Source organism: Falco peregrinus, chromosome 2 (assembly GCF_023634155.1).
Source record: "Falco peregrinus isolate bFalPer1 chromosome 2, bFalPer1.pri, whole genome shotgun sequence".
In the NCBI taxonomy this organism is placed as follows: domain Eukaryota; kingdom Metazoa; phylum Chordata; class Aves; order Falconiformes; family Falconidae; genus Falco; species Falco peregrinus.
The window spans coordinates 125,347,384-125,490,731 of NC_073722.1; the positions used below are offsets into that span (position 1 = coordinate 125,347,384).

The 143,348-nt window shown below is 49.0% G+C and overlaps 1 protein-coding gene and 2 long non-coding RNA genes across 8 annotated transcripts; 1 reads left to right on the forward strand and 2 right to left on the reverse strand.

Moving 5' to 3' along the window:
- Window positions 1–19,798: 19,798 nt before the first annotated feature.
- LOC114012206 (uncharacterized) lies at window positions 19,799–43,520 on the reverse strand. 5 transcript variants are annotated; one of them, XR_008746142.1, is made up of 5 exons: window positions 40,073–43,520; window positions 28,894–30,442; window positions 24,951–28,177; window positions 23,370–23,641; window positions 19,799–23,253 (listed from the first exon to the last, which is right to left on the reverse strand). It is a non-coding gene; the product is annotated as an uncharacterized LOC114012206 (long non-coding RNA). The 5 variants fall into 5 exon arrangements; XR_008746143.1 differs by having other exon boundaries at window positions 24,951–26,392; window positions 27,984–30,442; XR_008746141.1 differs by having other exon boundaries at window positions 24,951–25,134; window positions 26,179–30,442.
- Window positions 43,521–48,368: 4,848 nt separating this feature from the next.
- LOC114012200 (uncharacterized) lies at window positions 48,369–80,049 on the reverse strand. Of its 2 annotated transcripts, none has more exons than XR_003554506.2 (7): window positions 79,857–80,049; window positions 58,461–59,581; window positions 56,496–56,749; window positions 55,193–55,239; window positions 50,251–50,377; window positions 49,972–50,092; window positions 48,369–49,386 (listed from the first exon to the last, which is right to left on the reverse strand). It is a non-coding gene; the product is annotated as an uncharacterized LOC114012200 (long non-coding RNA). The 2 variants fall into 2 exon arrangements; XR_008746040.1 differs by lacking the exon at window positions 79,857–80,049 and adding an exon at window positions 63,758–64,253.
- Window positions 80,050–85,581: 5,532 nt separating this feature from the next.
- On the forward strand, window positions 85,582–89,036 carry SOX9 (SRY-box transcription factor 9). Its single transcript, XM_005237510.3, has 3 exons — window positions 85,582–86,291; window positions 87,384–87,637; window positions 88,242–89,036. Exons 1-3 carry the CDS (start codon window positions 85,861–85,863, stop codon window positions 89,027–89,029), a joined length of 1,473 nt encoding a protein of 490 aa, XP_005237567.2. The 5' UTR covers window positions 85,582–85,860; the 3' UTR covers window positions 89,030–89,036.
- Window positions 89,037–143,348: the final 54,312 nt, after the last annotated feature.

A 143,348-nucleotide genomic window follows, 5' to 3' on the forward strand; every position in this document is an offset into this window, starting at 1 on the left:
AGGGGAACCGGCTGTGTGAATTGAGGCACTAATTAAGAATTAAATGGTGTTTAGCTGCACCTGAAGAGCATCCCCCAGCCCAGGCAGTGCAAGCACCCGTGGGGAGGGGTGAGCCGCGGTCTCAAGCAGGGGGGCTCTGTGCAAGGTGGGAGGCAAAGGGCAGCACGAATCCCCTCCTCTGACAGCCCTGATCGAAACCACATTGCTGCTGCCTTCGGCCCCTGTGGCCAGGGAGGCTGTAAATGCTGGTTGCTGATAATTGTTGTAATTAGTGCGCAATGTGCTGCTGCTAAAGGGGTGCTGCCAGTTGCTTTAGCAGATGTTGGGGTGCAATTTGGCTCCTGGCACCCTGAGGAGGATGAGGTGTAGCACCAAGCCTCTGAGCTACTCCTAAAGATGCTGCCCCTGCTCCTTTAAGTAGTAGCCAGAAGCTTTCTAAATATTATCATCTTACCAAAAGAGGGGGGGGGGGGGGAAAGGCGGGGGGAGAAAGTGTTTTGGCATGAGAACAATTTCTCCATTACCTCAATTAGTTCAAATGATCTGGAAAGGTTCTCTCTGGAGAAATCAAGCTAAATCTCAGCCAGCAAAGGGGCTGGTGGCTGGTTGGTTGCTGTAGGTGTTGATATGAGCATTAGTCAGCAATGTAGATTGCAGTGAAGTCAGTCAATATTGCTGTCGCTGCTGTCTGGCTACAGTCATAAATTAATTAATTATATCACTGCAGTAATTGAAGGCCTTATTCTCTCTAGGATTCTGACTCTGGCACCTCCCTGCCTGTTTCTGAGGCTGTCCATCAATTCAGTGAGGTCTGGGTTTTACTGAGATCATTATTTCCTGAAATACTGTAAAGTCTCTCCATAAAAAGGAAACTTTTTTTTTTTTACCCATCTCCATCCTTTTCCCTATTGCCCGCAGAGGAGGGACAGCAGCAAGTTCAGGAAAGATGCAGAAGAACAAGGCAGGGATTTCTAGTTCTAGCAGTTTGGGGTTGTCCCTTTGCAAGTAGGAATCAAAAATATCCTCAGAGTCCCTGAAATGGCAATAGCATCCTATGGAAAGGCAGATTAATTGCTGTCAATGATCCAAAGCAGCTCTTTTCCTCCTATGGTGGGTTTGAAACCCAAACACTATGATGGAGTAAGATTGAGATAATGAAATAGGCTGAGAAACTCGGTGGGCTGGCTCCTGTGCTGGTGTAAATCAGTGTTCCTGCACTGGCTTTGCTGGAGCAATGCCAAATTCTTCCAGCTGAGGGTCTGGATTGCATATTCTACCTATAAAAATGGTGTTTAGGATATCTTGGCAAAAGTAGGTATTTTTGCAACCCACTTCTAACTGGGCAGTGCTGTGTGGAGATGAAATCCAGTTACTCTGGTGAGGAAAAAAAAAACCCCAAAAACACAACACTAATCGGGCTAAAAAACTTACGCTGTGAGCCTGTGGAACAGAGTTTTTTTTGTAAGACTACAAGTTGTTAGACACACAAGGATTCACATTGAACCCCAGTGGAGAAGAGGGAGGAGCACCCTTATTTCCAGCACTTGTTATTGATTGTGAGCTTCCCAGCATGCAGTGTTATGGTTGGAACTCCCTGCTTTGAAGGTAAGCAAGCGTGGAAAGATTTTTTGGCTTTCCCCATAAAAATAAAACTTATTTCTGCTCTTCATGATTGTTCATAATGGTCCCAAAATCTGAATTTCAGGTCCAAGGCTCACGAAGGTGAGGAATACTAAAGAGCATCAGGTGTGCAAGCTCAGGGTTCATTGCTCCGTTGTGAAAAATATCGCTGATACTGTGTATGTTTTCTCATAAAAATTTTCACCTTGCCTCTAAATATGTAACATTGCTCAAGGCTGACATTACAAATGAATACAGCTGGTCATTTTTTATTTTAAAAGTAAAAAAAAAAAAGCCACTATTTGAAATCAGTAGTTGTGGGTGTAGAGGGAATGGCACATGCACAGAGATGTTCAAGGGAGCCTCACTTGGGGGACACTTGGGACTGACTCAAGCATATTTGGGGCTGGAAGTGAAGATTTTTATCATGTCTGGTAGGCAAGTACAAAGAAAATGTGCTGGATCCTTCTGAGGCAAAACCCCACTTGGTCATGGGTGAGCTCATCTGGAAGAAACGACCTGTTCCCTGCCCTTGCTTCTGCACCCCGATCCCCCTTTTGTGAGTCACAGCATGGTTCAGTGTCTTCAGAAAATAGACCTTTGAGGTGTGCAACACTATAGGAAGCCCTAGGAGCTATGGAATATGTTTTTGTACACATATAAACCTCTTGATTAGTGCTGTAAAGGAGGAAAATGGTCTTATTCTGGACATGGCACTTCTGCCACGGAAGCAAGAAACACTTTTGGCTGACTTAGAAATCAAAGGAAAGGAAGGTACGGAGCTTTGTACCTGACCTCCTGTCAGTTGTACCCAGCTATTTCCATAGATTTCCTGCAGAGAGGAAGATATGTGTTTGGGTTTTTTAATAAGATTCAGCAAAACCTCACAAAATGCTTCAAGATAGTAACTGTATATTATTGACCCCCAGACAAAGGGGGGAGGAAGGACTGGCACAAGCTTTCACATGGTGATTTGGAAGCTGCTTCTAGGGTCTGTGTGAATGTGGGAGTTGGTCCCACTGGAACGCAAATGGGGACAGCGGGAATGCCACCCTGCCTGCTCCTTCCATGCAGCATCGCTGTGACCACGGGGCTTTGCAAAGCCCTGCACCCTGGCAGGCATCAGCTGCAGCAGGGATGGACCTGGGGGTGCTGGGGGCCTCGCTTAGTGCTGTGGTTACCCTTGGGGTAACTGGGTAGGGCTTCCTGGCTGTGCCCAGCTGCATGGTTTCAGGCACAGTGAGCAGAAGGAAAGGGAGCATCCCACTGACACCAGCCTTTTGAAGTTCCTCTTCATCCCCTGGGATCCCTGTTCCTCTGCCTGGCTGTGGCCTCTGGCCATTCTCCCAGCTGTTTTTCAGCTCATTTTAACTGCTGGGTGAAGCAGGAGGGAGGCAGAGCTGGTGGGGATGGCTTCAGGACATAAGGCACATTCCTTTAGGTCAGCTGGCGTTTCCAGGCCTTTCAGTGAAAAGCCCCAATTAACCGATAATCAGCCGAGCATGGCAAACCCAGGAGCAATGAGTGCTTCTTCTGACTCTAGGGCCAAAGGCTAAAATCTACTCACGGAGCTAAATTAGCTATCTAATTGGGATTTCTGTCCATCCTTATCATCCTCTGAGTCCCCACAAGAATGAGATCAGTGACAAACCTCCAGTTTGTCCCCCCACCATTGCCTTTCCTTAACAACCCTGTCTAATTAGTGCTGTAATGCAGAAGACTGCCCAAAGCCTGATGCTGGGTACAGGAGGGGAATCTATGCTTGAAGTGTCTTTTTTTCATTTTGTTCATACAAACTGCCCCAGTCCCAGAATTTGACCAAATTGCACTGATTTACACCAAGAAAAGGTTGATTTCTTCCCATCCTACTCCAGGTGGGACATACTAAGGGCAGCCCACCACATAATCCCCCTGCATTTCCCAGCTTTCAGCATATGGAAGAGGAGGGTGGCATGGAGAGGCTGTGGAAGCTTGCTATGGATGATGTCTCATGGCAGAGCGTGTGGGACAAAGCGAATGTGGAGAGCAAGTAATGTCATGGGAGGAAACCCTTAGTGCAGAGCAGACATCTGCTCAACACGTGTGGAAAGGTTTTGGTAACCTCTACAGTCTTGGTTGTCCTCAGCCTACCTTTCACTGCTCAGCAGTGCTCAACAGAAAAAGAGAAACTGCTTTCCTTGGGTTTGTTTTGCTTTGAAGGCAAAAATGGAAGTGAAGAGTGCCAGCACCTAACCCCCTCGGGGTGGAGCGGGGGGAAGATAATTCTGCAAAGGTTGGAAAGCGGATACCTTCATGTTGGAGGGGATGTCTCATTCCAGACTTGATGTGACTGTGTTTCTGAGGGATATCACAAGCCAAATATCACAATCTATTTCCATGCCCTGCGCAGCAGGTAGCCAGGATGAGAGGATGCAGGGAGGGGTTGCAGGAGCCAGAGCTAAAACCCTCAACCCCCTTGGGGGCATGAAAAATCCTGACTATAGGATGGGGAGTGACCCTCAGAGGTCAGCCAGCCCATTTCCCTTGCCCCAAGGTAAAATCGGTGATAACTAAACCACTCCTGATTAATTCTTGTCCAAAATGTCATCAATGTTGCTTGTGGGGTTGACCCAAACTGGCAGCACATCAGCTGCATGGAGGATGGGGCATCCTCCTGCTGCCTGGGACAGTCAGAGCATCCCTTACTTTTTTTAATGATAGAAACTGCATCAAAAGGAGCTGAGTTCAGGCAGAGCTTTTAAAATAGCCTTTGGCATCTTTAGGTTTTAGGAAGAGGGACTGCTGTATCTGTGAGAGCTGATCAGATAGAATGTTGTCATTCTTGCTGACTGTTTTTACTTTAAAAAAGTTTTAACATTTCTTTTGGATTTTCAGCAATCAAAATATGTTGTCCCAAAGCTGAGGGGATTGAAGAATTTTGGAGGAAAATAAAGCCAGTATCTTTCCTAGGATAGGAAAGATGTAATAAAAAAATCTAATGTGATCAAACCCCTAACTTTCTATTTAAAGATTAGATTAATGGGTCAGATTGGAAATAGCAATTTCCTACTTGCTCTGCAGAAATACATAATCCACACTTTTACTCTAAAAGCATTTAAAATTCTAGAGTATGAGTGAATACAAACCAGTGAAAAGCAGAGTTGCAGGGAGCAGTGGAAGTGCGATGCCTTCTCTTTCAGAGACTATAGTAATTCTGGGAATAAAATAACAGCCAGACCCTGGAGATGGGGGAGTTGTTCACGCTTTGTGCTCTGTCCGCTTGAAAAGTGTTACAATTCCCCTGCCACACAGGTCTGTGTGAGCTGGCAAAGGGAAGAGGCAGGATCAGAGCGGAGAGGGCACTGCGCCCTGCCAGGATGGGGCTCTCGGCACTGATTCTGCCCTGGAGCACAGGGACAAATTCCTCCCTGCTGGTATTTGTTCGTTTGATTATGAGAATTGTTCCCAGTACCAGGCACTGGGTTTGGGGATCTGTCCCCACCTCTGACACTGTGAGTGTGTGCAAAAGCCATCTGTCTATAAGCTTTGGAACTGCAGATACTGGGTTTTACCGTGCCTTGGGTGATGGATTCTAAATGTTCCTGTCAGGCTGATAGCAATAACAGCGAGAGTATTTGACTGAAGGGTAAAGGAGATGAACTAGATCTAAGATGCTTCTTGGAGAGATAAATTGCATACGCTGTTATGCTTTGAAAATCTGGAAGTTGTCCCCGATGTCGGCAGCCTTGGTCCCTCCAGCTGAGCCAGACGTGGCCGTTCCCTGCATCTCGCCAATCTCGGCAGCGAGTGCTTTCCTCCTCCCTGAGACCGGCTGCTCTGCACTCAGGTCCATCTCAAGGTGGGGTCTGTTCCCCCTGCCCCAGCTCGCTCCCCCCAGGTCCCCTCTCCCCACCAAGGACCGATGAGCCTGGGCACTGCGGCTGCCACCGTGAGCTACCAGCCTCCCCAGGGCAGCTCTGCGGCAGCCCCGCGAGCGCAGCTTCTGAAGGGGGCTTTCTTAGTATTATTATTTTGTGGTCAAAAGGTTGCATACACTATTTTTTTCTGATGCAGAGGCTTAGAAAGAGTGGAAAGCAAAATATTTTGATAATTATTCAGGCCAGCGGGTTACATAAAAGGTTCCATAGCCCTCTGCATCAAACCTTAACAGTTCAAACCACAAATTCTGTTTTTGCAGCCGTAAAACATTCAGGGGGGGGAAAAAAAAGATATTAAAAAAAAAAATCCATTTTCCATTTGCTTGAAACTTATAAAATTTTATGTGGTGAAAAATGACAGTTTACTCCCAGAAGGAAACTGCCCAGAGAGGCTTGTTTCATAGGCACAGTGGGATCAAGAAATAGGCATGGACTTGTGTCCTTAGTCACATAAAATAAATGTTGAAAGATGTGACTGAGCAGCAGGGCAAAGCTGCAGCAGCGTGGGTTACCCCCGCCTTGCTGGAGGGGCTCTTGCTGGTGGGGAGATGGAGGGGAGGGCAGGTGGGGGTGCTGCGTGTCCCAGGGCTTGCGTGGTGCTCTCAGCTTTGAGAAGCTGATCCAGCACTCGGAGAACAAGGGCTGTGATTCCATGGGGTGTTCAGGCCCCTTTGATCTCACAGGCTGTGATACAGCATTTACCAGGCTAAAGATGCATGTGTGAGATGCCCAGTGAAACACACAAATGGGAACAAGGGCGTTGCCGTAAGCATCCCAGTCTGTGTGCTGGTCCAGGCAAGGGCTAGTATCAGTGCTTACAAGAGCATCTCTGCCTCACAGGGTTGCCTAGCTCACATCGTTGCCACAGTTTTATTCTTTGATTCTCACAGTACTGCCTGAAGCAGAAACCTCCGTGGAGTTATTGAGGTTTTCCTGGGCTTTGCTGAGTTAAGAGTAAGCAGAATCAGACCCAGACGCCAAAGCTCAGGCTGCGATGCTGCAGTGTGGATGGAAGCACTAGCAAAAGAGCTCAGAATTCTGAATTCCTGGTTGCACAAAGTCAAGCCCATGGTGTCTGGGAGTCAGGTTCTGAGAGCACAGAGAAGACCTCTCTCTCCCCCCTCAGCTAGCTCCACAGCTCAGAGCAGTGCCTGGGGTGGGTCTGATGAGCTTTTGCCCCTCTGTCACAGCTACAGCTGGCACCGCTGCCCTGGGCAGAGCAGCCGCGTCAGCCCTAGGGCACTCGCCCGGTGCTCCTCAGCCGGGTCTTTTGGATGCCTGCTCCCTGCCATAGTTGAAATATATCTTGCACGCTACCTTTACCAAAACCAAGCCGCCTTGAGGCGATGCCCTGAAATATTCCTTAGTTCACTGGTTATTTTCCAGCTCTATGAAGGCACAGGGGCTGATGCATTCTGAGAGCCCTTTGCTGGGAAAGTCCAGCTGTGCTGAAACTCCCCAACCTCCAGCAAGGCCAATGCTCTTCCTAAATGACCCGATACTGCAAGTGCTTTGAAAATCACTGAAAATAGCAGGTGCAGTACATGGGACAGGCTGCCACAGGGCTGCTGCATCCCCTCGCACATCTTTAAGTCCCAGGCATTGACAACACACCACTGAAATCCTGAGCAAAGTGTGCAAGTCGTTGAATTCCATACAAACACATGTGTTGTCAGGTTTCTGGTTGATAAATGAACATAAAGACATGTATACAAAAAGTTGCAATTATGTAATTAATTTTGCTTTCTGGGTAAGATATCCTCAAAGTTATCAAGAATAAGATGCACTTCTTAAATGGGATTTCTACCCTGAAACATTCAAAAGTCATCTCATCTCCTGAAAATACAGGATGAAGAAATATGTTAAAAATTTCCCAATAGTCAGCCACAAAAACACAGACTATTACCAGCTAAAAAACAACATTATTCCCCCTGTGTGTTAGAATTTGACACTTCTAGGTATTGGCAACATTTTTCAAAAGAAAATTAAAAAATAGCTGCGTATAAATGAAAAAGGTCTCTTTATTTTCCTTTTCCATTTGCAAAGGGAAAACAAAACCAAAAAACTTCATGTTCTTTTTTACATGGGAAACATTAAAAAGCCATCTAATCTCCTGAAACTAGCACTAATTAATGAGCAAACATGAGATCTGGGAGAAAAAACTGTAACCTGGACTTTCTTTAGCGCAATTCAAAGTCGTGACACGTTTAAAGCCATAAATTCATTTTGCTTGAATCTGTAGGATTTGTAATTAGCAACTTGAGAGGAAATCTATGGAGCAGTGAAACACAGGCTGCTTTTTTTTTTTTTTTTTTTTTAAATACTTCAGCATTAGTGGTTTTCTTGGTGATGAGGATGCGTTAAACTGCATCTGGAACCTCAAGCCCACCGTGTAGAGCCATACCACAATCTGCCTCTGTGGTCATTTCTGAAATACCCAGTTGCTCCTGTACCAAAGCTTCTTGAGATTTTGCAACCAAATGAGCCTCCAGCATTTTTGAATACCAACTTTGTACCTGGGAGATTAACTCTTGGCTTGACAGCATACCTCTGAGACAAGTGGGCTTTAGTAAAGCCCCATCCAGCAGATAAGCAGTCAGCAAGCCAGGTTTGTTCTATTCTTATTGCCACGCAGGAGAACCCATCCAAAACATCCCTGCCCAGAGCTACATCCTTCTTTATATTTAGTTGCCTACGCAGCCTGGACCTCTCCCAGGAGTGTGCTGAGCTTTGCATCAAATACCTGTCTTGTTGCTGGCTCTCATGTCCTTGCCCAGGGGACACGTGTGCTGCAGTGGAGGTTCCAGCATTGAGCTCTGCGAGGTGGCTCCAGCTTGTGGGCGTTTCAGACACCCTGTTACTGTGAAATGCTTTGCAGATGGGGACCAATGTCCTCAAAGAGGCTTTGCAGCTCATGGGGAAGTCACAGAAGTGATGTGCTACCTCCTAACACCTGATCTGCTGAAAAAATGTGTGTTCGGCACCAACTGGAGCTCTGATGCCAACAGCATCATCTCTGGGCACATTTATTGCTGTAGTCCCACAGAACAGGCCTATAATGTGAGAAATTGCATCCAGGTTGTCGCCTGCCAGGATGGGATGGATTTTCTTCGCTGAGCAAAGACAGGAAAAGTTGTTCTCAGAAACTGTCCAGTGAAAGTCTGAAGTCAGAAGGGAATCCAGGAGAAGGTCTAAGCTGTGGACTGAATTGACCGATTGTGGTTGTGTAGCCTCAGCTGAAGGCGTTATTATTTTTATGTCTGGTCATAAATAGAATAATGGACAAAAAACCTAACTCCCTGCATGAAGTCTGAGTAAACGTGCTTGGTGCAGTGGTTCACTGCAGGATTTGTGGTTTGGGACCTTCTTCAAAGCTGTGAATCAACACGCAAAGCAGCTCCAGGGCCACTCATGTGGCTGCGAGGACGCACAGGTACCCTTGGGTTCTTTATTCTGCCTCCTTCACGCTCTCTCAGATGGCCATAAGGGTGGTCATCGCCCAAGCACCTCCTCCTCCGTGTCCTCCATAGGTGAGAACGTGCACAATGCGCGAGAGCTGGACCCCACCACCAGCTGGATTTTATTGTCATCTGATAAAGCCTCTCCTCTGTTCTCTGTTTTAAACCCTTGTTGGAAAAACCTTTTCAATAGTAATTCAGGCTCTGACAATAAGCACTTAGAAGAGCTGTCCTCCCAGTTTAGAGCTGTCAGCCCTAAGTCAGTGGCGGTACCATTAACATAATCCAGGTGTCTTCACTCTCATTTCCAGACGCTACCCGCCGGGCAGCGGTCCTCCCTGCAGACAAGCTGCAAGACAAAGTAACTGCTTAAAGCAGCGTGATAGTGCTTGACCAAAAAAATACATATTCATTTGCAACACAGCGAAAGAAAAAGCAGTCTGGTTGCTGGTATTCCCGATCAATTCCTTCTTTGGTCTTGGGACCACTATATTGGCACTCTCCTATATAGGATAGGATAATAGAATAGAATATAATGTAATGTATCATATAATAATATAATATAAATGCTACTGATGCCCTGGGATATTACTGTTATGCTGAGGGATGTTAACGTAGAATGTGAACACTTTCCCTACATCACAACTTCTCTGAAAATATCGCGCTCTCTTTGTTGTTTTTTAATTCCCTCTGCCTTCCACATGTCCCTCAGGAAACCCAGGGCTTCTGCTGAGCCAGCCAGCACCCAGATGTCGCCCCTCCAGCACCGCTGCAGTACTGGGCAGCCTGGTCACGCTCAGCTCAGGGCGAGACGTTCAGAGGCACCAGCTGAATTCGGGTGGGTCGAGCCCACACCACGCTGGTGGGCTCGGGCTCTCAGGGCTTCACACACACACAGGCTCAAGGTCAGCGGGTATTTTCTAGAGTCCAAGAGAGCAAAGCCAGGGGCAGCTGGGGAAGCCACAGCTGCATCAGGGGTACATGGCTGAGCACCGCTCACGGGTGCTTCTTTACTGAATTATTTCTAGGAGTGATGTCCGTGTGTTCTGCATGTAATTCAGATAGATGCCCACTGACCTGTTTTCAGCATCTTTCCCTTTTTATTCCCCCTTTTACTTTAATGCTAAGAGTACTTAGAGCCCTTGTTTATTTCAGGTTGCTTTTATATTTATTTTTATTATTATTATTATTATTAGGTGCTTGTTTATTTTGACATTTTTTTCCCCCTTGGGAAAACCCGTGGTGTCTCCTCAGCAGAGATGTGAGCTGAGCCCTGCCTTCCCCAGCTACTCCCATTCCTCCAGTCCCAGCTCTGGCTGCTTTCGGTTGCCACAAGGCAGGGAGGAGTTCAAGGTTTGATGAGTAACTTTCAGTGGAAAACTTTGATTTGTTTCGTTTGTTTGTTTAATCATTCCCTTTCATACCTGGTTGGGGTTTTTTTTGTTGGGTTTGGTTTTTTTATTTGGAAGGGGAGAAAGCTACTTGCTGTGGGTGATCAGCTCTATTGTATTTAGTTATTACATTTATCTCTAAATTCCCAATATGTGCATACTAAATGACATTTCCAGCCTAAATGATCTTCTGAAATTTTATTGAATGCTATAGATATTGCTAAATCTCTCTGCAGAAATCAGACAAACTAACATTGAGACAGATACCATGAGATCATTCAGAAAATCTGTCCCTTCTCATTACCTGCTGTATGGTGGTTTGTTTTTTTTTTTTTTTTCATTAGAGGTTACATGGGCTTTAAAATAATCTGCTTTATTATTGATGAGAAAATTGGATTCTTTTAATCTGTGTATTATTTTGAGGCTTTGACAGCAGTCAAGCCACCATGCTAATCCCTAATCCCTGGGCAATCATCACCCAGCAATTTTGAAGTGTGGCCTCAGTGAATTACAGGAGGAGCCAGGAATAAAGCAATCAGAGTCTGCACATCAGAGGACTTTCACTGTTATTAGCATTATTATTATTATTATTATTTAAAGTACACCTCTGGCATGTCTCACAAAAATCTCTTCCCCATCTGCTCTGCGTAGAATGTTTCAGGAAAGAGGCGAAGTCAATCACCCAAAGCAGAACAATGTTGAGGGTGAGTTTAATAAAATAAAAATAATTTTTCCTTTAAAAAAATCACATCGTTTGCCACACATTTTACAGCACAGAAAGTATTGCATAACTCCTAACCGCCGAGCGAGCTAGGAATACTGTATCCCTTTATTCTCTGAGTTTAATAGTTATAATTAGAACCTTTCCTATACGATTTCTATACCTACGTGTAATTCTAAAAAAATCCCTCTTGTCTTTCCCAATAAACTGAAGCATTGTTACACAGACTGAAATCAAACAATTAAAAGTGAGAAATGGAGACATTGTTTTTTGAAGAGGGTGGAGGGTTTTTTTCCTTTTTTTTTTCTCTTTTTTTCATTTGAGGCAGAAAAATTCTCCAACTTGAGATGTTCTCACAGCATCATCTTTTTCTTTGCAACATTCCTGTCCACACTTGGGTAGCCTCTGGAGACAGAGGGTGACTACCAAGAAAGTGAGATGGAGCTAGTTATGGGGAGCAGCAAACACACAGAGAACACAGAGATGGCAAGCCTTGGTAAATTGTCATGTGCAATTAAAAAAAACCAAAAAAACCCCTCAGATAAATGGCCCTCATCATGGCAAAATAAGACCTGGGGGAGGGAAGGGGAATATGGCCAGCAGCCCAGGGAGAAATTTGGTCTCATGAGAGCCAGGCTATTGGAAAGGAGTAGGAGAAAGAGAGACCCATGGCCTCTCATGGCCATGACACCGCAGCAGCAGGCATGGGCAGTGCAGCCTGATTTTACATCTCCCAAAGGAGGAGTTACACTGATGAGAGATGTCTGTTTAGCTCTGCTCAAAATAGCTTTAGTAGTATCAAGTCTGTCTGGGATGACACATCTCACCTTTCTCTCCTTCAAAAGGAAACCTCTCTCCTTGCTTAAAATCAGAGGATGGTAAAGAAAAAAATTATTTCTTGGACATCTTCCTAAGCCAGAGAAGCTCTTGTTATTAATGCCAATGTACGGGAGTGCGCTCTTGTCGTAACTGCAGTGTAGCCACACGATTCTACACACTCCTGTACACATCAGTGTTTCAGAATTCTTTCTGTAGATTTTTTTTTTATTATTGCAGCTTATTTTTCTTCCCTCCTGCTCTGCATGTCATAAGATGATTGATATGTGTAGAAGTGGGCCTTACAAGCACAAGTCATTGCCTGGGGTTCTTCCTATAATCAAAGCACATGCCCACCCATAGCTAATTAGACATTAGCCTAATGTCAACTGATTGATTTAGAGCAGCCCTACCACCCACCCAAACAAGAGCACGGAGCCTTTGACAGTGGGAACGGAGGGAAAGTGGCACCTGGAGGAGGGGATGTTTTGCCTTTGGAAGTTCATGATGTAAAACCTTTTTGTGTATATTTATGTAAAAGAGATGCAAAGTAGTTTTTCCTCTTTAGTGTTTGTGTTAAGCAAAGGGAACTTGTCCGCAGGAAAAAAAAGATTTAAGGTCCATTCCAGTCCGATTTAGGATTAAGCTGCTGAAAAAGTTAAGTGTCGTGGAATATGTCACCATGACAAAAGCAAAGGTCTTGCCTCAGCCCCAAGCACTGAGGTGAGACCTGGCTGTCTTGCTGGGTCCAGTCTTGCACTTTGCAGTAAGCTAGGAAAATATATTTGGCTATGATTTACATACAGTTTTTCAAAATCCTTTGCATTTTTTTCTTTTTCTTTATTTTCCCACCCCCCCCACCCCCCTTCTTTTGCCTCCCACCCAAAGCCCACCACCCTCCCCCCTTTGGATTTATGGGTTAGGAACCCTCAAACTTGTCCTGATGGATTAAGCAGAGACAAGTTGTATCAAGTAAATTAAAAATGAAATAGTTACAGCTGTTGGAATAGTCTCAGGGCCAGAGGAGGTAAAAGACTTTCTAGTCTCAAGGGGCCTGGAAGTAATCTGTGAAACACCAACTGCTTAAATAAAGACAGCTTGAGTGAGGGCTGGTGTCCTGAAGAGTGGGGAGAGCATCCAGCACCATTGGGCCTGAGCGTGCTTTAGGGGAAAACAAGGGAGCAGCTACCCTCCGAGTGCAGCTGGCCCACGTAGCCCCAGACTCGTGTCCCAGGGACAGCAGGGTGGGCAGTGAAGAGGGCATTTTGGGACCAGCAGCTGCAAGGATTTAGTTTCTCTTATTGTGAATCTCTGCTCTGCCATGTGGCATCAAACCATGGGGGTTGAAGGTGCTCATGAGTGGTGATGCTGAGGCTGACTCAGGTGGAGATACCCGCATTCTCCATCACGCTCAGCCACATCTTCCTCTCTTTTGGCAAACTGTTTTGCTCTTCAGACACCTTTTCCCTCCCCAGCTCTCTGCTTTTTATATTCCGTTTATATAATGCCTATGCTACCATCTTGCTCTGGGGCTTGTGTTTTTTGGTTTGTTTATTTTATTTTATTGTATTTTTAGAGTAGCATTGAGCTGTAACAGGGCAATTCAATGAACCAGGAGCTATAGCATTGCAGTAATACCACGCACAGAGAAGGCAGTGTCTCATCCGAGGGCTTGGTCCTGTTTGATCCAGCTACCCAGAAAAGCGCAGTCTCTCCCTATTGATAATAAATCAAAACCACAGACAAACCCGTTCATAATTCACCTTTTGTGAATTTAAAGTTGTACAGAATGACCCTTTTTAGTCAAATAAAAGCACTCCAGAGTTCTTCACTGCAGCAGGCGCTGGTGAGCCCCCCTCCCCAGCCACACGCATTCACAGCGAAGATGTTTGGGCCAGTCCCAGAGTTAATGGAGCAGAAACGACAGGGATGGCTGGGAATAACACAGGGAGGAATTTTTTCATCCCAACTCATCTTCAGTGCCCATGAGCTCTCTGCTGTGCACACAGCGATGAACCGCTCTCTTCTCCCAGCACCAGCAACGAGTTCTGCCTCTGAATTACTGCCTTTAGACACGTTTAAGGTGGGATTTGTCACTGCAGATGAGAGGAGAAGCTGAACGTGGTCCGTGATGCAATATTCCCCTTAACCCAGCAGCATCTGGGGGAGGAAGAGGAGGACAATGCATTGCCAGCAGCAGAATCTGTGCAATTTCACATTCCCAGCTATAAACTTTTCAATAACTGGAAGTAAATCCTTCAGCTTTTGACTAGAGCTCAGCCTTTGCAGCTGCAAATTTATTCAGCAGGCAGAGAATCGGGCCAAAAGAAGTAAATATGAGTGATGTGACTGATAGTACTAGAACATTACCCAAGCTCCCACACGCCTGCAGTGGAGGGCAATTCCTTGGCTGCTAATTCCCTGATGGAGATCTCCTACCAGAAGCTGGAGCCATCCTTCCCAGGATGCTGGGAAGGGAGGAGGATGCAACTGCAGGAGGGAGAAGGTGTTTCTGGAGGGGAGCTTGCAGAGCTCAGCGCTGGACCGGCAGTTTTGGGATAGGAGGCTGTTCGTATGTGCTGGAGAGCTGCAACCAGGGATGATGCCCTTTTCTGTTTTGTTTATCACCCCACACACACCCTTGTCTCACGTACATAAGAACTATAAATCTATTTGTGGCTACTGGGGTTGGGCTGGAGGTTCAGCTTTTAGTGGTGGTTAAAGACCGGCCAGCGCACGGCACTGGCAATACCTCAGATGTCCAATTAATTGTGATAGTGTCAGAGCAAAGAGCAAAGGCTTAAAAGCATAAAGACCTCACTGCATAGCAAATGAGCATTTTGCCGCATGCATTACCCCACAACTGTCCCTAATTAACACATGGTGCATTAAACAGCCTCTCTGGGACGCACCTCGTGGTTTCGCCATGCTCAGGCAGCTCCGCCGCAGCACCCGGAGGCACGGAGGCAGCGGGGACGCGGGTTTGCCCGCAGGGGCTTGGCAGCAGCCGCAGGTGCAAAGGGTGGGGAGCAATCCCAGGTCACACATGCCAGCACGGAAAATCACAGGGGTTGCCTGGGTTAGGAGGCAGAGCAAGTGAGAGCGCTCTTCATCTGTCGTCTCCGCACTCTCCGTTGCTTCCCAACACACTGAGTAACATCTTGGGCTGTACATTAAGGGGCTATACATTAGGAGGAGAACACCCCTGTGAACCCATCTCGAAGGCTGGGTGGGAGCATGTGTTTGTCTTTCCATGCAAAAGCCAGCGAGCTGTTCTCTGCCCTCCGGGACACGTGCCGTGGGAGGGAAGGTCCTTGAGCAGCATCAGGGGCTGCTCTCCAGCTCTGCTCACAGGCATCTCTGCCCAGAAACCAAGCGAGCCACAACAAGGCTGTTTTTAGGAGCTGTCAGAAGTTGCTGCCACTTTTAGTACTCAACACCTCGGAGAGCAAATTCCCCCTCCCGGCCTCCTGGTTCACCTCGCCGCTCCACCCCGCGTTGGAGACTGGCTTCTATTAACACTGTAAAGCTAATAAGTCCCCTGAAATCGGAGTGACCTGGATCATGCTGAGTGTGTGTGTGCGTGTGTGTTGTCTGCTGGTGAGGAAAAAAGGCTAAGCTGGGCTCTTGTGCATGCACACATATACACACACTTAGAAGGGGAGACTATTTCTTCCTTTAACCCTTAGGATGCCCTGCTCTCAAACTTTACCAAGCTGCAGCTGATGTCAGAAGGGGCTCTTTCTCTTTAGTATTCCATATTTTATTTTTCATTCCATATAATATTAAATTGTTGGGGTATCCTTTTATCACAGCCTTCATCTCAAGGAGAAAAGGACAGACATCTATCCTATAGAGCAGTACAGGAGAGAAGGGACTGGCTGACCAGTTACAGCATTTCATGAAAGCAATATTATATTTCCATATTTCAAACTATCATGGTGTGAGCCGGGGTGGAGGGATGGTCCTTTTCTTGTTTTGTAAAACTCCAGCTTCTGGAGTCATGTGAATCTCAAATTTCACTTAAGCAGCTTCTAATGCTCTTGTTACAGAGATACTAAAAACTATGATCTGAAATACCCTCTGAAATTTTAAAAACTAAATATGAAACATGAATGATCCTCATTATCAAATGAACCTTTATTAGTTTCATTCATGTAGCCAGTGTCTGTCTTCTGGAAAAACAAATTCTTGAAAGATGGTGCGGGTAATATTGAAGGTGCTGGACCCAAAGAAATACAAAGAGACAATTTCATAGGGACTGGCTGTTCCATCCCTGAGCTGCAGCCCCTCGGGCTCAGGAAGGTGAAATACAGCTGTGCTGTGCTGTGGGTGCCTTCCTGCTGTACCATATCCATCCGTGCATTCCCACATTGTAGCTGCCCAGGTAAAAATCAATATAGTCTGTTTGTGTGCTGTTGTGTGCCATATCTAGTACCAATGACGTGTGCACTGAGCTGGGTGAGGTGGATGCCAATATTTCTACTGGCGTTTGTGTTGTTGCTATTATTGCAGTTCCTATTGCATTAACACCTAGGTCCCCTGTCATAGAGTAAGAGCCCTCTGTGCTAACACTTACAGATGTGAAATAAAATTGTGAGGACTGGCCCAAAGCATCTACAATCTGACTAATACTTTTCCTCCCCCTCACAAATTGATGTTGCTTAATACTTCTGGAATCTCACAGCATTTCAGCCATCTGAGATTTTTATTATCCTTTTTTGTACACAGGGACCTTGTGGGCTTGGGGCAGCAGGGGTGTCGTTTCTGTTTTGACTTTGCTTTGATTTTGTAATTTTAAGTAATTTCTTGCCACTGTATTGTAAAGGGGTTCCATCAACTTGCAAGCATATTGACAACAGACAGAGTCTGGCTTTCTGATTTGAAAAGGACACTTCATTTGTCTGGGGTCTTTTCTGCCAATTTTCAATGCAGCAAAGCTAGTTTTGGATCCAGGAATAGCTCCAACATGCGGTCACTTTTTTCAGAAAAAGAATGGGGGAGTAGAATCTATTCTGAATGCTGGGACACCGAGATAATGCTGGGCTTCAAAACAAGCTTGCTCGGGTCTGCCTTTTTCGGGAATAACAGTGTGGAGCACCTAGGTCTGGACTTGAGTTACCTACCAGAGTCTGAGCCATCGTCACCAGCCCAGGAGGCAATGCCCCTGCAAGAAGACGGTGCCTGTAACTGATGGAGTGGGGGAGTCCCTTGGCAAAGCACAGACTGTCCCTCTCACAGCAAACCCCCAGGTTACAGCTGCAGCACAATAACCTGATTTTTGCCATGGGACACCCGCCGATGCCACAGACGTTATGGCTGCATCCTGGAGCCCAGACGAGAACATTCATTTCACACCGCAAACTTACTTTTTTCCTCCTCCGACGCTTTCTTTTATCGAGTTTCAATATAATAAACAAAGGGGACGATATTATTTCACTGGCAAAGACTCCAACTAATGCACAAACAGTTTTCAATACTGGCACACGGAGGGACTTTTTCACTGTATACTGGCCAGTCAGACCCATATCAGTCCTAATGGCACAGGGAAATGGAAATTCAGATCTTTCACCTCGAAGAATAGCCACAATTCATACACTGCTCATGCTCCCCCCTCCCCCCCTTTTTTTTTTCCCCCATTGCTAGCACAGCAAAATGAATCATCATAGTGGTATCAAAGGAAACTTTTCCAACTGTTGATGTACAGCAAAGGGACAGTTTCATATAATTCAGCATTTCATTGTCCCAGACCATGGCAATGCACTTTGTTGCACTCTTGTTCTCATCATGGCTTTGAGCAAGTTGCCTCACTCCTCCGGGTTCTGCTGCCCTTTGAGATGGTCCATTTGGATACCAATTCTTCCACCCAAAAGTCATGAATTTAAGCCTTATCCTTTGGCTTATGCCAAAGCTATTCCCAATAGACCACATCTAAATTGGTACCTAATTAATTAGGACAAAGGGTCAGAGGCAACCGAGTCCAGCTCTATCACTCTTTCTGTCCTACTGGCTTTTGCTACAGGTGCCCTTAATGGTGCTGGCCCCTGGACCCCAACAGAACTTTGACTAGTTACAAATAGAAGCCACAGTTCATACACTTGATAAAATTATTCTGTAACCCTAACTAGTGTTGGTCTAATGATAGAGCATCAGCAGTGGTTAAAGCATTATTTTTAAATTTTAAAAATTATTTTTATTTTTTTTTGGCGTTAGCTTTTGACCATTCCTTTCTGGAGCTGAAAAGATACTGAGGTCGTTAAAGAGAGCTTCTGTATGAGCATTTTATGAAGGTGGAGATTTTTGCAGGCAACCCCCCAGTATGAGATCCAGAAGTACCTGCCAGCTTTCATGGCAATGACAAAGTGGAGTCCCCATCCCACCAGAACACCCACAGGGATTCACTGGGAGACCACACTCATAGAGGGAAGTGCATGAAGTGCTGCCACTAATAACCAAGCAAACCCCAGGAAAAAAGCAGGCCCAGCGCGATGCATCTGGGTAACTCCGCCAGGCAAATCTCTCCACCAAGAACAAGCCAAGATTCATTTCTGGCCAAAATTCCTGCACTAACTGCCGCTTAAGTGATTTTCCCTGAGATCGTGATGCAAGTCATTGTCAGAGAAAGGGCTTATGCAAGGCTACAGCAGTCCCTGCTGAACACTTGAGCTGTTCGATGATCCAACCCACCGCACAACCCGTCAACCCTGTTACCTGCAGGCAGCTCCCCCATTGGAAAAACATGCAATTTTCCAAAGGTAAGGGAGTCTTGGGTTACTAGGAACACAAATCATTATGAGTAAAACTGCATTCCCAATTTATTGTATTTGTTTTATTTATAATTTTATTACTTATTCCACATTTTCCATATTTTCCATGTGTTTCACGTCATTGTTATACGTTCAGGCCTTTACGTGGAAACTTGGGCTCTTCTCCACTGCCTAACGTGCTGAAGTCTTTACAGACAGCCTTCTGTCATTGTTTGCTCTGCATGGTTCCATCCCAAGAGCACGCAGCTAACGTTGTGCCTGGTGCAAGCCTGAGCAGTCTCCTCCTGGGGAACAGGACAGGGCGAGAAGTGGAGATGAGCAACTACTGATATGATAAGCTGGTGAAAATAAAGACCTTCAAATTATTCAGCTGGCGTCCTAACAACGAACAGTTTGAGATTCCTCTGATTTGGGCTGTGGTTTTTTTCATGGTACGGTTTGAAGTTGTCAAAGACAGAGACTTTTCTGTGCACTGCCGTTAAGGCTGGACTGGACAACGAGCTGCACACGCAGATTTCCCACCAAACCCAAAACCACAGTTCACTGAATGACAAGGAATGTCATTCCCAGTGCTGCTAGGTTCCTTCCCTGCCGTACGCTTCTGGAAGGTAATATCATGCACCTGCATGCCCAGTTAATTCCTATTTTCTGCTCTCCTGGATGCATAGGCAAGTGTTTCCTTTCATGCTCCCATCTGACCACAGCCTGTAAGCAGATCAGGAGTGTTCAGCGGGGCTGCTTTTAGCTGCACTTGCAAGGGTTTGTGTCAACAGGAACGTGGTCAATTTGCAAACAGCCTCGGAAAATCTGGTGCAGCATCTCTAATGCTATCGATAAGACCTGCTTCAGTGCAACCCTGCCGGACTAACAGTTGTCATTCAGCTCTTGAGCACACTTACACCATCATCTCATCTATTTTTCATCAGTCTTGCACCCTTCATGACCCCCTTATCAATCCACGAGCGTGTTCATTCTGGTTCAGTGCAATTCCACAAGTACCGAGTCACACATGAACCTGTGCTCTCGCAGGTAGCAAAAGAATGCTCAGGTCCTGAAAAAAAACCAAAAAACAAAACAAACAAACAAACAAAAAAAAACCACAAAAAAAAACCCCAAGTTTTTCCTATATTCCCTAGTTAAGGTGACATTTTCACATCAGGAACTCAAAAAACAATGTATTATTTGATGGCAGAGGAGAGGCGAGGAGATTGGATTAAAACATCTGGCGAGGTAATTAGATTCACTAAAAAGTTTACACTCCAAACTGCCCCCACATAATTGATGGGACCATCGTGATGTGTCACTTCCACTTACTGGTGCTGAGCAGCCGCTCTCACCTTGCTGCGCCCGGCGCTAACCTCCGTGGCTGACCTGCTGCAGTCCCCCTATTAAAGCTGCAATTATGGGGTGACTCCTAATAGCAAGGTCTTGCTTCAGCGTGGGGAAAAACGTTTCTGTAGCTCGCATGCAACAATTAAAGATAATTTAAAATGTAAGTAATTGCACTGGGTTTCTGGAAACTACTGTAGAGGTCTTGTCCCAGGCATCTGACAGGCATGGTGGTGTATTTTGACAAGTTTTGCGCAGATTTCCATTAAATACCAACTAGCAGCTCTATTTTCTTTGGAGTCATTGGTCAGGAAATGGGGATTGTGAAAGGTCAGGCTTGGAAGTTTTGGGAGGGGATGGAGGTGTTATTCATGTTCTGATCCATGGGGATCCAGTTCCAATGTAAATCCTTCAGTTGCTTGATGCTTGCTTTCTGGTTAGCCTTTGAGCAGGAGTAAGGTGAGGACTGATCCACAGAGAAGAGCTCCTGTTGAGTTGCTTTCACTCCTGCAGAGATTCCCAGCAAGGTGGGACCCACAAAATGTTCATCTGCTTTCTGAAAACCTATAGAAACGGGTTGAGTCTGGGTTGAGAGACCTGGCAAACACCGAAATATTTATGGGATCTCCATCCCACCACAAGCATCGCACTAAACCTCTTTGTCTGCAAAGCTAGATTTGAAACTGCAACTACTCCGAGGCTTCTGCAAGGTCAGCAAAGTGTGAACATGATGCAGAACGTACCCAGATACTTTCAGAGGTTCAGCAGTCCCTGAAAGAGTTTTGTGTCATGAAAACAGACTGTGAGATGAGTTTGGATTCTGCCACATGGTCCTAGTGATAATAAGCCATCTGCGCTCATCGTGCTGCACATGACCTTTCCTCTCTCAATTTGGTCTCCATCACTTTCCTTCAGTCCTCTCTGATTTGACCTACTTTTGAGTAACCCAACAAATGCCAGCAGTGCACATAGCAGAGTTACATACGCACTTGGTTACCAATGTGCTAACAAAGAGTGAGTCCATCAGCAGAGTGAAAATAAGAACATGAAAATAGCACAATCCATAAAATGGAAAAGGATCCATCAGGACTGTAATCACCTTCTGCCACGTTTGACTGATTTAGGCTCCGCTCTTATTGAGTGGGACTTTTGCTTCTAAATCGTTTGCGGTAGGGTTTTAAAAGATGTTTGGTGTCACAAGATGCATTTGAAAATTGAACTTTTATTTCCTTTTCCATAGCTGGATTTCTAAACCATGTTCAAAAGCTAGACATTATACCTCTCTGTTAGAAATGTATTCAGTTTGTGCCACTGCATAATAAAATTAACTATGTTTATAAGCAGTTGCAGGATCAGGATGCCTGAAAGCCTTATCCTTTGTATAACTTTATATAGGACAAAATACATAGAGGAAATAAAAGCTAGGACAGACTTGCCCTCATTATTGCTTTCAAGTGGCTGTCTTTCTGCCTGTAATATTTCAGATGCATTGGTAACACCATGGCAGCTCACCACAAAGAAAACATTGTGGGACTTCATAAAAAACAGAAAATGAAATTAAATATTAAAAGAAAAAAAGAAATTAAACATGTCTCTGAGGCAAAAGCAGTGAAACGCAAACTTAAACTGCACAACCACAAAAAAAATTGCATCAAACTTTAAAATTATTTTTCTTCCTTTCTGAAACGCAATGATCCCAAATAAGAATATGCCTGAGCCCCCGGTCTTTATATTTATTCCAGTGTGGTGATTTTAATGAGGGACTCAAAGAGAAATTACCCTTGAAATGTAAAGACAGCTGCACTTCTTTTTTTATCATGACTCAAGTATCAGTTACGCGATGGCCGGATCCTTATGGATGCACCAGAATGACAGGAACAGCTTTTGGGGTTGGTTTTTGTAAGCCAGAATTGCTTCCTTTTCTTTTCTTTTTTTTTTTTTTTTTTTTAATTAAAAATCATCCCTGTGCTCAGACACAACATGACACATGTTATGGTGACCCAGACAGAGGGAAAAGGCTCCGCACCCTCCCGAGAGCCGTGGCTGAGTGCGCCTGACAAATGCCACCGCGTGGCACCGAGCAGAGACAGGCGCTGCAAAAAGCATTCCTGGGCGATTGCCTGGTGCCTCTCCAAGCTGACAGAGGAGGTTTATATTAACATCACATGGCTGTCTTCAGCTGCATTTGTTAGCACAGCCCATTTGGAGGTCTTGCCATGTTGGGCTGCATGAGGAACAGGAAAGGGGGGGGAGGGAAGCAAAAAATAAAAAAAAGCAAGCAAAATAGATCTAGATTTTTAGCACCGGCATCTTCATCAGTAATGCTATCAAACCCAGGCTCCTCCACCCTTGCCCATGCAAAACCTTTGTAAAACACTTGGAGGGCAGCATTTTAAAGTTTTCAAACACATAACATATAGGAAAATAACACACTATAGAAACTTGGCAATAAGTTTGTCTCAAGTAGCCAACTTAGGCATGGAAAAAAAAATTAGACAATAAAAGGTCATTTCTAGCCAAGTTTTAAGTATACAATACATACCTTTTTTTTCCCCCCTACTCTTTGCCTTAGTTATTGGCCAGCTTGGCTAGGAGCTTATGGAAAACACTGAAGTGGAATTATTATAATTGGGGTTTTTTTCTCTTGTTTGACCAAGCAAAAGTTCTTATAAGCAATAATTTAATTATGGCAAAAGAGTTACACAGACACAGTTTTTATCATCATCAAAAATTAGCATCATCAAAAAAGCCTCTCTTTACTACACCATACTTTAAACTAAGGCTAGTTCATGAGCGCCAGTGATCTAATACTACTGCTATTTATGATTTTTTAAATTATTTATTATAAAGTACGCCATAAAGTGGAAAATTACCGGTGCCGATCGCATTTCCAAGCAGGCTCATTTAGAAGCGAGTGCCGTAAGTCAATTAGGATAATAAACCTGCTGGAATGAGGAGGGGGACTTATTGGAATGAACTTTTTCATCCTGCTTCTGGCGTGCTGTCATGTGGGGATCAAGCAGGAGACGTTTAACAAGTGGCTTCTGAAGGCACCTTCCTGCTGGCTGTTTGGGTGGCAGCTCTCCTCCGGGATGCCTTCATCTGTTGCAACATGTTCCCGCAGCCTCCTTCCTTGCCCCCAGGTATTCCAGGTGGATGGTTGATTAAGAGCAAGCTCCTTGCTGACGTAGGTTGCGTATTTAACATCCTGCTCTGTTCCATACCTACATGCACCTTGGGTTTTATTTTATTTTTTTGGAAGGGCAGTTAAAAAAAAATAAATAAATTAAAAGGAAATACGGGATTTTTCCCCCTCCCTCTGAGAGCTTAACTGGAGGGATCCTCCTCACCTTTTAAGGATGTGGTCTTTTAGTCTGGAGGATCAGAGATCTTCTGAGATGTTTGCCCTAGAAACACGGGTAATTCCAGCATGCATCAGCACAGACCAGGCATCTGTGTGGCCTGGACCAAACACTTCAGAAAAAGCTGCATGAACAGCCTCTGTGGGCTGAAATATCCTGATGATGCAGGGATATTTTCATACAAGGACACTGACTCTGGATGTAAGATCGAGAACACAACTTCAAAACTGACAGAAGATCAGTTTTGAGAAGCCAACATCCTACATGAGAGAGAAAAGGAGGCAGGCATGGCAATAAGAGGGAGAAAAAAACCAGATGCAAAGATGAAAAGCAAAAAGAACCAGGGACCACAAGCCTGAGATCAACAGAAAGTTTATAAGCTGCAGGTTTGGTCTGTGTTTCAATAAGAACAACAGTTTCCTTTCTGCCACTTGTCAATTAAAGAAGGCAATTCCTTTTCAAATCTTACATTTTCTCATATTCTCTTGGAAACGTCCTTCCGAGTTGGATCACTTTTGGGTTTTTTTTTTTAATAAATGAAGGGTTTTCCAAGTGCATTTACCTCTGCAATTTTTTTGTCTTTTCACAAAATAAGAATCTGAAGTTAAAAAAGAAATAATCCATTTCTATTTATGCTACTGGAAAATGGGAGGAAGCTGCAGCAATGGAAAAAGCAAAATATCTTCAGTTTGGAAAGACTGATTTTTTAAAATAGAAAATTTTCATGGCCAAACTAATTGTGCAAAGAAAAGGGTATTTTCCTGCTAGTAATATTTTATAGCAGAGCGCTACAAGTCACCTCCAAGCCCATGTTGGTTGCAACATGTAAGCAGTGAGCAAATGGGAACGGGTGGTGAGCAGAGAGCATCGCCCAGCTGGCTGTCGTGACTGTTATGCACAAACCCAGCGGCAGGCATCTCCACATCTCAGGCCCATGAATTTGGCAGCAGGTGATGCGCCGCCGCGATGGAACAGCCAGCCCTCTGGGCAGGCTTCATTGCAAGCTGTTTACTTGTGCTGCTGAGGGGTTTGCAGCCCAACAAGCCTTGTCAAGCTCAACATGTGTAAGGCGGGTGTGGTGATCTCTAATTATACCCCTTGGGAAGGACTTACATGACCTAACATATCTAGCACATAAGAAGTCCATTCCACACCGTTTAGATGGCATTTGTTAGCTGGCACGACTGGTTCTACTCTGCAGAAGCAGGGAGTTGGATGGAAAGCAAACACGGTGAGTAACACCAGAGTCACATTGGATGGGGCGTGTAATAACTTGATTTGTGACATATGCAGCGGAGAGGCTGGCTGATGCGACCCGCTGTCACCAGGAATTGTCTCTGCTGATGTACTGCTGATGCTTCATGTTCGGAAGTTCATTCTCATAGGTGAGACTATCACCTGTAGTGGTTCAAGAGCACTGGATGGACCTGGTTGAAGCGAGCCAGTGGGACGGGGTTACACGGCTCCTTGCTGCTTGCCCTGTCCCTGTCTCATCAGGCTGCACATGTTTTGGCAAGAAGACTCTCCTGCATTTGTGCAGTGTCTCTCTTGCACCTTTCTGCAGCTCACCTGTTAGTCATGTTCCAGCAGAGATTCTGAGAACTTCAACCACCCAACAGACGCATGGTGCATCGCTGTCCTTCTCTCATTGCTGGGGAATCTGCCCAGTGCTATTGTAGAAAACTGGGGATGGGACAGGGCAGCCTGCCACCCTCTCCTCAAGTGACAAGACTGTGTGACCCTGAACTGGTGCCTGCAGAAGTGCCATAAAATGAAATAAAATAAATAAATAAATAAATAAATCCATGCAGAAATGAAGAGGAATATGCCTTTTTCTTGCAAAATCCAGAACTCATCCTGCTATATCACCATTTCTGTTCTCGATCTCTGCTATCTCCTTGTCTCTTTTCCTTAGCCTAGTCCAGCCACCATGCACTCATTCTTTGGGCTGATGAGACACAAAATCCCACCCAAGTGTGAGACCCTCTGAGCATCACCAGGACATCCTGCTAGCCAAAGAATCTGGAGACTTCTAGCTTTTATGAGTCATTGTCATCATCTCAAGCAACATTAGAAGGAAATTGCTGTAGGGCACTGTCATTACAGTTTGAAAATATTTCTTGACAGTGCAATGACTGTGCCATTTTTATGAACCTGAGGCTGAGCGAGCTTTGTGAGATCACCAGCTTTAGCACATACAAGTTCACCAGCTGAGCAGAAAAATGAAGGTTTCAGCATCACTAAGAACTGGCAGGTTTTTTAAAGTTACTGCACATCTTTGTGCACAGTCTTTGCCAGTGACAAATGCAAAATGACAGACCTAGCACAGCTGAGAACAAAATATAATTAAAACTTTACATACCAATGTAATTACAAAGAGGTAGGTGATTAAATACCATTACTGATCTGGACCTAAACCTGTTAGCAGGAGGCAACAGATTGCAAATAGATACACACACTTTTGCCAACGACTTACACAATATTAGACTCCTATAGCTACCAAAAACCTGCATGTTTCCAGGTCTGGCTGGTGCTCACGTGGCCTGATGGCATCACCAGGAGGGTGCTCATTTATTCCAGACAGTGAAAGTAGCATCGACTGGAATTTTCCCATGCAGGAACGAGACTGACTCATGCTTCATCCAAAAAGACATCTTCCACACATGTCATTGCAAGACATGTCACCAGATTTAGTACGTACAAATGAACATGCAAGCAGACTTCATAACTTTTACTACAAAATAAGGTGCGCATTGGCAAGGATGCTAATCACAGGACTGTTTTCTCCCAGCTTTACCTCCTTGACAGCTGACAAGATGCTAAGTCTCCACCTTCATCCCAGAGATGAGCTTGGATTTGGTGTGAGGCAAGCAAGATAAAGTGGGAAGTCCCCTTTTCCTTCTCCTCGATGAATCCCACCACTAGTAATTTATAGCTGGCACCTTTCATGTCAAAAATAGATGTCAACATGACCTTCTGCAATAGCTTTTTGCCCTGGACACTGAAGTCGCCTGGAATACATGAAAATGGAAAGTCTGTGATGCTGGGTGGTCAGCACCAGGTCAGCTTTGTGCAGGGGTAACTATTTGTAAGTATTTGATGAGCCCAGCCTCCAGCATCCCAGTCATTAGGCAGGTGGTCCATGGAGAGCCTAAAGTCTGGATGGAGGAAAGAGGCAAAGGAATAAACAGACAGATAGGTGTCATTATTGTAACGAAAATTAGCTCTCCTGTCCTCTTCCAGTTGGAGACTGTCTTGTTCTGGTGAAAGGTGGGGATGGTGACCTTTTCAGAATCAAGCTATCAACCCCATAGAGGAGCCAGGACACTTAAAAAGCTGCAAGAACATCCCCGTGTGGAAGGTGTCCTGCTGGAGAGAGGTCCTCAGTGCAGGCAGAGATGAGCGAACAGCACCGGGCTCCCCTCCGAGGGCGTTTCCCAATCCTTGCCTTGCAGGCACCCCACCGCTCCAGGCGGTTGACTCACCGTGACAGCTCAGGATGCGTAACCTCATCACCCTCTAGGCAGAAAGCTGTTCCTGTCTCCCAGACAAACACAGAAGCTTTGGGGAGGCAGAATGAAAAATTGCTGTGTGGCCACAAGGAGGTGATTGTCAGCTCTCTCTTACCATCTGATGGGGCTTAAACCCAGTTTTGTCCAAAATCTATGGGCATTTGCCATAGCGGTGCTCTAACCACAGGGTAACACGCTCAGAAAGGCTGGCTGAGATCCTAGTGTAGCTGAAAGCAACTTGAGACCCAGCCAGCCCAAGCGAAGTGTTTTGTTGTTGTTTTTTAAAAATGATATTCATTAGGACCAGGAATCGGGCAAAGTTCCCCTCTTTTCATCAGACCAAAGTGCTCTTCTGCAATTGCTAATATTAAAAGAAGGAGACGGGAGGGGGGAAAGAAACCTCAGAAAATAAAACTTATTTGGCACTGCTGATTAAAACCAGTTTGTGTTTCATTGTGAAAGGCTGTGTTTGCTCAAGGTTTATTCAGTTCTGGTCTCTTCCATCCACATAAGGTTTGTTTTAATGACCGTGGAGTTATATGAATCTTTTTTTTTTTTTTTTCCTGAAGGTTTCATAATAACAATGCCTGTTTTTTTCATATAGCACTTTACAGCCACGCGTCTGGAAATGCATTGCAAATGGGCAATTAGCGTCAGCCCTATTTTGAGGATGGAGAAACTCAAGCAGAGTCTAAGCAAGACAATTCCTAAATAGCAATGCCAAAACCAGGCGTTTAGCTTGATCTTGAAAAAAATTGGAGCTAGAGCCTGAAACAACTCTCAAAAACAATTCAGCAAGCATTTAATTCAGCAAAAGGGGAACGACTGACATCAGGAGTGACCATTGATTGCTGGGCAAGCCTGGCTCATGGTGCAGTCAGGCAGGAGTCACCAGTCACCTGCCCTCATGAAAAAGGCAACCACTGGACCAGAAGGTATAGATAGGATTATTGCTTGCAAAGTCCTTAAGGGATGCACTCTCCTGCCACCAACCCTGGGATGCTGGCTCCAGCTTCAGCACCCGTCACCTTGTAGGAGTGTGGTAGACCAGGACAGATGGAAGAGGGGACAGGAGCAAGGATGGACTTACCAGCACGGGTGCTTTAACCTCAAGGAGAGCAGGAGGAAGAGGGCTGTTTCAGTAGTGATAGACTTCAACGAGGCCACTTACATTCCAAATCCAGCAGTGGGGGAGCCCGCTCCAATGATGGTCACAAGTTCAGTAGCTCCTCCTTTTTGACAAGATCTTGTTTCTTTTCTCCCTCTGTGTTTTAATGGGAAAATCTGGAAAGGTTAAAGGTCAGAGTAGAAAACCAGTGAGAGAATATTATTTGAGGCAAATCTCTAACCCTTTACTTGGGCTATGTGGGAGGCAAGTGAAAATATTATATGCAAGGGAATATTAAATTATTAATATTATGTCTAGGTTGAGTTTAATCAGATTTCAGAGACGTATAATACCCACTTGCTGCCTCCTCAGATATGGATGTGGGGGGGCATGCATTTAATAAGCAAACTCGCACAAGGAGGACCACAGCCTGCAGGGAAACAGGTCCTGGGGCAGGAGACGCTACCTTGCACCACAGGTCTGAATGCAGCTCACCAGAGAAGAGCAGCAGTTGGACAACAGCTCCCTGCACGGTGAGCTGAACAAGCACATGCAGTCCCACCAGTGGGACGGAGCTAAGCCAGGCTGCTCTCCCACCCTCCTGTGTGGATGGCGCCACTGCCAGCTTGTCTTCCCTTCTTTTCTCCTCCAGGAGGAAAGGATACTCGGGAGACCTGCTACTAAATCTGGGTACCAGCAGAGATGCTGACACCAAACCTCCCCCCTTCCCTGATGCACTTGGCTGCATGGGCTTCTGCAAACAAGAGGCTGTGGTTGTGCCCAGCCACAGCTGCAGATTTGCTGCCAGAAATATTGTGGAAATACATTCAGCCCTCATCAGAGCTGCTGGATGAAACTCCACAGCCTCTGCAAAAGCTCAGAAAAGCCTTACCCCGGGTGCTGCGCAGGCTCCTGATCTCTCTGTTGGGTCCAGCCCACGCCAGGCTGCAGCATCTTTGGACACCTGGCCCTGGACCGGTGCTCCCAAGCCACTGCTCATGGACAGGCCACCCGAGAGGAGCATCCACAAGCCACAGAGCAGTAATTAAGGTGGAGCCGGGCACGTGGGCTGGGTAATAGCAGACAGCCAGGAGGAGCCGCCGGCAGGTAGGGGACGTGGGAGCGGGGCGAGATTAGAGCCAGCCAGAGACCCACCGTCATATTTCACTTTTCTGCTGATCCCCAGAAACCTGCCCATAGATCATCCTGCAGGAGCAACACGTGGATCTAATTCTCTAATGCCAGGCCTCACTGCGCTGTTATCCACATAAATTCTGAAGCCCTGACACCAGCCCTTTCATCATTTAACTGGAGTTTGTAGGGAAGAGGGAGAGGAGGGAGCGTAGGCTTGGAGGGAGAGATGGGTCTCAGCAGCAGGCACGGCTCCTCTTTCCTCGTGGCCTTTATCCTCCTTAATAATCCTCTCTCTATTTCATATATCAGCTGATAACATGTGGGTCCTATTTCCCCCTGCCCTCCCCACATCTGAACTAGATGGCAGATAAAGCCGTCCTGCAATCTGAGGCATGTTTGCAACTGCTCTTGATTAAAAAAAGAAAAAAAACTCTCGGTGTAATGAATGGAAGGCTCGGAAGGGCTCCCCGTGCCATTGCAAATGCCCTGGGTGATGCCAGTTTCAGGCTTTGTGGTGTGCGTCCTTGGAGCTGATCCTCTCCTGCCTTTGAGGTGACGGGTCAGTTTCTCACCTGGGGTCCACTGGCACAGGGAAATCCCCCCTTTTTATTATTCTCCCAGCTTACTTTGTCTACCTAAACAAATAATAAATATAGTAAATAATTTTAGTGGCATTAGGAACAAATCCATGCATTTTCAAGTAGGAGGTTTTGAGAGAGGGAGGGTGTTTCATCCCAAATATTTTTCTGTGTGAAAAATCAGGAGTGTGTTTTGTTTGAAGGAATAGAAACTAAAACCAGAAAATCCACAATTTTAAAATCAGAAGGGAGGGATTAATGAAGCAAAAATGTTCCCACTTTCCTTTTTAGGGTGGGAATTAAGAGAAGTTATTTGGGGCATGAGGTTGAGATGCAGCAGAAAGAAAAATTGCCTGATCAAGTGAAGCAACAGAGAAAGTATCAACCAGACTGGGGACATTTTCACCATTAAACACTTCTGCCTGATATTTGCAATATGAAAATATTAAAAGTGTGAAATGGACCCTTAAATGATTTCTATTTCTTCAGGATTTCCATCCTACCTGTTATCAGTGTTCCTGCCCGGGTGCATCGTCCTCCGAGTTCACAACAAAGGAAAGTGTTGAAATCACATAATCTGGAATCAGTTGGAAATGTGAGGATGGGGGCAAAAGCAAGAGACCAAGAAAACTCACATCTCCTGAGACCTGGACAAACACTTCACCACCGAGATCTTCCAGCACTTCTAAGTGGCTCTTGGTTACTGTGAGTCCTTGAAGCTTCTCCTTCCTGAAATAACAGAGAAAGACAATTAATTCAGTGCAGAACTCAGTTTCATCCTGAAATCACCTCCCAGCACCATCAATAGCATTTTGCTTCCCGCATTGATTTATCTACCAATTCATTTGAGCAGATGCTGGTCTACATTTCCAGCCTTTCTCTTGCATTGCCACCCATCAGCTGTAAATCTGGTCCTCCATGGGTTTCCTGTGGTTCAGGCTGCTTTGCCACCCTCCCAGCTGTGGGCTCTGTTGAGGGGGAGGGTGCTGCCACCCAGCCCCTTGCCAGGGCTCTGGGGCTCATCCCTGCCCCTTGGGTAGGTGACTACGCTCCGCCTGGGTGAGCAGCCCTTGCTAAACCCTGTGGATTGGAATGATCCTGCACCAGGCTGGGAAATCTCAGTTAATTCAATTAGAGAGTGGGTGCTGCTCTTTGAAGCTGCCACAGGCCAGAGCGTTGAGAGGTGAGGAGCGAAGAAAAATTCACAAGATACATACAAAAGAAAAAAAGATACTGCAAGAGAAAGAGATGATGAATGGCAAGAAGGGAGTTAATGAGAGCCAGAAACTCAAGTTGGAGAAATGTTGATTTTATTTAGCATTAATTGCAGGAAAGGGCCTATAAAGTGCGGTAAAAAATTATTAAGTACCACTATGCAATGCCAGCTTTGTGCCAGCCATCCCTACGAAACAGGTGTATTATTCCTAGTTCCCTAGGTATAAATAAATAATTGCTTTTCCACATCTTTTTTATGATGGCATTTCATTATTTTTTACTGCCATATTGTTATGGCTCCAATTCCTCCAGAACAGATTTGGAGATTGACCGGCGAGGGAACGCGTGTGCATGTGCGCATATGGATGCTTACATGGGCTGGCACGTGTGAGCTGGATAAGCATGAGGTGTCTCAGGTCGCAGCATCCCAGGGGAGCATGCAAAGCCTGGTCCCCCTGCCCAGAGGTCAAAACAAAGTCCCATCAGCGGGCTGAGCTCTGGCAACGATGTCCGGATGAATATAGAAAGGAAAATTATAGCCACAATTACAAGGCAACGTGCATCACATCAGGGAACCACTCGGCAAAGGGAACAGCTGTAACAAACAGACCATCCAAGTTACCTTTCCTGAGAGGGGAGTTGCTCTGGGACAGGATGTTTTGGAGGCTATCACCCTGGTTCAAACACCAGTATCATGTCAGCCCATTTATCTTGATGTCAGGGACACAGAGCTGGGGTTTCCCCGAGATAGCCCATCCATCTATGACTCCCATTTGCATGTACTGAGATTAGTAAAGGAAAATAAAACCTATGTTGCACTCCACTTTTAGTTTTCTGCTCACGATCTGCCCATGTGCTTTTCCCCCCAGCATTGTTACATGCAGGCTCCGATATTCTCCGAGTTAAGCACAACGAGGGCAGATCACATTTTTCCTAAGCAATGTTTATATCAGCATTTTTGGGCTTATTTTATCAAGTCTCTCACTTCTCAGAAGGATACTCAGCAGGGAGATAAGCACTGGAAACGTTTTCCTAGCAATGTCTCTTGCTTCAGATGAGGCCACCAAAGACGTTCAGGGAAGCAATGATTCCCTGGTAATGCCTCAGTCCAAGCCCTGACCTGGAACCGTGGGCTCTGCAAATACGCATAAATCTTCAGCTCACATCCAAATCACTGCAAGGTTCAGTGAAAATAGCAAAACTGCCAGTGAATCTAACCTAAGCTTTAATCCAGCTCCGGCATGATTTATGACCTCAGGTGGAAACCATGAAACGTGATGGCTCCAGCCCCGAGCTGGAGGATGGTCGGCGACCCCAGCCCGGAGGTGGCTGGGTTCAGCGCTGGAGAACTGGGACAGCCAGAAGCACAGGTGAAATCAAACAGCACAAATGCCCCAACAAAGTCTTCAAACCCTGTTCATCATGTGTCAAGTAAACGTAGCTGACACACAAATCAAACCAGTGTCCTGCTCAAGTCAGAGACAGGAAATTAAACAAATCAAAGGATAATAAAGGCAAGCAAGCAATAAAGTTGCCTTTTTTTTTTTCTGATTGAAAAGTAGCAATTCACCAGCTTCACCATTTGTGAAGCTTCCCTAAATGCAGAATTCTGCAATAGTGCTGCGGTAATTCAGGACATTTATAATGCCTTTTTGATATTTATTCCCCTACCAAAATATTACCATAGACAGTAGGAGACAATTACTTTTTCCTACCTAAATAAAAGAGGAAAAAGAGAGAGGGCTTGAGTCTCAGTGACCCAGTTTTATAGGGACGAATGGGTGTCACACCAGTGGGGAAAGATGCTCCAGTTGTTCTCTGCCGGCAAAGTTCCCCCCAGCCAGAAGCAGGAACGATTATCTCTGCCGAGCATTAACGAGGCCATTTCCTCTCCCTTCTCTGACCCTCGTTATCTTTTTACACGTTAGCTTGGAAAAACTAACCACGATAACAATTAGTATCAGATCCCAGGTAACATGACCAAGAAGACTTTTGACCAGTCTAGGTATCTAGGTATCACTAGCAACCTCCAAATAATCATTCTCAGTCAGCCCTTGAATTTTGAAGCTCTTTAATAGTTTAGCTGAGAAATTAGTGGGTGGGGAGTGGAAGGATGGGCGAGGGGGGGCGGAATTTCTGCAGCATTAGCATCTTGAAAGGCAGCCACCAAGAGCTGCTCGGCTCTGAGCCTGCAGTTTACAGCTCACATTGACACGGGCTCACGCAGTAACATCTGCATCCCACCCCAGTACCAAGTCCATCTTTTTTCCAATACTCGGCATCCCCCCCTCCATGTGCATGTAAATCTCCAAAGGGAAACACTGCATCATGGGTTTTGACCAAAAAGGTAATCCCGGGCAGTACGTTATAGCAACACCTGCAGTGTGCTGTGGCTTTTCCAGCCCAGACTACCGTTATTGTGGCACCGGGCTCCCACCGCCCCCCAGGACCCGCAGACAGCCATGAGCTAATAAACCACAACGCAGACAGTTTACGACACCCCGCAGGCTTTTGGGTCAGGAGGCAACAAGAAATGGGTCACTCAGCCGGTGACTTCGTGGGACTGGGGAAGGTGATGCTGTGCGTGCAACAGCCAGGTGCAGTGCCCAGGCCAGGCGCAGCGTGGCAGGGGCTGGTGGAAAGGGCATGTGCCATGGCAAGACAGAGATGCCAAGAGCAATCAGGGTGCCAGGGAATGGAACAAACTGAATTTCTGCTTCCTGGTTCAACAGCACCCAGAATCACAAAGCCACTCACCTTGATGCTTCCAAGTGTTTTGATTATAATTTTCTCCTGTTTCTTTATGCTGAGTGTGGGCAACCACTGTCATGACCGCAAAGCTGAAAAACCAAGTCCTTGCAGCTTTTCCCGGTTCTCCCCCATCTCTTCTGGGCGCTGTGCAAAAGAAGCTGGAGTTGAATGGCCCTTTGACTGTGAAAGTGGAGTTTCCCTGTTTCTGGGAGCATTACCAATGCACCCCTCTGCATGCTGCAGCCCCCAGTGCACTTACCAAGCCCTTAATACTCATGGCATGGCCACTCCTGCCTTCAGAGGGTTTAGACTGGCTGGAGACATCTCTGACACTGAATGGGTTTAATTCACCATAGAAGTAAGAAATTAATCACTTTACCTTTACACAACATCAACTTCTTCAAGCAGACAAAACCTAAGGCAGTTCCCTGATTATTCACAGCTAATTCTCATCACTGAGTTAGCAAGTGTGACATGGACACAGATGTCACAAAAAAGCCACCTGGCCCCAGCTCGCTCTGTTAAAGCCTAACACCTCTGTCCTAGGCTGATCAAGCTTTTTGTTGAGGCAGACATTGGCAAAAACATAATCCAGAGAGCTCTTTCGCTCCCTCTCAGTGCAAAACTGGAGATTCCCAGCTCTTCTCATAGGAAAAAGTAAGCTTGCACTGAAAGGGTTGCTGCAGGACCTACCTTGTAAATGAAATGTGATTAATAACAACGGTTTTGCCTTTTTTTTTTTTTTTTTTTTATTATTTCAAGTGAAAGAAAGAGTGTGACAAGGAACCAGGAGTCTGTCTGCCATGGAATAATCCTGCAGTACTTGGGGCTGTGGTTTATTTTACTAGTGGTGACTAGTTCAAGCCACATTTAGTCAATAAATATGAGATATGAGGTCACTCCGCCATTTAGCTGTTACCCTGTCTACATATTTCACAGCTGGGTAGTAACCTTTTAACTAGCGTCTACCTCGGTGGGGAGTCTCCATAAAAAAAGAGCCAGGATCCATTGGTCGTGGTGGGGGATCAAGGCATAGGAGCACCACGGAGATTCCTGGGCAGGCTGAGTGGGAGAAAGGGAAGGCTCAGGGATTTGCTTTTCATTTTCTTTCCCTGCTTTCCAGTGACATAGCACCCAGCCGAGGTGCAGCAGCCTCCAAGCTGGCCCTGCATCTCTGCACAGATAACAGGTGATGAAGCAGCACATCCCACAGGCTGAGTTTCACAGCGAGTTTCCCCATCTTTCATAGAGAAATTGGCCAAGAGACAGTTTCCCTCCAGTTACCAGCTTTACAGAACACACCTGTCTCGAACATTTCCAAGGGGTTAGTTTCTCCTTTTATCCATGTCTTATAGTCTTTAACAGAAATTTAACTTTTTTAGAAGGTTAATTCTCCTTTTTCCAAGTCTGTAGCTTCTTCTTGCTGCCTTTGCTTTGGGATGAGGAGGACACTTCCCTGTTTTCTGAGCTGGTAACTCAGGGCTAAGTCTGGTTCATATGGAGCATCCCTGAGTCCAACAATAAACCTACATGCCAGGCCATGTTGCACTGAGAGCAAGCATTCTGCGATTGTCTCAAGTGTAACCGGGAACAGAAGGTGCATACCCAGCCCTGCCCCTGCCCTGGCTCGAAATCTTCAAGGTTTCAAAGTCAGTGGATCTTAAAGATGTTGTTCCTGTAGTTCTACCTTGTGCCCATCCTGCTCCATCACTGGCGTGGTCCTGCCGAGGGCTCAGCCCCAGAGACGGTGGCAGCAATCCACAAGAAAGCGGTGAGCGTGAGAAGGGACCCGAGCCAAGTCACCTGGCCTGGCGCCAGCGAGGTGTTTAAGTGTCTCCCAGAAATGAGTGGATGCAGCGAGAAGCGGGCAGGGAAGAGAAAGCAAACCCGCGAGCGAGAGAGGCCACGCTAGGGACCCAGCTGCGGACCACACCGTGCAGCTGTATTGCTTTACACCAGCTCTGCCCATCGTGCTGGCATACGCATGCTGGAGACAAACGGAGACCGAGGACCTCAGCTGGCCTCATCCTTCCCTGCAAACTGCTGTACCTGCAGCGCAGCCACCAACAGCAGAACCAGAGAAGGGAGGGAGATGTGCCCACCCTGTGGAGCAAGGTGCTAGAAAAGTCCCTTCCAAGCATTGCACACAGTCTCCAAGAGGAGAGCCAGGAAAGCAGCAGCTCGGCACTGCTGGCAGGGCTGCGGGGATGGCTGGGGTGAGCGCGCAGCTCCTGCCCTCCAGCACGCTGGGAATCCCATCCTGGCTCTCCCTCCCCAACGTCACGGCCGGGGCTCGGCACCAGCAGACACAGCTCCGGCGCCGGAGACGAGGCCGGCTCCTCCCAGCTCAGCTGGAGCCTCCGAAATCAGAACCTTTCTGTCAGCTGCCTTTTATAGGGCTATAAAACCACGGGTTCATGTAAGAGTCTGTCAGACGTTGGCTGGCATCAGCCTCTGCCACCTTCACCACCACCTCCCTGACTCCCGCACACGCGTGGTCCCTGCTCCCTCCATCCCCAGAACCCATACCTGCGGACCAGTACCCTTCAGGTGAACAACTGGACGCGCAAAGATGGACTTGCAGCAATGCCAGCTCAGATGGACATGCCCAAGCAGAACAGGGTACGAGCAAGGCAATGAAATGCCCCTTATTTGGAGCCTCCCCATTCTAATGATGCTCAGTGGCATAAAGAACACCTGCACCATCGGCACGGGGCTGCAGCTGGACACCCACCCACCAACCCCTCCCCGGCACACACTGCCGCAGCCCTCCGGACCCTCACGGCAGGTTGGAACCAATCAGTGGTGCCACACGCTATTATCAGTCACCACTAATAACGTGTACACTTGTAATGCTGGGCCCAGCGACAAGAATAACATGAAATAACACTGCACCCACCCACTGAGAACACCAAGTGTGTCACACTCCTCTGTGTCATGTGTTTAAAAATATCTCTACTGACGGCCTCTTTTTTATTCCCCACCCCCCCGCCCCCTTTTTATTTTTATATTTATTTATATTTTTTGAATGCCTGACTTGGCCAGGTGGAAAAAGTTTGCATCAGAGCTGAAGCAGAGGATGGTGACGGGTGTCTGCTTGTTTTACATTAAATGGGAGGAAAAGGAAGAAAAAAAAAATAAAAAGTTTGCAATTACATGTTCTTTGCAGAGAGGTGTGGCCATTGGCACGGAGAGAGGTTTCAACCTAAACCGCATAGACAGATGCTCAGGGAGGTGGCTTTCGTGGCCAGTGGAAATACACAAACAGGGGCAGCCTGCAGCTGAGATTTTATGGGAGCGAAGGGATTAGAAGCTAATTGAAAGGCTGGGGAAGAATTTGGTCCTCGTGAGGGCTTCCGCTTTGTGTTAGTTGCTTTGCCCAAAGCTGCAAGAAGGAGTTGGCAGCCCCGGGTGACAGCGCTTGGGTCCCTGTCCAGATCTGTGGGCACTCGCTCCGGCTCAGGATCCCATCGCTGTGGAGCTGGCAGCTGTGGCCACACCGAGCAGCAGGTCCCTATCAGAGGGTAACATTGCATGAGCCTCAACTAGCCAAAACCAGCAGTGCACTGAGGTCCGCATCCTGCATAAACACTTTTCCTACCCTTTCACTAGCTGCTAGTATTTTTTTTTCCCCCCAGAAAATAAGTGTTGTGGTTATATTTAACTCATCAATACGCATAGTTAGCTTTCAATCTAAAGCCTCCACAAATGGAGGCATCTGGGAGCAAGGTATATTTGGAGAACAGCCAAAAGCAAACAAGTCAAATAATGGGTCAAATCACAGGCATAAGGGGAATTTTGCCAGCTGAGAATCAGGGCTTTAAGGCAAGGCTGGAGGAATCAGCAGGCTGGGAAACAACTAAAGTGCAGAAAAGAGAAAAAAACCCAAATTTTGGTAAAATAAAGGCTGAATCTCTCTGTGTTACCCTTGTCTGGCCTGCCAGCCTTGCTAAAATGACTTTAAACTAAGCACAATTGCCCTTTTAACAGAGAATCGTCATGCTGAAGACAGGATGAGCCAGAGCAGCACAAGCGGTGCAGGCGTGTCCCACTGCATGAGGCTTCATTTCTTTTCCCTTGAAATTCCTCGTGCCCCTTTGGGGCAAATTGTTCCTTTCTAAACCAGCATAGAGTGGCTTGTGTTTCTAGATGATGCATTTAATTGGCTTTTACAAACCTTCCCAGAATTAGTGACCCATTTTTTCTGTCTTTTCCTTTTGCACAGGTTTTTGGATTCCCCAAAATTTTGGACTTTCCCCCTTCCCAACCTCCACTCGTCCACATTTGGGCTTCAACCCATCACATTATCATTCCTGCAGACATTGATCTCCCAGGTACAAGAACATCCTTTCTACCACTGATGCTGTTGATGCCCATCACAAGAAAACATACTTGAAATTAATGGCTGAAACAGTCCCATCTGAAATTATTACATTATGCTATGTTGGGTTTTTAGGTTTGTTTGGGCTTTTTTTATTCAGACAAAAGCACAGCCACGCAACAACCGTCTAAAAGTACTTCAGTGGTGCTGGAGTGTGCAAGTCGCTACAGAGGACGTGCCAAGCCGTGGGAGGTGTGACATGGCCATAGCTGCATTCCCTGGGGAAACCTGCTGGCAGAAGGTTCATCCCTGAGCCCTCGGCGCTGCGGCCGGAGCCCGGCTCCACCAGAACCCTTCCCTGCACAGGGGCACGACTCCATCCTGCCCAATGAGGCATGAAAGCATCGAGAGCCCGACAGTGCTGTTTCTGTCATCTCTTCAGCCTAATGTAATCCTGCAGGAAAATGGGGTTTGAGCTATTTTTGATTCTTTTTTCCAGGATGGCAAAAGGATAAAAAAAATGCAATGGGAGGCCCAGAGCTCAAAATCTCTCCCCCTAATTTTTTTCCCCCCTTCTTTCTTTCTTCTACAATACCAGGCTGAGACACCAAATCAAATTGCTGTCCTAATGCACAGCTGCTGCAGGGTAAGAAAAAAACAATTGAGTGATGCCTACAATTGCCATGTTGTGGCTTTCGGGAGGCTCAGCTGCCGAGCTAATTTGGTGCAGCTTCCTGTTTTTCTGTAGCAGACAGAAGGAGAGAAGGAGGGAAGGGAGATGCAGCTGATCTGAGCAGCTCGAGCTTTGCAGCTCTTGTGCTTCTGGGCTGAAAAGCTCCGCGCAGCACACTCAGAGCCCCAGCTCCCACCCATGGTTAATAGCAAGCCCCAAGCAGCTCATCTACTGCGAGGCAACAGTTACCCAAGCTACCAGCTGGCTTTTGCAACTGGAAGCCTAGGGATGGGGTTTGATTGCTCCTCTGGGCAGCAGTCTGGTTTTGCAGCTGACTGGCCAGCTCGGGGCTTGCACAACCCCCTTCCAGCTCCGAATGGTCATTGCGAACATCCCTCAGGCTCAGAAACCACTGGGCGCACGGTGCTTAAGCCTGATACACGAGCATTAACTTCTAATGTTGAAAAAAACTTCTAAACATATCTGAACTCCTCAAAGTCTCTGCAAAACATACACCAAACCAAGAGTGTATGTCTGTAAACAGGTGGGTACACACTGCATATATACACATACGCTACATATATATATACTCCTACTAAAAATACATAACACCTATGTTGAATGCATTGTAAGGATAGCAATTTCCAGGGCACTACTATATTTTAAGGAGCCGACTAATTGACAGCAACACTGTGCTGAACCACAAAGCCATGTCCAGCTCCTCGGACAGGCATTACAGACTCATCCCACAGTCAGGGAGAGCCATTCTGCAGCTGGCATTAAGAGGAGCTGCTCATAACTGCCCCCAAGACCTCTGAATCAAAGAAATGCCACTTATAAACAAGCTTCTTTCGGGGAACTTGCCTAAAGGGGCCTCGCTGAAATATCTGCCCCACCTCCCTTCACCCAGAGCATCTGTGCAAATAAATACGAGCCACTTCAAGCAGCAGCCGTCCCTTCCACATGGGGCACGGGCTCATGCCTAATCAGTAACAGCAAGAAGGCTGTGCATGCCACAGCCCCTTGTTTGAACATCTGCTGGCCCTAATAGGAACGGCAAAGTACAGCACATGCCGACTCCTGACATGGATGGCGATGGATGGATCTGAAAAATGCATTTCATCATCTGTACCAGGGAAGGATTTCACTGTGGCCAGTTGGTCCCATCACTAGCACAACACCCACAATCTCAGATTATGTGACACTGCAGCCAGGGACTTCAAAAAGGAAAGGATTATTGTCTAATTGGATTTCTGGTCTCAATTAGGGCAGAAGGGAAACCAAATGCAAAGCTGACATGGAAAGCTTCAAACATCTGTAACAACAAGTAGCTAATTTACAATGTACCCACCTAGGACCGTGCAAGCAGAATTCAAACCTTCCTCTCGAGGTGACTCACCTGCTCCTTCATGAGCCCACGGATACCTCAGATCAGCAAGGACCCAGTATAACCAAGTGTCGCCTCCTTTCCCTGCAGCATCACGGGGACGGCACCCAGAGGACCGGGTTCAGCAGGTGATCACTGACTCCTTCCTCCTTCCAGACACAGGCTCAGCTGGGGGAGACAAGCAGGATTGAAGGGGGCAGCACCCCTGCAGCTCGTTTGAGAAACTCCAGGAAACTCAAATCGGTTTCACCTTGAAATCAAACAGAGATTAGGGCCTAACAAGCAGCTAAAGCAAAGTAATGGCCTAGGCCACATGTTGCAGATCAGATGCCATGTGAGGCTAATTATTGCAGCCCAAAGGTTAGAATGGCTGCTCAAGCATTTCCACATGGGCTTTGAGAGCCAGCCCTGGAAGCATCAAAAAATGAATGAGTCAGTACCGAGGTACCAACAGCTGATGGCCAGTGCTTCTGCTGTGCTGCAAGGAGAGGTGAAGCCCAGGCAGGGGGGAGCCTGAGGCACCCCTGTGACCGATGTGGCTACTGGTGTGGCTGTGTCATCCTGTGCTTCCCAGCACTGTCCATCAAAGGACCCCAGAGACCTCCAGGTGAAAGCCAGGCATATCCTTCTCTTTCATATTGCTAAGGCAAAGCAGCGCTGGCAGCAGCCCCAGCTGCTGCATGCACAGGGCACATGCACCCATCCCTCCTCCCTCCACTCCTAGAGCAGGAGACGGGAGGATATGAGACTGGGACATGTACCAGATCACCCAGTTTACTGACACTGGGTTCTGCCAACTAAAACACTGGTGATGGCATCACCATTTTTTGCACGAGACAGCATCTGTTGAGAGGCAAAGGGCTTCCTTACAGCTGCTAAAATCCAAAGGCAACATACAGCTTTCAAAACCAGTACTCCTGGGAAACAAACCCTGGGAAGAGCCACGCTTCACGCTCCAACTCTCCCTCTGCTGGCTGCTGGCCCGTGGCCGCTGCACACCCCTTGCTCCCAGGACCCCCGACAGCAGAGCGGGGAGCAGAGCCGCTTTCCCGTGTGGCTGCCAGCCCATGCGAGCCCGAGGAGGGGTCAGCTCCATGGTCCTGCTCTGACCCTTCAGGCTGGGCTCTTCAAATGCAAAAGCATCCTCTGCATCCCCACAGCAACGTCCAGCAGCTCTCCCCTCCTTGCTCTCTGAAGGGCATCGTGCCTGAAGGCAGGGGATGAACCCGCTTGTCCTTCCCACAGGAGGAGGCTCCAGGAGGCTGGTGCTCACTCTGCCACCAGTGCCTTTCCCACTGCCAGAGCAGGAGGTTTGCACAGCATTAACATTTTCCTTCAGAGTTCCAGATTACATTGTTTAACTATACCTTGCCAGCTGATATACTTGCCATATAAAATTTGAGTTTGCATACATTTGCATGGCACGTTTACATACACATAAGGGCTAAATTCTGCTTTGTGAACACACTATAGTTGCAGTAACCCCAGTGGCTTCACATAATCCCATTCCTACCTGGCATCGCAAGACTAAGAGCTGTGCTCCCAGGGAGGGAGTAGAAATTACATTAACGTTTGGGGTGACAGACTCCTCCATCACACTGCATACTGTGCTGATGCAATGGAAAAATGCACGATGCATCTTTTTTTAGCCCCCCAAAAAGGCCTGTTTCTCAGGGAGCCATTCACCAGCATCCCCGGAGCCACCCGGCAGCAGGGCTCTGGCCAAGGGGCAGCGAGCACACCGGGGCTGTGGCCGGGGCGCACGGGCTCTGTGCCGCCGCAGCGGGAGGGAGCCCGGCCGTGGCACACCACGCAACCGCGTCTTATTTATGACACAGGTTCTAATGATCGGCTGCAGCCACGGAGGAACTCCCAGCAATTTCCACCCTCAGCAGACACCAGTTTTCAGCACTGGCTATTTTTGCTGCCCACAAGTATTTTCATTCAGCTGGTTCAAAATCCGGGCTGTAAATGTAGCAGGCTGGATGCTGAGTGGGTGCGAGCAGCTCTTGCTCCATCTAAATCCAAGGGAGATACTGCCATTCTCACCCACACAGCATGAGATTATTGCTTGGCCCCTTTTCAGAGGGGTTTCCAAGCAGGTTTTTCCTTTCTGCTGAGCGATCTGGAATTTTACTTTCCTCTGCTGTGTGTTCTCCTCAGCGGTAGACGCAGGGACTGAGGGTTCAGCACAACATCTTTAACGCCAGTGCTCAAGAAGGGCTGGAAGCAAGCCTCGGTTTTTGGAGTGCATCAACACTAGGATTGGGAAATGAACCCCAGCGGTCACCAGCACTCTCTCCTATATTGAGGGAAAAAAATCAAATGAAATCTCACGAAGATGGCACAAATAGCAAACAGAGTGGAAAGAACAAATGCTTGGGAGAAAAAAATAGGACAAACCACAAAAGCTGCAAGCAAAGTGGTTACAGAAAATGGATGCAGTTTAAGTGTGTGATTCAGGGAGTCTTGTCTGAGTGTCAGAGGTTCAGTACTATTGCCTCCAATTTAAATCATTTTTAAAAGAAGTGCAAAAGAAAGGTGATGAAAGGGCCCTAACGTTGTTCCCTGGTCGGAAAAACACAGCCCACTTGTGCACTGTGGTAAAGTTTTGCATTTTGGCTAGACATCGCGTGCAGGGCTGTGCTGGAGCCTTTGCTTATTTTTAAAACTTGAAGTCACCAGTGATCCATGGAGGCAGAAAATGCTTTTGCCTTTGAGGAAGATGCTGTAGGAGCAGCATCTTCCAAAAGAAGGGAGCACAGCCACTCCTGGGGGTCCGAGGGGGCCACAGCATGCATGGGTGCCTCCCACTCCAACAGTGCATGGGTGAGGATCAGACCTTGGACTGACACCTCTTCCTGGTCACTGGCTAAGGCCTGCCATAGATTGTAAGACGGTTTGGGTTAGAACATCGAAGAATATCTAGTCCAACCCACCTTCGGCAAAGCCATCTTCCACCGGGCCAGGTTGCCCCCAGCCCCGTCCAACCTGGCCTGGGACACTTCCAGGGATGGGGCACCCACAGCTGCTCTGGGCAGCCTGTGCCAGCGCCTCGCCACCATCCTCACAAAACAGTTCTTCCTTCTATCCCATCTAAATCAAATCATAACCCCGCTCCTCCCCCCAGTCCCACTTTGGAGAGGTGTTCGAGGGCAGCAGAACTGCTCGCGAGTGGATAGTGGTGGGCAGAGCTGCAGCCCAGCCGCAGGGACCGCTGCAGGGACCAGAGCGCCCGCACGCTGCCACGGGGATGTACGGCCGCGTGCCATGGCTCTCACAGCACCCTGAGTCTGGTTAAAACCATTCAGTGGCAAAGCTGCCCCTATCCCTGGGCTTGCGGCATCGGGCGACCCTGATCCTCCCTCACCCCCAGAGGCACCGGCAGCAGGTTTTGACATTCCCACCCTGGCTCCTGGCCTCGACCGGGATTCCTGGTAGGGAAGGCCGAACCCTGCCTGTTTTCCAAGATAAATACGCTGGGCTTTAGGCAGTTTACTCTATGGAGGCCCTTTGCTGTGGCCTGTCTGCTCTGACCAGATGCTGGAAGTGCCGTGGCACCGTGTGCCACCACCCTGCGAGTGAGCAGCGTGCCAGCCTTGGAAGCGTGGTGCTCCCCGGGCTGCGGGTCCTGCCGGCACCCCCCCTCCCGTGGGGAGGCAATGGACAGGCAGCCCGCGGCAGGGTCTGGCCCCGGTGGTGCAATCACCAGGGCAAAGCCGGGGTTCACCTCACAGGACCCGAGGTCCCGCATCCAGCCCCTGCAGCCCTCAGTGGAGCCCATCCTGACAACACAGCCCACAGGGATGCAGAACCCCATCGCCCTCCAAAGGGGATGGAAAGCCGGGCACAGGCAGCCACAGCCTTCACCAGAGGGCTGGAAATAGCCGCTTCACCAATGGAAAGTGCTTTGCACTCACGGTTTTTTTTTGAAAAAAGGGGGTGGTGGGTGGTGAGAGGTGACAAATATACTTTTTTTCTGCATTATTCACACACCTCGACATTTCACACACAAAGCTAGGCTCAATAAACTCACCTGAGCTTAGATCATTCCTGTCCCTGCATTGAATCTTAGATTTCAAGCTCAGCATGAGCTATTATTATTATTATCCATCTCCTTCATAACCCAGGCCAGACACTTTCACTCCTGTATCAAAACAATAACTTTTAGTTAAGCCTGCCAAAAAAATTCTACGTGGATGTTCTCTCTATATTTTAAAGGAGAAGAGAAATGCACAATAAACACTCTTTCATTACAGCAGCCTTCAGGATTTGGGGTGTCCCTGTGTGTGTATAGGCTTGGACTGAAAGATAAGTTTAACAATCGTGTGATTTCTTCTTCTTTTTTTTTTTTTTTAAACTCTCCTCCTGCTTATGCAGTGAGTTACTAATATCCTGATTGGAACCAGATTTGCATGAATTAGAAGTCGAAATTGGAGCAGCAACTGCTGTGCAGAGGATGTAAAGGGAATAAAATGAATGGGGTATTAACCTTCAACCACTGAATATTAATCAGTGTTTCACAAAAAAGAAAATACAGAGGCTGCCACACTAAATATTTTTAGCATTTATTGACGGGCTTGATTTCCTCTCTCTTTTAGACCTTTTGCTTCCAATCATGGACCATAAAAAATCACACAGAAGATGGGGACGACTAGAGAGGGGGAGGGGGTGAAGAAAAAAATAATCATCCATTTTCTTAAATGCTGGATGATATTTGTGAGTTATGCAACACAGAAACCCATCTAACAAACAGAGTACCTTATCCCACAACTGATCGGTTCAAAAGCTCATTTCTCCAAGTCCCAAACCAAACAGAAATCTACCCTGAAGTACAGCGAAGCCTTCGGAAATGAATGCACGATAAAGAAATAAACTTCTTAAAATCTAAACTTCCTGTGTGCTGAAAGGTAGAATGCAGCTGAAAATCAGCCTAATAAAAGAATCAGCTGGTTAAATGAAGACCTTTTTTCTTCCTTTTTTTTAATTTTCTTTTTTTTGCCCAGTGTGCTCCAGTGCAGTTCATAAAATAGCTCAGTGGAAAAGAAAATATGAAAGCCTACCGATATGCCCCTTGAAATGGTGACATCCCCATCGCGCTGGAAACGCTTTGGCCTGAGAGCAATAGCCAGAGCACGGTGGGGTGCCACATCCCCTGCATCCCTGGGGGACTCAGCTCTTCAACCGTCCATGGGATAAGGGCTACATTAGGATTTTTACTGGCGTTAGCAGTAATGGCCATGGTTCTCCTTGGGTTGTTACAGGGTGCTGGGGTGGGTTGGGCTGTGGGGAGCCTGGGCAGGAGGGTGCCATGAGTGGTTGGAGGGGGCTGCCGGGACTGATGCTGGAAGCATCGATCCCGAGGTCCTTGGGAGGTTGGGGTTCATCAGGCGGAAAGTACGGTCCCTCTTGCAAAACCATATCACATTATATTGACCAAACCACATCATCGTAGAGTTTTCTCACAAACAATGTCTAAAATAACAAAAAAACCCACACAAGTGGAAATTTACAGAGCTTCTTCTTTTGCCGTTTCTCCTCTTCAGAATTTGGCACGGGAGGATTCTAAAGCCAGATGTCCCTTGAAATCTCTTTTCAGCAGAGACAATTCACTCCCTCGCAAACACTGCTGCCCTTCTCCTCAACGCACCTTCGCAAAACAGAATTCATTTGTTTTCATTAACTTCTTATCAAGTTACCTGGATTTGTTTCAATACTCAGAATGTATTAGAGAGAGGGAGAGAGAGAGAGAAAACAGTGGTAGGTTTTCAGGAAATAGCAAGTTCTTTTTCACTGAGATAGAAATCGTTTGGCAAGCCACAGTGAAATACTTCTAGGTTCCAGAAGAAAGCAAGGGGGGGGAAAGCAAGCAAGGAAAGGGAAGATGCTAATGAACTGCAGAGGAGAGAAAAAATAAAGTTTAAAAGAAAAAGAAAACAAAAGAAAAAAATTAAACTCAATGGTGGTCATACAGCCACATTGAGCTGATCCGCAGAGGGAAACTGCAGCGTGTCTCTAAGTCACTAGGTAAGCTCCCTACACTCTTTTCTCAGGGAATGGTTAAGGATAGGTGGCGTTAAAGTCCCAGAAATAACTGGTATTTAGACCCTTTTTGCCAAAAACACCCTAGGCACCAGGTCAGCAAAAATTTTAGGGGCATGCTTCCCTTCTGCCTCAGTAAGACAAGAGCCCAGCAGGTATGTGTGTCAGTGTAAATAGCAATAAACATGCGTAACTAGCACACACTGAAGTGCTCTCTTTTTAAATGGCAACAACTCCGTTGAATCTGTGCTAGCCTCCTGCATTTGGTGCTCTAAAATCTCATAGCACACCAAAACCCACCGTGTTTGCTTTAATTCCCACCCTTCTGCAGCTAAGTGTTAGACCAACACAATGAAGCATTGGGTCCGACCTAGGCAGGAATCAGCTGCTACCAGACCCACAGGGCAGCTGGAATAGGGTAAATCCCAAAGTTTTTTTCCCCAGGAGAGGGCTGGGACAGCCCAGCACCTCCTCAGCCACCTCCCAGCACTCCCAGGAAAGCGCTAAGGAGCAATCTTCCACTTGCACGCTTTGGCTGATGTGTATTTTCCAGCTCTAAGCTGAGTTATTCCATATTCTCAGCCCCTTGGTGCTCAGTCGGCTTCTTTCCTGGGGAGGAAAGGGGGATTTTTTTCTTTTTTCTTTTTTCTTTTTCCTTTCTTTGCATTTTCTTGGAAACAAGGCTGCATTCTAATTAGTTTGCATTTATAGGCTGCATAATGGAAATGGGATCCGTCCTCTAACCTTTATCATCTGTTTCTTATCTTCAGAGCTGCGCAGTCCCCTTAACTCTTTGTGCACAGGGAGACATTTAAAAGCCCTTCTGCTGTGAGGAGAGCCGCAGTGAAATGGGAAGGAGGAAGAAGCAGCATCCCCAATCCATGTGTGTATCATGGAGGGAACACGGACATGGCTCTCTCCTCCCACCATCCCCAGGAGATGTACAGGAAGATGCTGGCTGCTGTGTCCACATGGGCTGCAGAGCTGTACCGCCAAAGGTACACAGCACCTCGCACTTATCCTCTCTCAGCATCAATCCATACCAACCGTACAGGCAGCAGCAGAACAGTGCGATGTGCTCAGGGGCCAGAGGGATGTTTCTGGATGGTGGAGGAGAGAACGCAAGGCAGCTGTTGACACCATCTATCAGACACGCTTTGAATTAAACTCTGTTCTGCCCAGACCTTTGCACCAGAGGCTACAGCAGTGCAAGGAGCAGCACGCAAACGAGCATGAAAATGCAGCAGGAGGGAGGCTGCAGAGGCCAGCAGTAGCACTCCCAGAACAGTTTGGCAAGTGATGAGCATTTCTGCAGAGCTAAAAGTTTAATCACTTGTTTAGATCTTAAATAAGCCATATGCCAGAAAAAAACATCCTTCTGCAGCAAGTGTCTTTGGTTAGACGTTTGTATATATAGCCCCTTTGAGCCGCACGTTAATTGTAGGTTGCTATAAAAAAGTTTTTTCCCCTTGCACATTTTAAATCTGTCAGTTTTGATTTCCATCATATGCTACTAATGCAAAACGTCCTGGGGACTCTCGGCGTGGAGCAGGGCTCATCCCAAGCTGTTCCTCCTGTGCTGGGAGGGGAGGAACCTCCTTTGAAGTCCTCCCTGTGATTCATGTCCGAGTCCTTCCTGTCCCCTCCCCAGGAGAGGTTTCCCCGGGCTGACCTGACCTCCTCCCCTCTCCGCCTCCATGGCAGAGGCAGGGAAGACCAAGCGACCTTCCCAAATCCCAGGTCAAGGAGGAAAGCCTTCCTGCCCTGCTGAGCCTTCAGCAGCTGGGAGACCCAACCCTTCCAGTTTTACACCAGAACTGGACTGGATTTAAACATAAGGGAAGACAACCTGCTTCAGCCTTACAAATACTTCGGGGGGTTTTTCATCTGAGAGGGATCCATTAGGATCTTTTTCAGCACTAAGTTCAGGGAGTTTCATTGGTGATTACGGTGGTGAGACAAACAAAAGCCTTATTTGTTGGCATCACTGAATCACCATGCTGCATCTTGCTTTGATAATACAAGACTGCCAGCTGGGGTTTTTTTATTATTTTTTACTGTTTCTCTTTTTGTTGTTTTTTTTTTTTTTTTTAAATAGTCTGTATTGCTTTTTAACCTGTGCACGTGGTTCAGCCTTTTACAAAAACAAAACAAAAAAAATCCCTAGGTGTGAGAAGATTAAAGATTTCAAGATCTGGACATTTTCAAATCAGAAACACATGTTTAAAATAAATCGGGCTGGCGGACAGCCACCACTTTCAAAAGCCAAAGAGCTGCTGCATTAAAAGGATCCCCCGAAAGCCTAAAGAGAACAAGAGCATCAGCGGTTCCTTCCACCTCCCTGTCAGGGACAGGGCCAGGACAACTCCACAGGGTTTTATCATTCATCTCCACAGCCTGTGCCTGTCTCCTACCCACATAAATGTCACAACCATTTTTCAACCAGCCCCAGTGATAGCTATGTGCACACACTGGCCATCCACATCCCTGAAACTTCAGCATCCTCAGTCTCCTCTGAGAAGACCTCAAAGCCCAGCCACCTTCCTGCATGGCCCAAATCAGCTCCCACCAAGATCTCCAGGGGAAATTGCAACAGCAAAAGCTACAAAAGCCCATCAGAATTCATCAGGGAAAGAAGAGACCTGCTCTGCAAAGGACAAGGGAATGGCCAGAGCCTCTGCTCCTGCCAACAAAGAACATGTACCTGAAGGGACACCAGGAAGAAGCAGCAGCCCAAGCTGAAGAACAGCATTGCTGGATCCAACTCTCCTGGCTCAGCCAGGGAGCTGCAAATAGTCAGGAGGAGATGGCTACAAGCTGCCTCTTCTACCTCTTCCCAGGTGTTTTCTGCCTCCTATATCCAAGGTGTGCATCAAGCTCTGTCCCCCAGCCAAGACCCAAACCATAAAAAATGTGTATGCTAACCAAACAAGATCTCAAGTCCAGTCCTTGATTTAGGTCAAATAGGCATCATCTCACCAGCAGCAACTGCTGTACAGCACCGGGGAGCCTGAGCTGTCTTGAATTTTGCTAGCATGAGTGCTGAGCAGAACCCAGCACAACTGAAATACCTCCCAAGAGGGTCCGTCACAGCTGGGATGGAGCTGCAGACCGCAAGAGCCATGAAAATAACCAGGTTTCTTCCTACATTTCCAACCAACAGGAGAACATCCCAGAAAGAGTACCAGGCACTTCGTTCGCCACTCCTCAATTTTCTCATTCCTGGTATTTTCCTAGTTACCAGCAGGAGAACCATCTAGAGCTGGACTCTGGTTTTTGGGGGCCTAATTGGTGAGGAGAAAAAAAGAATTAACATAATTACCTTGCCGTGATGTTCAGAACCTGCTTTACATGGAATAGTATTCTTAGTCCTACAGTTGTTTATAGGGTCTTTAACTCTTCCCTTTTTATAGGGGGGGGTCTGAAATCTATTTTATTAGGGGAAAAAGATTTGAGTGTATTAGGCAAAGTGCCAGTAGCCATGGTAACCTCGGATTTTTCCATCTTCATTACAAGTTCAAGTAAAACCTTCATATAAAGTCTAAATGAAAGGGTACATTATAAGTCCATTTTGAAATGTTTGCCTGGAAGTAAAACTTTGGACTGCATCCTTTTTTCTCCGCTGAACATTCTGGTTCTATGCGGAACACATTTTTCAAGTCAGATTTTTGTTTTCTTTCAAATTTTATTCCGTTTGCTCATACAGGGTGGGTCGTCTAGTGGTTAGAGCAAGGCATCAAGGCAACTGGTTTCCAGTCTCAGTCTGTTCCTGATCGGTCAGGGAGTGTTCCCAATTTTATCCAGGTGACTTGGGCAAATCCTGTCAGCTTTAAAAATCTTCCCCTTTTTTTTTTTTTTTCCTTCCTTACCAGCATAACAATGATGATAGTTACTGTCCTGAGGCTGCACCAGGATTCACTCATTAGCATTGACAAAGAGGTCGCTCCCCAGAAGCCTGGCTCATCTCTTTCACTGCATTTTCTCCTGGGTCTGGAAGGCAGACGGAAAGGTTTAGAAGAGGTAGCGGTTATAGGATGGCATTTATTGTCTGTTTTCTTTTCAAAGAACTTGATTAGGAAGTAGGAAATTAGACTTCCTGGTGTAGATACTGACCCAATGTTGTTGCAGGAGATACTCAACATACTTACACAACCCTTTGGTGCCACTTGAGCGGATTGATTCTTGCGCTGTGTTGTCTTAAAGCGCTCTGGTTTCATCCAGTCTTGGGAGGAGGCAAATTCTGCAGCTGCCTTTCATTTCTGGGCACCATCTCACCTATGGCCAGAAAGCCCCAATCATTGCAAGGACTTCCTTCTCAAACAGTCCCCTCCAGTGCATATTGCTGAGCAGCTTCTCTAAGGCTAAACCAGAAGGAGAAATCTCCTCTTCAGCCTCTGTCCAGTCCATGCAAGGCAGACCACCCCAGGGACTCCGCGGAACACCTAGTACTTTGGTTTTCCCTGGCAAACATCTTGAGACCTTGTCCATGGGCTGGTCTCAAGGCTGCAGAAACATATGGGCTGATGCACTGCAGGGAAGGAGAATTCTTAGAAAAGCTCTGTACTAATCCCCTCGTATTTCAGCCCATAGATGGGTATTGAGAACTCAGCCCCTGTGCTGTGGCTGCAGCACATTTTGTCTGTGCATGGGCTGAGGGTGACTCAAACTGGCATTTCAGTGCTTCATCCCAGCTCCAGGCTAGCTGCAAACCTAGCTGCAAATGTTGTGGGCACAACTCCCACCCACTCACGCTAAAACCATCACTTACCTTCTCAAATGGGGTTTTATCAGAGCAGCCCCCTGGTCCGTGCATTACATGAGCATCTACTCATGCTGGGGCAGCTTTTACCCTAAAGGACCACCACGTGTGGCTCGGAGGGGCTGGAGCACACTGGCATAGGTGCCAGTGGGCAAGGCAAGGCGAGCAGGAGGCATGCTGTGCTACGTGCCAAGAGCTGCAGGCAGCAGCCAGGGCAGCCGGTGCAGCCGTCCCCCCTGCGCTCTTCACCAGGCAGGGACAGGGCACCAGCCAGCCTTTAGGGCTTTTCATCCTTTCTAATGATGCTGGAAAACATTTTCCACATCTGCCATTAGACTGAAAGGAGACCCTGCTCCTGTTGAATCTGATTTCCCTTCTTCTTTGTTACAGTCAAAACTACAACCTGCTGCCTCCTGGCTGGGCACGTTTCGGGAAGGGGGGAGGGGGTCACAAACAGCGCAGGGGCTTTTGCTTTTTTCGATACATCCTTCCTTCCGCTCTTCGCAATCAATTAGTGGGCAAAGACTTCCGAAAAGCTCTTTCCTCCCTAACCTTTCGCAGCCTGTTGCGATAATGACTCTGGAGAGCTCGACCTGGGCCTTTGCGTGGGGTTCGTTACCTTCCCGGGGCAGCGGAAGGTGACCTTCATCACTCCCTCCTCTTCCTTTCCTACCCCTGCAGCTCGGATGGTCTCAGGGAGGAGGAGGAGGGGTTGAAGCTGCCTCCCTCCCAGCAGATACAGTTTCTCTCCAGTGTCCTCTGACTTTTTTTTGCAATAAAAAGTCAGAGGGTGGTTCTAGAGATAACATAGACCCTGGGAGGTGGAGGGGGGCTGCCCTTAAAAATAATGATTATGATTATGCATACCTTGAATCAAGGCATCAGGAGATGGAGGGAAAAGGGCTTTCTGGTTTTAATTTGTAATTTCTTTCTCTCTCTCATGAGGCATGCTGCTTTCCAAGCACCAAGCTGCTCCAGCCTCCCCCGAAAACACAGCTTACAACTGAAGGAACTTATTTTACCAGCAGTAGTGGGTTTTTTTTTGGTCCCTCCATGATGCAGACACACAGGTAGGATGTACTACCAGAAGTTTTCCCTGGCACCTGCAGCTGCTTTCACAGCCTGCCTGCCTGGGGACAGCGTATCATGGGCTTTTCAAGCAACACCTTGTAGAAAAGCATCCCTGCTCCACAGGGCAGCTTTGTGCTGGCTCCCATGCCGGGGGAGTGGGGGGAAGGACTGTGAATATGTCCTCAGACAAGCACATCCCACACAGCATTTACACAAGGTCTTCCCCAAGACCTAACAATACTCCCTAAATCTGGCAAGTGACTCTCCCGTTGCACCAGCATCACAACAAACCTCACCCTCCACTGCTCACCATACCCCACCCCCTGGAGCCACCATCCTTGCTGTGCCACAGGCGACAATGCAGTGGTTTACTGACTCACATCACCGTCCCCAAAGAAGCAGCTTTCCAAGTAATTCTTCCTCCTTGAATAAACGAGGGAGCCAGCTCCACCGCAGCACTGCTGCCCACAGAGCAGCTGCATGTGGGGAGATACAGCAAAGGCAGATAAATAGCTGCTAAAACCCATGATTAAGACCATGCAACCCACCAAATGCAACACTTTAAACACACCATCCTGATACAGTCACAGCTGCAGTGATGCAGGTCCTTCTTCAAATGCAAAGTGACCCCCTCAGCCAAACAAGGGGGCTTTTTTTAAAGTTACTGCCAAACTCGGATAATGCAGGAGATGCTTTTCTCCCCAAGCACCACCTGTACCAGGAGGGTGCGAGCAGCCACCTGTGCTTCAGCTCCTCCATGGCTCAGCATCACCCCATTTGCACCCGCAGCACCCCACACCCGTTTGCTGCCCACTGCAAAGGTGCTGCCCACAATCACAATGGGCTCTCGCACGCTGATGGCAGGTAATCAAAACCATCCCATTCAAACCCAGCTGAGAGCGACTGGAACCACTTTGAGGCGAGAAGCCCATTACTGAGTTATAAACCTCTCCCATCCTCCACGGCAGCCTTTCATAAGGCCAGCTAGAAAAATAATAACTCAAACCCATGTGGTAAGAGGGAGAGAATACGGTGTCTCCAGGTCTTCTTTCGCTATTGTTCCAGCCATAAAATGGATTTATTAAAAAATCCAGAATTTTATTTCATTTGAATTAAATGTGAATGTGACACCCCTTGCTCCCCGCTGAGCATCGCTTAATATTTTTTAACCTACAAAGTCACAGCTGAGTGCATATGATACGGAAGGCTAGGCTCTCGGTGGCTAAAATAGCCCAGCCTCACTGGTATCAATGGATTAGCGTTGATTTACATTAAGTAAAGGCTGGGCATATATGGTGTGTATGTGCAGGCAGTCAGCACGAACAGGTCTTGGCGCAGGCATATTTCTTCCTCCACCATCCACCTCAACACAGAGGTCCCAGTGCCCCTCAGCACACCCCTGCTGCCGTCCCACATCGCCTCTGCCTAGCAAGGATGACAGGAAGAATCAACCCCCTGAGCCACTACCATGGAATGAAGCCTTTTTTTTCCTCACCACCTCTAGTTTCAAAAAAATCCCCCCATTTTTGTTCTTAAAACTTTTCCCTGCCTTGGCCCAAGGGGGCTGGGGGAAGCTCTCACCTGCTATCTGGAAGAGAGAGCTGCACAGAGCTGTGCCCGTGGCACAATGGCGATACCACGTTCCCGGCAGAGGTAGGCTCCCCCCGGGAACACGCTGCCTGCCTACCTCGGATTCCCAGAAGACACCTGAAATTCACAAAATTCCACATTTTGCTTCCCCATTTACTCTGCTTGAACCCGTTCCACCAGCCTCTCACCCCACTCCAGCAACACCCTTTGGAGGGACAGAATTCCCTTTCACGTAACCAAGAGGATTAAAAATCAAAGTTTTAATCACAGCTTGCCATTAATAACCCCATGGTAGACCCATGCAGGGTCATGGATCTGCCTGAGACTGAGATAACAGCTACAGCTCAGGAAAACCTCGTAACCTCAGGACAAAAAGTCCATCACTACATGGTCTTTTAGGATCACTGATTTTCTGCTGCTTCTCCCCTGAAATCTCATCTCTGGCCACTAGAAGCAGAAGAGAAAGTCAAGAGACAAGCAGAGGACACGGTTCCTACTGCTTTGCCCCCTCCTTCGCCCAAAATCTAATAAAGACGATTAAATTACATGTCTTTTCCTCCCATTGAAATCACCGCACACTGCTCGAATATTAGAGCTCAGGAAATCAGGCACGACAACTTCCCTCGTGAAACTTAAGAAGGCAGAGCAGGGGTCTGGAGCGACAGGCCTGCAAGACTGGGCTGCTCTAATTAAGAAATCACCCTGCTGAGCAGAACCTAATCTAAATAAAATAGAAAAAGGAACTTAGTTCAAAATGCTGCCTCGCGCTCGCCCCCCTCCCCGCCAGCCCACCTCCCCCCATAAGGAACCCATCCAAGTCACAGGGAGTTTTTCTCCTCTGCTCTCTCGGAGGGTGAGGGAGGCTCACACAGAGCCCTGTGTGTGCTTGGGGTGGCCAACTTCCAAAGGAAAAATACACCAGCCATGGATGGCAAAAGGCTGCTATGTTTTTTTATTGGTGATTTTTTTTTTTAAATGATACTTGGCTTGCTGTTTGCTAAGGAAGGGGGGGTAAAAAAACTCTCTGATGATTACATTGTTGGTATGGCTGGTCAAAACTGGTTTGGGACAGAAAATTGGAGGTTGGATTACTTCTCCCCCTCCCCTGAAAGAGTTCCTGCCTTTTATGGAAAAATGTTGAAAAAATGAATACTAAACAAAAAAAAACAAACCAACTTTTTAAAAAAATTATAGAATTTTAGAACAAAACAGTTCAGCCAAAAATCTCAGCTGATTTGGTCATTCGCCATCTTTTCCCAGAGAAGTTCCTTACGTTCGCATTCACCCCAACAGCTCAGATTCCCCAGATGAAATAAATCTCCCGTGAACCAATATCCCCACCTCCCATGCATCAGCACCGGGGATCAGCCCCCCAGCCTGGACCAGAGATTCAACCATCATCTACTGCTTGTCCAGGTCTCCTCCAGCCCCATTCTCCTCTTCTCCCCATCACCCGCTTCCCCACGTGGTTTCTCTCCCCCTCTCCCATTTGGAGTAGGTGTCCCACCATGTACGGCAGCCGCTCGGTCCATCAGCTCCTCACATTCATGAATTTCAGGAGCATGAAGTTACTGTGCAAATGGTTATTTAAAAGCTCAGGCACAGAAAGATTTATAGTGATAAACAGAGAAGCACAGACATTCCCGTGTATGTTTTAAAAAAGCACTTACCTGCTTAAAAGGGAAAGTGCTGCTACTTGAAGGTTTCCTGGCCAGACCTGAAAAGTAAATCAAACAAACACTATTTGCATTTATTCATAATTCCCAGCAGACTGTTGTTCTAGGAGCTTTTGACTTGAGTGGAGTTAACCTGACTCGTGCCAGCAGAGGACCACGCTGGCTGAAGATGTTCTCCTAAAGGCATCAGGAACTAGACCAGAACACCAAAACCAAACACTCCAAGTCCATGTGGTGCAGGTAGGCACCAGCTGAAGGATCATGTGGATTGAGAAACCTAAACTAGAGGACATCTCCTTTCCTCCTCCATGTGACATGATGCAACAATGTCAAGCATCATAGATTCAAGTACACACAAGGGCTGCCATTGCCAGCATGTCATTTAGTGTCTGGAAGAACTGGAGCTGTGAAACAGAGAGGAGGACAGAGCCCCGTGCAGCCCACCCAAGCCAGTTCACTGTCTGCAACACCTGCAGTACCTTGCCCAGTCTTGGGCGACACCTGTACTAGGCAGGCATGGACACACTGGCTTGAGTCCAGTAGAAGACATCAAGAGAGGAGGGGACAAGCTGAGAGAACTGGGTTTGATTGGCCTTAGAAAGAGGGTGAGTTATTGCTGTCTTCAACTGTCTGATTCGAGGGTACAGAGAAGATAGAGCCAGGCTGCTCTTGGACAGGACAGGAGACAGTGGTCACAAGCATTAGGACAAATTGTTTTCACCATCAGGGTGGTCAGATACCGTCCTGATGACCACAGAGGTGGTGGGATCTCCATCCTCATAGATACTCAGACCTCAACTGCACATGTCCTAAGCAGCCCAACATGGGTGGCCCCGCTCTGAGTGGGGTTGGACTGGAGACCTGCAGAGGTCCTTTCCAGCTGAAATTATCTGCAGTTCTGCATCTCTCTGCACACACACCCCCAGTGCTCCCAAGCATCCTTCCAGCCTCCACTTGCTCCCAAGCTTCTGAAGGGACGCAGCATGCTCCCAGATGTATTACTCTCGCAATTTCTTCTCAAACAGTAAACCCATTTCTCCATAACTCAACTAAAGCGTTAACACTCCTGTTTCAGTTTCTTTTATGACAGCCTCGGGCTTCTGCCAGTCGGGCTCCCCTTGTCACCCAACCCACTCTGCAGCAAGTCCCTCAACTCTCTCACAGTGCTGCCTGTTCTCCAATGGGGCAGGGGTGGGGGGAAGTAAATAAATACGCTACAGAAGAATAATATTGGAGTTATTGGCCAACAGAAAATGGCAACGAGCCAGCATCAGCCTCAGGTCCACATTGCACCCACCCCACGTGCCAGACGTGGGTCCAACCTGCTTCGGCCAGAGGAGCTGCCAGGGGTGCAGCAAGGCTGAACAGGGCAGCAGGGCTCTCGGCCGCTTATCTGTGCTGTTCGTGCCTGTTCTTCATCCCTCCAGCTATAAAGGGAAAAACTAGGGGCTGGAGTGGAACCCGGTGGCTTTTCTCCTTTCCGTGGTCTCTCCCATTTTTCACAGGGGGCTGCACAAGTCCCACAGCTGCTCCTCTGATTTGGTTTCTTCCCTGTAAAACAGAAAAAGGTTGTTTTAACTTTATCGGCCGTTGTGAGAACGAAACCCACTCGCCAGGTATCAGGTAAGGGATGTCCACTGTTGTATAGAGGGAAAAATAAACTCCTGCCAACATCTGGTTCCCAGTGGGGAGGCGTTATCCCCCACCCCTGCAACGCTCCCCCTGGGCGCAAGCGGCAGCTGCCTTACGCAGCGATGCTGCGCTGAGATGGCATTGCTGCTTCTCGAGGTGTGACCAGCTACACAGTTGTGGTGCACTGCACCCAGCACGTAGCACCAAAGGGGTAAGGTGCTCCTGCCCTGAAGAGCTTATGGCCTGCGTAGATTTTAGGTATGGGAGTGTGATGACAGATGATTTCTCAGCTTAGCGCTGCATGCGGTATTTTAGCAGATCCGGTGTGAGAAGCATCCTTTACATCTGCTTCTTTCTCTTTTTTTAACAAAACCAACGGGAGACTTTCCCCCCAACACCTACGAATGACAAACTCAAAGGAAATTGTTTTTTCCCTCCACCTCTGATTCATTCACTACCAGTTTCTGTTCATTGTGGTGCTCAGAACAGATCCTTTGGATTCAGCACAGCGCAGATCCAGTGCGATCCCCTGAGGCACTTCAGTAACTGCAGCTCCATCGCTACCGCCCAAGTGAACACGTCAACGCTTACCGCACAGACTCTGCCCACCGCCCCTATCTCACCACTGCTGGGAGTGTCCATAATTACCGTAATTCTTCTTGAATAGATAGGAAACTGAGGCAGAGAGACATGTGACGTATTCTGCCGTGAGCACAAGACATAAGCAGAAATGGAAAATATTTTTTTTGAACCTGAGCCTGTGTTTAACCCCCAGGCCAGGCTTTCCTAGGTGCCCAGGGTCATCCCTCCATTCTGCTAATGAGGACATACATTTCTAACAACTTTAACCTCACTATTTTGTAGAAATAGGTAACACAAAGTGCAGCACTGAGAGGCACCATCACTGAGTAAACACCAAGTAACAGATATCAGAAGAAAAGAAAAAATATTCAAAATCTACACGGAGATATTTAAAAAATCTTGAAGTTCTAAATGTTCATTGCAACTTAAATTCTTCTTAGCCAAAAACATATGCAAGGCCCCAAACTACAATCACCATAAATTTTGTGCTTTATATTACATAAAAGCTTTGCACTTGCACAGTCTATAGTACACTCTGCTGCTTACCTGCACACCGACGACACCAATCTGTATTTTATGTCATTAATAAAGCTTTTATTTTACTTGTATCTTTTCTGAATACCTGCTGAACTTCAGGAAATGAGTCAAACCCTTTAACAAAACAGAGCACACCGGAGAGGAAAGCTCAGTAAGGATGGGAAGGCACCAGGTGACACTCTGCCACCACCATTCCTCCCCCTGGACCCCTGCAGCTCCATTCCTCAGTCCTGCTCCAGAAGACACGCTTAGAGAGAGGATCCAACAGCAATGCTGCTGAAACCCTATGCAGCTATATGGTCTCCTGACAAACTATGCTCTCCTATAGTTCATCCTTTGAACAAGCTAAACTCTCAGCAGGAAAAACTTGATTTACTTCCCATTCCAGGTTGGAGAAAGGTATTAAGAGTCTTTGCATGGGCTGAACATAATACAGCCAGGCCAGGAACAACGGGAAGGCACACGTGCTGTACTTACACACATACACACACACACAGAGGCATACACATACCTACACACCCGAGGGTTTATGCGAAGCCATTCCAAAGTCATGCTTTTCCTTTTTATCCTTTTCATCTGTGGTGGGGATCCCAGGGCTCCTCTGCAGACCATGGACATCCAGCCTCCCCGGAGCAACACGGGGCTGTCACAGGGACCATGTCCCTGCAGTGCTTACAGAAACCCTCCTGTTCACCGGTGAGTTTGCAGCTCAGAGCACGCTGCAGCAAGCCATGCAAGCACGCCAGGCGGAGGCATGGCCGATATTTGCTCCTTAGCAAGAAAGCACCTGTGCTGCTCACGTGGACTGCCTGGCCCACCTCAAAGGACAAGTTGCCCCAAAGACCCCGTTCAGGACCAGCTTCCCCGCCCCCCCTCCCCCCGCCTCTGTCTTCAACTTTGCTTTCTGCAACGCCAGAGCTCCCCAGAGAGCAGGGACCACCGAGCCGCAGCCCTGGCACCCCACCACAGTGCAGCAGGGACGAGCAGCTAACTGGCGGCTGCCGGCAAGGAAATGAGGCTGAGCACACTCCCATCTCATCTTTTATACTGCTTTGTTTATAAGTTGTTGGCCTGTTTCAGGAGGCAGCGGCAGCGAGCGGGCACACGCAGGGAATGGAGAAGATGATGGGTTTTAGCAAGAGTCCAAGGACACCTTTTCTTAAGCTTCATTCATAGAGGCAGGCGCGGTACAACAGCCCAGCAATTGTTCTCTCGAACATCACTTTCCCATGGAGGCCACTGACAAAAACCTCCCCTCACGGGTATGTGTGGAAGGCAGGACGTTTTATTATTTTTCTAAGGATTTTTTTTTTTTTTTTAACCACACTGCCCTGCAAATATCTCCAGAGAAATTCCACCACGCACAGACAAGGATTATTTCCACTCCCCTCCTCCCAGCTCTTCCTTCTCTCCTTTGCTTTTCCTTTCTCTCCTTCTTCCTCTCTCTTCCCTTCTTCTCGCGGCTGGAACAATTTGGCTCTGTTCACCTGCATTCCTGCGGGCCCGCTCCTTGGGCTGCCCACGCCAGGCTCGCTCTGTGCACAGGGGACGCACAAGCTCTGCATTCAGGCAGGGGTGGGCAGGAAAGCGAATCTAATGTACTTGGGGATTGTTGTGCCATCAACTTAATACCTGCGCAGGGAAAACAAAGGCGCTTTAGAGAAGTTACTTCGATGCTGTGACCCTTCCCCCAGCCCTGAGGAACCCAAGAGATAACAAGAGCTGAAAGAAAAGGCACAAACATAATTAAAACTACCCAAGCGATTTCTGCAGGTATTATAGATGATGATAGCCCAGAGGATAACAGTATTCCTGGTATTATTAACATCCATTGGCACGAAGGGACAAGCAGTTTGCTTGCTTTTTTTAAGCTCTTCAATTATTTTGGAGGGGGAATAAAACATTCCTTTTTGGAAGGGAAACCAGGGTGCAGTTGGAGCCAGGAGCGGTGCTGAGCCCAGGCTCTGCCGTGCTTTCTGTGTGCAGAGCTGCGGCGATGGGACAGGCATCCCCGGGGGCACGGCCACCCCATCCCCCCGCCCCCCCCCTCCAGACCACTCCAACCCACGGGCTGGATGTGCCCAGGAGGTGCCAAGGTTCTCCTCTGCCAGCTCAGGAGTTCAAACCCATCTGGCATGGCTCGGCTCTCCATCCCATGAGTGTGTTGAGTGAAAAGCATGGTTAATTCTTCTGCTGCGGCTGGTTTCTTCTTGCCTGCAGTGTCGTGTCTGCTGATGCAACCCTGGCTGAGGCAGAGCGAGGTTGAGCAAAGCTAGACAGGTGCAAGGGATTAACGTCCTGGGCAATCCTTTTGTTCACATGAAACAATTTCAGGCTCTTGGCTAATGAAGTCCAGAATCGGGCTATTCATCTCTCTGCCCATAGCAACGCTATCAGGCTAACTGATTCCCAAACCTGGGCTTGCAGCACAAGTGAGCATCCCCTCCTTCCCTACCAGCACATGCCATCAGTTGGGATGTCCCTGAGCACCATGCCACGGCAGCCAGCCAAACACTAGCCCTCTCCTTCCCTTGGCTTCAGCCACTTTGCCAGCCCTGCTCCCACTGCTATCACAGACATGCTCCATGGAGTTTAACTATTGACCTAAAGACAATTCAGTTCAAAAAGTTCAGTTCCTTGGGGAAAGTGCTTGTCCAGCATTCCTGGCCCATCGTACATGCTCAAGCAAGCCAGGTCCATGTGCTGTGACCAAGCAGACCGCAGCTATCACAGGCTGGATTCAATGATCCTCATGGGTCCTTTCCAGTTTGAGAGACCCTATGACCCCAATTTGCGATTTTTGCCATCAGCACTGCTGATACACCACATCGCTTTGATACAGATGGGAAAGGCAGCAGCAAGACCCAGTGGAGAAGGCTCCCCAGGCTGGCCCAGATGGGTTGTTTTGGCAGGATGGCTCCAAGCCAAACAACCATGACCAGTGAAGGTGAGAAAATGGTGTCAGGAGCATCACAGAAATGTTTGCAAAGAGTTTTTGACCCCAGTCTATTACTAGATAGAGCCAAATTCCATCCTATTCCCATTGCATAATATAATTAATAGTAATACAAGCTCTGCCGTTGTGCAAGAAAACTGGGGGCACTTTCTGTTCCAGTTTCATCTTGCCTTAATCACTGCTTTCTTGCATCGGAGTTAACAGTGTCTCCTCGCTCTGCACTCAGTGTAACCTCATTAAGCAAAAGCATAAAGTCTATGTTATTTATTTATTCCACATGATAAAACCAGGATATTACTCACTGTGATAACACGGGTTAATTTTCACTGAAGCCTCTCTTGGCAAACTTTTAATACAATGAATAACACCCCTATCAGATCTGAGATAAAAGGCTGTCATATTGTAACCTCATTTCAGCCTTTGTCCCAGTAAAGCTACACTTCAAGGTGCTGTAATTACGTTCCACTGATTTTTTTCTTAATTGTTACTCATAAAAAACAAAGCATAAAATTAAATTAGTTCAATGTTACTTAGCACGAGCTTTGTCCAAAGCCAGAGCCCACGTCAGACTGAGAATGGCTGTGTTAAACTCTGCTGCCAATGCACCTCTCTGCTGGCCCTTGAGTTTGAAATTAGGTGGACAGCAGCTGGGGTAAGTGGGATAAATATAGTCACCCATCCCCTTTTGCCGGCGCAGGAGGGTGCAAGCAGAGCTAGGGGCAGCCCTTGGCCATCTGAGCCCCCAAAGCTGCACCCAGAGCAGGTACCCAGAGCATCCTGCTACTAATGGGAGAAACAAGGGAGAGAGAAAAAAAACCTGACAGCTGTTAATCTGAGCAATTCCCATCAAAAGCAAAAGAGGATAAAACCTTTACAGTCTGGGGGGGAAAATATGCAATGGTCACAGATTAGAGTTACCATTTTGACCCACCCCAGCTGAAGTCTCATTGCAACGCTAGAGACCCAAAACGAGCCTTTCATCCCATGCGAGGCTGCTTTAGTCCCAGCAGAGCCCAACACTGCTTCTGGGGCAAATGTGAGCAATATGAGCAGTGCAGTTAACGGTTTCTGGAAGGCTGGATCAGCTTCATTGACCTCAGATCACTCCTCCTGCCTTTATATTCTACCAGCGTAATCCAGTAGAGAAACGGCCACATGATTCAAGGGCAATGGTGTTATTTTAAAATTAGAAGAGGCCTCAAATAAGATATTCCATGAATTCATTTTGCAAGTTTACCTTTTTTTTTTTTTTTATAATATCTAGAATAGCAACGCGGTAAAAAGTCTACGCAAGAGATGGCATGAAGCATGCTATTAAACCAGGGAAGCCTTCGCGAGGTGTCAGAGCCATGATAAGTCCTGTTTAAACTTTACCCAGAGCTAAACACCAAGTGTCAACACGAGCCGCTGCCCAAGCTCTCTGATCAGGCCAGGCAAACATCCAATCAGGAGTATAAATCAAAGCCCAGACACATCCAAGTGAGACTGGAGTGTTTAACTCTACAATTCCCATCTGACCAGGCCTTTCCCAGCAGGTTACCCACAGCCAGGTCTCTCCCCAGACATTTATTTATATAAGAAACCCATCTGTACGCATTATTTTTATATTTATTTTCCCCTGGTAGGCACAGACACAAAGCAAATGCTCCGCAGGGTACACGGTGTACCAGCCCAGCAGCATCCACGGGGACTGCTGGTAGACGTTTTATTTGCTTTTCCTCCCACCCCATCTCCCCACCACCAACGCTGCTGGCCCCAGGAATCAGCTTCTGTCGCTGGTTCAAAATTGCAAATAACAGGAGGGAAAAGCCACGCTCCTGATCTCATCAAGTGGGAAAGGGGAGGGAGGGTCACACTTTAGTTTGGGGGTCATCGGGCTCCCTCCACATCACCCTTCCTCCCCCTTATATTCCCCATGTGAAGCAGCACAGCAAGGAGGTGCTCTCCTTTCAGGAACTCTTTTAAAAAAACCCAAATGCCACTTTCTTAAACTCCCTCACAGCCCACCGTCACCTACAAGACCAGGCACCCACTGCCAAGGACGGCAGGACATCTTGGCTGCCAACAACGCATGCCTTTGGGAGCTGTTGGCCACAGCAGTCGCCAAATGTTTGCTTCCAGGAGTGGCTTTTGCAGTTTTCCCTGCCCATCCTGGTGCCTGGAGGAGGAGGGGGACCCACTCCCACAGCCACCCACACTGTCACCCTGCAGCCACCCACACCATCACCCCGCAGCCCTGCTCCGGCACGCGCCTGTGTGTCAGCATCCATGTACCTTAACACGTGAACGTCTCTCGAGCTGACAATCTGTCTGCTGAGCTCACTAAGCTTCATATTAGGTCTTCAAGTGATGTAACTCATAATTAAAAACCCATGTCAATATTCTGAGAACCTTCTTTTTTTCCAGATTGGACAAAAGAAAGGTTAAAAAACACCATCTGTCATGGTAATTTTTTTTCATATTTCTCTGTTCTTTCCTTCGTTCAAGGGAAGCGGGGAGGGGAGAATGTTCATTTGAAGCTTGCAACATGTTTTATTAATTGATGGCAAATAATCCTAAGATAAAGTGCACAATAAAGTTTTTAATGAGAACATATGGTGGGGAAAATTGATAGGACAGAGCCTTTGAAGGTTTCCTTGTGGGTGCAGTTACAAGAGGAACGAGCAAAGGCTTGCACGGGGGAGCCTGAACACTCCTCAAAGGGAGACCAAGGCAAGGGGCAGGGGGGATCGCTGCCCCTGCCAGCCAGGTACCAAGTGCTCCAGCTAGACCCAGTCCCCAAAGCCATGCCCCAAAACCCGACGGCTCACTGCCGGTCTAAACACAAAACCATTTAAGCTTTCTAAATTCACCTGTGACTTTGATCCGTGCTGGGTGTCCTGGTACCACTGGCTCCTTGGATGCTCCTTCACATCAGCTGGGTAGGAACAGGCTTAAGCTAAAGTGAAATCAGCTGCTCATAAAGAGCAAGTGGCTCAGGAGTTTATGCCCATTTGGCCACCTTAATTAAACAAGAGTGAGTTTGCACAGGGATGCAGGCTTGCTTTCATTTGCTGTAAAGCTAACAGACCCCATCCTGGAATGACTTTGGTAAAACCAGGAGGAAAAAAAATCTTGTGTTTTCACATTACTTCCTGCTAAACCCCATGGACGACCTTTTGCTTCTCCATAACCTGTTCTCTGCAAAGCCATACTACACTGAGATGATGCAACAAGGACATGGGACACCTGAACCGTGCCCTGTACCCAGCACCCTGCACAGCATCCCCTGCCCCTCCTTGCCTCCCTCGCTGTAAAACTGCCATTAAACAGCAGCAACTTCAGGCTCCACCCTGAGAAAGGGAGCGAAGCCTGAGCCAAAAGGAAATGCCCAAAAGCACATCAGGAGCTGTCTACCATGAAGTGTTTTTTCTTAATAATGTAATTCATTTATTTTAGATTTATTAGCAGCACCCAGCTGTGCTGCAGACACATTCACAAAAACCAGGGAACGCGACGGGAGTGGGGGGGTATTTAAAGCAACATCTGTGACAAAAATAAATAAAAATTACCTCCCAAGAGGTAACCTGATCCCCAAGCAGCCATATCCACTAAATATGGGATTCTTCCAGGGACGAAGTGACTTAGGAGCACAGGTCCCCAGCTGATTTCTAGAGGACTTGTGCTTACTTCGGCATCTCCGAATATCCCATTCTAACGCATGTCCATAAACAGTTACACCCTCCAAACCAAACACACCCTGGCCCTTAATCCACCACTCCCAGAGGAGCCTGAGAAAACAGCCGAGTCTTGCAGGGTATGATGAGAATTAGCTCATGTAGCCAAGTGCTCCCCACCACGCACCAGCATGTTTCAGCACTCGTGAACCAGTTCTATGTCAACGAAGGCCAACCCCTGCCCTGGCCGTGCCGGCCTGCTGGGGATAATACCTTCAAAACACGGGAGATTCACCACACGTGCTTTGGGAAGGAATTTTGCCTTGTACCCCACAGCAAGACACAGCTCCGGGTGATTCAACACCTTTAGCAACTCCTCAAGCCCCATCATGGGATGCGGATGCACAAACAGCCCCAAGGATCTGGGCTCAGGCTGGTGCTGGAGGCTGACCCCAGATTTCATCAAACAGTCACTTTAGAATATAATTAATTCCTTCATTAAATGGAAGTAAAGAAATGAAAAGGCATCTGGCTTTCACACAGTTCATGTTCACATAGAGAAGTGGCTCGCCTCCACCAAAATCCAGCTTTCAAGTAGGAAAAAATCGGGATTCACACGGTTCCAGGAGCTGGAGCTTTAAAGAAAATATCCTCGGAGTGGAGAGCCTGGTGCTTTTCCAGCCTGTTGATATTTCTTGGCCCCATTCGATTCAGTCATGAGACCTGGCCGGGGCACCTCGGGTCAGGAGCTGGAAGTGCCAGTTTGCATCTGTAACCCATTAACCACAGGCAGATACAGATACTGAAAGAACTTTGATTTAAAAACATAATAGCTGCAAAATAAGATGCCTTGCACCTGGACTTCACAGGTTTTGCCAGTCATTTGGGACTCCTGCCTAACACTTTTAAGACCCTGATGAGATGGACAAACAGTTCTGGACCAGGAACACACTGACTGCTTATAAATGCAGATATTTTTCAGTAGCACACAATAGAGGGTGCTTCCATTTTCCAGCAACCAGCCCTATTGCCCTTCAGGGGAGCAATGAAAACCAGATCTTTTGAAGATATGATCCCAAAACAGCCATCATGCCCCACCTGCACTGGGTGGTCCTACAAGCTCCTGCCCTGGGCAGCGCAGGAGGACCTCCAGCGTCCCAGCCCCAGCTGGTCCCTGGATCCCAACCCAGCAGGATTCCTCTCGTTCTTCACATGGACTTTCACACTCAAACCAAACATGGGAGAGGAGCTGCCAGGAGCACGAGCAGGTGGTGGTAGTGCCCGGGGGAGGACGGGCAGGCTCAGCCAGCCCTGGCAACTTTCCCACACTTTCCATGATCCCTTTTTATTGGCACTGTGACAAAAGATGTCAAGGACTTTCTAACAGTGCCAAAGGTGCCTCTCTGGCCTTATGGGGTGGCACTGGGGAGAACTTGCCTTCCTACAAGGGGTCCCTCTTTGACCCAGCAGCTGGATCCAGGGCAGCTCTGGGACCCGACATGGGGGAACACCTCGGTGCCATCCTCGGGAGCAAAATACTCCAAAAAAGCCCCACAGCCAGCAGCCCCCCCTTACTGTCCAACCCACCGGCACCAGCTCCTGCAAAACAGCCCCAGGGCAGAGAAAAAGGTCCCCCACATATGAGGGGGTGAGCAGCAGTAATGGGAGGGGTAACAGCAAACAAAAGCTCTTTGGACACTTAAACAGGCTCAGGACCCCATCGGGACCCCAGGACCGTGGCGGTACAGCCCCGGGAGGAGTGTCTGCAAAGTGCCCAAATACCTGCATGGCCCCTGTTTCAGCAAAAGGCTTTTGGAGGGGCCCGGCTGGCTATCAGTTTGTTTAACACAGTATCCTGGGAGAAGCAGAGACACCTCCCCGAGCCAACAGTTCCAGCAACTGACCCTTCATCACACCCCATCCTCCTCCTCACCCTCTTCTGCACATGCAGCCTCTTCCCACGGCTGTGCTCCCTCTCCCTGCTCGTTTCTAGCGGGATTTCCAGCTTTTTGCAGCAGGTCTTGAAGGAAAAGTCAAAACAAAAAGCCTGGCAGTGGCAGGAGGATGATGAAGGTTTAAAGGGAGGGAACTTCTTGGAGGAACAGGGGGTTACTTGCTTGGAGAGCCGTATGCCCACCGCTGCCCTTCCTCCCTGCCAGTTCCTCGCTGTTTACCAAAAGGCACAGACCAACCCAGACCCGCACAATATTCACCAATTTCCATGCACCTACTTCCAATAGCCTGCTCTTCATCCCTGCCAGGTAAAGTCCTGGGACACAGGCAGGATAGAAAGGAAGTTTTTTCTTACGGCAGCTCCTAAAATTAAGACTCACAGAACAAAAAGGCAAAACAACAACAACAAAAAAAAAAGGCAAGAAACTGCGTAAAAATATTTGCAACATTTATCTTAAAGCACTACTGGAACAAAAGGCATCAGTAGTGAACTCGGGTCTTGCCCACAGCACTTGAAAACTGGCCAGTTCCATTAACACAGTAAAGGCAACATGCAAGCGTCTGTACATATTATTTTTTTTCCACATAAGGATACATATATAATTTTTCCCACAGAACTTTGGACTAAATGGAAAGTTGGGCTAGGAATCCTATGAGAAGAGAACAGAATTTCCCAGGAGATTTCCATACTTCCTCCCGGCGCTCAGGCCGGAAAGCTGGTGCTGTGAGAATTGTCCTTCTCTGGGTGTTTTGGCCCATCCTCTTCCAGTGCCAAACAACCTGGGGCCAAACGGATGGGAAACATCAGATCACCTCTGTTTTTTTAATTTAAAAAAAAAAAGATGTAAATATTGTTCAAAATTTGGATAGAAGTTCAGACTTGAGAAGCCATTTTCAAACGGGGAGTCTGCAATCAGACACGGGCTGTGAAGTTATCCAAGCCTGAGGTTGCTCCAAAATGACTTTGCTTTGCCGTGGGACCCACAAGCAGAAATCCCAAGCCACCGATGCAACCCTGACCAGGCACCCTTTGGAAAACGGGACTTCAGCTCTTTGGAGGACACCTTGTTGACATTTGTTCAATAATGAGGCATCCACCTTTGGCATAAAAATATTCTATCCAAGGGAGAGAGAGGGGGATCAGCAGGTTTTCAAGGAAAAAAAAAAAACAACCAACTTTCCTCACTTCATGGCTTGATCCTCCCCAGGACTGAGGGGGTGAGGCCATTCCACCTGCATTCTTTGGGACAGAAATACTACATAAAGTGAAACTTCTCTACTAAAAAAAAAAATATTTTCATTGTTTCTTAAGTTGGGCTAAAGACACTTTTCCTTATTGGCTGGTGTATCAAAGAAGCAATCATAAATCTTACCTAATTTTTAGAAAGCAAGGCTCTGTAAAGAAGATGGAAATGCAACATGCAGCCCTGTCATACTTGGTTACTGTCCCCATCAGTAGCCCATCCAAACAGAGCCCCAGGAGGCCAACAATTTGCCCTAAGCCAAAGAAAAATTAATTTGTGACTTCAGAACTTCAGGCAGACTAGGAAAAATGACGGCTTTAATTTTTTGCAGACCTATAATAACGAACCGCTTTCTGTTCAGTCACAGACAGAAACCTGCAGAAAATGCTTTGCCCATCTGCTGCATCCCACAGAGCAACACAGCATCTGTAATTCTTTTTTTCTGTCTAGAGACTAGATGGCAGGTCCTTGGGAATCTCATTGCATCGCTATGTGTGTGGAGCAGTACAGGCAATGATGCCAAAAAAATCCAGTTTCTAAAGAGATAGAAAATAAGGACTGGGTACCAGCTTAAAAGCAAACAGAAAACAAGATGTGTGGATGTCCCTCAGTTCCAAACATCCACACTACTACATAAACAAACCCCACCAAAACTATCTGACCTTGCACCATGGATAAGGTTTCCCCAGATCTGTCACCTCTGCTGCTGATTTTGCCCTGATTATCACCAAATGCCAAACCCATTTCTTTACAGTAGCTTTTTCAAACCTGACTGCTTCCAAGTGGAAACCAAGTTCAGCCACAGAGTCCCATCACCACCCAACACCCACATAGGGATCTTCTCTGTACAAGTCCTTCCAATTCAGAAAATACAAATCTTAAGGGAAAACACTAAGGAAGGATCTGAGGAGCTGGGCTGGGGCTTTTTCTGACTTCAAACCCTTGAGGTCTCACCTTTGTGAAGAAAGAGCATTGCCCACACCCAACTCTGTGCACAAAACCAGCCCTGTGCGCTCAGCAGCGGTAACTCACCCACATTTTGGACAGTAATTAGCACCGTGTGTGTCCTCCCCCCACCCCTGCCCACGCTCAAGGAGGCCTCAGGTCGGCAGGGAGGAGGTGGGAAGGGAAAGGAGGGGTGTTCAGAGTGAATTTCAGACTTTCGCATCCCCTCTCCAGATGTGCCGGGTAAGCAGCCGGGAGTGGAATCTGACCCCGGAGGAAGGGATTTAAGACATGATTTAGCAGTTTACCTCCAACGTTTGTCCTGAATTTTTTACGGAGCAGTTCGAAGTCAAGCTGAGAAGTTTCTCAAGCCCTTGTCCAAGCTGGCAGGGCCGCCGTGCCGGTGCCAACCCTTGCCCCGTACTTCCCCGCAGATTCTAGGAACTTCACCCGAGCAAGAGAGGAATTTTTCTGCAACCTCCCTCCCTCGCCCTTGTACTTTTTGGCCGGGACTGCGTAATACCATTTGGCCTGTCCTGGCAGCCAAGTGCCAAGGTATATATGTACGTACCGATCAAAATGAATGGAGCTGCTGAATTAAGTGTTGGAGCAAAACCCCACAGGACAATAAAATCCATTGATGGTGGAGTGGAGTCCAAGTCTCCATTGCTCCAAGCCAAAGCTCCCACAGCAGAGCCCTCTGCTGTGGGATGGTCACCAGCCTCCCAGCTGGATTGCTCCTGGGGAAAAGCCACTTCTCTCTGGAAACATGATGGGCAGACCTCTGCTGCCAGCTCAATGTGGGTTTATGTCTTCTTTCAGATCACCTACCACCTAGTCTGTAGCCATCTCAGAAGCTGCCCAAACCCACACCCACTGGAAGAGGAGTCCTGGTCACCCAGTCCACATAAACTGAGACAGGGCATGGTTGAGCAGGCACTGGTTTAAGCCAGGTCCAGCACATGCCCTGGCAGCCTGGTGACTCAAAACAATGATGGTTGCATGTGCCTTTGCCTTCCAATGCTTTCCTTTTGCCATGCAAAACAAAAAGTGGAAGCAGCTTCCAGTTGCCACGCTGAGTTTGGGAGGGAGAAATCTCACCATGACTCATAAACGGAGCAAATTCGATACGGACAGCCATTGACAAGGGATAAATAGTAAAAAACCTGTAGGATGTCAAATTTACAGTTGCTCTCTGGCTCTTTTCTGACTGTAACCACACTTTAAACACTAGTTTATGATGCAAACAGCCAGCAACCTACTACTGGAAGCTTGTGGAACGAACTACCCACTTTGCAGAGATAGCAACAGCCCAGGTAGACATGGGCAAGCCAGCTCATTTGAAGGCTGAGCCAGGACAAGACGACTTGCTTGGCTCTGGGATGCAAACCACAGCTCTGAGCCATTGATGCTGCCCATCTGCATGTGAAAAAGCAAACATATAAATAAAAATTACTGTGAATGGCAGAAAACGATGCCGGAGAGCATTCCCACTGGCTTGGCTTCTCCTTAGCCCTGGAAGCAGAGCTGCACCGCAGCCAATGCTCGGCCAGAGCCAGCCTGCACTCATTCGCCCACCTCTGCGCCGGGTGTGCAGGCTGGGCTGCAAACCCTCTCCCACCCACGCTTGTTGGAACAAGGAAGAGGCTGTATGCTCACAGCTTTTAAAAATTATTAATGAAAACGCCAATGGGTTGGTCATGGCTTTTTTTTAAAAAAAAAAAATAATTTGGTTTTGAATGACACAAACCCTCCTGTATTGCAAAAGCTCATCTACCACACATTTGCCAATGGTGGAGTCTGCTTTCTGCAGAGGAATGATCCATGATCTGCCAGGGTTTTGGGTAAGGATGGAGGTTGGAAAACTCACTGAGCTGCCTCTGGGATGGGCCTGCTGCATGACTGCAAGAGCTTGTTTCAGCTTTCTCCTGTGGTAGCTTATTTCTGCCGTTGAAGGCAGGAGAGATTCATGCTTGATGGTTGCACCATTGCCACCGAACTGGTTCCTGGGGGGTGCTGGCACTGACACCCCAGTACACACGTGGAGTCCATAGTACAGTAAACGGGCCAGGCAGATTCTGCACTGCGCTCCCCGCTAGCACACAGCCGCTCCCCAGCAGCTCTTGAACATGTAACACCTTTGCTCTGTTTGCTGGATCTTTAAAAAAAACCCAAGACGAGACCAGAAAGGTGCTGGTTACCCAACCTGAAAGGTGCCGCAACAAAAAAACCTGCAACCTCAGCCTCTTATTTTTACTTTTTTTCTAAAAGTTGTGGAGTTTTCCTCTGTGTGTCCATGGATCTGTCATTCTGATAGCTTCAAAAGTTATTTAGATAAGCCGACCCTTTGGCCAGTTTCAAGCCCATTTGGGAAAAGAAGGAGCTGCTAAAGGATGGAGCTGTTACAGAAGATGATCAGGGAGAGGAAGAGAAGCCTATGGACATGGTGACTGAGAAAGGACTGCCCTGTGGGCACGTGTCACATAGATGCATTGGACAGAAGAGAATTAACCCAGAGAAAGCTTTTGTGAATGCCCCAGTAATGGGAAAAGCTTTCACCCATCTACTCTGCTAACAGAGTAAGGGTTTCTCCACCCTTCACCCCACCTTTGGAACAGGATTTATAGGACGGGAGCAATTTATTTCTAGCGATCTTGAGCCAGGTGCGCAGTAGTGGCACACCAGCACCGGAGCATGGTCTTGTGTCACACCCAGCACTCAGCTCTTCTGAAAAGTCCAGCCATAACCTCTTACATTTGCCGCTCACCACATTCCTGCAGCCTGTGCCAATGCCACTGCAGAGGCTGGGACTCTCCAGCAGACAAAGCACACAAAAATGGCCATAAGAGACCGACAAGGTCACACCGTGCCATTCGCACGCATTCACCAGCCCCTATGGCTTTCTCCACTGCAGCAAACCCGGCCACTGCAAGCCAACCCTACTGATCACCCTGCAGTTACCGGCAGATCTCATTAATGCAATTCACCCTCCTGAAGATCATAATTTTAAAGAGAGAGAGAGACAGGTGGCACACCCTTCAATAGAGAGGTTTTTCGTAATGGTTAAGCACTGGCCTGCAGCCAGACCGCAGCTCTGAAAGCTCAGGGGCAGGAGGAAGGGACTTGGGAGCTGAACTCCAAATTTCACAACTGGTCCCATACACGCACAGGGACGAGCCCAAACCCCCACATTCAGGAGGCTGAAGTCAGATCTTGATCTGAATTCGGTGGCTTGGGCTAGTTTCAAGAATCACAAATTACCTCTACTTATTATTAGTAGTAATAATAAAATGTTATTTTATGCAGGAGCTTTGAGGCTCATTGTGATATGCAGACAAGCGGTTAGACCAGGGGTGAAACACACAGCTGGCAGGAGTAGGTGGGATTTGCATTGTCTCCCGCAGCTCCCAGCACCGAACTCTGCCCGAACCCCGCGATGGGAACATGCCATGTGCAGGTCTCAGCACCACCTGAGCTCCACGCCAGCCCCCAGCCCCAGCCTGCCAGCGTTCACCTCAAATCCCCCCTCCCGGCTGCACAAAAGCAGAAAGATCAGTGTCCTGGACCTTCACCGTGAGCACCACCAGCCAGGTTTGTCCCCTGCAGTGGCCACAAGCCCGGGGCTGGCTCTTGGTCTTCTGCCATGGAAGAAATTTTACCATGGAGAAGCAGGATGAGGTCAGACACCAAATCAGTTTGGCGCAACCCACGCTAGCTCAAGTCTGCATACAGCAATCTTGTTGGGCTTTGGGGGAAAACTTTGTGAATACGGTCGTCTAGTCTTTCTTGTATTGCCCAGTTTTGGAGTTTGTTTAGTAAAAGAACCAAAATTGATAAAAAAAGATGTTGCTTCAACCTACAAAAAAAGGAGGGAGGGCTGGAGCCTGGAGAGGACCCACTGGAGCACTTCTTTCCAACCGGACTTCAAACGGATTTCCAGGAGCTCGGCCTGAGCTGCGGAACACCTTCACCCAGAGCCAAACGGCACCAGCAAAACCCACTGCCTCCCCTAGAAAAACACCCTGACAAGCAGCATTTCTGCTGATGCCAAATGCTCCACCAGCTCAGCAACCCCAGCCCCTCAGGGGACAGTTTTGTTTCTCTGTCTTCCCTCGCAATGCAAAGCCTCCCCCGTGACCTTCAACCAGGGCAGCGTTATCAGACCGGCCGCTTCCAGGCTGGGACCACTGGAATTGCTGGTCGTGTTCCTCAATCATGTTTGCAAACAAGCCCTCGTTTCCCGCTGGCTGGGCGAGTGCCGGCACTTTGTCCCTTTGAATCCTCGTCTTCAGCCAACGGCACCGAACACTGAGCAGTCCTCACCACAGATGCTCAACGCCATCAGATTCAAGGAGTGGGTAATTAATATTGAAAGGTGTGATTGCAGCCAAGCAGGCTGGCTAATCAGCTACTGATTTTGCTCTAACATCCTAGATCATTTAGAAATATAATCTGGAGGTGGTGGGAGGGACAGAGGAGCACTAACAGGAATTACTGTGGAAATGCCGTATCCCTTTCCACGTCTAAACACCGCACAATTACGGCAGTGACTCGGTTACTTCCTTATTCATCAGGCCAAGGCCAAGTTCCCAAGCTAAGGAACGTGGATGTATTTTTTCCTCCAGCCCTATTCTGCAGCAGGTCAAATGTAGCTCTGCAATACGCAGTCCTTCCCAGGCTGCTGCATTAGCAGCTGGATCAGGAAAAAAACCTTTGGGGTGAGTTTGGTATCTCTGCCTCCCTTAAATCATAAAACACCAATATCCATTTCCTATAACATTGCTGTAACACAGACCCAAGCTACCCGCAGGAACACGGCCAGACCAAGGCTGCTCAACTGATGCAGCTCTAAGCACAAGGCAAGAGGAGGAGGACGCACTCACACTACAGTTTGGAGATTCATCACAGGTCATCAACCCCGTGGATCTTGTCAGGCCATTAAAGCGAAGGATTGCTGTGACTATGTCATGTCCAGAGATTCCACAACAAAACAGTTCCTTTAAAATTCCATGCAAACCAAACCCCGTGTTTCACATATAGGGTATTTTATACCCTATAGGTATAATTCATGTATAGAGTATTTTATAAGCGCACTATCTTGTAGATGGGCTACATTAATAATTAGCGTTCTGTTTCGATGAGTTGGAGACTGCAAGGAACCACCTGGTTGACTGGGCTTCAGGGAGCTATCAGTGGCTTATTGAAACTCAGAGCCCCAGACCACCATAGCTGGGACCTCCGCAGAGCAGGTAGCTCTCCGAAATTACTCACTCCACAGCTGACACCTACCACCGCATCCCTCCATCACTCCGGTCTCCCTTATCCCTAACAACATCTTTCCACCAAACAAGCCATCCCAGGGCAAGCAAGGGCATGGTCATTTTGCAAAGCACTGTAGATCTCCTTGGCCAAGCTCTTTGTAAGCCAGAAAAACACAGGGGAAAGCCGACACTGTGCTGAGAATCCTGTCCCCCCTTTTCTGCAGACCTGTGAGCCCATCAGCCTGGCTGTCCCACAGGGTGCTGGGACACAAAACACTCCCCAAGCCACAGCCACAGGCTGCTGTCTCACCTTGTGCAAAGGAGATTAGAAGCCAGGATCTTACGCTACAAACAATGAAGCTCTCCGTCTCCTAGATTTGTGCAAATCATTGCTCTCCCTCCCCTTTTTAATTAATTGAAACAATCCCTCTGCAAAAATGTTCCCGGTTTTTCAACCCAGGAGGGTTTCCACACCTTCCCCCTCCCACTGTTGGAGGGGAGGATGGCCCTGGGATGCCAGCACGGTGAGAAAGGACACAGACCTGCCCTCTCCTCACATGGGAATCAGCTGCAGCGAGCCCGCATCCCTGCGACAGCTGTTTGTTTTGGATGCGAAGCCTGGTGCCTTGGGTTAGATGTTACTCAAACTGACCTTTCCTGTTTTGTGAGTCAACGGTCTCAGATCAGGCGAGTCAGGCACAAGATGTTGAAAATTAATCAGCATCTGGGGCTGGCAGGGAACAGCTTGATTGCAGAAATGGCACGTGGTGGGAGCAAACAGCCTCATTCTCTCAGCTGAGGCGAGGACCTTGAATGCTCTGCTAAAAAGCCTTCCTGGGGCCATCATGAGCCCCTGCAAAAGAAAGGGCTTATAAAGCACCGAGTGGTCACAATCCCACCACAGAGTCAGCTGAAAGCACTCAGCATCCTGCAAGGTCAAACTCCAGGTGCTGATTGCCAGGGCTCAGCCCGCACGGGAGGGATGCACTGAGTGCCCTGGCAGAGCTCCCAGTTGAGGGTGGCAGCACCAGGCAGGCAGTGAATGGGTCACAGCACGGGCTTCCTTAGCGCAATCCACCAGATTCCCCTAAAACAGTCCAATAATTTCTGGGATTTGCCTTAAGAGCCTTACCAAGGCAGAGAGGTCCCCTCTCATGTGTGGACACACTCCACAGCCACCCAGTTGTACTCCTGGCTTTTTCTTCCACGAATGCTGCCAGACCAGTAAGACTGGATCTTATTTTCTTCAGGGGATATTTTTTTTTTTTCTCCTATCCCAAGATATATCTCTCCAACCCCAGCAGTACAGAAAAAATGTAGGCATTATCTGTGTAGTTTCAGGTAATTTTGGAGACCTCAGATTCATCACCTTCTCAGGGACTGTTGCTCAGACTGTCTCAGAGAACGAGCATCTCGGAAATTATTCAGTCTGGACACCAAACCTGGACCGTTAGACCCCAAAAGATAAAAGTGACAGACAAGTAGCTAAATAAAAAGCCCATGAGGAGTTGTACGGGCAGCAGGAGACAGGTGCCTGCCTTCCTACAGATAGTCCTCAGCATCTGTGGATTCTCTGAGGTCTAGTACAGGGGAAGCTCACGTTGCCATTCTTCTTCTCAGCAATGTTGTACTGCATCTTCACAAATTACAAAAAAAACCTGATCTCTTCAACATCCTCTTTGTCGAATTTGGCTGAAATTGGAGCAGGAGTTCAAAAGGAGGATGCAGGGCGCTGGTGAGGGAGGATGAGACACACACATACACGCTCATACTTTGTTTGGTTTGAGTTCAGGCACACAAAAGGGACGCTAAGAAGCCTCAGTAACAGGAGGATGAAAAAAAAAGCCAACCCAACTGTTTTATAAAGAGCAAACACTCCCCACTGCCAGGCCCCGGGGCCGGTGGCATGAGGACAGTCCCGTCCCAGGACTGGCAGAGCAGTGCTGTCCTGGCCAGCACGGATCCAAAATCCTCCTTTGTTTCTCAACTTGGCTCTTTGAGTTTTCTTTGCTTATTTTTTTTCCCCTTTTTCTTTTCTTTTTTTCTTTTTTTTTTTTTCCCCCTAAGGTAACAATACCTCCTTTCAGGCACTGCCAAAGTCCTACTCAAGCCCACTCAGATAAGAGCTGGCAGGAAAGGTAACTGCCATCAATATTTTGGTGAATGTTAACTACCTGAGGACAGACTGGGTGGGGGATCACAACAGTCGGTTGCGAGCACCTGGGCTGTGTTTAAAAACACCACATTAAAAGTCATCTCCCTCCCTGGATCCCCTTGAATTCCCAGTAAAGTCTCTCCAGCGTAAGTGGCTGTAAAAGACAGCGCTTAGCGAGTCGGGACTAAGCCGGCAGTCATGCTCCACACGAAGGTACGTTTCCATGATGCTACTTTTGCGGCCGTTTCACTTACTCCACTAAAATATTATTCTTCAGCCAGAGTTTATTTTGGATAAGTGTGGCAAGTAGAATTTGTAGCCCTAAATTCTCAAGTGCAGGCTTCAGAATTAAATGTTAAAATAAAAAATAAAAATAAATTAAAATTGGGGATGTCTTTTTTTTTTTTTTTTTTTTACTGGGGTTTCCCAAAGAGCTGCAGGCTGCCGCTCCCTTGCCCAGGATACGGGATACGGGAAAGCGGCATTTTGTCTGTCTTTTGTGAAGGTAGCACCTGTTTTCATCCTTCTCTTCAAAGTTAAAAATCATTTCGTATGTTATGAGTAGGAACCCAGGATTACGATAAAGAGTGGTTTCAGACTGACAGCAAATTAAACTGCAAGCCAAGGTATATATACACCATTCGGAGACATATTTATAATAGGTTTTTTCCTAAAACCAGAAAATATAATGATATTCTGTCATGGAGTCTGAGACTTTCTGTGTTATTATTAAGACATAGCAAACATTTCTAGGTAAAAAACTGGGAGCTGGATGGTGTTATTCTCAGAATAAACTTTTCCCACTTAGCAGCAGGATGATTTTTTTTCTCATGTTCATGCAAAAAAAGTATGATTTTTGCCAAGCTAAATGGCCAGTGCATATTTCTAATCTGTCACAGATAGGAGAGGCAGGTAGACAGGCAGACGCAGAAAAACCAGTACTCCCTGCCCTCCGATTTCTGTTTTTCTATCACACTCCGCCTTGCTGTATTGCTTTGAACGCACTGAGTGTGATGCTGGTTTTTCTTTTAACCGTAAGCGCACCATGCCTGCGACAGCCGTTCCTTCTTTTTTGGTACATAAATGAAGCAAAATGGAATAAATCACAGAACCATAGAATCATTTGGGTTGGAAAAGACCTTTAAGATCATCGAGTCCAGCCGTTAACCCAGCACTGCCAAGGCCACCACTAAACCGCGTCCACTAGTGCCACAGCTACACGTCTGTTAAATACCTCCAGGGATGGCGACTCCACCACTTCCCTGGGCAGCCTCTTCCAGTGCTTGACAACCCTTGCGGTGAAGAAATTTTTCCTGAAATCCAAACTAAACTTCCCCTGGTGCAACTTGGGGCTGTTTCCTCTTGTCCTGTCCCTTGTTATCTGGGAGAAGAGACCGACACACACACCCCAGCCCCTGTCAGGCAGCTGCACAGCCATCAGGTCCCCTCCAAACCTCCTTTTCTCCAGGCTGAACCCCCCAGTGCCCCCAGCTGCTCTTCATCAGACTTGTAGACTGCTGCAAAATTTCATTGTTAAATAAATATTTTTTTAAAAAAAAAAAGTTAGTTCTGTTTACAGATCAAATAGTGATTTACAGAGAAATTCAAACAGCAGCTCTGTCTCGGCTGCCCAGCACCAGAGCCAAGGTGGGTCCATATGGGGACCTGGACCTCGGTCCAGCCCCAGGGCAGGTATTTAAAATCAGCCTTTAATTTCGGTGCCTTTTAAATAAAGCTCACAGTCTTTACCCCAGTCCCTTTGGACACCCACCCCGCGAAACTCTCTTAATCACCTGGACGGGCCAAAAAAGGATGAAATGGGTGAAGCAACCGTGAACCTCTCAGAGGTGCTGGTCTGCCAGGAGCATGGTGCCAGCCCTGAGTCCCTGGGTGCCCAGCAATGCCGTCCAGCCGCCACCATCAAAACCAGTCACCTTAAAAATGGCTTGAAAAGCTTTTCCCATGGAAAAAGGAGCCTGGGAGCTGCTCAGTGATGTGTCCCTCTCTCCCTGGGACGGAGCACCCTCAGCATCTGTGGGGAACTGGAAAATGATGCCCCATGCTCAGCAGCATCCTTGGAGCTAGGAAAACACTCAGCACTCATTCCCAGCCACATCCTGTCCCTAACTGATGGAGACACACAGCCACATCCAATGGCGGAGAGACCAGGGCAAAAATACGACTAAATTTAAGCAGAGCAAACCCTGTCTCAGCATGCCCCGCAGTGGGTGCCCATCCCCGAAGGGACGTGCACAAAGCCAGGCACCGAGCGGTGAGGGACCGGGGTGGCCCGGAGCACACCCTTGGCTCTCCCCGCTTCCAGCAGCCCCGAGGAAGAAATGCAACACAAAACACAAACAAGTTTTTATCTAAATTCTTAGACACGTCTTAAGATTTTTGTTCTATGTAAAGTAAAATATTTATATAGCGCTCCGGCACACAGCTACGCACTTGGCATAAAAGAGGAACAGCAAGGCACAGATATACATATTTTCGGTATATGTGAGTGCATGCATACGTGAGTCTGTCTTTAGATATATACATATAACTAAAACAAATCCCTGTTTATTACTCAGTAGAGAAAACTGCAGGTTTTTTACATAAATAATCCCAGTGTAAATAAACTCCCCACCCTGAGCAAACTAAAAGTGATCCCATAGCAGATTTCTCTATTTTTCAAATAAATCATCGTTCCACCCGAACATGGACCTGGCAGCTAGAATTTCCAAATCACTCAGGAGCAGCGGTGGGATGGGAGCTGGAAACAACCCAAACAAACAATTTTACAAGTTCCAGAAGTCAAATGCCTGCACACACCCCCCCCCACCACCACCACCATATCCACCATCCCTTTTTTTTACATATAATTTCTTTTTTTTTTTAATTTGAAGAGCGGGAGGGTTGGGCATCGCCGCATTCATTGGCCCATAGGAAATCAGTGACCCAGGGACATCTGCAAGCCATTAGGACACAGACTTCAGGTAGCTCCCAGAAACACGTGCTGTCCACATTACACCCTCCAAGTATATTTCCACAACTTTACTTCTCCAAATAAACAGTCAGGCTCTCCCCGCATTAGCAAGGAGCTGCACAAACAGGTAGAGAGAATGGCAGTTTTATTCCCCCTTCCAATTCTGATGGATTTCTTGTAAGCTGTTGCTGGGCTGTGTAATTTGAACTATTGCTTGGAAAACATAATAGGGCCAGTTTAAAATTACAGCCATTTATTTATCTGTATGTGACTATGAAACATCATGTACGATTTGCACAGCGTGTTAGTTCGCTTCCACACTATACCCAAACTGCTGCCTATAGGAGCATGTTGTAAGGAACTAATGGTTCAAAACAAAACAATATATATATGTATATTAACTAGAATCCACCAGGGTTTATAATTGGGTGGAGAAATATTTTATTTTTTTTAATTTATAAGCAGCTTTTATACCTTCTAAAGCAATCCTACTTCTCTTTAAACTCACTAAGAGCTTTCACGTTGCCATGCACGTCCCTGCACAGGCACAGGGACATGTGCGGTGCTGGCAATGCTGACAGCGGGGCACTCATGCACTTATAAGAAAAAACGGGAAAAAATGGGTAGAAGATGCTGCTGACCACATGTTGCCAGCGTTTGCTTTAGGGCATTTTTCCTTTTCTGGAGAGCTCGGTATTGTTATGAATGAAAACTACGTCTTTTGTCCTCATTACCGGAGCTTTACTTTTGGCTTTGATCAGTTTACCTTGAGTGATTCGAACCAGATTGATTTATCTTAGCATCTGATGGAGAACTGCTTCCAGCTCTGGCTGACAACCGCTCCGCAGGGACGGCCGGGGGATGCCGGGGCTGGCAAACAAGGCAAATCCGCAGCCAGCAGCAGACCAACAGACATCACTGATCAGGCCAAAAGTATTCACACGCATTAAAGGTGCACCTCGAAAAAATAAAAATAAATTAATAATAATAATTCTCCTCTTTTTCTCCCAGGAGAAACACCCAGCACTTTGGGGAGGGTATTTCCATTCCACTTTAACTAAGCCTGATAAATTTTCCATTTACTCAAGTTTGCAGAGCTTCAAGCCAAACACTGCAAGCAAATAAATAAATAAATAAATAACCCAAAAACGTATCGCTTTAATCTCCAGCAAAGAGCATTTGTGAAGTACAAGGTTATGCGCGGTGGTTTCCAGCTGTGGGAGAAAGAGCAGCAGAGAACGGCGAGGTTATGTCTATTTGCTATGGTGGAGCCTGCGCCGGAGCCAGGGAGTGTTCCAACTCCTCCGGCGCTGCTCAGCTCGGAGATCCGGACTCCAAAATGTGAGCGAGGATAAATCCGTCGCTGGATTTTCCTTTGGGGAAGCAGCTCAGCAAACTGGGGAGCTGCCCATCAGCACTGGTATTTCTTAGTAGCAAAGTTAAAAATCCCCATCTTTCTCCCTCCTTTTCTCAGCTTCTCATATTTTCAGCATTTTCAAAGTTTTTTTCCGGGGGGGGGAAATCTTTTCTCTGATCCAAAAGACGACAATGACTTTACTGCCGTCCCTCAGGCTCAGCCTAACCCTGAGCACCTCAGCAGGATCTGGCGCCCAGGCGCTTCATGTTCCCAGGATTATTTTTTAAGTGGTAAATCTTAATGCTATTTAAAGTGATGCTATTTCACCAGCCACAATGAGTGTGCAGTTATTTAATAGCTAAAACAGACAGACAGGGTCAAATTAACACTGCCACCCAGCTCAGCCCTTGTAAATAATCAGAATCATTTTACAGCAGCGCTGAGGTTCTTCCGAAACTTCTGAATTTCCTTCGTTTTATTCTATAGAGTGAGTCCATCGAGACAGTATTTTTAGGCATGAATTAAAACACTGTAAAAGCAAATATCTTCCAGGCACTTGCCTCAGAGTCTTCAGACTCTCTGTTACCTTACACGCTGAAAAAGAGGGGGGGGCGGCGGGAAATGCCCATCCTTCAGCTTCCTCACCCATTCCCAGGTCAGCACGTGCCAAGCTTGAATCAACACACCCTATTGTCTCCAGCTCAAGCTTTTGAGGACGGTATATTATCATGACAAGCTGGAGAAACAGATAGTTGTGGGGTTTTTTTTTAAGTAGAATAATGATGTAAGTATACAGTGTCAAGGAATTCTTAGCTAAATTTACAAAATGCATAACAATTCTGCCCCCAGTACATCACCAACCCCCTACCACTCTTCCTCCCTCTCTTTTTTTTTTTTTTTTTTTTAACTGTACAATGACCTTCTGATAAGGACATGTCAGAATGTGCCTGAGAAATGCTCGGGCTTTTGAAAAATAAATAGATATGACCACAGGACCACAGCTTTGCGCAAGGCGGAGGCTGCAAACCCTGCACAGGAGGCCGGGGCAGGCGTGTCCAACAGCCCCGACGCGAGGTCACCTCTGGACCAGCTCAACTCCTCCGTGGCATCAAGGGTCCCCTTGGAAGGGGCTCGACACCAGCCTCATGTCCTGGGGACCATGGCTGATCCCATGGCCCTTGGGCAGGTCACACTAGAAACCCAGGTGCAAGCTCCATTCCTGCATCCGTAAAGCTTTTGAGATGGGAAAGAAATACGTGCCGCTCAACGCAGGAACACCTGGATCGGAAATATGGGAGATACATGCCCTGGAGACCTGACCACGACTTGAAAAAGGTGATGGAAGAAAACTAAAACATGAATATCTTGTGTTGCACATAAAAACATTGAGCCGCAGCCAAGGGGGTGACTGCCCCCCCCCCCCAGCTCACAACCCTCGTTCCTTAGAGAGGAAAAACCCAGAGCACGCAAAGGCTGTTTGGCTGCTGGAATTATTTGGTGCTTGGTGGAATGCAGCCTAATTCTCATTTTTAATAAAATGTCATTGTTGAGGAAGGAGTGATTTTTATAGGAGGGAGCGATAATTATGCTGCAATTAGTTGTGCTGCACCACCCCCAGGACCTGCCTGCCGAAAGCCGCCATCCAAAACCACTAGAGCAGACGGTCCCAGAAAAATCCAAAGGCACTATCGTATGTGGTGTTCGTGTTTTATGCCATCAAAACAGTTTTGATATCAAAATTAAGCAATCTGGTGCAGGAATGCCTTTTTTTTTTTTTTTTTTTTGAGAATTCCACTACAAGCCAAACCTTGCAGGTTTGCCCCCGTTTCACACCATGGCAAATGTGAGCAGGGAAAGCGTTTCTCTGGAGGGGGAAGCAGCCCCAGCTTCTCCTTGGGTTTCTCACTGACTGGGGGAGATGGACTTGAGCACAGAGGTGCTGCTGGCCCTGTGTGACGTCAGAGGGGATGGGGTGACATCACAGCCTCCCTAGCAAAGCCAGCACCCATCCAACACCCATCCCTTGGGGGGTGGGGGGGTGTAAGACCCCCTGCAGCGGGGAGGAGAGGCACACAAGTTTAGGAAGGAGCAAACTTAATCCAGCTCAAAGGGGTAGCTGAATACACACGCACACACATCCCCCCAGACACCAGTAAAATATAACTGATTTCAGCACCGCAGATCTGATGCGCACCAATATCATACTTTAAATGTTTAAGAGAAAAACCTCCCCAAACACCCCAGGTGGGTGCTATTCCCTTCGCTACCAAGACTCCTGTCTCCTTCCCTCTCTGCTCAGAGCCCGGGACAGATTGTTTCTTAAAAACCGGTGATTTGGTTTAGCACAAGGCAGAAAACCCCATCAAACAAGGGCTACAATCCACGCGCTTCTTGCTGAAAATCTTTGCCACGGTCCGAGCTTGCCACTTATGATAAAACAATGTTAATTCTTTAAAAAGAAAAGAAAACTTCCATCCTGACGTAAAAGCAGCAACAGCTCATCGCTTGAAAGGAAACTTCTAGCCTTGCAAAACAACTGCGATTAATCAACTTGTCCATATTGTCTACATAGCCCATAGAACAGGAATTAGAAATAATAATTCAGAAATCATAAAATTACATGTGATAACTGGAAAGCTCATTTCCATTTCTCTTTTGTTTATTGTTCATACTTGTCAAACCACTTTCTTTTCTTAAAACAGATTCTTTTCTAATGAAAAGGCAGAGTCCCTTTCAGCAGATGGACTTTCAGAATGAAAAGCGTTCTAATTATTACACTTTTCATTAAATCAATTATCCTCCCAAATTGTTTTTCTGTTTATCTCTGCCAATCAGCAGTAAAGCCATGGAAAAATCTTTTGTCACCATATTTTTCTCCTCCAGGTACATTTGTTCAGATTTTTGCTACAGCAGCTCCAGCTGAGATAAGAACAATCTACTGCCTGAGTTTTCTTTGATGTTCCTATAACAAATACATATATTAAAAGAGATTTGTTGAGCTAAATTCCACTCACGCACTAGCCTAGAGCTAAAATTGCCAAGGGAAAATATTTCAAAATTATGTCCTTTAGCATTTGCTATAGCTTTACCTTTTTCACTGCAAATAACGACACACAATTCAGCACATCTTCTCTTGGGCTACTGCATATTTAGCAAAGTGAAAGGCATGTAACGCTGTGAAAACCGTCTTCAGTGTCGCAGGCATGAGAAACCCCAAATGCTCCTGAAGAAAAACCACCCTCTGCTCTCATTCCCCTGTTCTTTCAGACAAAGGCTCTGGAAGCAGGACAGACACTTACCTTTAAACTCACCCAAAGAAAACTAGTTTCCAAAAGTTTGCAAGGAAAAAAAAAAAAATCTCAGGGAAAGATAGCAAGGACAAGCAGGGTCTACCAGGGTGATTGCTTTCAAACGCATTTATTCAGAGCTCCTTCCCCCACTGCCTTTTGCATTATTAAAAAAAAAAAAAAAAAAAAAAACCCAAACTTTTTTTTTACGTGCCATTTCCAATACCTTTAAAACCCACTTATTAAGGTCACGGTGACAATCGTGATAAGGGATCCACACCAGGGACCGGCTACAGAGGCGGCCGCTGCCCCAGGCTTGTCCACCAGGACAAAGCCTGCAAATTAAAGCAGCAAATTAAAGCGGCTTCGATAAAGCACCAACTTTAACGCTCGAGTTGAAATGAAAAATTATGCCCTGCGTGTTCGGTGCCGGGGGAGGCGGTGGAGGTCTCTGCCCCCAGACCCGGGCTGGCGGAGCCCCGTCGGGGGAGGGACGCGGGTCGGGGGCGCCCAGGTCCCATCCTCACCAGAGACCCCCGCTCCTGGAAACCTTGAGAGATGCCATCTGCTCTGCCGGCCACCCCGGCACCCGCTCCCCTCTGCCAGCACCCCGAAGCTGCGTTCTGACGGGCACGGGGAAGCGATTGGCAGCTAAGAAGGCACATTCTGCCCGCTTCGCTGGAAACAGAAATACTTGCATTTTTCTAGAGATAACCTGGAGACCCCCCCGCGCTGTTTTGTTTCGATGACAAGAGTTGGTCACCCCGGGAAAACTTTTCTTTTTTTTTTTTCTTTTTTTTTTTTTTTTTTGGGGGGGGGCGGGGGCAGCCTCCTTCCCCTTGCGGAGCTCCCGCACGGGCTCCGCCGGCAGAGCCCGCTCCCTCGCCCCGCAGCAGGGCAGTCCGGCCGGCCGGGGAGCAACGGGGCGGCCCCGCCGGGCTAGAATAACGTTATGGAAGCAATATCGGCGGGGGGGCTACACGGGGCGGGGGCGACGCGGGGGGATGCGCGACAGCTCCCCCCGACACAACCCCCGTGGGTTTAGGGGTGTTCTCGGTTCCACGCCCCCCGTGTCCCCCCCCGACTCTGCGCTGAGCGGGGGCGGGGGGCGCAGCGGGCGCGGACACCACCCCCCTACCCGCCCCCGCCGCGCCGTTCCTGGGCTTTTGGCGCCCCCTCTGGACAGCAGCGCGCACCGCCCGCGGGTCCCGCCGCGCCGCGCTCCGCTCCGCGGAGTCCCCGGCCGGCGCCGCGCTCCGCCGCCGCCGCTCCGCGCCGACGGGAAAACCCACGGAAAGACGGCGGAGAGCGTGCGCGTGTGTCGTCCCCCGTGCTGGCCGCACAACCGCTGAAAAACCAGAAAACACCGCGGCGGGCGCAACGCAGCCCAGGGGCGCGGAGGTCCCGCGCCTGCGACCCTGCACCCGCGCAAAGGGCCGCGCGGCGCCGCGCCGCCTCCCACCCTCTCGCCGCCGCCCCCTGCGCGGCGCTGAGCGGCACTGCGCGCCCGCCGGCCCCGCCCCGCGGCGCGGCGCAGCCAATGGCGTGCGCGCCAGCCCCCGGGGGCCGGCCGCCCATTGGCGGAGCGCGCCCGAGCCGAAATCGCCGCGCAGAGTATTTATTCCCGCGCCGCGGCGCGGGCCGCAGAGCCGCGCTGGAGACCGGCGGGGCGCGCCCGCCCCCACGCTGCCACCGACGGCCGCCCCGGCCCCGCGCTGCCCACCGACGACCACCCGGCCCCGCGCTGCCCAGCCAGCCCCGGCCTCCCGCCACCCCGGGGTTTTGGGTTTTTTATTAATTTTTTTTGTACTTTTTTTTTTTTTTTTTTTTTCACCCCTGACTTTTCTCTCCTGCAACTTTCAAAAGTTTCTCCTCCTACCCTTGTTGGGTTTTGGGTCTTTTTTTTTTTTTTTAACTTAGACGAGTAGGGGAAAACAATAATAATAAAAAACTTTTGCAAACTTTTTCCAGCTTTCTCCCTCCTCTCTGTAGCTGGGCTTCACACTGGTGGAGACTCCGGTCACTCCTAGTTTTACATTTTTAACCATTCCCTGCCCTTTAGCCACCTGATTTTTTTATTATTATTATTTTTTCATCCCCTGTTCCCCCCTCTGCCACTGTCTCGCATGAATCTCCTAGACCCTTTCATGAAAATGACAGAAGAACAGGACAAATGTATCTCCGATGCCCCCAGCCCCACCATGTCGGATGACTCGGCCGGGTCCCCCTGCCCCTCTGGATCCGGCTCGGACACGGAGAACACCAGACCCCAAGAAAATACCTTCCCCAAGGGTGACCCAGACCTGAAGAAGGAGAGTGACGAGGACAAGTTCCCGGTGTGCATCCGAGAGGCAGTGAGCCAAGTGCTCAAGGGCTACGACTGGACCCTGGTCCCCATGCCGGTCCGGGTGAACGGATCCAGCAAAAACAAGCCCCACGTGAAGAGACCCATGAACGCCTTCATGGTGTGGGCACAGGCGGCCCGCAGGAAGCTGGCGGACCAGTACCCGCATCTGCACAATGCCGAGCTCAGCAAGACCCTGGGCAAGCTTTGGAGGTGAGTGCGGAGGCTGAGACCGGGCAGTGGCGGGGCAACGGGGGATGCTGGGGGACCAGGCTGCAGCCTGCAAAGTCCACTCCAGCAGCCAGAGGAGGTGGAGGAGGAAGGAGAGGATGGCTGCAAGGCTGGAAAACTCCCTGAAAACTTTTGCATGTGCTGGCAAACTTGTTTGGCATAGAAGAAGCCAGAATAGTAGGGAAAAAGTTGGGAAAGTGGTTCCCTGTGGCTGCCTTCTGATCTTGCAAGTGGTTTCTTTCCCTTGAGCAATGCTCCGGGTGGAAGCTGGCCCCGTTGGGCAGGAGGGGGCTGGGCAGGGGGCTGGCAGGACCCCCCACTGCCACCCAGCCAGCCTCCACAGCTGGGCGAGCAGGGCCTGCCTTGGCGATTGTTTGTTTGTGCGTGCTCTTGTCCAGGGGAAATGATGGTTTTTCTGGATTGCATCAGCTTGGCCCGGGAGGAGAGGCGATGCGGGGCGAGGGGAGGGGGTGGGAGAAGCCGGGCGCAGGGCAAGCGCCGGGGATGCTGTGCCAAGCCCTGGGTGGGTGGGTGGGTGGCTGCGATGAGTGGTGCATGGCTGGGTGCCCTCCAACTTCCAAAATAAGCAGGGAGGGGAGAAAAACAGAAGGAAAGTGAGTCACCTGGCCGCCTCTTACTCTGTGACTGCAGAAGGGAGGAGGAGGGGGGGGCTGGAAATCCTAAATTTGCGGCCGCTCTTGCGGCAGGAGTAGAAAGCAGTGAGCAAAGCTGCCCTGGCAGGCAGCGACGGGGCCCTCGCCGAAAGCACCCCGGGGACCGGACGGGTGCCCTTGCAGGGACAGAGTGGGGAGGGCAAGGGCCAGACCCTGCCGTGCCTCTTGCACCTCTTGTTTGGCCACCAATGCAATCTAGGGGGGCAGGGGGAGAGGAAGAGGGGGGCAACAACTGGCATGTGCCCCAGATTGGGGGTTCAACATTTGGGGGGATTGCATTGCTGTTCGGGGGGGATCCAGGGCAAAGGTTTGGGCTACTGTTAATGCCGGGGGGGGGGGAGCTGCTCATGCCCCCCCCAAGCTGCAACTGACCTCTCACCCCATCCGTGTCCCCCCCCAGGCTGTTGAACGAGAGTGAGAAACGTCCCTTCGTGGAGGAGGCCGAGCGGCTGCGGGTGCAGCACAAGAAGGACCATCCCGACTACAAGTATCAGCCGCGGCGGAGAAAGTCGGTGAAGAATGGGCAGTCGGAGCAGGAGGAAGGCTCCGAGCAAACCCACATCTCCCCCAACGCCATCTTCAAGGCGCTGCAGGCGGACTCCCCGCAGTCGTCCTCCAGCATCAGCGAGGTGCACTCCCCCGGGGAGCACTCGGGTAGGTGTTCAGGGGGTGCTGTGGGGCAGGGGCGTAAGTCGTGGCTACCTAAGGAGGGTCGCATCCCAAACCAGGGGAAATTGGGATGAGGTAAGAGGCGGTGGGGAAGGCGAGAGACCCAGAAACATGGTGAGAAGGGGATGGCTGCACCGCGGGAGGGGCAGAGCTGCCCACAAGCCTTGCCTGCAGCACGGGCACACCAATGCTCACCCCTGTGTGCCAGCCCCTACAGCCACCTCCACCCCCTCTGTCCATGAGAAATGCAAACCCGTATTTAACAGGAAAAAAAAAATGGAACAGGAGACAGCCCCACTTTTGCAGCTGAGGTCTGAAGGTTGGATTATTTAACCCCACGCGATACATCGGTGCTGATGGGGCTCGTATCTGTGCTCCTCGCACCTGAGGATGTTTGTGTTACCCTACACAACCGCTTTCCAAAGCAAATGCACTGTTATCCAGCCGGGTTAACTAACCACAGACCGTGGGTTAACTATTAATGGTCTTACCGTGTCCGGCAGCACCCCCCACCTCAGGGAGCTGTGGGCACAGGGGTGCCCAGCCACAACACCCCCTTCATGCCCGTGCCCTTTCCTTCCTCCCACAGGGCAATCGCAGGGCCCCCCCACGCCCCCCACCACCCCCAAGACAGACGCGCAGCCGGGCAAGCAGGACCTGAAGCGGGAGGGTCGCCCTCTGCAAGAAGGTGGCCGGCAGCCGCCCCACATCGACTTCCGAGATGTGGACATCGGCGAACTCAGCAGCGACGTCATCTCCAACATCGAGACCTTTGACGTCAATGAGTTTGACCAATACCTACCCCCCAACGGCCACCCGGGGGTCCCGGCCACCCACGGGCAGCCTGGCCAGGTCACCTACACGGGCAGCTACGGCATCAGCAGCACGTCGGGCTCGCCCGCTGGGGCTGGCCACGTCTGGATGTCGAAGCAGCAGCCACAGCCGCCGCAGCCCCCGCCACAGCCCCAGCCGCAGGCACAGCATGGGCTGCCGGCGCTGAGCGGCGAGCAGGGCCAGGCGCAGCAGAGGACGCACATCAAGACGGAGCAGCTCAGCCCCAGCCACTACAGCGAGCAGCAGCAGCACTCCCCGCAGCAGATCAACTACAGCTCCTTCAACCTCCAGCACTACAGCTCCTCCTACCCCACCATCACCCGCTCCCAGTACGACTACACCGACCACCAGAACTCCAGCTCCTACTACAGCCACGCCGCCGGCCAGAGCAGCAGCCTCTACTCCACCTTCACCTACATGAACCCCACGCAGCGCCCCATGTACACCCCCATTGCAGACACTTCTGGGGTCCCCTCCATTCCCCAGACCCACAGCCCACAGCACTGGGAACAGCCCGTCTACACACAGCTCACCAGACCCTAAAGCCATTAAACAAAAAGTAAGAAAAAAAAGAAGAAAAAGAAGTAATTAAAAAAAAAAAAACAACAAAAAAAAAAAACAAAAGAAGCAAGAAGAATGGAAAACTTCTGCAGACTTTTTCCTTCTTTGAAATTAAAATAATAATTAAAAAAATACGCTAAACTTCAAGCTAGCGGGGAGGAGAGAGCGCCTGGAGCCTTCTGCACTACAGCTACAGCATCCTCCAGGAAGCGGCCAGACCGCTCTAGAGAACCGGCAGAACTCGGTACAGACTTGCCAAGGACTGGACTTTAGCTTTGCTTCCCGGGCGCGGTGTGGAGATGAGATTTCTAACCAACCAGCTCAGCTGTCTTATTCTCTGGACTTTTGTAATGATTTTTTTTTAGCAGTAATTAAAAAAAAAAAAAGAAAAAAGGGGGGGGGGGGGGCGGGGAGAAAAGAGAAAACTCGGAGTCCTCTGTGAGGAATATTCTCTATTTTAAATATTTTTTAGTATGTACTGTGTGATTCGTTACCAATTTGAGGGGATTTATACATATTTTTTAGAGAATTTTTTTAAATGCTCTTATTTTTCCATCAGCTAAAAAATGACACTTAGTGGAGCAGTCCTAGGTTTTCTTGCAGAGGTATTTTTGTATAGATAAGTGTCTTTTTCTCTAAAAATAAAAAAAGCGAAACGGCGTGCTTTTAACTGGGAACAAAGCTCTGTGAAGTGGCCGGCGTCAGGCTTGGCGATGGTCAGCTCTGCAAGCTGAGATTGTGTGGGGATGAGTGTGGGAGAGGCTTTATTTTTCTAACTCATAGCAAAACCAGCCAGGAGGAGATTTTTAACTTTATTTTTTAAAACCTTGAGCCTTAAGAAAAAGGTGGTGGTTGTTGTTTTTTTTACAAAAAAAAATAAATAAACCCACACACAAACAAACCCCCACACGCAGCAGAAAGTGCTGTCCCGAAGCCTTAAAGCAGCCCTGCGATAATCACTTGTCCCCAGCTCTGCCCGTCCCTGGGCTGGGGGGGGCTGAGCTCGACCCCCTCCGTGCAGCCCCCCCCCGGCCCCAGGCCTGATGCAAAACCCATCCAGGGGCTCCTCTCTGCTTGCGGAACATCACAGATACTTTAAATTATTTATTTTGTGAGAAGAGCAGTTTTAAATCACAATTTTCTTTTTCATTTTGTTTTTGTTTTGTTTGTTTTTTTTAACCTCCCTTCTATTTTAAGTCCTTTCAAAAGCAATTGCATTTGTCGGAGCATTATTTGGAAGGTAACCGTGCCTGTTAAATTATGGTCTAAACTGTAACCAGTCCTTTATTTATCTCTTTAATTCTTTTTTATTATTATTATTATTCTTTTTGGAATCTGTGTCCTGGGTTTGTACAAACTTGTGCCCTTCCTTTTTTTTCTTTTGTCTTAAGGATAAACTGGAAAAAAAAATAATTTGTACAAACTAAAGATTGCAAATGTAGCGTATCACTGAATCATTTGCCTTGTTTTCTGCCTCAGCTCTCTGGGACACATGAGCTCGTGCAAGGACGAGACCCATCGCCCCGGCTGTGCCACGGGGGCGGCCCCGTTTTAGCCTTCCACCCCCAAACTGGCATGACGTGGGGACACTGACATTGGTGAAGCTGTGGCTGAACAGTTAAGGATTGCTTTTTAAAAAAGACAGCGAACTTTTTTTATTTAAAAAAATGATATATTTGTTAACATTTTTTTTTTAGGGATTCAGTAGAAGAAAGAAAAATCTTAAAGCACTCTTATAATATGGCATCCTTCTATTTCTGTATAAAAGCGGATCTTTTTAAAGTATTTCTGTAACTTAAAAGACCTGTCATTTAAATCATATTTTGTCTTTAGGTAAGTTTTTGTTTTGTTTGTTTTGTTTGCAAGATCCTTCTCTTTGTGAAACTTACCTTTTGTTTGTTGGTTGTTTTTTTTTGTATATTATTGTTTGCAATAAATATACATTGTATCAAAAGTTAAACAGACCACCTGTGTCTGATTTATTAACAGCCTTCGAGCAAAGCTGGGGATGAGCTGAAGCCCCAGGATGGTTTTGGCTGCACTGGGGGGGACTGGGTATGTCCCTCCCCTTTCCCTAGTGCAGGTCCCCAGAGCCAGCCGGAGAGTAAGCGGAGCGAGGGAAGCCTTGGCAAGGCGTAGGGAAGCGCTGGGATTTGGAGATGGGAAAAAGCAGACTTGGCTGTTCTGGGGGTGATCTCCAAAGGTGACAAACGAGCTCTGGCTGTCCCCAAGCCACGCTGGCTCTGGCCGCAGGCGCCGGGGGGTTGTCTGCTCTGAGCCGTCCCGGTTTGGGGTGAGCGGGCAGAGAGGGGCTGCCAAGGGGGTCTGAGCTTTCAGGTCATTCTTATAAAATTTCTCACCAAAAAAGCTGAAATCCCCTAAACAGCCAAGTGGGACATGTATCATCCTCAAAGACCAATGTCACCGTTTGTCTCAGAGATGCAGCACAGGCACCTCAGCAAGGAAAGACACAGCCCACCCCCACCTCCTGGCATTACTTTTCCTATCAATCCCATCCCAGATAAACCACTGCTCCAAAACCGCCTGATTTCCAACCCTGCTGCTCCTTGGGAGCAGCTCGCTGTGCTCCAGGCAATCCAGCCCATTGCCACCTTGCCCCACCTTAACCTGCAGCATCACTTGCCATACCCCTGCCCTGGGGCACCTCTGTGCTGAGCTTGGCCAATCCTCTGCCCCACTGGTTTGCAACACTGAGAAGCATTCACACTGAGAAGCATTTGAGTCCTCTGCCCCGCTGGTTTGCAACACTGAGAAGTGTGCACCGGCTGCGGGCATCCTTGCAGAGGTCACTGGTGACGGCACAAACCTGTGTGAGTCCCCTCCCCTCCATTCCCTCCAAGGGCACAGTTATGCACATATGAAAACTTCCCCCAGAATGTCATAACTTGACCCAGGCTGTGTGGAAGACGCAGGTACCACGCGGCAGCCCCACGCCACGAGCCTAGCAGGCTACAGGACACCTCAGGGTGCTCCCACGGGGCACAGCACAGAACAGGGGCTACGCTGATAAACTTCGTCAGACCGATCTGATCAAACATCACCAAGTTTACTCTCTCCATACTCTTTACCTGGCCAAAAAGCCCATCTCTGACCCCAGCAGCCAGACCTGCTCCCCAGAGCAGCCAAGCTCAGCACCTCGGGGCAGGGATGCTGCTCGCAGCAGCCCCAGCGCAGAGCACAAGGAGCTCACGACTGCAATGCAAAGCCTCTGCACCATTGTAAAATATTTACTCTCACTACAAGTAACACTTAAGCCAATTAACTGAAAGAGATTCATTTACTTTGTGCATTAGTTAGGGTCAGTGTCACTATTTACCTGTGCAATCAGCCACCACGGCTGGTGGGAACGCTTTGGTCCCAGCCATTTTTCTGCAGCACGTGGCAGGTTTCCCCTGCCCTGATCAGACTTTGCCCGCTGCAAGTTTGGGCTTTGCTGCTCCTTTGGAAAGAAGAATAAATATAACTACCGGAGTTATGGTGAGGAAGCCCCAGGAGCCCCAGGAAGAGCTTGGCAGGCCCACCACCGGCACGGCACCACCGGCAGGGCACCGAGAGCGGCAGCCAGCTGTAGGCACTTCAATAAACCAGTTAATGTCCTTCTGATGCTCATGGGGGTGGGGTGGGCTAGTACCCAGCGACAGGACAGAAAACATCCCCAAAATGGGACAGCCTTTGCCTGCCTGCAAACTCCAAGGGTCTACATCCCCCAGGTTGGCACCAGTAAGAAGCGGAGGGTGGGCACAGGGCAGAGCTGGGATGATCGCAAGCAGGCAGTGCTGTGATGAGCCACAGCAAGCCCCAGCTGCTCTTGGGGTCTGTGGTGACATTTCTGTCCCAACACAGCCATGCTCACCTCCCTCTCTCTCCCGCTCCATGAGCCAGCTCCACCTTCCAGCCGGAAGCATCCCAGGGATATCTTCCTTGGAAGAAACCAAAAGAGCAAAGCTCATGACCCAACCCTGGACCTATAATTTCTGCACTGTTTGCTTATGGTGTGGGCTTTAAAACTCTTGGCCTCCGTTTGCGAAAGCCAAGCTGGACACGGTCCCGGGCAGCTCCAAGCTTCCAGCCCACCCACCACCAAGGCTGTGCCCCTCACCACGGGGGATGGGGGTGGAGGGGTGGGCTGCTTTCTGCACAGGGGGCCAAAGGGGAGAGAAAAATGCTGGAAAAGCTGCAGAGCTTCAGGGGACTTTGTGCTGGAAAGCAGAGCAGGAGGAGGGGCGGCGGGGGGAATGAATACAAGGGAACTCTGACAATGCTGCAGGGCAGGTTTGAGCCGCAGCAGGTAAAGCGGGCGCAGGGACAGATGTGCACCAGGGCTGCTGCAATGCTGCGCGGCGGGTCGGGCAGCGCTGCGGGCAGGGCAGGGGGGGGGGGGCACCGGTGGAGCCCCCCCAGCTCCTGCAGAAAGCCACAGGGTTGGTGTGGCGGTGGGCAGAGCGAGGCCGAGCCGCGCACCTGGCTGCTTTCCCCTTTGCCGTGCCGTACCGGGGCTTAGCAAGGAGTTTGCTTTTTGTTCATCGGGTCAGAAAATAATAAGCAAATAAAAAAAAAAAACCACAAACAAAAAACCAAAACGAACGGGGGGAATGTTTCAAAGCAGCCCTGGGGAGCCCCACAGCACACCCCTTCTCCTCTGCCTGGGTCCCTGTAATGCCCCGTTGGGCTGGGCTCTATGCCCGGCCAGCTACAGCCACACACAGCTCCGCCTGCAGCGGTGTCAGCTGCTCAGAAATGTAGCTTCAATTTGCATTTCCTCAGCCAGCTGTTCATGTTGACATCGTATTAAAGCCGGAGCTTTCTCCAAGAGAGAAGGCAAGATCACAGCCAGCTGTGCGCCAGGATCCTGGGATCGGCCGCGGCTCCTGCCCAGCTGTAGCGTTTGGGACATGGAACAGCGATATATCACAGCAGAGCCGGGCTCACGGCGAGTCAGCTGAGATTTGCTAGGGTTTCTCTTTTCCTTTTTCAGGGGCCAGTTCCAGGAGTCAGGTGGTTAAATGAGGTGGAGATTTATATGTCAAAGTGAAAAGCGCAAGCTGGGTTCCCCCCAGCATCTCAGCGTCAGGCCCCTCCCGGACCACACTCAGCAGCTGGCACTCCCCAACCCCTGGCCGGGAATTGCTGCCTCCACAGGAGAGATGTCTTAGGAAGGTGGGGGACGAAATGCAAGCCCTGCTTTCTTGGCTGATATCAGCAAGATTTGACTAAGGTGCTTGGATTCAATGCCGTAAAGATAAAACCATCTGGAAAAGATGGAGAGAGCAGAGAGCTTAGTGACACAAGGCACAAACGGGTCCAAGGAATTGGAAAGGATACTGAAGGAAAGCTGGAAAGCCTTAAACATCTCTAGCACAAGCCTCCTGCCTTTCAGGCTGTCTCACACCATCAGGACGGCAGTGGCTGGGGGTGCAGGTGGGATCGCTCGGGAAGCAGGTGCCAAGGATGCACTGTGCAATGCTGCAGGCCACTAAGCCACTGCTGTCCCCTCTGCCACCCCCAGCCTGGCTGCTCGCTGTCACCCAGGGGCTGCACCCACCAGCAAGGACCGCTCCTGCACCCACGTGCCTTGGCTTTGCAGGACCAGCTCCCGTGGTGCCAGGGCAGAGGGCTGGACGTGGCCAGAGCAAGTGGTCACACAGCACCCATCACACCCAAGACCATGCTAACAACGTGCGAGGGAGGGAGGAGAAGGCTCCAGAGGACCCCTCCTCCTCCCCCAGTAACCTTCCTCCCCAGGGAGGAAGGTAAAGCCACCTCCAGTGCAGAATTAACCCCTCCAGAGCTGGAACGGGTTGTTACCGAGTGCAGGTCAAGCAGCAAAGCCCAGTGTCACCCACCCGTCCTGCAGATCCCAAAATTCCCAGGAACAGGCTACAGACACCACAGCCGCTCACATCAGCGTGGGCACAGACATGCCGTAAGTGCTACTGCAATATAAATAATTGATCCTAAGGTGTCTCAGGGGCCATAAAGACCTCAATTGTTAGCTCCTTGGGTCAGAGCCCACCGCTTTACTACATGTTTGTACAAGGACTACTCTAATGGGGCGCTGAGCCGCAATTGGGGTCCTGAAGTGCTATTGTAATACAAATACTAATCATGCAACAGCCGTTATACAAGCAGCCCCTGCTCAGGGCTGCGCTCCGAAGGCTCATAAACCAGGCAAAGCTCTATTGAAGTCAACAGGAGCTTGGCCCATGCGTGGGGACCTGGATCAGAGCTGCTCAGCCAACCCTGCGGCTGTGAAATGCCAGTTTAATTCTGCATGTGTGTGTGTGCGTGCTTCTGTGTGCGTGCACACATGTGCACGCAGAGGCTGAGGCCATCAATGGCGAGTAGCTTGAGCTTTGAGACACCTTGTTTGTAGAGCTGGGGTGGGGAGGGGTGTTATTTCTTCATTAAAACAGAGTCATGTTTATAAGAGGCTCAATAAAAATCATTTGAAATAAGAAATAACGGCAACTATTCGAAGGGAAGGGAAACAAGCCTCCAAATTCACATTTCTAATTAATTACCTGCCTGGGAGCTGCTCTCAGTTTTTAGTGACTGAAACATTTTACGGGGAGAAAGTCTGAGAGCTCAGTCTGTGCAGCTTACGAGCGCTGTAACCGCAGCGCTCCGGGAGCGGAGATGCAATAACAGCTCTTCAGCCCGACAGAGAGAGGCATAACCAGGTCCAAGGGCTGCCCAAGCCAGACAGATGCAGCTATTCAGCCTGGAAACAAGTAAATTTTTAACAAGGTCGTAGCTCTGATTTGAGGAAACCCACAGGCTGAGTAACGTGTGGCCGTCCTGAGATGGCCACGTGCAGAAGACACCCACGTGGAGTCAGAGCTGCAGAGGTACCAGCACAGTGACAACCTGGCCCTGTCCCCTGCCCTGCAGCAGGTCAGCTCCAACCCCTGGATTGGGCGTCACCTTCATCATCCTCCTTAAAAACCCCATCGGGATCTGCACCCTATGGAGTTCAGATCCACAGTCTATTTTCCCAGCATTTTAGGGGACAGTTTCAGTCCCCAGACCGGAGTTTCCTTCAATACAAAGTGACATGCCTCATTAGTGGAAAGGATGAAACCCTTGTCGCTCAACGTGACGACTTAGACGTGGTCCTCCAGCTCAGCACGGGCAGGATAGGGCTTCTGCCCAGCCACCCTCCCTGGTCCCCTGCTCGCCCTGAGATGTGTCAGAGAGAGGGAAAAAAATAACCACCAACCAAAAGCTTTACATTTGATTTTCCTTCCCCCAGCGTGGGGATTAATTGCACACGTTGTCTGGGCAGAAACCAACTATCACCAAGCAAAGTCTCACTCCATAAATTTTAAACTGCTAATAATAAGGCTGGACAGGAGTTTTAAAGCTTCAGTAGACAGTTTACAATTAACCTACTCCTGTCAGCTGGAAAATCACCTTACAATGTGATTCCAGTTCACGTCTGACTCACTTTGAGAGTTAGAAACTGCTTTTGAAACCCGGTAAACGTATCGTGCAGAGCTGGGAGGAAGGTCTGAGGGGCAGTTTCAGCCCAGACCTGACCAGAATTTCTCCCAACATTGGGACAGGTTGTCACCAGGTGTCACACAGGGCTGCCAGCCTGTCCCTTGGGAGCTGGAAACCAACCTCCCCAAATTTTGAAGCTCTCTGGACCCACCCCAGTCACATTTTTACCTTCTGCTCCAAAAGGACAAAAAACCTGGGTCAACACAGCTTTGATTTAGCAGTTGCAATGCAGGTGAGGGAGAGGGAGACGTGGATTTTGAAGTCCCAAACTACCAGAGATGCATAGGGGATGCCACAGAGCATAGGACATCCTCACCACACCAGCCCTGTTGCGTCCTGATTCTCCATGGGCTTTTCCCAAGCCGTCCAAGCTGGGAGGTGGAATCCATGAGTTGGAGCCACCATCCCAGCGGTCACCTCCCGACTGAGCCAAGCTAACCAGGTCTACATGGACATCCCTATGGCGCGATGACGAGTTACATCCCTAGAACTCAGTTGTGTCCAAAACCCTCTCCTCCCTCTTTTACCAGCTCACTCACAACTTTTTAAGGATAAAAAGCATACTATGAAGAAAACGTGGAGTTCCTTTGGTGACCAGCACATATGTTTAGGGAAGTTTGGGCACCCAAAACAGCCTACAACCTCACAGACCAAGACTTTGGCCACAGCCACAAGGTGAAGTTTCAAAAAGGTCCCATCTGAAATATCTTTTTGTAAAAAAACCCAAAACAATAGTGAATTGCATTAGTGAGGAGTAAGTTGGGGCGGCGGGAGACACCCAGTCATTTTCTGTGATTAAAAGGCAAATTTTATTCCTCTAGAAACTTGGAAGCAAATGTGGCGTTGCTATGGTTTCACACCCACTGGCTGGAAATGACAATATTAGCAGGGTGACCTGGTAATTAGAAACTGTGCCCCCAGGTCAGACTGCGGAGAAAATAAAGAGAGATTACGGAGTCCTAAAGACACAGCATAATGCTGCGGGCTCCTGGGCTCCCTACCTTTTATAACCGGCCCATTTAAATGCAGATTATGACTTTCCACCTGGGGCTGCTAATCTGTCTCACAGCCAGATCAAACAATAAGGCATCTCTCCGCACTGTGGGGCCAGGGTGCTTTCGAGCTCGGTCTGTCATCAGGTCTGTCAGTCTGTCTATCCCCCTTTTCTCAGGGTAAAACCCAGAGTTTTTCATTCACAGATGATTATTTTTCCACCCTGGATGTTTACGTCTTCCTCTCCCTCCCCCAAACCCCAACGATTTGGAGCAAACCAGACTCAGATTTTCCTGTCGGTGATGCAATGCAAAACAAGGGGGAGCAGTCCAGCTCATTAGCATTGGGCTGGCATGCACTCAGTTTGGGGGGGAAGGATTATGCAGCGATACTGAGATAGCAGGAGGGTGATTTCAAGGAAGCAGGTGACTCCTCTCAGGCCAGCATCCTATGATGGCATGAGAATGGCTCAAGGACTCAGAGTCACTCTCAGCCCAGCAGATCCTACTGGTTTCAACTGGGTTAGGGTGGGTAGATGCATGTCATCCCCCATGGGAGCTACCTGCCCCAGCACCTGGGCCATCCCATGGCTCCAGCCCTCCCCCTGATGAGATGTCTCATGGACACAAGCAGCATCTATGTCGACAGCATCTGGAGACCACACTTCAGACAGGGAAGACAACCCCTGTGTGTCTGAAACAGGGTAAGATACCTGCCTATCAAAGCAGGGGGGAAGTCTCGGAGATCCAGCACTTGTTCTGGTCCCCAGCTCACCTTGGCCATCAGCCTGATGAGCCTTCCGGTGTGCAGAACCTCCCACCCCAGTAAAGTAAGCGTGCTCCATCCCTGCCACTCTCCACAGAAGGTTGCTGAGCCTGGGGTCTGATCAAGGCAAAAGCTGTCAAGGTATTTTTAGCTGTGTTTTCTCTGGTGGCAGCTGGTGGCGGTGGCTGGGTGGTGACTGTCCTCACACAGGACTCGCATGGTATACAAGGACGTTAGAAAGAAACAACACAGAAGTAATCCCTGTAAGCTGGACATGAAAAAGCCATCCCCCATTTTAAACGCAGACAGTGGGTAACGCCAGTATCATTAAAGCCAGATGACTCCATCAACACCAACAGAGAGTGAAAGGTTTAAGCTCCTTAGACTCTTGCACCTGGCCCTTTTAACGCTCTCCATTTTCAGTAAGTGAGAGCATTTCAGTGAGGGCTAATAACAACGCTACACACTTAGCAGCCTCCATCCATGTGTCTGTCATATATTTTCTCACAACCCAGAGCAGGTGTCAGGTGTGTGGTCATCAGGCACCTTCCACAGCTCTTCAGAGACAGCCAGGAATTTTGTCTGCTCTTCTGAAGATGCCAAGCCTAAGGCCTCAAGACCCCGTTTGCCCTACTGTGAGACTGTGACAGATGCTGGTGTAGCGTGGGGTTTCTAGGTCCCACTGCCCCGCCTCGGATGGATAGCCACCATCTCTGTTGCTTTATGGTCCTGGAAACCCAAGCTCAGGCAGCTCCATCCGTGACCAGTTTCAAACATTCCCCATTCCAAAGCCACCTCAACCTTCTCAAAGTAGGAGAGTAAAAGGGAAAACTATGCCCAGAAGGCTTGGGAGGACACAGTGGAGGATGTTGTCTTCCTCCCATATCCCACTCTTTGCAAAACATTCTTAGCAAACATAGGAAGGAAAAGCCAAGAAGGCATCCTGGAAAAGAACTTGGGAAGATCAGCTTCTGAATGCAGCTGGGGGGGGGGGGGACCCTTCATTTCCAGCTGCCTTCTCTTCAGTAGTGAAATAACAATTGCTCCTCATAGCTATGCTGGAGTGATGATAATATAAGGAGGAAATGTGAATGCTGCAGTGCAAAACACTGGAAACACAAGAAAAGCAGAATTGGATCCCCCAAGCCTTCCCACGCACACCTCTGGCACCCAGACAAATCTGAGCTCTTCCACGCCTCAGTTCCCCCCTGCTTGTCCACCCGAGATCCAACTGCACTGCAAGAGCAACTCTCATTTGATGCTTGGAAACCAGAAAGACCCAGTTTTGCACGAGATCATTGATCACTGCAGATATCAGCATGGCAGACATTATTTCGGTCGCCTCAGTCCCGCGGGCAGCAGGAGCTGCTGAGGCACGGCACAGGCATGTCTCTTACCACTGAGAAAAGACCCCAATAAAAAGCCAAAGCTGAGCCTTATTAGCTTCATACTTGCCTTCCTCAACCCCTCTGCTGCCTCCCATCCCCTTTCCTCACCCCCTTTCCTCCTCCCTTCCCAAACTGTCATGGTTTATTTTGTTTGGGTGGATTTTCTTTTTCTTTTCTCCCCCCGCCCCTTGCAAACAGATAGTTTTCCCATGGAGATCCAGCCTGCTCAGTGCCTATTAGCATCCTTGTGCATAATTAGAGCCCAAGGCATTGTCATGCAAAGCAGCCTCAGATGACAACACTTCAGCCTGGACAGCACAGAAATGCTGCGAGGAAGTTTCTCACACTGGTTTTAGCCAAGGCAAACTGGACTGCGCACGGGTTTGAGATTTTAATTAATCAATGGGTGCTGGGCTCCCTTCGCAGTCCCACCACTGCCCGAGCAAAGAGCCCCATCTGCCCATGGGCTCCCCTGCACCCATCCCACCATGGGCTTCACATTTCTGTGTAATACTTTTAGCTCATTAAAATAAATTAAAACCCCCACCCCAGGCAGTCACAGAATCATTTCTCACCAGTCACGAGGGACAGCAGGGCTCAAGCAGAGTCGCCATCACAGCAATGTATCTTTGATGGGCTCTGTCTTCACTGCTCTCCCTAACAGTTCACATGCGGCCAAAAAGGTTCAAAAAGCTTTTTCTGCTCCCAGGTCAATGTCTTCAGGGGTTGTCTGCTGGCTCAGTGGGTCTGGTTTGCTCTAGCTGGATACTGGCGGTGTCCCTTGGGAGAGTTCATGCAGCGTAACGATGGTTGGGGAAACGATGGGTCAACTGGCCCAGGACAGCTCAGCAGAGATGTGCCTGGTGCTGAGCCCTGCTCAGCTAAACCCACCCTCTCCTGGAACCTTCCCCTTCTCAACTACCACCCCCCTGTTCCTTGGGCAGCAGATGTGAGCTGGTGGGTGCACGTAAAAGGCATAAGGACACATTTTCCCAAGGACCAGAAATGCTATAAATTAAGAGGAGCAGATTTTTCAAATACCTTCAGCAGAGCCAGGGGAAGACACCCCTATCTACCTACCCCACTGAGAACAGCCACATTTGCCATATGGCAGAGCAAAAGATCAGCTCATAAAGGGAGAATAAAGGTAAAATTTTAACTAGGCTCTAAGAAATACCCAACTCCCATTTTCAGAAGGGATTTAACTTCCTAACGGGCAAAGTCCCATTCACTTGCAGTGGGATTTGCGCATCATGTGCAGCAGTCACTCTTGCAAAGAGCTTAAGAACCTCCTGTCAGAGCATTTTGCTCCAAGGGAGAATATTTAGAAGCATTTTATCACCACCACCCCCAAAACATTAACTACAAAAACATGCCATGTCTGCTCCCCCCTGCCCCTCACCTGGCTGGAAAGGGTTGCTTTCCAGCACTTTGCAGGCAAACCCAAGCTGCCTGTGGCCACTGAGTTTTTAACTTTCACCACTGCCAGGTTTGCTTTTGGCTGGAGGGGGTTTTACCGAGCAGTGTCAGGACCCCCAGGACAGCAGAGCCAAGAGCCCTCCTGGTCCTGCTCCATGCTGCCTGCAAGGAGCTCAGCCCGGGCGCAGGCAGCGAGGTAGAGGGCAGCCTGGCACGGGCGATGCCTCCCTCCAGCCAGGTACCTCTCGTGCCCTGCCTGCCTGGGATGGCACCCTGCTCTGCGCCACTGCCCCTCGTTGAGCCAAGGCACGGGCATCCTTGCTCTGTCTGTGCCAAGCAGCACCTGCACTGGTCCTGCCTCCCCCAGCAGTTTTGGCAGGTACCTCGTGCGCATCTGTTGCAAAAGGCAGCTGCCCCTCCTCAAACAGCAGCACAGGCAGGCAAACAGCCTCTCTCCTGCCAGCTCGCTGCCTGGGGTCCCAAACGTGCATCCCTGCAAGATCCACAGCCAGCAAAGCAGCAGAGGCCAGAGGGGCTCCTCCAGACCCGACAAACAGAACAAAGCAAACCCCAAATCCTGCCTCCGCAGCGACTCCTGAAGCATCAGTAATTTGTCCTGGAGCACTGCCATACTTCCAGCAAGCACTACAGCTCGCAGCAGGGCTGGGGGGGACGGTGTTGCAGCAGGGGCCGATTGGAGGCAGAGGTATCCCAGCCTGGGTTCCCATCCACTTCCTTGAGATCTAATAAGAAGCCCCCAACAAGAGCCACCAAGAAGTGAAAGGCAGCTGAGTTTAGAGCTGTTCAGGCAGTGCAGTCGGGTAATTGAAATGTGTTGAAACGATTTGGGATGCTTCTGGGATGGTCAGAGATTAACACACCTGGAAGGTCTAATCCTTCCTCAGAGCAGCACCCTGCAAGCACTTTCCTCCCTGAATGCCAGCTCCTCTGCTCCTCCACCAGCTGACAGGTATTTTGGCACCAAATTTTCAATGTCTTTTCATATCCCTCGACATGCTTTGCCAACATTTTCTGTAACAGTAACAAGAATGCTTTTGATAGAAAAATTAAAGAGAAAACCTGTGGGAAAACTGGGGCTGCGGGGAAGGGCAGCTCTGCTTTAAGCCAATTTCTGGTTATTATTTTTGCCATTCTTTGCTCTCCCTCACAGTAATTCCTGCTCGGCAAAGGACAGGGTTGCAAACATCACACATATACATCACAGGAGGCTTCCCAATGCACACAACCTCACACTACCCAAGCATCCCAGAGCTTTCCTCATGATGCCAGTGACCCTTCAGACCACAGGCATCACCCTGACTCAGGATCCCGCTGCAGCAGGTTGACTCACAGCAGTTGCAGTCTCAGGGGAGGTATTTGGGACATTTCTGAGGTGTGCTGGTCTTAACTGTTAACCTCCAAGCTATGCTTTTTGGTTTCAGCCTGAGAATTCACCCTCCCTCAAAGCAGAGGCCAAAGCAGTGGCATTTAAAATGTGGCTGCAGAAGTGAACAGGCGTGAGTCAGCGAGAGGAGGATGGGGAGGTCCCCCAACCACATCCCTGGAGGATGCCAACACCCCACATCGCTGGCTGATCAACTCTGCAGAACTCTGCCGGTCACAAAACCAGTGATTTCAGCCAAAAAAACAGCTGAGGGCCACCCTGTACATCAGTGGGTTGTTAAAGGATCTGGTACTCATTAACAGTCCCGCGGGGCTGTGTGTGCCTGTGCAACCTCCTGCTGCGTGACCCTTCCCTGAACAGGAATAGAGGAAAAAAGTGCAGTGGAGGAGCTGAGGGTGGTACCAACACCCACATGTTCCTCCCCATGTCCTCGCCTGCTCCCACCCACGCTAAAACAATGAGAGCTCAGCCGAGGGGACACTGTGACCAGCCTGATACTGATCAACTGGTCGATGCCACAGCTGCTGGTGGAGCTGCCTGGTGGACACGGTGCTAGAGCAGCAAAGGGGAGACCACTTCAGCCAAAAAACACTCCAAAAAAGTGAGACGGATCTGTTTTGAAGGTGGCATCGTTTTGTTTGGCCATCTCCAGTGGCTTTGTGCTCTGCTCGCCACACACAGGCAGCCACTGAAACGTCCACCACCCTGGCGGCCGCAGGAAGCCCCCACCTCCGCGGATGCTGGGGGCTGGGGAGGTCAGGCATTGCTGCTGGCTGGAGCTCCGCAGCGTGTTTGCTTTGCCTGCCCCCAGACCCTGCCTCAGCGAGGTGGGCAGAGCCGGCAGCTGGGGCTGACCCGGCCGCTGACCCATAACCAGCCCGGCTGAGCCCCTGATTGCAACCTTCTGGCGGGGGCAGCAGGTTTAACGCGCTCCTGCGGCATGGGGAGCATGCCAAGAGGAGCTGCCGGCAGCGCTTCCCCTCCGTGTTTGGGTGGCTCAGTTGACAAGGATCTCCTGTAAAGGTGGGTGAGGTACAGCAGCGCAGTGTCCGGGTGCAAATCTCAGAGCATTTATAGGTGCCAATTCAGCCACGGTGGTAGCCCAGCCCTGGAGGGGCAGTAAGCAAAGGCCTGGGGAGGGGGACGGGGACATTGTCGACAGCTGGGACAAAGGCACAGAGCAACAATGGAGGGGGACAAGGCTGCGTGCGGGGCTGGGTGGCACTTCTCCAGGAACAGCCACCGTAGGCGAGCTGGCAGCAGAGCCACAGAACTAACCCAGGCTAGCTGCCCGTACCTGCTCCTGCAGAGCCCCTTCACCCGACCACTGCTGCGGGGAGCTGATGGCCAGGGAAGTGTCCTGGAAATGTCCCCAACTTCACCAGGATGCCTTTCCAGTTCCCTGACAGAAGAAGAGATCACTGATCCCTTTCACAGCTCCTGTTATTTTAGCAACTCTTTGCCAGCGAGATCTTTGTTTTTCTTCCTGCAAGGTTTCTTGAATGGGAAATGATTTTGCAGCGGGACAAGAGCTCGCTGGGGTAGATCACCCAGGATCGTCCCACCACAGAACAGAAAGAGGTTGGAAGATAGAGTAGAACGACGCATATTCCCCATCACCCCCTACTCAGCTGCTCTCTTCTCCATTCATTTTGGAAAGTGAAAAAATAACCCAGAAAAATTAAATATTCCCTAAAGTTAAACCTCCGGCACACTTTAACTTTCAGCAGTTCACAAAATGACAACTCTTTGTTTAGACTTTCTCCTAATTCATATTTTATACAGGCCTCTCATAATCCATACTCAATCCATCTTCCTTCTTATTTGTTTTCCCTTTCCCCCTCCTTTTTTTCTTTTAACCTGTTTAATCCTTTTAAGTTCAAGGATTTGAAAAGTAAATACTATAAAAGATGAAAGGTGCGTTGGAGGAAATCAACTTTGATAAGAGGCTTTTATGGCTTGTAAACCTTATTCCGGCCCTTTGGCTTGAAAGGCAACACTAATTTTAAGAGCCTTATGCAAGCCTCACGTTGAGCTTAAAAAAAAATTGTACCAGCCTAGAAAAGATGGGCACCTGGCTAAGGGTCATCTCGTCACAGCATGCTGAAGGCTTGCTGAAAGCTGAACAACCAACAACAGGACGACTCTGTGCTTTTAATTCATTTGCAAGAATCCAAGCAACAATCAAAGCAACTTTTTAAAGGAGAAAAAAACCACTAAGTATTAGGATTAGTAGCGCAATCCTGAATAAATTGCTGCTGCGCTACTCTCCCTAAGCGCAAACCTGCAGCAGGAAAGCATTGCACTGCCAATCCCCACCTCCAGCACAAAAATCCCCAGCAGCTCCGCACCATGGCCCCGTGCCTCAGGACCCCTGCCCAGGTGGGAGCAGCACTGAAAGTGTTAAACAGCCCCAGCTCCACTTCATGGACAGGCTTCAGCTTCTCCCATCGCCAGGACCTGGGTGCAGTTAGGTCACAGCTTGGCAGAGCTGCTCCTGCTCGGGGCGGAAACTGGAGAGCACGGATTGCGTAAGAGGGGTGTTTGGAGACGGAGATGTGTTATTTGACAGTGCAAACACACAACTGCATCAGTTGTTTGAACACGGGCCACAAGACTCAAAGGGAAATGTTGGAGCGGACGGACCCAAGCTCAGGACAACGCCTCTGAGCAGCAGATGTCCCACCCCCGGTACCCCACACCAAGGTTGGGACTGAAGAGCCACTACCCTCACCTCCAGCAAGCCCTGGGTGCTGGGCACCACCAGCAGTGCCATCACCCTCATTGATCCGTGGGTGACTGCAGAATGGAGTCACTTCCACGTGGGCTCTGGAGGTGACCAGCCACCGCTCAAGGCAAACACCCAGCGTATCCCCAGAGCTGGGGTTTGTTGACCAGCTCCTCGCTCCTCTGAAGTTTTAGCCTGAATTTGCATCAACAAATACCACAAAAGACAGAAAATAACAAGAATTCTGCTCAGCCACCATATAGTTTTTCCAACAAGCTTTGGGTCAGGCCCTGTGTGTGTTTTTAGGACCGCCTGGTACAAGAAAGCACGAAGAGAATACAATCATTTTCCAGCCAAGCCCCGTGCGGAGCTAAGGACTTGAGTCCAATGTGGCAGCTTGGCCGTGGTGCCAAGGAAGGACAATGCAATGAGCTCCAACACCCCGGCAGAGGGAACAGCTTGATGGACCCACACTAATGGGATCTGTGGGAGTTTCGCACGTAGCCTCTGCTGCTGATGGGTGCTGCTAATGAGCAGTACATTTAGCACGAGCAGGCTGAAATCTGGGCTCTCCTTTGCAGGGTAGTAGAGGCACAAATGGGAAGCAACAAACAGTTTTTAATTTAAAATATTTCCTGGTCTAAATAAGCAAAATTGATAAAGGGTGTGAGAAACCGTGACAGGCAGGGAACACAGACCTAGAGAGCTTAAGGGATTTACCCCAGTCACCGAGCGGGGACTGAACGCCAGATTTCTGGATCCCAAATCAGTTTGATCCCAAATCCCTTCACGTGCCACTGCCCTGGCCATCAGGAACTGTTCCTACATGAGAGAAAATCCCACTGCAATTCTAATTGAGCCCCTTGCAAGCACCAAACCAAATATCATTGCAAGTGCTACGTGGAGACACTGCAAACCTTCTGCTCACCCCAGGGAGGAACTTGGACTACAGCAGCTGAAGGTGTTGAGATCCTGAAAGAAATGCCACTGGGACACACAGGTCCATTCCTGAGGAACAGACTTTTGGAGCTCAACCTTGTGCATGGGGCTTTTACATTCATTCCCCTCATCTTTTTTAAGTATTTTTTTTTTTTTTTTACTGAAAAGCAGAAGTGTTTGTCAACACTGTAACCAAGCCATTTTCACAACTGAAAAATGCTTCCAACAAATCTAAACAATAGAAATGGTTTTCACTATCAATCTTGTATCGCCTGCAGACCTGCAAACCCTCAAAGCATCTTGTTAGTACACTGGACCGAAGAAGCGCAGTGGGCTGGAAATTACAACAAGATCAGCTCAGCTTTTTTCCATTATCCAGGCTGAAAAAATGCCAGTAAATAATAACAATAATGAAAATAATCAGGGGAAAATGGCTAAGGACATTTTCAACACCATATGTAGCAGAGTTATCTTGGGAAAGACTTTCCATCTCAACCCAGATGTCAGGTGTTACACCAAGAATCCTTACCAGACCCAGGCTCAATTTCCAAGGCCTTTTTTTGAGTGAACCAGTAATAGAGTTATTGTTTCATAGCAGTGCTAAGCAATACCCAATCTTTGGCTAATTGTCACCTGGGAAGCTCTTCAGGCAGGTTGGGAGCTGAAGCTTAGAGCCATGCTCAAGCAGGAGAGGAGGAGAAGATGAGACACAGCACACGCCGCTCCTGTGCCATCTCCAGCAGGAGGACTGCGATGGGATGCGGTCACTTTGCTGCCACTCACCACATCCCTCTCCCAGCCAGATGCAGAAACCCCAGGAGCCATCAGGCTGCGCAAAGATGAGGTGGGAGAAAAACAGCCTCCGCTCACGGGATACAAAACCTCAGACCTTTAGTATTACAGAACAGCATGGCCAGTACGATGACTTTGTACCTCAAGCACCATCCTATGGGAACTCCAGCCTGCTCCACAACAGTCCCCCTCTCCCCGCTCAGCAACACCAGTGACCAACTAATGTTACACAGGAGGAGAGGCAAACCTAGCAGCTGTTTTGTTAAGCAGCCCCACACTGCAAATGCAATTTGCTAACAGTCATTACAACGTGCCTGCAACATTTGGCCACCAGACTTGCTCCTTATTTGTTTTTAGAGGACGAACGATTGCTCAACAGCTGTTGTGTAGGACTGGTTAGCCAAAAAAAAAATAATACCCTACCCTAAGCACATCTCCAGGGAGACCAAGTGGTTTTTCCACTTATTTATACACTACCAGTAGCACCAAGGGATTCTTACCAAGATCAGGCCCTCGGCATACCAGCCCCATGTGGAGGGAGAGGAGCCACCCAGCCCCACAGGAATGCAGGCTGCCAGACAAGGAGTGAGGAGGAGGAAGGACTGTCCTCCCCGGGCTGGGAGGTGCAGCACAGAGTAGCTAAAGAAGTCACCCGGTCCCATAATGGGTGGCCATGGCTCAGCTGGATCTAAATTTCCAAGGTCTGAATGCCCGAAGGAGGAAAAAGCACTTCCCTGGCTCAAAGGGCTGTTTCCAATGAAAAGGAGCAGGGAGAAGAGCGACTGCCTGTGCGCCCCCAGCTGCGGTCACACTTCCCGGACCCATCCACTCAGCAGTGCAGGAAGCCATCGGGGCCAAACCAAGGAGTGAGGTAAGGAGCCCAACAGCCTGGGAATAGCAGCACAGGCACTTGGACCACACATGCAACCTGCACGCGTCCTCGGCTGAAACCCGTCCTGTAGTCCAAGAGCTGGTTTGACTCATTCGAGGCCTGGAAGGAACCCAGTGGCAGGGAAACACACGCACAAGTTGTGTGAATGGATGGGCAAAGCTCCTTTGAACTTCACAAGCCCTTAAAATGTTCTGTTTCAAATACTGGGGGGGAAGGTCTTAAACAGAATTATTTTTCTTGTACCTGGAGCAGCTGACATGCCCTTCCTACTTAAAAACTAGGCTGGAGAAACACAGCTGCCTACATACCTGTTTTCCAAGGGTTTTCATGCTCCACAGCCCCACCAAGCCAACGCTGGTCCCAGGGGCCACCTCACCCAACAGATCAACACCACTTTGGACAGGAAAAGAATTAGAAAAGTATCTCTGGATTTACAATTTTCCACTGAGGCAAGGGAGGATGGCACAACACGTATCCCCACTCTTCTGCAAGAGCATCATGTCATGGTAGTGTCATGGCTGTCACCTTAGTCAATAAACCAAACAATGAACTGAACACCTCCAGAGCAAATATGGTGAGCTACCGCACGGCTCTGCCCTGGGTCTGGGGAAAAGCGCCGCGTCCTCTGCGGGTATCAGACACAGGGACAGTTGAAACACACTCTTGCAAGTACTCCCACTGGCACAGTCACGTCTGACACCCTCCTTCTTCTGCCGAGAAAGGCTGGAGCTGCCTCACCTGGCCAAGGAAGCCTGTCTGCCAGGCACTGCCCACAGCCCCTGCCATCCTTCGGGACTGGGGCAGGTCTGCACATCTGGCCCCATTTCTCTCCCACCAGCCAGGGCAGCAGCAGAGGCACCCCACAGTGTGCCAGCCCCGCACTCCTGCGCTTGCTCCGAGGACAGCATGCACCCAAGTGCCTTGTATCAACATTAACCCCCATGTAATGGTATCAAAAAACATACAATAAGCTTCAAAGATTTTATGAAGGAAATAACGAGCCTTTTCTCCTAAATTAAAATCCTTTTCTTCCCTTTTCCAACACAGCAGGACTTACACTATCCCCGAGTCTGATAAAAAAAAAGATCTTTCATGTCAAGAAGGAAATGTATTTATGTAGGTATCTCAAACAACTTTTAAAATGTTATTTTAATTAGCACAAGTTCCCAAAGGCTGAAGTTACACACAAACTTTCTTCACGTAGGTGCACTCCTGCCGAATTAGCAGAGGTAACACCAATTTTTTACAGAACATCCTAGAGGAGGTGAGCCTCCGCAGGCCTACATGGGCTCCCAGCAGGATGTAACACAGACTATGGCTTCAAGTAGCGAGAAAGACAGAGATGAGGAGAAAGCAACCCCATATTGTAGCAATCTTCCCAGTCATTAATTGCATCCTGCTGGCACAGCCCTCTCTAAGTCTGGTCCTAAAACATGTCAAACACACTTCCCTCCTCCAAACACTTGTTAAAGAGGCTTTAACCTCTTCACTCCTGAGTCCCAAAGACATCTGCTGAGTAGGAGGGAAGAAGCCGGAGAAGAGGTCCAGGGGAGCGGCACTCAGAGGTCACCAGCCAGCATGAACCTCAAGTGCCTGACTTCCTCCTTCTGGGGAAAAGAAAAAAAAAAATGGGGAGGGGAGAGGGGCAGATGCCTTTGCTGGGATGAACGCTGGTGGGAACCCACTCCTGCTTCTCAGCTTTGGGAGGATATGGTCCCAGCTGGGGTTCGTCTAAGATGAAAGGGCGTTTGACATTTTCAGACCAAAGGGTCCTATTTTTATTTTATTTTTGAGGGCTGCATGCAGTCAAATACCTTTAATGGTGCTAGAAACAGATGGGCCACCACTTTCTTTGCTCGTACAAGGCGCCAGACATAAAAATACCACTGAAAAATGAGGAGTAAAAAACTTTTCCTTTTTTATTTACCGCTTCTGCTCCTTTCTGGCTCCAGAGACTGCACTGAACAACAAAGTGGATAGAGTGTCAGCAACTGCCTAAGCCCAAGGTGTCCCCAAGGGACGAATGACGCCACAGAGGAGTCAGGAGACTGGAAATCAAGACAATAAACTGGGTTCAAATCCCAGTTTTAAGACTTTTGCAATGTGCAGACTCCCTGAACTGGACTTATCCCAGGCATCTGTTGCTTCAGCCTAGCTGCACCTACTTTTCCCTGAACCATTAGTGTAATAAGGTCAGCAGGGCTGCAGGGTGCGGAGGTCCCAATCCCAGCAGGTTTCTCCACATCACATGCTTTTCTCCCCAGAGGTCTCCAGGGGGGCTGAAACGGCAGAGGCAGCCGCTTACAAGAACAGCTTTTTTTCAAAGACTACCTCCAGCCATCCCTGTTAAAAGGGATGCCTTAACCCTGCTCAGCACTCAAAAATGATGGGCAAAACCAGAAGCAACAGGTCAGTGTTGTTCTGGACAGGAAACAAAATCTCCCAGCTCTTCAAATGAAGGAATATTTCTCATTTTCAATAAGAAGCCAAATGAAAATCTTCAAACTTTTCCAGTTTCTTGATTTTTGCTTTTTTCAGTTCTTGGGATTATTTTTCCCCCTTTTCCTTTACTGAGACAACAGAAGGGGAACAAAAAATGGAGAAGTAAAAGGGAAACCACAAGGACGGAGGAAGGATGGAGGAGAAACCATTTTCACAGCTGAAAATCAGAAAATTCAAATCCAGAGTTTTCTCCACAAAAAAAGCTTTGGCTGAAAAATTCCAACCAGGTCAACTAAAATAACCTGCGAGCCTTTTACTCAGGGATGGTCCTCAAGGTCCACGTCCCGCAGTCACACACCTCAGCTGCAGCCCTATGGGAGGATGGCCCAAAAGCTCCAGCTCCACGTGGACAAGGCATATTATCATGTTTGGAAACAGGCAAGACCTCTTCTCTCTCTCCCCTCCTTCCTCCCGGAGCACTGTATTACTACCATTTCTGCATGAAGCGTGCAGCCAAAGCAAACACAGATTCCTGGAGCCGGCTCTCGGGAGAGCAACTGCACAAAGCTGGCAGCCCACATCCTTCGGGACCCCCTTTTTGCCATCATCCCCGTAGGCCACATGCACAGAAGGCTCTCCTGGCAGCATCCACGTGCCCTAGAGCAGGGCTCTCACTTCCACATAAACCATCATCAGCTGGGCTTATGCCTCCACAGCTGGAAATGCAAACCCACCTCCTCCAGCATCAAACCCTCACAGCCTCCCTCCACCCCAGGTGCAGCCCCCCATAGTGTCGATGGAAATAGCAGGGTAACTTCAGCATCAATCTGTTGTAAGCACCTGAAACCCTGTTATTACCTCCTCCTTCACTTTGTATCCAATGGTGTTCTGTCATGGGCAAAAAACATTTGCTTTCTACCCCAGAGATAAAATATATTTCAAGATAATACACCTGTGGCATTGAAGTCACCCTCAGAGCTCTGACCAAGCCAGCCATTGCCCATCATTTCTCCAGTGAGCTACATGCGCTGGAGGCCACTTGCCCAGCTCTCCCAAATAGACATCACAGCCTGTTTGTCTCCATGGGACAAGGGCCCATCTCTACATAGAATCATAGAATCGTTTAGGTTGGAAAAGGCCTTTAAGATCATCAAGTCCAACCATTAACCCAGCACTGCCAAAGCCACCAGTGAACCATGTCCCTAAGCACTGCAGCTACAAGTTTTTTAAACACCTCCAGGCATGGTGGTTCCACCACCTCCCTGGGCAGCCTGTTCCAATGCTTGGCCACCCTTAATGTCGCAGGGACCATCCTAGATGTCACAGATCTGGGACTACCCACACAGAGCTTCAGCTTCCCCTGAATCAGTCCACACCAAGAACCCTTCCTCTGAACCTCCTAAGGATGCACAGCAAAATTCCCCGGGCAGAATAAAAAGTCAGAGGGGGAAAAAGAAAATGCTCATTTACAGTTGGGACTCGGAAGCCTGGGATGCAGAGAGCCCTTTGGAGTTACAGTCCTTGCCCTCAGCCTGTCTGTGCACCCATATGGAGGGTAACACGAGGTATGGCCCTTGAAGGGTGGTCACAGAGATGGACATGCAGGTGACTGCTGGGAAGGCTCCTGACATCCCCCCCAAGGACAATATCCTGATGACGCCTGTCCCAGGAGAACACAACCAGCCGGCGTGCACAGTCCCAGCAAGCTGGGCTGGGAGCTGCTGCCCCCCTGCCTGCAACAAGAGCTGGGGGAGGCACACGGAGCCTGCCTGTGGGAGCACATTGCCAGAATAAAAAATAACCCAACCCTCAAAAGAAAAAAGATGACAAAATACTGATACGTATAAAAACTTATATAAAAATGGCTTAAAAACCATATGAAAAATGGCTAAAAAGACCCCACAAAAATGCATTTTTATCAACAGCCTCAGGGCTTCGCACAAGGAGCCACTCTGTGTCTCCGGGTTGGCAGTACCACCCCTGCAGCACAGCATCCTCTGCCCTGGGGCTGGGCAGCCACTGCTGAGCCTGCACAGACCTACTGCACGCATGTACTTCTCTATCTGTGTGATTAGGACAATCGCAGAGGGGTGTTTTTCCATTATCTTTGCAAAAGCAGTTTTGAAAACAAACCGGTTTTAAGTTTTCTGCCCTGGGATGCAGGGAAGAGGTTGGCCAGAAGCTGAGGCAGAGACTCAGCTGTGTCTGAGGGAGCCACGTTCACAGAGAGGAACCAGCCTCTTCTTCTGGTACTTTTTCTACCATTGTGGGAAACCAAGTGATTGTCATCTGAAAAGCAAGGCGTAACTGAGCATTTCCAGTTTCCATCCCTGTTCTGACAGCACTTGTAGAAAACAGCCGAAACAGGCACTCCTCCCCAGGAACAGAAATAGATTTTGGTTCCAGAGCTATTTTTATTCCCTCCAAAAATATTTTGACAAAACCCATTTGCATCATCTCTGACACTTCCTCTCATACACGAGGTATTGCAACAGGTATCCACCCATGGTTTGAGGAGGAATTTGAGAAACAGCTGTCTTTGGCAGAAAGAGAAAGCCCAAAGGGGTGGAAAGCCATCACAGCAATGGGACAGGTATCACCCAAGGCTTTTCGAGATCCTGAAAAGCAGCGATGAGCCCAGGCAGCCCTCACCAGGTTGGCAGCAGTGGGATGGGAGTAGCTTGGCGCAGGTAGAAAGCAAGTTTCCCAGTGCTGCACCTGGTGGAAAAACAGGGCTGAGAAAGGAGAGCTCCTCTAAATTTCAGCCTAGGCTGCCAGGTTGGCACTGCTCACCATCAGCAGTTTCCTTTATTAAAATTAAAAAAAAAAAAAAAAACAAACAAAAAAACAACAAGCAAAAAACAGCCCATATAAACCTTATTTCCTCCCTTTTGAACTTAATTGTAGCCAAACTCCATTTTGCCTCCTCCCATTGCACACTCATGCACCCCCCAGCCCCACAACCACCCTCCGCACCAAGGGCACCTGGACCAGCCCCAGGGCACAGAGCAAGCCACTGGAGACCAAGTACATGCAGCGGATGTGTCTCTAGTCCCCCAAACTTTCCAAAATATTCAGGAAAAAAGGCCCCAAGTCACATTTACAATATGCCAGAGGACAAAGTAGTGGAGAAGAGAGGGTCCTTCCATATTGAGCAACCAGAGCACCCTGCAGTATGTGATTAATACAACACACATGGTGTAATTCGGCAACCTCATTACCTTTCAGATACCCTGGAGACACCGATGCGCTTAATGACAAGTCACACCTTTGAGCTCAACTTGCTACTTTCACAGCTGTTCTCATTCAGCGATGACTTAGATACTGAGGAGTGCTGGAGCCTGGTTTTCTCCTGCTCCACACCTTGCTCACCCCAGACCAAAAGGGAGATAAAACTCCCCCCAGGGCAGAGCAGTTACGTGCTCTTTCTCCTTCCACCACAGCGAGCACAAGCAGTTGAGCAGTTGCGAGGTTGAAGGGAGCAGGTCCCTGTGCCCTCACCTGAGAGAGGTACATGCCGAGCAGATGTGGCTCCACAGCATGGCCGGGGAGCAATCACATCCCTGTTCCTTTAGGAAAAAGCCCAAGACCGAAAATATACCATTGCCTGGGATCCTCTGTAATGATCCCTGCTTGGAAGTTTGGAAGTCCTTCCCTTACTTGCTCTACTGCATTGCACAGTTACAGCATGAAAGAGAAAATACTAATTTTCTGCAGAAGCTCCTGGACCTTTGTGCCCTTCCCTGGCACAGGGAGCCCACCAGCTCTGCGGACGAGGGGCTGCCCCATGGTGCTCTCTCAACCCCCTGCCTTGGTCTTCGCTAGGAGGTAGCGTGGTACTGGTGGATGGTGAGCTTACAGGGATCACTGAAAATCTCACAAGCCTCCCCCTGATCCTTCAGTCAACCTCACCTGAGCCTCCCGCTCTTCCCTGCATATCTTCTCCTCTGTCAACAGCACTAGCATCAATTTTCCAGGCCAGAACCTGCTCTCCTGGCCATGTTTCAGCTGGATCCAACCACCACAAAGGGCCGTTCAAGCAGCAGCTTCCTGCCAGGCTCAGAGATGGCAAAGTCTGGGTGGGCAACTGGCACAACACCCAAAAACAAAATGCCACCAAAAAGCAACGCAGGGAACCATGGTACCATCACACAGCCATCCTCTGAGGCTCCCCTGACCCACGCAGCCAAGTGAGCTGAACCGCGCAGTGGTTTGGAGACGTGGACCAATGACCACCAGGGAGTAAGGAAAGCAACCTGCCAAATACCACACATTGGAAAAGCTCAGCGGTTTCAGTTGCCTCGACTGACGCTTTGCCAAGGACACCCTCTTTTCCCTTCCCTATGCGGTATTTGACGCCGAGCTCCAGGTCTGGAAGCCAAACTGGAACCGCCTCAGCTTGCCTGGTTTGGGGTTGACTGCTCAAGTTTTCCCAACCTCCTCACAGCTATGCTGAACAGCTTCCCTGAATTCCCGTAAACGTTTTGGCCAGCCTGTCTGAATTAGGGGTTTACAGAAAAACCTGAGTGTGGGTGCTGAGGCTCGGAGTTGGCCACAGCTCTACTTTGAGCTAGGCCTGGTGGCTTTTAAAGTTGGAAGGCGAGAAAGAAAAAAAGGGGGCTGATGAAGCCAAGCAGGGAGAGATGAATCATGCCACTTTGGGTAAGTTGGGGACGATAGAGCAGAGGGGGAAGGGAAGAAAAAAAAAATAATGAAAGAAATGTATATGGTTTAGTACGAGGTCACATCTTCAGCCAAAAACTGACATATGTTAACAGAGGCATACCAAAATCCATAATACATCAAATGCCTTTCAGTAACACACTTGGGGGAAATAAGAATTGCTCAGAAGCTGAGGTCTGAACGAGGTGCTAATCCATCTTCAGCCTGCAGCCTACTGCAGCCTCACCTGGGAAGCTGGACCCCCCCAGGACTTTGCAGCTCACAAGCCTTACTGGTCAGGGGTAGCCTGGGGTGGGCTTCTCCGGCAGGAAACCCGCTTCCCTTAGGATGAGGAGAGATCCAGGGGGAACAAACCCCATCCCACAGCCATGCACATCACCACAGAAGATGGTGGGGGTGCATTGTACTGCCCTGCCAGCACTATGAGGAGAAGGGCTGACACCCCCTCCCACCCACCCCCAGCTTTGCAGGGATACAGCCACGCTGGAGAGAGCCAAATTCATCCTTGACCTAAATTCTCACCTAATCGATGCAAACATATTTTCCTGCCCAGTGCCAGCCCTGCAGCCGTGCCAGGAGCCATCCCATCCCAGCAGTACCTGGGATGCTCCTGGCAGGCACAGCTGCAGCGCCTGCCTTTCCCTTTCCCCCTCCCTCTGCAGGCAGACCATCGGTTTTTTCCCCACAGCGGGAGACCACAGCCCATTAGACAAGGCCTGATTGCTCCTCCTCACCTCCCCCGTGACACAATCGAGTGCGCATACAAGGCAGAACAAAACAGTGACAATTGGTGACAAATGGACTGCACAGCATCCCGTGGCCCCGTCACCAGGGAGACCCTGGCCAAGCATGGGCGGCCAGGATTCTGGGATGGCAGGGAGGACACAGGTGCTGGGAAACTGGTATGGACACATTTGCTAATTGAACCTGCCAGAGCCAAGGAGGGCAGTGCTGCCGTGGGCTCACCCAGCCCCTGTGAGCACCAAGCCCTGGTGCAGGAGAGAGGACTGCAACTCTTCAGGCCAAGCCAGCTCTGCCTCTCCTTAATAAGGGTAATTTTCCAGAAGTATTTTCCCAGGTCAGAGTAGTGGTTTGACAACAAACAGAAAGGGGGAAAGGGTTTAACCGTTGCTAGCACTGGCCCAGCGAGCATCACCAAGCACATTTCCAATGCTAAATAACACAGCTCTGTGCTGGACATTGTATCCCGAGCCCCTCTTTGCCAGGGAAGAAACCGAGGCCAAGAGAGTGAGGATGACGCTTGCTCTCAAGCTTTCTGCTGGCAGAGCCAGAAATCTCTTCCGGGAACATCTTGGAGTGACTCAATGTCTTTTACTTTCAATGCAAGTGATGTCAATGCCCCACAGCCAGCACGGAACCACTTCATGCTCACCCAAGGCTGCAGACATTCTCCAACGCGAAGCATCAACAAAACTGGACATGCAGTTTCTTAAATTCAGCCTCCCTCCTCCAAGGCAGCAGCAAGCGTTGCCCTGGGAGGTGTCAGAGTTGCTTCCCAATGCATACCTGCAGCAGGCACCCAAAATAACCACGCAGCAGCGACAGCCCCTGGAAAATGACTTTGCTGCTTCCCCTTACTGCTTCCAACAGAACTGTATATCTGCACCTTTATTCTCTCCAGTCCCCCTTTGCTGCAATCACTCTCAGGAGAGATGCTAGAGGTGAAGCCAAGCATCCTTGTACGGGCTACGTGCATTTCAGCTACGCTTCCCCCCAGCCCCCCCTCCATCCCCATCCCGTTGTGCCGTGCAGGTGGGCAAGAAAGAGTTAAGGCTGCAGCTGCCAGCCCCGGCGGTGCGGAGTTATGCTCAAACTGTTCCCACTGCTGCATGAAGTCAGCTGTCATTAGGGAACAAAGGCGCCCCGGAGCAGCTCGAGTTGTGTCACACTCGGGAGGCACGGAGACTGCTCCCTGATTAGGATTTCTAAATCAGTCCCATCGAGGCCGGGAGAATAAAGCCACAGAACAATGAGCAGGGGCACATTCACACAAGCAGCAGCCCCCTCCGTCCCCCTCCGCCCTCCCCACCCCCTCGCACACTTCTCCTCCCAACCAAGCCCTGCAACACTTCACCTCTACATCCCGCTGAGGACCACAGCCTCCCTGCTCTGGCGGTGATGGGCACATCTGCTGCTCCAGGGCCTGGCTCTCCATCCCTGATCAGCCTCCAGTCTTGTAAGTCACCAGGCTGGAGCATCTCCTCAGTGGGGAACTGTTGCCCCAGGAGCTCCCAGCCCTGTGCCCAGAGGTGCCTGCCATGGTGCAATGCAGCGGGACCACTGGAGGAGGTAATCCCAGAGAGCGCTGCTACTTGGCATCCCCACCGAGCATCCGCCCCAGCTGATGGCCAGAGCATTGTCCCTGCTGGCCTCTCCTCGGCCGCTGACCATGGTAGCATTGACCACCACAGCCATCCGCCTCCACACCCACACCCCGAGACCATCCCCACCAGCCTGCCATCCCCAGGGATGCCAGCCACACCGTGCCAGGTTCATCACGGACAGGCAGGCTGGCTGCTGCAAACAGATCGATTTTTTTTTAGAAATAAGGTGCTTTCCATACATATAGTGAACTTATGTGCACATATAGCAAACCTCACCTGCAGCAAGACCTAACTACCTGCAAAGACTTCATTCCAGTCCTGGGCTGTGGCACCACTGCCCCTTCCTTACAGGGGGACTGACACTTGCCAGACATCCCCATGCTGACTCAGATCATCACCCACACCCTCATCCCTGTGTTTGTCCCACGGAGGCTTTTCTTTCCTACTAAGCAAGAATTTGTGCACACAGAAACAGGTTGGAGGCTCCAGACCTGGTTGCTAAACTCATCTCAACCGAGGCAGACCTCCTCCATGAGCACACAAGTTCTTGCGCTGCGGACAGGCGGTAGACATTGGTTTGGCTGGTGGGGTCTGTAAAAACCGTTTTCTTGGAAAAAGCAGGAATTCCAGCACAAAATGACACAGTGCAAGTCAAAAAACCTGAAGGGAAACCAAGACAGTTGTGAATTTGGGACATTAAAAACACAGATGCAGGAATTAAGTTGTAGTAAATGCTGTTCTTGGCTCCACATCTGACTGCTCATGACATTGGCTTTGTCAAGAACTCTCTGCCTCAGTTCTTCCCATGCGGAAGGAGGAGGTGACCCTCTAAGTAGTTACTTCCCACAGGCACAAATCCTTAACATCAGCGTTCCCACAAGTGACGACAAACACGACAGGACTGTCCTCCCACTACGCCCAGCTTGTCTGGACCTGCTGCCTGCTGGGGCACCTGAGGGTCTCCACCGAGGTGGGGCTGAGGGCCAGGCTGCGGTCCTGGTCCTGCAGAGCCTCCCAGCAGAGCAGGGCACGCCGGCCAGCCCCAAGCAACCAGCCCAGGCACCAGCCAAGCCACCTGCCTTGGAAAAGGTCTTCTTCACGCAAAGATCCTTCCATTGCACAAAGCCAAAGCAATGGCTCCTTTTACACCCCCTCCCACCCATCCCACTTCAGATTTGGGAAAACACAGGGGGATGGGAGACGGGAAAAGGGTCGAGAATTTACTGTGCTCCGCTGCCCCAAGGTTGGATCTTCAAAACCGCAGCAAAAGGCCGGCAGGCAGCGGGAGGCCAGCAGCCAGCAGGTGCAATGAATAAATATCCCGGCAGAAATCAATATGGAGAGAGGGGGAAGGGAAGGAATATAGATATCGGGCATCCCGCCCCCCGCCTCCAGCCCCCGGCAGGACACGCACGCAGACACACACACACTAATCCGGTGGATTTGGCCGTCATATGACATGCCCGGTCCGTCCGAGGGAGGGGATTTAAGGCACGCCTCTCCTTTCACGCCAGGAAAGGATTTTCATCTCTCAAGAGCACAATGAGGGGGGAAGGAAGAAGAAAAAAAAAAAAAAAAATAGGAAAAAAAAAGCCAATCAAGCCGGGATCAGCTGTGGGCTGGGCTGCTGCAGGTCTGCTTGTCCCAGAGGGGGGTGCGGGGAGACATATTGGGCCGTGTGGGAAACCCACAGTCTCAGCTTCTCACACATTGTTCTCCACCCCAGCTCCCCCCAGCCCCCAGCCAAAGCCGTTAATGCCACAAAAGATACTTTGCCCATTGTGCCGGGGACAGCTGAGAGGATAGAGTTAGCCTTACACAGCTTTCCTGCCTCCCTCTCCCGCTGGAGAGGGGAAGAGGGGACAGAGCAATCAAAATGGAGAGTTTGATGCTCACCATACAAAAGAATTAAATCCACTTAGGCCTCTTTCTCGCTAATCTCGGACTGTGGGGGGTTAAACATGGTTACATTTTCATTAGGTACTAATAGCAAAAGGGCAGCTAATGGTAGCACAGACCGCCGCATTGTCATGCAGATGGCTCCGAAAAGGGCTACCCAGCATCCCAGCAGCGGCTGCAGCACGATGGCATGCTCGGAGTGGGAAACTGTGTCACTCAGCATTGTCGGGGCTGAATTCCATCAATGGGAAAAGTCATGTTTCCTCCGCCAAAAGGAAACAAGTTAAAACGCCCGGGTAGGGGCGGAGGTGGCGGGGAGGCACCTGGGCTCCGCAGGGACCCTCCTGCAAAGCACGGCCACCGCGGCACAGAGCGATGCCCAGGGCAAGGGGCTGCTGCTTTGAGGTCCTCACTCGCCAGGCAATGAACTTGGTGGCCCTAAACCATTAGACTGGAAATGCCGGTGGCTCAACCAACCAGCACGGTCCCTGCTGCCCAGGCACCAGGACGATGCCCTGTCCCCCTTCATTTGGGCTTCAGGGTGCACAGGGCAGGTCCTCGCCACAGGGCCACGGTGACCTGCACCCCTGTCTCCTATGCACTTGCCATGAATTTGTACAAGGCGACAGGAGACCAAAAAGCTGTTTTCACCCTTTATCTTTATAAACACTTTGTTTGTGGCCAGCTTAGCCTCACCAGGGCTTTCTCTGTCTCCACCTCCACTGAGCTGGAAACTGCATATTCCAAAGGTCCCGGGGGGGGGGGGGGGGGGGGGGGGCGGGGAAGCACCCTGTAGGTCCGAGTCACTGCCCGCATGACCCAGCTGCCCACACAGCCACTTGGCCTGCCTGTGATCACTGCCATGATGGCAGCTTCTCCTCTTTCATCCTCTCCACGCCACCCTTAGCAGCTCGTCCAGCAGACACAGCTATTCTTCTCCCTTCACCCCCCTCCTGTCACAGGTTGCATCAAAGGACTGGGCTCAGACTGGCACTTGTGCAGGCAGGGTGCTGGCTCTGGTGCACACACATGCTGGGGGTGTCTCTGGAGCAAGCAGCTTTCCCAGCAAAGGGCAGGTGTTGTGGTCAGTGCAATGGGTGTCATCCCTTTGGGAGCCCTATACAAGCACCCATAGGGTTATGGTCTTCCAAACCTTTGCCTGGCTAGAAGACCAACCGCTACCATCCCTCATAGCTTCAGGTGCTTAACGATGGTGTCATCCCTAGGAGAGCAGAAGCTCCAAGTGGATCCCAGACCACTCAGGACCGCATTACCTTGGAAGTGCCCACCAGCAAAAAGGAAACATGCTCATCTGGGTGCCTCAGCTGAATGTTCACACCAAGAGAGAGAAGTCAGGGCTCATGCTGACCTTGTACAGAATCCCAGCTTATGTAGTGCTGGCTCACTAACACAATATGGACAGAAAATATCTGCCGGGCTGTATTTTATAGAGTGAGAGCACTCTGGGATGTTTTTTTCTCCAGGCCTTAGAAGAGAGACCCACAACCCAAACAAGCCAGTGAAGCTATGTCCTTTCCCCCAAACGAACTGGCACGAAGGTAAAAATCCATCACTCGGGAACACGCAGCAGCCACAGCAAAAGCCAAGTTAAACAAGAACAAGGTCAGCATCGAGATGGCGGAGCCAATAACTGTAAAGAGGAGGAAATTGGTAATACAGTCGAGAGTACAGGCACCTACAACCCTGGCCCCTCGCCAGCCAGCACGGCATCCCGGGGAGCTCAGCAGCTGGAGCCCCGCAAAACTGACTTCTCATCCCATTTCTGCCACGGAGCAGCACCATGACTGCATGCGTGTCCCTTCACCTCCCTGTGCCTCTTTCCCCTCTCCATCTGCATGGACCGCATGCTCCTTGGGGCAGGCACCATCATCTGCTCTCAGTTTGCAAAATGCATCTTGGGGAAGGAGCTGGAGGACCCCCAGCCTCTCTTCCAGGAGCTCAAAACCCCACTCGGAGGAACAACCGGGAAAGGGCACATTTCAATTAACAGAGAATTATTTCACACCCTGTACAGTGCCACTTGCCTGATGCGACTCACTTTGCACAGTGCTGGTCCTGTCACAAGCTCACATAGACCAAGGACAGACAAATTATCCATCTGCATAACACTCAAGTGCAAATTTCCTAACAAACTTCGACACCACGTCTATCTCGCCTGACTGCCAGGGACCAAATTTGAGCCAAATTTCCTGCAAGCGTTGCTGAGTTTTGCAAGCTTCAAGTCCTCGGAGAGTCGCATTTTCATGCTTCTCTCTGTAACCTTGAGAGTCAGAGCTTGAGTTTTTATGAAAGCTGAGATTCTCGATGCTCTGGAGCCAAAGATTTCAGGGAAAAGGCAGAAGGCAGGAGCAGGGGAACCCATGAAGACTGGCTTTCTGCAGTATGGCACATCACACTTAGATTCTCTGATGTCCAGTAGGCTTGAGCTGAAATACAGCTGTACCCTTCCCTTCAGCAAGAATTCAAATGGGACCTTCTCTTCTACCTTCATCCACCTACACACAACTTGCTGGAATTGGATATATTTTATACCCCTGACACACCAGCAAATTTTGCTGACATTGCCCAGAAAGACTTAAAATTTTCTTGACGGTGAGGAAGACGGATGGATGGACAGCACGTCTCTCACCCAGCTTCCCCAGGAAAGCCCTCTATGGAATAGCATGTTGTGCAACATCCACGATAACATCTTGACAGCTTGCACCGATATTTTTCTGGTTTTGGGGAGAGCTGTGGTGTTGCAATCCAGGCTCAGGGTTAAGAGCTGGAGTTCTGGAAAGCTCATCTCTACGAGGAGTGTCATGGAGAGGCGTCATGTCCAACGGGCGCCCAGGCGGCTGGAGGGGCAGGAGCCTCCGCTGAGAGCAAAGCCGTGCAGCTCCGCTGGACCTGCTCCAGCCACTTACACAGCTGATGAGCTGTTCTGGCCCAAAATGTTTATTGTTTCCCAGCAAAGTTGTACTAGAAGCACAACAACAAAATATAATACAACACAACACTCAAAGGTTAACACGTGTTATTTTTCACTATCGTGCCTCAGGACCTTCCGACACTAGCATCAGCCAGGGCAACTTGTGTGCTTCCTTCAGCCTGGTAGACAAAAAAAGAGGGGGCAGAAATCAAATCTCACCAGCAATGGGAACCACTTTCAAGGGGAAGCTCCTTTCGGAAACCTAGCCACGTCCAAAAATTACAACCGGTCTCGGCAATTACGAGAAGTAAAACATTAAAAAGCATGAGGCAAAGTGCATTTGCATGCTAAAAGCTCCCTTCAGTGGGGCTGAGAGGCCAACATCCAACAACAAAGCAGAAAATTTCCCTCTCCAAAAATACATTAACCCTGCCGTCACCTCCCCATCCCAGTTTGCACCCTGAAGGCTGCGGGGTGCAGAGCTGGCAATGGGTGCAGCCACAGCACCCCTGCACCAAACACCTTGGACATGGACCTGGATGGCTGCCTAAATGTGCTGGATAAGCAAAGCTGGAAGGGTTAATCCATGCTCAGTCATTCCCATCCCAGCACAGCCCCTGGGGCTTCATGGGGAGGGTGGTGCCAGGAGGTTTCCTTGAGCAGGCGGATTTGCTGGAAAGCGGAGTTCCTGCAAACCCAGCCTAGTTCCGCAATTGCTGTTGCAAAAACAGGTTTGAGTTTAATTCAGAGGCTGCAGGTGGGCAAGTTACCTGAAGGCCATGAGGAGGAAACTCCTACATCCGCTCGGAAAGCGCAAACCCTCAGCCAGCCAAGGAGGGAGGGGAGCAGGAGAGCCTCCTCAGGGTAGGGTTTCACCTGAAAACACAGCTTCATGCTCAAAACATGAGCCGACGGAGGCTCCCAGCCAAAGCCCTGGGCTGTGCGCTGGGAGAGGGAAACTGAAAACCCCAACTGGAGCTTTCTAGATCTGTAATGAGGAGCAGTTAGAGAGCAGGACTCCGTGGAGACTGTCTGCCGACTCCTGAATTCTGCCCCACCATTGTTTCCCCATGCCAGTCTCATCCATCAGCACACCTTGGGCTCTTGATACTGCAATCCTGCCCTGAACTGCCCTGTCTATGCTCCTCCTCTTCATTCCTCTCCCCCACAAGCAGGGTCACCTATGGGTTTAACTGGGAAGCCAACCAGTCTCAATGGCAATACAGGGATGAGGTATCACAATGATAAAGCCACCAGGCCATCTCTTGCATAGGGCTTGAGTCCATGCCTGGAGTTCATGGCAGGTAAAACAGCCCTCCAGGGACCTCCCCAAGACACCCTGAGCTCTGGGAGCACCTGGAGAATTAACCAATTCATAGGGCATCTAAGGGCCAACAGCGAATATAAAAATAAGAGGTTCATCCAGGGCTTGTTACACACAAATCCTGCCCATTTTTTACTTAAGTCAGTGGGAAAGACTTGCAAATGATGGGCAGCAGGAGAAACTGAGCTCTATGTACTTGAGAAGGTAGTCAGGGAGGGACAGTGACCCTGGATGTCCAACCTCCTAGTTTTAGATGTTGCAGAGCAGTAGTCAATATGAAATGCATGAAATCACCCAACTGCCCATTTCAAAAAGGTATCGTATCTCAGGTTTCATGGCAGAAGTGGCAAAGGATTCATCTTTGAATTAAGTCAGTAGCTGTGCTACCCACCCTCACTCCAGGACACCGGTAAGGCGATGCTCCCCTACACACCCCCCTCCTTCCCGGGCCCAGCCACGGGATTACACACACAAAATGGGCAGCTCTTAAAAAGATGCATTCAGAAAACTCTTAGTACAGAGGGGTTCCTCCCTAATTCTGTCTAGAACCTCAGCCTCAGCTGCAAAATTATTTTCTGTTAGAGAGGTGGTAGACAGGAGCAAGCTGGGAATGAAGAAGGGAGACAACACTCCAGGGACTGGCTTGGAAGACAGACAGCATGCCTATGAGCTGCACGGTCTTCTGGTGTTAGAATGGGCAGGCACAAACAAAGCGATATGCAATGCCATACCCACCACACACACACAGATATTTTCATCAAGCAAGAGCATTTCTGGATTCAATGCAAAAGAACAGCCTTCCTGGAGGAAAGCTCATTAGAAGTCCTCACCAGTCCAGTACCTCTCCCCTCAATAAAAATAAAATTAAAATAAAAATAAAATAAAAAAATAAAAAATTAAAATAAATTTAAAAATAAAAATAAAATAAATAAAAAATAAATAAATAAATAAAAATTTAAAAAGCAGGGCATGCTCTTTTGAAGGTTGTTTTCTTTCATCCCTCCTCCACCCCCTGTTGATCTCCTCTTCGGCATTCGTGGCTGGACTGTTACCTCCGGCTGAGAGAGCAGGCTGCGAGCCAGGAGAGCCCGCTCCAGCAGCGCTTCTGCCAGGGCCCCCGGACACATCCCGTGGCGAGCAGACCCTCCTCCTGCTGCCGCTGTCCCGCCGCGCCCCAGCCCTGCTCCATCACCTCGGGGATATCTGAAGCCCCTGCCAGGCGAGAGGGCCTGGGAAATCAAGTCCACCCCAATTTAAAGCTCAAGGCTACTGCATGGCAATGGGGAGCCACAGCGCTGGGACAGCTTCCCCCGGGGAAGACTTGGTAGGGATGGAGGTTTCTGTCCAGGGAACAAAAAGAAGGGTTAGGAGAGTTCAGGTGGCTCTTTTGTTTTTCTTATTGTTGGGAGGGTTGTTTGTTTGTTTTTTGGGGGGGGGGTGTCCTTTTTTTTTTTTTTTTTTTCGAGTAGTAGTTGTTTGTCCCCTACCAGGCGTGTGATGCCCCACCACAATCTAAACTCTCTCTGACCCTCACAGATGAGAAATGAGCTGGGCTGGAGGCTTAACGTGGTTATTGTTGCAATCTCTGTTGATGCAGCAGTACAGAGAGGCTTTGCCTGCTTGCTGAGCTGAATTTTGGCCCAGCCAGGCTTATCTGACAGCAGATCAGATCATATCAGGGAGCCACATCCTAGAGCTGGGCACCAACTGGGAGGTTTTGGAGGTGGATTCACCAGACAGGAGAGGGGGGCCTACAGAGCCTCTTCCACCCACCTCCCCAGTTAGCCCTGCCTGCAGTTGTGCCTTGACTCAGTTCCATTCCAGCCCTGATGCAACTGTTCCCCAGCTCCAGGTGACTGCATCCAGCTCCAGGAATGAGAGGCCATTGGGGCTGACAGTGAAATAACCCCTTACCCTTGCAAGGACTCACCACTTAAAAGTCCCAGCACCAGCCCAGAGAGGGCATCCTTCATTTATATCACAGCAACACCAGCAAGACTCAGCCAGGCTGAGGATCTCAAAGGAGGCTCTAGAAAAGGCACGGAAGCTAATTATTCTCTTCTGAGCCTTTCCTACCTTCTCTGCACAAGAGCAGGAGCGGGCAAAGCTCCTGCTCCAAATTCATCATGTTCCCCATGTGTTTTACTGCCTTGAATGATGGAGCGAGGCGGAAAGCAGCTCGGAGCCAGGACAAGAGAGAACGACGATCCCTGCCCCCAGAGCGCTTATAAACACAAGAGACAAGATGTAACACGAGGAGGAAACAGGCTGGAGGCCGGCGGGGATACCATAAAAATAGGGTGTTTTAGAACGTCTTTGCTGTGGGCATAAATCACCACCCATCTCTCCACTGATCTCAGGAGCACAGAGCAAGTCCCCTCCCCAACCAAACCCACCTCCCCACGCCTTGCACCAGCGCAGCACACAAAACCCATCCCTGGTGTAAATGACAGAGGGGAAAAAAGGATGTCTGAGCCCTGGGTACCAGATGGGGCTGGAGGCAAATGGACTTAAGCGTGCCTGGCCAGAGGGTTCAGTGGCAGAGCCAGGGATGGACTCCTGGTTTCCCAAAGCTTTGATGAAAAGACCTTTCCTCTCCTCTGCCAACTGCTACCTGCTGAGGAGGGTACAATCCTCCTTACAGCAGCGAGGCTTAAATAAATCCAGCTGCTCCCCACAAAGCTTGTTCATCGCCTCTCCTTTCTCATTCTTCATCCCACCTTCCCCACGCCGCTCACAAATCTGTGATGGCAAAGAAGGGATTTTTATTTTTTTCCCCTCCAAGAAGGAAAGAGAGGAAGAGCTGGGAGGGAAGGGGCATCTCATTTCAAATAAACAAACAAAATTTATTGCCGGACACATCCCTAAACCCTTGGCCCGGGCCAGCAAACTGCAGCTTCAATGTAATAAGCACATAAATAAAGTTTACAGCTAAACTGGCCTGACCCAGTATTGCCCCGAGGTGCAGAAGCAGTATCTTGTCATTAGTATGCAGAACACATCGCCTTAATGTCTGCTCATTTGTTCTCAGCCCACTCAGCCCTATAAATCTCCACAAAAGGGCAAGGCAGGGCTGTGGAGGGGGAGCGGGCTGCAGGGCCAGGGGGATGGGAATCGCCCACTGTCCCGCTTCCAGCCGGACGGGCTGGGGACCAAGGGCAATACGGGCTTCACACAGATTTATCCTTTCCTTCCTTCCAAGCAGGGACCACCAGAGCCCGTTGAGAAAAAGGATGGGCAGCTGGGAAGTGCCCGCACTTGCCTGCCAGAGCAGAGAGAAAGGAACGAACGTAACTGGTATTTCTGTGTCAGCACAGGTCCAGGCGCTGCCGGCATGGCAGGACACCGCACCGGCTGCTTCCAGCTGCCACAGGCTGAGCATGGACTCAGCACTGAGATGGACACAAACACAGATTGTAAAAAACCAAAAACAAACAAACAAAAAAACCCCCCAAAAAACCCACCCCACCCCCCCAAAAACCAAAAAAACCCAATATTTTCCTTTTTTTTTTTTTTTGCATTGATTCAAATCATCATCCACATTGTCAGACCCTCCATCCCTGCCTTCCCACCTGCAACCAGCATCTGCCAGCATCCCGCACAGCACAGTGTGCCCTCTCCCCAGCACGCATCTGGCACCCCCTGCCTAACAGCACCTCAGTGTAGGTAGACCAGAGCTCTGCCCCAGCTACATGCTGGGACCTGGCATGGGCAAGAACAGGATGGTGTGGTTTGGGGAGAATGCCTGCCTTGATGGTAGCATCAGGATCAGCACCAACAGCATCCCCCTTTCCTCCAGCACCCTAATCCAGCAGCAGATGTGATCTCCCTCCCACCCTGCAGCCTCACAGGTGGAGGCGAGATGAGAACGATCTCCCTTACTTAGTGTGCCACATCGTCCCGCAAGAAAGTAGCTGCATCGCTTCAGTGCTTTGCACTGCACAGAACTGTTTTCTGTGTGGGGAAATACTAGCCACCCTTCTCTGTCATCAGTCTTGTTGGGATCTCCCCCACATGTCTGAAGAAAGCAAAACATGATTGATTGTCTGACAAAAAAAAAGGAAAGAACAAGGCAAAGCGGCCACACAGCAGATCAAACATCTGAGGAGCAGAGAAGAAGGTGCCTTGGGTGGAAGATGCCAAGGGGAGAAGTGCTGTCTTCAGAGGAATCTGATGGGTCAAGAATTGGAATTTAATTAGGTACAAAATTCAGGAAGATGAGGCAGTTTCCCCTCCGTAGCACATGGCAAAGGCAGCCAACAACTGCTTAAGAGATGGGAAAGCCTCACACTTGGAGTCGGCACAGCTGATCCCTACCACAGCACCAAACCCTCAGCTGCAGCAGGCTCTTTGCCTCTTCCTGCAAAAAGCGCTCGTTACTCATCCCGAGAAACCATGGTATATAGACAATAAACTTCTCAAAGGACAGCTTTGGATGCTTGTACACCAGAGTGCAAAGAGTCACAGTGCTTCAGAGACAACACAACATAAATGAGCAACTTGGCACCTGCAGCAGCTTTCAGGTGTTTTGAAGCAGAAAATCTTTTGAGAATGACAGAAGTATTTTAGTTTTACACCCAAAAAATCCTGAACATCTGGAACCTCAAGCACTTTCTTGCAGGCAGTATCTATGGTAAATTGTGGGGACCTTGGCAGAGCAGGTAAGCAAGAAAAAGCCAGATGTAGAACCAGCGTAAGACCTACCAGTGGAGCCCCATCACACAGAGGGCCAAGGCACAGCGATGGGTGCAAGCCACCTCTCCCAGGGCATTCCCTGGCCAGCGCCCCCTCAGCGAGAAGAGCCAAGCCTCTGCCAGGGACAGAGCGTTCCTTCCTTTAAATTTGGATTATGGGAACAGGAGTGGCTTGGAGGAAAGGGGGGTGCCAGCTGTGGGACAAGGACAGGCGGGATGGATGGGCAGCCTGGAGGACCATTCCTCACTTGCTCTGCTCCCAGCCGGGTTTCCAGGCTTGCTCTGGAAGGGGGAAACAGGACAACCTGCAGAGCCTGAGGGCATCGGTCCTTCCAGCTGCAGAAAACCTCTCACTGGCTTCCAGGGGACAGTGCTGTGAAGGCTCTGTCCTCTCTCCTGCTAAGGAGTGGGAAATGAAGGTGCGGGATCCGCTTTCCATGTGGGAATGAACTACCACAGCCCTGATTGAAAAATGCACCCCAAACTGAAACCCAATTATCTACTGCAAAGAAAGCAAAGGGACTTCCCAGCTGGCGCTTCAGCCTGGGATTGGCATCAGGGAAGCTCAGCGTGATGTTGTGAAATAGAAAAGCAGCTTCAGAGACACCAGAGTGGAGGTTGGGCTGGCTCAAACATTGAGCTGTCCCACCTCTGCTGGTACATCTCCTCGCCCGGTCGGCACAAGCAGGAGATTATCTTGCAGACTAGCAGACTTCCTGGTCAGAAAGCTGAGGTCAGCAACCAGCTGAACTGCTGCTTCCCTCTAAGCTCAGCGCCGGCTCATTTCCAGTGCCTCCCAGTGCAAATGTCATCTGTGAGCTAAAGCCTCTTCTAAGTAAGATGGACAAGCCTCCCAAGGTGACTGCACCCCCAGCGAACGCTTAAGCACAGCAGCCCACTGTTTATTCCAAAGGCAGGATCTGAGTTCAGATCAAGCCTTGCTCTCATCACACACTTTCTGTCAAGCAGCCACTGCTCGGGAAGCCCTGGGCTTTGCAAAGAACTGGCAGAGAAGCTGTTCCAGGCTGCAGTGTTCCCTCAAGCCTTCATAGAATTGTTTGGGTTGGAAATGATCTTTAAGATCATCGAGTCCAGCCGTTAACCCAGCACTGCCAAGCCCACCACTAAACCGCATCCATCAGTGCCACAGCTACACGTCTGTTAAATACCTCCAGGGATGGGGACTCAACTGCTTCCCTGGGCAGCCTCTTCCAGTCCTTGACAGACCTTTCAGTCAAGAATTTTTTCCTAAAATCCAATGTAACCCTCCCCTGGTGCAACCTGAGGCATTTCCTCTTCTCCTATCACTTGTTGCTTGGGAGAAGGATCAACCCCCATTGCCTACAGCCCCTGTCCGGCAGCTGCAGGGAGCGATCAGGTCCCCCCTGAGCCTCCTTTTCTTCAGGCTGAACACTCCCAGTTCCTCATAGCACTTGTGCTCCAGCCACTTCCCCAGCCCCACTGTCCATCTCTGGACACGCTCCAGCACCTCAGCATCCCTCTTGTAGTGAAAGGCCCAAAACCCAGCACAGTATTTGAGGTGCAGCCTCATCCATGCCAAGTACTGGGGGACAATCCCTTCCTTAGTCCTGCTGCCCACGCTATTTCTGATACAAAATCATGGGTTTCAACCCCCAAAAGCAGCCCATCTGCATTGCGTTCCTGAGCCTTCTCCCGAGCGTTCGGGAGCTTCTGCTTGGAGGTCTCAGAGCAAAGGCATCAGGCTAGTCCAGATGTCACAACCCCCTTTCAGTTTTTGCCAGCCTGAGCAAACTCAGATGAATTATTGCAGAGAAAAGGCAAAAGCAAACACGTGTTCCCTGGTACTTTTCTGCATGCAGGTTCCTAGAAAACCTGAACTTTAAAAATAATAATTTTCCTAGTATGCACCAAGAAAGTCAAAGCTATGCACTCTTTTAGATTCCAGATACTTAACTTCTCCTTACTTTTTAAATAATAAAGATTGCGGACACACTAAATTCTCACATTTTGAAATTCTTACAGTGTTTGAACATACATGAGATGTGGTGCTTCAGCAGCATGCAGGCACCTCAGCTCTGCAACAGCCTCCAAAAACAGATGGAAATAAGACGCACCCTGGAATAGGAGGTTTAAGGGCAGAGAGTAAAGTGAAGAATAGCATTTGAACTACAACTCAAAGCTATAGATGATATGCAGATTTAAGCCCAGGTGTTGTAATCCTGCTGTCTGGCTACCTTGGATGCATAGGGTGCCTTTAGATTTCCTTCTTAAGCAGCTGAATCAGCAGATCACATCGGTTCCCACAGCCTTCGCTGCAGGTTAGCAATGAAGAGCTCAAATCCAGCAAAGCACTTACACAGTGCTGCTCTGGATCAGGGTGGAGGGGTGAAGCCTGAGAACATTTCTGATGTCAGAAGCAATCAGGAGATGCTAGAAGGTTCCAAAGAGACACAAAAAATTGTGATTAAACTGCTAGGTATTTTGCATCTCATTACACCGGAGGACTTCACCTTGCAGCCCCATGATGCTAGACACATTCTTGTACCTGAGCAAGATTATATTTAAACATGGCAAGATCCATTGACTGGTGGCAGGGCAAGTGACCTCTCTTACCTTAGGTGGGAAACCAGCACATCCAGCCTCTGATGCATCTCTCAGATATGCCAACTTGTTAGGTGATAATTGACATGCAATAAATCTGGTTTTTAACTTGGTTAATTACCAGTATTGCGTTCATGAGTAATAAGATAGCATTTAAGGTGTGGCAGATTTTCCATTACAGAGCCCTGGTTGCATGAATTCCATGAGAAGTGTTTTCTGCTGGATGCAGCTTTGACAGAAGAGCGCCACGCTCCAGCCTCAGCCTCCTAACCCCAAACCACCCCTCCAAACCATAACAGCTTTCAGCTTTCTGCAGAGGGGCTCTTGCTGCAGGGTAGCACCCTGAGTCACCTCACACACGCGCTGCCAGCACTGCTGCAGTTGACCTTGGACTATTTTCCGACCTCCTCAAGCCTTCCCCTTCTACAGCGCTATGGCACTTGCATCAACGGTGTTGGCAATACCAGGTGGATTGGAGGGTACTATGCCTAATAAAATAAGGAAGGAAATAATGCAACCCAGCCAAAAGACTTACGAAAAATGAAGTCTGAGGAATTGCACCCTCAGGTTCCAAGCTGGAAATTGCTCCTAAAGTGTCATTCAATTCAATGTAACAGCAAGCTGGAGGTTTTGGTAAAGGGAAAACCAGAGACCCAACAGGAGGACGTTTCTCTGTGAGACAGGACAAAGCAGCTTATGAGAACACCCCTCTGATACAACAACAAACCCAAGATATAACCTCTGTAACCCAGACCTGGCACAGCTCACACAACGTGTTGTATTTGCAACAGAGCAGAACCCATCGACACAAACCCATTTCTCATCTGACGAGGCTGCTTTTCCAAAACACCTTTTTGCAGGGGCAGGTGAGTTCAGTGGAATCTGCATCAAGGCTCAGTACAGGAAAGATTTTTCCTCAACGAGAAACTAGAGAGAAAAAAACAAACATATGCCCAAAAGTGTCCATGAAGGACTTTGCAAAAACATACACGCAGAGCACAAGGACAACGGGAAAGCCCCACGGCCACAGCACTTGCCCTGGCCCTGCAGCCTGGGCTCAGCTGCCTGATCCAACACAAGGTCAAGGGGAAGGAAACACCAGCAGACCAGTCTTACAAGAACAGCAGCAGCCTGGGACTCAGGTGTGAACCTGACAGGGTCAGAGCAAGGCTCTGAGTGCTGTCCCAGAGCAGCCCGGCGAGCTCGGCCACCCCGGCGCAGTCCAACCACGCATCAAACCCCTCATTCTCAGCCCAGCGTGGGGATATTTCAGAGCTGTCAGGAGCTCCGCAGGTAGGAGCACAACATCAGCAGCAGCTTTTTGCGGAGCTGCAGCACTTTACTCATCAGATTTGAGTCCTTCACCTCTGGGACAACTCAGTGCAGCCACTGCCACACAGATTTAGTCTGGGCTGCATGAGACCGTACTCCTCCTCTCCTGCAAAGAGGGACCCATCGCATCGCTACCCATGCACCCACCACCAAGCTCTCCCTTGCCATCCCGGTTTTCCAGATGACAGCTTTCAGTCAGAAAAAGACAGAAGGTGGAGAGGGGGAGAATAAAAATAAATCCCTGCAGACTCTCATCTTCCTCCTCTAGTCTCCTCAAGTCATTGTTTTGCAGTACAAGTATTTCAGCTCTCACTGTACCAGGGAACAGGATTAGACAGGTCACTGCGGAATCAGATTACAGACTTTTACCTTTTTAACTTTTCTTCTCAGCACGTAGGCTGGCGAACTGACACCCGGTGAGGGAGCAAGCAAGGGACAGGCATGGGTGGAGGTGGCAGCAAAACGTCAGTGATTCAGAGAGATTTGCCAAGTCATTGGAAGTTCTCACGATTCTGGGACCTAAAATAAAGAACCAGACAGGTTAAAATTAAAGGCTGCAGAAGCAAAGAATTTTACCCAACCCGTGCAAGCAACAAAGGTAGTAAAAATACCAAACAGTGTCCTGCTAGAATTTTGTCCTAAAGGGCTTAATTTTCCTCGCAATTCAGAATTGCATTTCCCCCCCCTCAGCTCTGGAGCCATGGCTGTCTGCAGACAGCCCCAGGCTTGATTGGGAGACATCAAGAAATGGAGAAGATGAAGAGCCCATTCCAAAGGATAATCATTCTGGTAAAAGCATGTGTTGAACTTGTTATGTCTGTTTATAAATTAGAGCTATTAATGCTCATTACGATCTTTTGTGATAGCACAAGACAGCTTGCATTCACTTTCTCTATTGCAGGCTGAAAACAATGCTGTCTATTCCCACACCACCTGCACAGGAGCATCGTACAAATTAGTTAATACATGCTTGAAGCGTCTTAAGTATCATTATTCAAAACACCTATTTAAACTGAACCTTTTCACTGTAGTTAGCACCACTCCTGCTATATATTAACTGTTAACATGAACAGTATTCAGCTTGGAGTGTAACAACATATTTTTTCCCCCCATAAGATACACAAGTTACTGAATTTATTGTAATTAGCCTCAAAATACCGTAAGGAGCATAAAGAGATGAAATTACTCACCCAGATTTATACAAGACAGTCATGGCAGGGAACCACACACCCTCCTTTGCCAAAAGCAGCAGACCAGTGCCCTAATCAATGAACCATTCTTCCTCTATTAATGCCTCAAATGACTGGGGGGGGGTGTGTGTGTGTGTGTGTGTGTTAATAAATTATTTAACCAGCTTGGCTTATTTTTTTGTTGTTCACCAATTACCTTTACATTTGTTAACCTGATTACCAACCACCTTGTTATCCCAAGTCATAGGACTCCCAGGTGTTACCAAGGCAGCCATTCATATCACCGCACTGCACTGCCTGAAGTCACTGATAACACCAGATGACACATGGGTCATTAGCTGGACCCAAAAGGCAACTTGCATCTCATCCTACACCTGTGTCCCTGTGCAGGCAGCACAACTTGCCAAGGAGCCCTGCAGAGCAGTTGGTGTTGGTGGGGCACCGAGACGCCTCCAGCCAGTCATGGACTCCAAGGCAGGCAAGGATGGGGTGTGAAACAACATCTATGAAACGCCTGAGACTTCTGAGTTCAAACCACAAGAACAATTCTAGAAGATGACCAAGAACTACCTCTAGCAAATCTCAAGAAGCCAAGATGCAAAATTAAATATTCCTGTTTCTCTGCGGCAGGGTGTTGCTCATGAGCGATATTACAGCATGCAGGGTGTGCTGAGACTCCCAGTGTTATGTCCAGCTTGCAGGGGCTACAAACTCAAGGGAAAACACTGCTCACTCACAAATCACAGGCTGCAGAGAGCAAAATCAGCGCAGATTTCCCTCAAATAACATCAACCTCTAATGTCAATTTAGGGTCTAATCCCCAGGGGCACGTTGTATGATTTTACTTGTCTCAAAACTTCTGAAGAGGGCTCCAACATACGATTTCAGCTCTGAGTCACCTCGATTTGACCAACTCAGCTAGTCTTTCCCAGTCAGAGGGATAACAAAGACCAGCTGATATAAGTTGAATAAAACTGAGCCACTAAGCTTATTTCCTCATTTGGGGAACCATGAGCTAAACCCACATTTCTTTAACAGCATTCGTACAATATACATATACTGAGTTTTCATCACGTTCAAACAAGAGAAGCCTGAAGTATTAATTTCCAGACCTATACAGTCATTTCACGTCATGTGGTTATTTTATGAGTCTTTCCTACACAGCACAGCCTCCGCAAGTCAACCACAGGCTTCCCCCTTCCCATCCCTCCGACGACACCCATGAACAGACAGAAACAAGAGAAACCAACAGTTTTGAGCAAACACCAGAAGGGTAGGCTTCTGCCATTCTAGATGAACCTCCAAATCAGAGGCCACCAGCAAACCAGTGACTGGACCCATCTGCTGCAAGTCCTGCTGCTGGGGACACGCCAGAGCCCTCCACCAGCCTTGGGCAGCACCCAGGGCTCTGCACAGCTCGAGCACCGCTTCAGACATTTCGGTATATCCCAAAACCACCCAGAACATCTTTGTTAATAAAGTTCCTGAGATAAAGACTAATGCAATCCTTTTCACAGGCTTCTGCTAGGTAATTACAAGCCTATCACTTCTGAGTTAATTACATACAGCTGAAGACGTTATTATGTGTAGATGGAAAAAAAAACATTGTAGTGGAAACAAGTTCCTTCTGCCCTTAGCTGGCTGATAGCTAAATATTTCCAGAGAGAAGGAAAGGTGGGAAGGCCATTTAACTGGTAAGTGTGCTGTTGTGCAACACTTTTACCTTTGGAAAAGGGAACTGGGATCAAATACATCTTGCCGACAAAGTGCCACCTGAACCAGGAGACCTTTGAGACTCTACTGTTTGCATTTCACTCTCGCCACGACATTACAGACAGGCAGGGCTCAGGGAAGTCAGCAGAGATGAGCTGAGGGCTCTTGGATGTAACCCCGCAGTCCTGCAGCGTGCCATCCCCAGGGAGCGGGGCCATGTCAGACCGGAGCATCATTTTCCCTAGAGCTTCACAAATTAGGCGCTGGGGTGTCCCAAACGGTCACCTGAAGGCAGCCAGTGGCAAAAGCTGATTTCCTCTTAACGGTAACAGGGAAGGGTAGTATGCACAGGGAGCTATTAAGGAGGAACAAGTCTTGGCCCCTTATTAACCTTAACTTCATTTTCAACTGATAAGCAAAGACAAAAAGACATCATCGTATGAACCCTGTGTGCAGCTGAGCCCTTTCTTGTTTTGCAAGGGGGCAGAGGGTGGGCAGCGCCTGCGTCCCTGTGAATTTCTGAAGACAGAAAGTTTCCAAACAACATGTTTAGTACATGCACCCAAGAAGCCCACACAAGGGCACGACAAGCATCACTCCCTCCCACCCCCCAAACACTGCTCTGTTATTTTAAGCAGATAATTTTAGAAAAGAAAACACGAGAAGCAGAAGAAACTCTGTCAAGCTGCAACGATTAATAAATGCCAAACAGATGCACACCATCCTCTGCGGGATGATGTATGCGACAGGCCAGGGCAAACCCCGGCGAATGCATTTCCGAGCTCAGTGCCTAAGGGCTAGAACAGGTAGCAACAGAGAGGGGGAAGAAAAAAAAATCGCAATTATAAAAAGCAACTGTCGGAGAAAACACTGAAAACAAGCAGGCGAGAAAGGTGACAGTGCAGTTAAACAACAGAGGTGGTGAAAGTAGCTGGAGACAGGAGAGGCTGTCAGGAGGCTGGGAAGGGCTGTGTGCCGCAACCAGCCCTGCTCCTGGAGAACAGCAGCCCCAGCTAACGGTCCATCACACAGTCGCTGCAGCCCTGCCACGGGTACAGGGGGTGACCTGGCCCCTGGGATGTGCCCGCAGCCTCCCTGGGAGGATTTCCAGTAGCTGCCATGGCCAGGAGGGCTCAGCTCGGCAGCAAGGCTTGGGAGCTCGCAGGGAGATCCTGCGCGTGGCTCAGCAGCTCACGCTGCAATGACAGCGGGTCTTTCGGAAAGCTTCTTGGTTTCATTAAAGACTCCAAGGGATGGAAAATTTAACCTACGCCTCCTCACAAACCAATCCAGTATTTAATTAAACTCCAAGTAAAAAAACTCACACACTTTATTTTCCAGTGTGAAAGGGGCTGATGGCTCTTTCCAGCCCTGAGTGCCTCTCCATGTTTCCTGGCATTGGGAGCGTTCATGTATCAAACATCTTCTTGGAAAGATGCATCACCTCATCTCTTACCACTCACTCCATTTAGATGCTGCTTCTAGACTGAGTCAATCCTTAAAATATTTGCCATCAATATGTCAGGTATGTAAATTAGTATTTAAGTTCTGATGCCTTGTACCCAATTAAAGACTTAATCTCCAGCTGCGCAGCCAAGGCAACACTGCCAAGGAGGAGCCGTTCCCAGACTACAGTTCACGGTTGGTCCCTGCTACAGAAAATGTCCCCTCGTTTCAGTAATTCCTCCTGCAAATCAGAGCTACTCCCTACGTGCTGCCATAGGGAAGCCCCAGCTGTCCGCGTTTCAATCTGGCCCTGAAGGATGGCAGCCTCGGCTGAGGTCCATCCGTCACCATCACTGCAGCACTGAGGGTTTGCGATGGGCTCATCACATTCACCCGGACTCAGGGTTCTCCCTCCTCCAGCTCGCGGGACAGAGCTCCGCCAGCAGCTGACAGGCACTGTGCCTTTGCCTACCCACCCGCCAGCCAGGCTGGAGGAATGCAGCACGGTCAGTCCGGTTTGCTCATGGAAACGGCTGGCTGTGCTATCTATCGAATGCAGAACTGAAATCATTTTCAAGACACTTGCTGACCTTCCACACCCACTCTGCAGTACAGGAGGCCAATAATTATTTACCTAGCAATGTATTAAATAAAAAGAAAAGAAAAGAGAAAAAAAAAAAAGCTTTTTGGACAAGCAGAACTACTTATCATTTCCTTTAATCTAGGGCTGGGTTTTTGAGAGTCATTTGCCTACAGGTGATCGACAGCAGTGTTTTATGATGAAATATCGTTTGCAAAAACATCTTGCCTAAAAATGGTTCCACCAGAGCTAATAAATTCCATCAGCTAATCTGACGTTACCACCCACAAAATGTATTGCTCATGGATGCAGATGTACAAGACCCAGGATGCAGCACCAGTGGCAGGGCGGGGAGGGAAGCTGATTTAACTGATATTCTCCAAAATTCTGCATCTTTGCAATGAGGAAAATCAAACATTGACTTTAATGCGATCTGCCCCTTGAGAGTCAGGGATCTCACCACACATTGCAAGGCACAAGCAAGCACTGTTTGGCCCAATCTCAGCCTCGGGCACCTTCACACACCCTGGCCACAAACCCTCCAGGTGCTCAGTGGCAGTGGGTACGCTCTCTTCCATGAGATGGTTGCAGTCAGCAAACGCTGTGCATGGGACAAGACCAAACATGTTGTCACCTCTTTGTGATGCATTAGGATGCTGAAAAGCACTTCTTTGGAAAATGCCTGTATTCAGACTGCCCAAACCAACAATAACACAAATGCACAGAAAGGTTTATTCATTTCCCAAGTGGAGAAGTAACATTAAGCATGTTTTGCAACCTGTGCTGGCAGGAGGGAGGCAGTATTCCCATTCTGCACAAGAGGAAACAGGGTTACGGAGACAGAGAGGACCAGCCCAGAATTTCTGAAGACCACCAGCAGCAAAGCGAAAATCAGGAGTCTCTGCATTCTAGTGCACTGCTAAAGTCTAGCACAGCATCATATTGTTACGACAGATGATAACATTTCAGAACTTATATGAGCTGCAGAAAGCAGCACACAAGGACATCCTTGAGCTTAATGATCCCATGGGCACACTTAGATTAAAGTTTAAGGACATCATTTGAGAATTCTCAAATAACAGCAGGTCAATAAACCACCCTCTTTAGCCCAACTGAAGTGACCCATAAGCTCAGTCTTACAACACCCAGCATTTACGAGGTTTGATATCATCATCTTTGCTCTTTTAAAAGCCCCCTGAATATTCAGAAAGACCTCATCAAAAATGAGTATAAAAGCAGAGAAATAAACACAACCCCATCATCCCCATGTGCCAGACGCTGTTAGCTCCTTGGAGAGGAGCATCTCCCTCTGGGCAGAGGAGTCACCCCTCCAGCTACTGCCTTGCTTCCCTTGGGAAACAAAGGAGAGAGCTGGGAGCCCATATCCCATCCTAAAATAAAGGTCCAAGGCTGGTGGATTGACTTATCCAGTTAGATCAGCCTCTTAGTTTCTAGATGACTAAATTAGTTGTGACAAGTCTGGCTCAAATTACATTCAAGCAGCCTCATGCAGAAGGCTTTCCTGATGCTGCTACATTAACCTCGGTGATGCAGTGAGCGAATCCAAGGGCCACCCATTCTCGTTACAAAGCCCTTGGGCAGTTTGCATCAGGCAGCCCAAGCCAGGTCCCCTGTGCTCAGACCCTGCCCTGGGGTTTGCTCAGTCCCCGCGAGACTCTCAGGCACAGATCTGCAACGGGGTTTGGAATAGACATAAACCAAAAATTAAAAAATAACAATAATTAAAAAAGAAATTAAACAAAAAACAACCACACCAACATACAAGGTAGAGATATTCAAAAGCATGAGGCAGGGAAGGTAATTAAACCAGCTCGGGTGTTCCCTGCACCTCGGGCTAGTGTTGGGAAAAAAGCCCACATGCGCACAAGCAGAAAAAGGCAATAGCCCATAATATGCACCCTGGTGCTTCTCAGAGGCTTTTACTTAAACGTTGCCAGGGTGATGTGTACATAAGTCTGTCCTTGCTCTGAACCGCAATCACCAGCTTGACAGAAAACACCCAACTGGGATCCATGGACAGGTAATTGTCGGAGAAGCAGAACGAAGCGTTTTGTTGGGGTTGTAACCTGAGAGATCCCGCCGGCTGCAGGGAGCCCTCGGAGCATCGAACAGCTCCCGTTCCCCTGTCCCACAGGGATGCTGAGAACCATAAGAAAGAGCCTGTGGGACAGCCAGGCTGACACCCCCACTGCACAGACCCGCACCCATCCACATCTGGGAGGAGACCAGCACCGGGAGTGCACAGGGATGGGCAAGTGCAGGGAGGAAATCTGTTTTTTAAAAGGAGACTTGAAACGTGATTCACAACATCAAACAACAAACTCTTTCAGGAGGTGGGGTATCACCCCAGGAGCTTCCCCCAGGTGTTACTGGCAGGGACCTTCACTGCAGCAAGTGAGAGGTGGGAGAAGAGGAGTTGTGGGGTAAAGCTGCTCACACAGAGAACAAGCCCCCACCAACTGCTGAAGGAGCAACAGACCCTTTCACATGAATGGGATGAATTGTGGGGCAATGCTCAAAAGAGAGCCTAAGGGCCACAACCAAGTTCAGAAGATGCTCAAGTTGACAGCATTCACCCAGCCCATGTACTCCACCATGCTGAGCTCCTTGGGCCATTGCACACCTCAGCATCTGAACAAGGACAGCAAGCCTAAAGCAACAGGCTTGGAAAGCCACCAAGGCAGAGTCAGACCAGTACTACAACACTTCATGCAAAAAAACTCTTTGACGGCGTCTTTGCTGAAAATTACAGCTCCAGGATGCAGCTGTAGCCCCTTACAGGAGTCCTGGGGGCAGCCTCCCACTCGGCATCCCTGGTGGGAAGTCTGTAAACATGCAGAAAATCACCAAAGCTGCTGCAAACTGTTCCTCGTTTCGCATGCATGTCCCAGCAGTTGTGAACACTCGGGTCCTGCTCCTGCTTTAGCTCGGTACAGGAGAGGAAGCGCCACGCAGCCAGCAGAGGAGGGGGCAGGGAGCAAGTCCCCTGCAGACCGGGGGGGGGGTCCCACTGCACTGGCTCCTTCCCTCAGCCTGTGCTGCCCATGAGGATGAGGGCTCCAGCAGTGCCCCCGTGGCAGCGACCCCGTGGCAGCGACCTCACAAGTCCTGGCTTCCCAACACAAAACCAGACCAAGACTCTCAAGGGATTCACATCACTTAGAGAAACCTAAGAAATACTAGAAGACACAACGAGACCAAACACAGCCCAACACACCTACTCGCAGAGCTGTGCCCCACCACCCAGCCAGAGCAGAACTTTTTTAAAAGTCACCTTCTTACAACCTCCCCCCATTTTGCAGATGATACCAGCTGCAGGAAGCAGATTGAGGAACCCAGCAAGGGCAGCCTCACCACTCCAGGGTTTTCTGCAGCAGTTTTGTTGGATCTGGCGACTTAATTAGCAAATAAAAAAAATAATCCTCCGGTATAATTTAGGAAGAAACATTATTTCCAAGTTAATGAGAAAAATATTTTAATTACAGTATTTAACAAGTTATGACTATGCCAAAACGTTCTCTTGGGAAGGCTGCACATATTTTTCCTGAACTTCAAGCGAGGGAGAGCGGAAGAGGGAAGGGGAGAAAGCACAGGAGGAAAACCGCAGAAAGGAAGACAAGCGGTAAGGAAAGGCTTTTGTAAAAGCAACAGCGAACTTTCCAGGCCCCTGGTCAGCCATTAGCTGATGTAAAACCAAGACAGACTGGTAACAGCGTTTCGGTGGCTCTCTACCAGTACCGGCTAAGGAATACAAGACCCTTGATCTCGATAATTCGCAGCCTAAGAGGTGCAGGGCCGGTGGCCCAGGGGGGCTTTGCACGTGGCTGCTGCCCGGTGTTGCACGTCACCATCCTCCTCCAGGTCCCTCCTGTGGCCCTGTGCCAGGAGCACGTTTCTGCAGGCTGTCCCTACGCCATTGCAGCCCAGAGCCACCGCGTGCCACGCTAACTGCTCAGCCACTGGCAGCACCGAGGGGTAGGAAGCTTCTTCCTTTGAAGGCAGCTGATGGGAGTGATATTTGTTTTCTCTTCACAGCTCAATAGAAATATAAATTTCCTCATCAAAGCTGCAGACAGCAGTAAGTGGTGGCTCCTGTCAACTCAAGTTTCTTTCCTGGTGGAGTCCCGCTGAAGCAGCCAGGTCTCTCTCCCTTTTGGGAACACTTTGGACTTGCTCAGTAACCGTGAGTCCCACCTCCACCAGACATCACCATAAAACCAGCATCAGTTCCAGGTATGTAGCTTGATATGCAAAACTGCCATATCTGGCAGATGATTCATTGATCCACATGATCTTATGACAGGTTCTCAAGTCTTTATTATTCCTGAATCACATCTACTCATAAATACCAGAGAGTTTTTCACACCTAGTATTTTTACAGTGAAGCCAAAGGAGGACTCATTTCAGCTGCCTTAGAAAAAATATTTCCTCCTCTTTTCAGCTTTCATAGGATTACAGGAAGGGACCAGCAGCAAAGGCTCCCCAGAAAACAAAGCATTACATCTGTCGGGACTTACAGTTTCAGCTACTCTTGAAGTAGTTAAAAGGTTAAATAATGGGAGAAAGAAAAAGAGGACTAAAATAAAACCAGAGTCATTGTTTACTTCCCTGTGTTGGTTTTTAGATGATATCAAGCTCCTAACCAGGAACTCAAACAGCAGGGACTCACTTTGATAAAACATATCCTTCCTCCCTATGGCAGGCATTTGGGTAGCAGCTCCTGTGAGCTTGCGATCCCAGTTCCCCTAGAATAAGAGGGACTGGGATTTTCCAGTCACACAGAGATGCTGAACACCTTCTCGGGCTGGCAGATGCCAGGACCTACCAATAGAGCTTGGAAAACTGTTGGCTGTTGGCTCACTTACTGCGCTGAAATGACACCCTGTTCCCTTTGTGAACCCAAAACCCCACCAGAGATTGAACAAAAGAGGAGGGTCAGGATAGGGGGGGTAGGGGTAGAGGCAGGAGTGCCTCTGGAGCCCCTAGGTTTCAATACATTTGATTAGAATGGTTGCAGAAAATGTGAAAGTCAGCTCCTCAGCAAATAAAGTATTCCCTCAGCCCTGACTTAATGGTAAAGGCTAGCTACAGTCTGTAAAGATTTCTACCTCTATTTCTTTGCAGGAAGCAATGGGACAGCATACCGTGGGTCAAGTCCATCCAACGCAGCATGTTCATCCATGAGCAGGGCCGGCTGCAAGCCCGTGCTCACACAAACCTCCAAAACCTGAACCCCTGACCTCCCAGCCAGGAGACCCACCTTGAGCAATTTGCCACACCGCAACCTGTCGAGATGATTAATGCCATTGACACGCAGGGTTAGCGTTGGCTTCACGCTAAGCCACCTGTGTCATCTGTCAGTCCTCAAGAAGACACTGTTAACCACAGCTTCAAATTTCCTGAAACTGGAGATAATTGTTGGTTTTGGCCCGGCTCTGAAACGTGCCCAGCGCGCCAGGCTCAAAGGCTCCTTGGGAATGTGTGATTTAATAGGAGACCAAAAAACCCTGACTCCAGCAAAACTCCAGGCTGCAAGGAGGGTTCAATATACTTCAACAAGCTGCATTATTGCTTTTTAATATTACTCCTAAACCACCTCTCCCTTCTCTTTCAAACACCCTCTGCCATTAGACCAAAGCACTAGTCAAGAACTGTGAGCTGCAATAAAAGGCGAAGCCGTCACTGCTGCTAGCAAAGCCACACGTCACCCTGTGCATGCACAGCCTTGCCTGGCTTTTTCCAGCTCTCACCCATCCCAGGCAAACACAGAGTTTTGGAAAAAAGCATGCAAAGGTAGGGAAAACCTTGGGAACAGGGGCAGGGTACAGCTTCAACACCACTGAACACCCATTTGGCAAAACTCCCACTATAAAACCTCCCAGGCAGAATCCAGGTGCCTAAAGGACAGGAACTGGGTTGCTCGAGTTTGGGGTATTTTTTTTTCCTCCAAGTGGAGATGGAAAAAGTTTTTGCTTTTTTAAGAAACCCCAAGGCCTCCAGCAATGGCGTGGTCAGCTCCACACTGCGTGTACGTGGTGATAAGGTGCCTTATGCAGGTGGTTGCACAAGAAAAGGGACTCCAGAGAGCTCAGTTCAAGGCTGCAACGTAGAGCACGTCTCAGAGCTGGCAGGAGCCAGGTCTGCTTCAAGCAGGACAGATTAAAGAACAGCTCTGGCCATTTATTTATTTTGTATTTACTGGGGAGCGTGGCCCTGTTACATTGGTTGGGTAGGCACAACTGCCTGGGAAGCTGGACCCAGATGGGCTGGGA

Coding starts and splice junctions, on each gene's coding strand:
- SOX9 (XM_005237510.3), top strand. CDS start 85,861: ATGAATCTCCTAGACCCTTTCATGAAAATGACAGAAGAACAGGACAAA. Junction 86,292..87,383: donor ACCCTGGGCAAGCTTTGGAG/GTGAGTGCGGAG, acceptor GTCCCCCCCCAG/GCTGTTGAACGAGAGTGAGA. Junction 87,638..88,241: donor CTCCCCCGGGGAGCACTCGG/GTAGGTGTTCAG, acceptor TTCCTCCCACAG/GGCAATCGCAGGGCCCCCCC.